Source organism: Brienomyrus brachyistius, chromosome 8 (genome assembly GCF_023856365.1).
Source record: "Brienomyrus brachyistius isolate T26 chromosome 8, BBRACH_0.4, whole genome shotgun sequence".
Taxonomy (NCBI): domain Eukaryota; kingdom Metazoa; phylum Chordata; class Actinopteri; order Osteoglossiformes; family Mormyridae; genus Brienomyrus; species Brienomyrus brachyistius.
This window is the reverse complement of record NC_064540.1, coordinates 28435305-28569706: the sequence shown is the minus strand read 5'-3', so window position 1 is coordinate 28569706 and position 134402 is coordinate 28435305. Positions and strand designations below refer to the sequence as shown.

The 134402-nt window shown below is 41.5% G+C and overlaps 2 protein-coding genes across 7 annotated transcripts; both read right to left on the bottom strand.

The window, feature by feature from the left end:
• Positions 1–13461: 13461 nt before the first annotated feature.
• Positions 13462–18591, bottom strand: LOC125747353 (protein phosphatase 1 regulatory subunit 15B). Its single transcript, XM_049022536.1, has 2 exons — positions 15832–18591; positions 13462–14833 (listed from the first exon to the last, which is right to left on the bottom strand). The coding sequence occupies exons 1-2, from the start codon at positions 17680–17682 to the stop codon at positions 14642–14644; spliced, it is 2043 nt and encodes a 680-aa protein (XP_048878493.1). The 5' UTR covers positions 17683–18591; the 3' UTR covers positions 13462–14641.
• A 7462-nt stretch (positions 18592–26053) lies between these two features.
• On the bottom strand, positions 26054–100686 carry pik3c2b (phosphatidylinositol-4-phosphate 3-kinase, catalytic subunit type 2 beta). Of its 6 annotated transcripts, XM_049022445.1 has the most exons (34): positions 100385–100686; positions 82753–83015; positions 82169–82668; positions 81759–81859; positions 81195–81355; positions 77890–78010; positions 76461–76572; positions 75779–75858; positions 75613–75676; positions 74827–74973; positions 73640–73673; positions 67826–68021; positions 64476–64598; positions 57171–57338; positions 54673–54784; positions 52564–52706; positions 42885–43073; positions 42539–42632; positions 42358–42452; positions 42067–42247; positions 39839–39946; positions 39388–39480; positions 39160–39289; positions 38896–39032; positions 38474–38643; positions 37585–37741; positions 36721–36830; positions 36032–36233; positions 35395–35519; positions 34657–34774; positions 32153–32240; positions 29214–29320; positions 28745–28873; positions 26054–28527 (listed from the first exon to the last, which is right to left on the bottom strand). In XM_049022445.1, the coding sequence occupies exons 2-34, from the start codon at positions 82925–82927 to the stop codon at positions 28336–28338; spliced, it is 4662 nt and encodes a 1553-aa protein (XP_048878402.1). In that variant the 5' UTR covers positions 82928–83015; positions 100385–100686; the 3' UTR covers positions 26054–28335. The 6 variants fall into 6 exon arrangements, with proteins under 6 accessions (XP_048878402.1, XP_048878397.1, XP_048878401.1 ...); XM_049022440.1 differs by having other exon boundaries at positions 82169–83015; XM_049022444.1 differs by having other exon boundaries at positions 39160–39250; positions 82169–83015.
• Positions 100687–134402: the final 33716 nt, after the last annotated feature.

The following is a 134402-nucleotide window of genomic DNA, read 5'->3' as shown; positions in this document are numbered from 1 at the left end:
TATGGGCAATTCAGCGACACCAATTAGCCTCAGCATGTTTTTGGACTGTGGGGGGAAACCGGAGTACCCGGAGGAAACCCCACGACAACATGGGGAGAACATGCAAACTCCACACACATGTGACCCAGGCGGAGACTCGAACCCGGGTCCCAGAGGTGTGAGGCAGCAGTGCTAACCACTGCACCACCATGCCGCCCCCAGTTCCCAATATTACACACATTAAAGAAAGACATTACATTTAGCATGTGCTTTTGTCCAAAGTGGCATACAAGTGAGGATAAGACAACGGGGTCACACAGTGTCAGCAATTCAGCCTAAGGGCCTTACTCAATGGTCTGACCACTCTTGCAGTCATGCTATTTGAACCAGCAGAAGTCCAATCAAAGGCACTAACCCATAGGCTGTTGACAACACTGCTGGTTTTCAGCAGCTGTGACAGATTGTCACTCAAGTAAGCGAAAAGGGGAGGGGCTCATGATGAAAGGTGACCTCACTAACATAGTCCCCCAGAAGGGATGAGTAGAGGACCCAGGCTGGGGCCGGTACATATGAACGTTGTAACTACCATCTGACGTTGGAGAGAGTGACAATAGTAGGATATCATTGATAATTGCATTTTCAGTTTCAGTTAAATTACTATTCTTGGGGTTATCTATAATAAGATTATGTGAAGCCCTGTAATCTTTCCTAACATTAAGGGTGCAAGGAGGATCAAGGTGAGGTGGGTCAGGGGAACATGATTTTTATCTTTCATTCTCTTCCACACATCCATTTAATTCTTCAGCTCATTCAAACACTTCTTAAAAGAGCAAAAGGTTTTTTTTCTCTTAAATTATGCGGAACCTATTATGGCACCAAAGTTCTAGTAAACGATCTTTTTCAGACTAAGGGCTTTTAACTCTAGGTGCAAAATGTAACAGGTCTTCAGGACACAATAAAAGGCAATATACAAAATTTAATGGACACATTAAGGTTACATTTTAAGAATGCTTAAGGCATTCCATTACAGTACTTGTTTCAAACTGCTATTTAAATTTGTTTCTCCACCCATTCTAATTATCATATTTATAGCTCTTCTTTGAGAGCTCATTATGCAATTATTCCATGCTTTTGGGTACTAGCATTTTGGTGGTACACAATTAGGCAAAAGAAAAACATGCTGGTAAATTAAAACAATAAAACTAGTAGAAAGGTCAACTTTTCCACTGCATAAAAATCATAATTTTTATTATGTAACCAAAACTTGCCAAGAGAGGCCCATTAGCCAAAGACAACTCTCTGGTAAGTAATGGTGTACCTAACACAAAATTCACAGTTTGGTACAAACTTCGGTTTTGAGTTTACGGTTCTTTGCAATTTTAGTACAGCAACAGAAATGCAACAGAATTTTATTTGAAATTATGTATTATTAAAACTGAAAACACAAAGACAATTGGGAACAGTTTTAAACCAAAGGCAACATGACATTTGACGTGTATGAATACCAAAATGTCACGCCCGGCTCGTCCGCTCCTCCTGTGTGCCACGCCCCCTGCTTACCCACGTGTGTTTCCCGAATTGTACCCAGCTGTTTCCGTTTGCTGTCATTCAGTCTGGTGTATTTAAGTCCTGGTCTCCCCAGTTTGCCTTGTCTGTCATTGATGTTGTCGGTGCCCATGTCCTGTCCTGCCCTTATTAAATCCCCTTCTACCCCGTACTCTGTTTGCCTTGCCTGCTCCTTGCCCGCACGATCGCCGCTCTGCTCGCGATCGCTGCCTTGTCTCCCGTGACACAAAACATAAGAGACGTTTATTTGCACACTGTACAAATAAATACTGTATGTAAAATAAATAAAAACATCACAAATATAACATCATATTTAATCATGATGAACTAAATCCTGTCTAAATCGCCATGTTCTCTACTATCAAGTATGGTCACAAATCTGCTGCAATAAATCATAGACCGATTAACCCCTATAGCCACAATACAGTGTTACCTTAGAACAAGAACTTAATTTGTTCTAGAAGGCTGGTCGAGTTATGATTGGGTCGAGGTTCAAGTTGAATTTCCCCATAAGAAAAAATGTAACTGAGTTTAATCTATTCCAGACCCCCAAATGATTACTTATTTAAACTTATCGACCTACCTAACTAATGATAAAAAGCATTGACAATCAATATAAAACTAATACACACATGAAAAAGCACACTTACAAAAGTGATAAACATGAAATAAAAGACAATCCCATGCTTGGAAGCGAGAGTAGACACACGTGCAAGTTATAATTTGCTTTTTAAGTTCAATAGTTATTCTCATTACTTTCCTCTTTGGTTTGCTGCTATAACTGCTCACTTTCTTAGGGGCCATGATTACTGTATCACTAAATGTACTGTAGATAAAGTACAAAAAATTCTCACTGAAACAGGAACACAGTTTTCGCACATCAAATTCGGTCGAGAGGTACCGTGACACTGAGAGCGATTCATAGGTGTAATAGTCCCAGTAGGTCAGTGGGGGGGGGGGTTAGGTTAGGCTGTGTGTGCATCTACATATCCACAAGGAGTTTAATGATTTTATGATATCAGTTTAGGGGCAGACGCCAAACTCTGTACGTTTGTCAGGGTTTAGGTAGCTTAGATAGCCTAATCATTGAAACTTAGTTCAGGGATGGCAAGGGATTAAGACGTTTTTTTGATCAGTTCTTTTCTTTAGCACCACCCGTTTCCAGTAGGACATGTACTTGGCTCTCGCATTTAGCTGCTTTAACCAGCTCTTGCACTTAGCTGCTTTAGTCCAACATGTTCACACTGTCCTGTTAATAATAAAATGTGAAAACGGCATTGTTTGGGTATGTTTGTTCACCCTTGTAACACCAGGCCAGGTAAACCCGTTAATCAGTTCGCCTCAGACCTAGACCTGGGGTTCTAACACAGCCCATCAGTCATGCGTCTTATTGTGTACAAGTTTTAGCAGGTCTGTTTTGTTTGGTTGTGTTCTGAGTTTTTGTCATGTCCTGATCGTGCTGCTTCTCCTGTGTATCACGCCCCCACGTTAACCACGTGTGGAATCCCTATGTTACCAGCTGTTCCTAGTATTGTCTAATTGAGTTCCTGTATTTAAGTTCTTCCCTGTTAGTCTTTCCCCTGTCCTGTCATTGACGTCGCTACCTGTTTTGCCTCATGTTCCGTATTGTTTTCACAATAAATCCCTTGTTTCCCGATTCTGCGGCTACTTGTCCTGTTTCCCTGGTCTGTGCACGCATCTGGGTGTGACAGAATGACAGGACTCTCAAAGAAGACGCCTCCCCTAACTGAGGAAGAATACCTTAGCTTGATTGATGAGGTGATCTACTGACTCACACAGCCCGAGGTAAAAAAGGACCTCACGGCTTGAGCCCTCGCTACTAGGTCGAAGGAGATGTTAGATCTCCCCGCCCGATAACTCACACCTTGCAGAGGGGGGGGTGCGAGCTAACTTGTGGCAGCTCAGGGAAGGAGTGGCACAGACTATGTTCAGGTGAGTGCACCTGGACAATGGGTTGCTTCTCCCCCGCCATCCGGGCAGCCTGAACTCCCTGTCGCCCCTGCTACGTTGGCTTGAAGAAAGAAGCGGAAAGAGCGCAAAAAGGAGGGCGTGTCGGAAGCCCTTCAGGGATCTGCAACTTCACCGCTGATGTCCGAGGCTCATCTCCCACCTGCTTTCCTGCACCTGAGACCGTGGCCAGGGAGTTCTTCGCCCTTCAGAGTCTATACTGGTGGGTGATGGGGGATCCAGTGGTACAGGGCTCCATAGGAGGCTTCAAGGGGAGTTCACCGCCTTAACCCTCGGCAGGAGATGTCGCTTCACCCGAGGCGCAACCCCCAGCCTTTCCAGCACCCAAGGTGCAACCCCCGGCCACAAATGTACCTGAGAAGCAACCCCCGTCGCCAGTCCCTGTGTTTCCTGTCCCAGTAGTTTCTGCACCAGCCCCCGTGGTTCCTGTTCCGGTGGTTCCTGCTCCGCCCTCCGTGGTTCCTGTCCCGGCGGTTTCTGCACCAGTTGCCGTGGTTCCTGTCCCGACGGTTCCTGCTCCGTCCTCTGTGGTTCCTGTCCCGGCAGTTCCTGCTCCGCCCTGCATGGTTCTTGCCCTGGCGCTTCCTGCTCCGCCCTCCACGGTTCCTGCTCCGCCACCTTCAGTTCCTGTCCCCAAGGAGGTCCCTGCTTCACTGTTTCCTGCTCCCTTGCCCTTTGGCTCCTGTCTCCCTGGTTCCTGCTCCCGTACCCCTGGTCCCCTGTTTGTGATGGGTTCCCAGACTGTCGGACCTGCATTACTCCTCCCTTGGTGGAGATGGAGGAGGAGCTCGAATGGGAGCCCTCGGGGATCACCTTGACTTCCCCTGTGACTCCCTCTGGAATGACGGCTCCCCTGCCACTCCGAGGCAGATCCCAGTAAGACCTCATCTCTCGGTGTCCCGCAGACGGAGAGGACACCTGCGCAGCCCCGTGGTTCATCTTCGGTCCCCTGACTTTGGCTCAGCGGTCGCCTGTGGTTCCTCCGGTTCCTGCTCAGCGGCCGCCTGTGATCCCCCTGACTCCCGCTGGGCAGTCGCCTGCGTTCCCGCCTGTGGTAACTCGTCGGCCAGCTGCAGTCCTGCCTCTGATGCCTCGTCGGTCGCCTGCAGTTCCCCCAGCTCCAATTCGTCAGTCGCCTGCGCCGGCTGTGGCTACGCCTTCGCCTGCCATGGCTCCTGTTCCCTCCTCCTGTGTCCCTTGTGCCGCCTTCCTTGTCTCCTCCTGCAGTCCCTCCACCTTCCTCCTCACCCCCTTCATCGTCCCTTCTGGCTCCGGCCTCACGGTTGCCAGCTGCCCCTGCGGCTCCCACCTTCTGCCCGCCGGGGTTCCCTCCAGCTGCTTGTTTCCCCCGCCCTTTGCCTCCCACTGTGGGTGGTTTTGTGCCCCCTGTATTTGTTCCCCGTCCCTCTATTTTGCCTTTTTTCACCCCTGGTCCCTTCATTTCTCTGGTTGGTGTTCCACCTGTTTCGCTTCCTTTAGTGCGCCCGGTGTGCGCACCATTGGGGAAGGGTTCTGTCACGTTCCCATCGTGCCGCTCCTCCTGTGTGTCACGACCCCTCGATAACCACGTGTGGAATCCCTGTGTTACCAGCTGTTCCTTGTCTTGTCTAATTGAGTGGCTGCATTTAAGTGCATCCCTGTTAGTCTTTCCCCAATCCTGTCATTGACGTCGCTACCTGTTTTGCTTCATGTTCTGTATTGTTTTCACAATAAATCCCTCGTTTCCCGATTCTGTGGTCCTTGCACCCATCTGGGTGTGATAGTTTTAAGTTGAGTTGAAGCTTGATTTCTCTACCGACCTGTTCAAGGTCCGTATGGATAGAGTTGAATACGTCTCGACCCATACAAATTTTAGCAAGTAAAATTAGACAAATCCGTTCAATGTCTGAGCTGGTCGAGTTAAGAGGTGTTCCAGTTCCCAGATTACAGTGTAAAATTGTTTTTTAGCTCAGACAGAATTCCTTGGCAAAAATGCCATACACGCCATGGGAAGACTAACTTGGAAAGGCTGTTTGACAGGTGTCATCTCAAATGAGTTAGTTTGTCAAATGTGTTTACAGAAACATATTAGCGTTCTTCATAACAGAGGGATTGTTGGGGGCAATAGCCTCTGGTAGGGTCTCCTAAGGCAAAAAGGTCCTAGGTGAGTGGCCAGACAAAGAAAAATCCAAAAAGCCCCTGATGAAAAGTAAACAACGCAAGGTCTCCTTTCTCTTGCCCGGACTAGGGTCACCGGGGCCCTACTCTGGAGCCAAGCCTGGGGGAGGAGCCCGCCAGTGAGTGCCTGGTGGCTGGGCCTTGGCCTCTGGGCCCCAGCCGGGCCCAGCCTGAACGAGTTACGCAGGACTGTCCTCAGATGGGCCAACCACCCGCAAGGAGAATATCAGTATTTCGGTGCTATGTGTATCGGGTGGCAGCCAAGGGAGGCCCTGGCGGACTGATCCCTGGCTGACAAAACCGGCTTTTCAGGTTAATTGATCACATGGGAAGTGGTAGCCCTTGGGACTAGTATCCAACTAATACTCCCAGGTAATGGGAGCAAAGGAAAAGAGAAGACATAGCCTTTGAGGGGTAGCTAGAATGCATCAATACAAATAACCTGATATAGACCCCCACCTCATAAAGAATCTATAAGCCATAATAATAAATGTCTCTTCTTTATAAGAGAAATCTGCTGCATATAAAATGTGTGTGAAAAAGCAAGGGAAATGAAATCAAAGGCTTGACAGAGCTGACAGTGATAGAAAACAGAGATTGTTTATACTAGTGGAGGTACACTCATTTTACATAGCAACTGTTCACTGTTCAATGAAAAACCATTTCCTTTTTCTAGTCATGTTTTTTTTTTATTAATTCATGAAAAACATTTCGCTGCAAGTAGGGCATTGGTAAGACACAACTATATTTTTCTAGTTAGTGGTTGCAAGATAATAAGAAAGAGTCAAAAACTTAAGCTATTTTGTGAATGCTGTTTAACTTAAGTAAAATTTTAGCTAAGACTGTGATTTTACTGTGAAGCTCTGATCACTGTCTGACCCAAAAGTCATTACCACACATAGGAGAATACTGCAGAAGGTCTAAAGGAGACAAGTATCCCATCAGTGCTAACAGAGAGAATGATGATGGTAGAGTTTAGGGGTTAGTATTCACCGACAAAGCTCTTTTCCTGGCAGGGGTTGCAACAGGCCAGCTGCTCTGCAACCAGGACCAAGAAGACTGCAATCTGGCATAGCTGACTTGGGGTGGAGGGAGCTAAATTTTCTTTTAGTGAGAGCCCAAAATATGTATTGAACAAATATGGCATAAGGAGTCTCTAGGTGAACAATGCAGGCCAGCAAAACATACTCCCTCTCCATCACTGCCTTTCTCGGCTGATATACCACCTTCCTTTCTCTCTGTAACCCTTTGTCCTATCTTCCTCATTCATATCCAGGGCTAGTCCAGTCATTTGCTTAATGGGTTACCAAGGAAACCCAGCAGGCATCTGGAACATCGAGGAAGCTTTCCAGAAAGGTAAAGACTTAACCCTTTAAGCCTTGTTTCTTCACATCACCGTACATGCAATAGCTCACATGAAGCTAAAAGGCTTTTAATTGTATTAGAGGGTCCTTTGCGTGAAATTAATCCTCACATGGAAAATAGAAGTTAAGCTGAAAGGAGAGGTAAAAAATTTGCTCAGTTTGGGATATTACTTGTCCGCTTGCTATTTGCTAACTGCAACCACAAACAAAAACCTTTAATGGCTTGATATAAAAATACCAAAACTCTCCTGAAATACAGTTACCAGTTAGGCATACAAGTCAGTTGGAACTCCACAATTAAAAAGCATGTACTTACAAATTTACATTCAAACTCTTACTATGACTTAAACCAGCATTTTCGGTCATTGGATCTTCTTGGATTACGAGTCCTTAAATACCATACTGCCTGACCACCTCTCCCAGACCGAGTCCAGTCAGAGGTAATGTTTAACAGCATTTAGTGATCAGCAAACGTTGATGGTTTTGTCCAATCTACCTCTATTATGACCGCATTTTATTTGTTTTTTGAAAGTCAAGCCATATCTGATTTCCAAATCCAGCCAGAACTCTGTAGTACAAGTCAGCCTTGCCATGTATGTAGCGCAAATCCTCACACATGTAACACAATAACTCCCAAAGAGATTCCAGTGATGGCTGTGCACCTCAATGTTATTTACTGTAAGCACATGGCCTGTGGAAGAAGCCCAGTATGGCTGTAAGAAACAGAGACAGTCAAGCAATTTGCCAACACTCAGCAGGGAACCATCAACCCCTGTAATGTTATTAACATGGAAACATGGAAATACAAATTAATGGACCATATCAACAAAAAGAGACCACAAATGTAAGTATATAAATGTATTACTTAGAAATATTTCTAATAAAGAATATATATTCTTAATATATATGCTATTATATATGCTATTTTATATATATATATATATATATATATATATATATATATATATATATATATATATATATATAAATCTTTTCAACAATAAGCATAATTCCAGCTCCCTCAGTACATTTCAAACTCATTTTTCCGCTTAGTATGACACAGTGTAGTTGGTCTCTATGTTACTAGGCATATAAACATTTGTGTCCCTACAAGCAATAAGCTGTGTGGAGTCTACAGCAGTAAAGGATTGTGTGTTTAAGGTAACATGGGGCTCCCAAGACAAGCAAATATTCAATCATTAGATGACTGCAGCCCATTATAAGACCCCCCACCCTCACGTCTCACCCAACGACCGGCCTTTTTGGTACTCTCCCACCTTCATACACAACAGAAGGCATGCATATAGCTGCAGCAGGAACAAAAATGACACAAACAGACATCCACCCAAAACAGATGCATTCAAGTCGTTATTCCCATTCATGCATCATAATACAAACACAAAGGTTCAACCCCACCATTCCCCCCTCCCTGCTTTCCAGCTGCCTGCAGCCGCATAGACAACCTCAGATTATGATGCACATAATCAGCAGTGATTTGATGCCACTATCCCTGCTTCTCCTGCAAATGCTACAAACTCACCACTTACCTACCACAAGCCACTGACTCCACAGGAAGCGCTTGGCCGTCACAGGGGGATGACCAGCAGTATGCAGATTTCTTTCTTGCCAGTGATACAAGCTACTGCTCGAAAAAGTGGGAGGGAGGCAGGCGTAATGCTGGGTGTCTTCTCCAGCCCTCAGAGGGACACAGGCACTGATGAAACAAAAGCCTGAACAACAGCAGCAGCACTATAGTGAGTGAGCAGGTCTAGGCAGAGATGCTATACAATAACAAGCATCCCTTCCTGGTGAGAGGGATGGATAAAGGAAGGAGTGAGACAGGGGGAGGGGGTGTGGAGCAGGCAACGCTACAGAGCATGCCCAGTGAAAATCCCCATGTATAAAAAAAAATCACATAACAACATCTGATCTCTCCAAACAGACACTCATTAGGGGGAGGGAGGCAGAAAAACCATGATGCTCGACGCTGCAGAAAAGGGAAGAGGTGACGTCAAAGCCACTATCCCTTTCATAAAAAAGACCTGCAATCCTTGACTGCCCTCCCCCAGGCATCCCAGACAGCCAATAAGATTCACAGTAATGTTTATCACAGCATAGTGGAATGGATTAACCCCTTTCCAACCAAAGAGGCTGCATCAGAAAGCCTTGTACAACAAAGGCTCTTGTGACATAAGCCATCTTAAATGACCATGATGAAATGGACAAAAACATTTCTCGAGTAATTCATCAGAGAAAGGTTTGCTGCAGTGATACAAAATAAGCCATATAACAACTGCCCATGTGATCTATATGCCGAAAACATTAAGATTAAATAAATGGCAACGAGAAGAGCATACCTTCATCAATGGGAATGGACCTCCCCCCCAAAATGAATTCAGTAGCAGGTGATTCCAGTGAAGAGTACGAAGAGTACCCAATACCCAATTCTCTGAATGTGCTTAGAGCACAGTCCCTTTACAGATAAACGGATGTCAAAGTGGGCAAAACTCAGGCAGGTTACAGTACTGAGTTTTTTTTCCCCAGTCCGTTTGCAGTTCTGCACTTAAATATGGACAATACCCTGTCTTCATCTGAGAGGCTGTTTATTTAAACTGCCAGCTGATATATTGCTTGTAAAACCTAAGAGCCAACCAGAAAAAGACACTTATGTATTATGCTTACTCTCCATTCTCTCAAACTTTTCAAAAATACAAAGAAGCATCATATGCTAAATTAAATACACTATATTGTATTACACTAACTAGATAATATTACTCTAAGTGGTATGGATTACAAAATATTAAAATCGACACCAATTAAATGTTAAAAGAAAAACTTTATCTGACATTCTTTCATACAACTTGGAATAGTTTCTATTTTTTCCTTAATATTTCATTGTATTATTACTGACTCAGATATACATTGGCCATTCTTTGACCCAATGTGAAAGATGATTGCAGCTTTGAGGCATCTTGACTGAAATCCTCCATCTGTTATCAGACAAAACATGACATTGGTATGTTTGCAAAAATTAAAAAATGAATGCCCTTCTGGTATACCTTTTGAGGACAGTTAATGATTCAGAATATGAGTTACCATTAGTATTGCTGTTATAGTAAAATTCTAATCGTAATTATAAGAAACTTTCCATTATATAATAGTAACAGAGCTGCAACAACAACAAAAGTAACTAAGACTTGTGTAAGATATATATATATATTAGGGATGCACCGAATATTCGGCCACCGAAAATTTTCGGCCGAAAATGGCCCAAAAGTGCATTTTCAGTTTTCGGCTGAAAGATTTTTATCACCGAAAAACTCGGCCGAAACAGTAGCTGTGATGACGCAAACAGACACCGGGGCCTGTACATGCTTGTCTGAAGCAGCATGTCTGCAGTGTGGACGTATTTCAATATCTGAGAAAGACCCACGGATAGCGATTTGCAAAACATGTAATGCCGAAATTTCAAGAGGGGGTGCGTCTGCAAAGACTTTCTCCACGTCGGGTTTAATTTATCACCTGAAATCCAAACATCCCGTTAATCCCATTGTTGTTAATGTTCTACAGTTAACATATGGGCTATGGCAGTCTTAGTTTTGATACACTATTATGCTGTAGGCCTACAGAGAAAATATTGTATCTTTAAGCAGTTGGACTTGTTCTGAATGCACTTTCTTGTAATAGTCCTACAGAGCAAATTTAAAATGCACTAGACTTAAATGCACTTTGTTTTTATGAGAGAACACATTTAATTTTACAACCTTTCAGCAGGCCAGAAGGCCTGTACATTGTTATTTAATGTACACATGAGTGCGGTTAAGTTAAACATTTAAGTTTGAATTTTATTTAATTTTATACTGTGCATTGTTGCAATGTGCTAAATAAATATTTTCATAATTTGTAACTGTCACGGTAAACAGGGCAGAAAGACCAGGATCCCAATATGCAAGCCGCTAAGCGCGTTATTCTGAAAAACCAAACAGATGCACCAGAAGGGACAGGCAAGAGGCAGGGTCAAAAAACAGGCAAGGGGTTTGTTAGCCGGGGGGTCAATCCTACGAGGAGGGAGGAGACAGGAACACACAGGGTATCGGGAACAAGACGAGCCGGGACAGGCAGGGTAGTCGGGTCAGGTACGGGAACGGGTCTGGAACGGGAGAGAGAGAGGGGTAAGGAAAGAACACGAGGCAAACAGGCAGGGCTCAGAAACCGGGTAAGACGATGGACAAAAGAGTGCTCAGTAAGGCTTCTAGACATCAGCGCAATACTTCGCGTCGGACTGGTGATTACTAGCAGGTTTTATCCCTAGCTCTGTTACTTGCAATGAGCTGCAGCTGGGGGTGTCCGCCCTTGTGGGCATGACAGTAACTGATTTATTCTTTGAAATTTTAATATTAATTTATGCAATCGCAATGCCTTGATTTTAGTAAGGTTAGTACACAGTCATAGCCATAAATGCAATGGTACTAATTATTGGCATAATTTCTTTCGGTGTTTCGGTTTCGGCAAAGAATTTTCATTTCGGTGCATCCCTAATATATATATACATATATACATATAATATCAGCATGGGATTTTAGAAAGACAAAGTCTGTACTCATGTTTTCCTTATGTCCAAAAACACAATTCAACTTCAAATAAAATAATAAAATGTAATCTTGATGTTCAATTTGGTATTGTAATGTAATAGTCTTGGTATTACTACTGGAAAAAAATGCATCCTAATTCACAAAAGAAAAGGCTGTCCTGTTGGTTGGACAAAGATGAAATCATGCTAAATGCTCATAGCACCCCTTAGTGGTACGCCAAAGCATATCCATGCATCTTCCATATCTGTTTAGTACAAGCCGGGTTACAGGGAGCCTGGAGCCTATCCCAAGAAACACAAGACAGGGTACACCCTTTAAGGTTACCAGTACTCAGCAGCACAGAATAATCAAATATTGGTATCGTGTTAATTCGTCCCCTGTTGTTTTTCTTTCAGTTTGTACTACATCTAAACTCAAAAAGATAACTGCTTATCATACTAAACCCTGGGTGTAAAAGGCAAGGGTATTATCTAATGAGCCACAATATCGCTCTAGACTAGTTTTTGGTTCACTAAAATATTTCCAAATTAACGAAAAGGCACATTTCATGAAACATCATGCAGCCCATTCCGAGCCACATCCGTGCGTCAAAATAAGGCGTTTACATCTCGCGAGAACATAACGTCATTCGCTTTTTTTTAGGAAATGCAACGCACACATATTCGAGGTGCAATATTTGTGTCTCATTAGCAAGTGCAATATTACACAACAGTCATCCAAATTAAATGAAACTAAAATTACTACAACCCGCAAGAACGACGTGATATTAATGAAAATGAAAACATCAGCACAGTGGCAAGGCACAATGGCATACGTATTTACGTGTCCGGAGTAAATATACCGTAGTGCGACAATGGCTGCGTTTTATGTAACTATATGGCGACCATTACAACCCGAATACTCACGATCATTTTGCATCGACGGTTTTGTCCTGTTTTTGTGTTATAAATGTTTCTAAATCGAAGGATAATCAAGTGAAGGATTAGGAAAGCAAATACGCCCAGCTCACCAGAAAACGTTGCTTTAAAGGAGTCGCTATACTTGTTTCGCATATTCTTTTTTTGATTTGAATTACATCGGAGATTTCCTTTCATATCCATTTCATCTGGTTCTGCCAGGAAGTGTTTATTGACATGGCGTACACATCATTCAGAGCTAATACAAGAACTACCGAGTAAATAGTTATTCATGACTGGACAAATGTAGCTTCGGAGCTCAGTATTATTTTATATATTTTAACAATGCAACACCCAATACTACAGACTGTCTCTTGTCTATTTTCACTCCATTCATAAACCAAAACATTTTTATTACGAGGGGTCCGTCCTACCCTTTCATTATCACGATTCCTGTTTCAAATTACATTTAATACAAAAAGCAGAATAATCTTAATGATAGTAAAATACCGTCTTGGGATTTAATATTATTCTAATTCAAGATTCACAAATAAAACATCAATGACTTGGTAAAACTGGTTTTACGTTCTACAATAAACATGTTTGGTGATTCAACTTCTTAGTTATTGGTCCCACAAGACAAAAAGAAATTGAGACAGTACGAGGTAAACGTACTGTACATCTATATATAATTTATATACATCAATTTTAACTGCATATGTTTGAAACATTGAGGAAAACAATAAATATACAGAGGTCCCCTGGGTGGTTCTTTTGGGTCATTATAATTATTCATAATTCAAAATTTCTTTTAAATACATCAACATTAAAAATGTAATACATTTCAAAAGCTCTTGTATATGCTACGTTCCAAGTTTAATTGTGAAACAGAGAAAAAAACTGACTCAAAAAGAAAACTTCATCAATACAGGTTCTTCATTGATTTATTAGTATATATCATTTTATTTATACAGTAAATGAAGCAATAACAACTTCCACAAAATCTCGAAGGAAGCAGAAGCACTAGAAAAATAAAACAATTTAATAATGCAATTAAACACATATCACTCATTTTGGTAATATCCAATCAACTAATTTCCAACCGTTAAAAAAAAAAAAAAAAAAAACATTTTGCTGCCCGTTACCTGCCTAAATTTATTCGCTCTCATCACGTCTGTCATTTTCAGAGTACAGAGAACCAAACCCTTTTAATTGTCCACATCACTGTGAAAGCACCAAACTATCAAAATAATGAAAGTAAAGACTTTCTACAATAAATTAAAGACTAAATTCAGAACTGGTTTATTTGCTCCCGTAACACGAAAGAACTCTCTAAAGTCAAATACTGAGGGACTCAAGATGTAAAATTGTAACTGTCACGGTAAACAGTTCAATTGTGTTTTACCTTTGGCCTTAAATTTACAAAAAGTAATACTTTCCATTAATCAATGTCACTGAGAAACCTCAGCCCAATACCCTTGTACTCTGTACAAGTGAAGTTTAGATTGATGTAGGTGTAAAACTGGTTTAAGTAGTTAAATCTCTAGGAATTGTAAGAGTTGCAAAGTTAGGGTTTAGCCCAGTACTATGTCGTTATTTATCAGTAATGTTTCTATTAAATACCAATTTCCAACTCCACTTAGGTTTTACCACAACCTACCCATATCCACAATCCCAGTGCAAGCCAACCTGAGCAAAACAATCCCCTTTGTCAATTCTCACAAGTTTCTCTAACAAATGACAAAGGAAAGGTGATTTATCTGCCACACATACATACATGGTATTCTCAATCGAAATAAGAGGTTATCAGACTGTTGAGTGAAATATATAGAAAACATAGTGACAATTGTATGATGAAGGGCATTGTTAATTGCACAGTGAAGGCTGGTAACAAGGGAGGAGTGTCACCTATGGGAAAGTGCCGCAAAAAATTATACTAAAAGTCAGGGTCAGGCTGTACTTGAATTACGATTTAGCCCTTAGCCTTTTAGTTGTTAACATATTTTTGTGTCTCCTGCTGCCACGACAGTCCAGAGTCCAGCAATTACTAGATACTGTGACAGATCAACAACACAACAAAGGTAACAATAGCAGCAACTCAGCAGCTCTGGTGCAACCTTTGGAAGATTAACTGGCGGAAGTCAGGGGCCAGGCAGTATCCAATGACATCCTCTGTTTCCTGCACACGGCGAAGGAAACGGCAGCGATCACGCGCAAACTCTTCCCAAGGACTCCGTCGGTCTTCATCACAACTGGCATAGAATTCTTCTACATCTTCCACAAACCGCACCTGGTGGGCAAAAATCGGCCTTGTCACATCGAATCACAATACTCAATAGACATTTACTGATCTGCGGTGCAAAGAAATTCTCTCAGAAATTTAAAGAAAAAAATCATGTAGTCACATGTAGCTTCAACTAAAAGCAACCAGAATGACACAGGGCTGTAAATGCAGGGAAGCATTACAGTTTGTCCTGCTAATCAAATTGAAGAGGTAGCTGATAATCCTTACAAGATGTGCAAGCACAATAATTTGGAGTGCAGATATTTTCCTGGAGACCCAGGGATAGAAGCACCATTGCATCATCTGAATTAAAATCATGGGAGGGGGCTTGTTTCATCACATCTGCTACGACTGTAGCATTACACAAAATCATGGGGATAAAAATTATTCATGACATTATATCACTCTTCTAAATGTTTATGAAAAAATTATTCTATTAAAAAAGGGAAAAAATAATTTGCAATGCATATCAAAAAATGTATCCCCCCAAAACAGATATGAGGAGTCTACAACTCACATCCGTAGTCAGTAACTTACTTTAGCGGTATTTGAACTGATGGGGACTCATTTAATCTTTCAGTATTAAATCTACAACTAGACTTTTTCCTACTCATAAAGATAATGCTCAATAACTATCACAGTTCCTATAACCTAAAAAAGGTTAATTACAAATCCATATCTCTCAAAACTGTCTTGGTTTTTTGTTATTCAATTCACATCCACATATTACGGCAGGTAATTGTACATTAAATGTATGAAAAGAACTAAATGCAATTGATTAAATGTCAGATCAATTAACAAAAACAGTTAAACAATGTATCACTGTATATTCAGCTGAAAATCTTTTGAATGTTATAACTGAAAAGATGTCATTTTAAATAAAATTTTGGGACAACAGTAGCAGTTTAATGTTACAGTTCATACATGTTGTAATAAATAATACTTATTTATTAATAATAAAATTATTGTGACGTTGTGGGTGATAATGAACATCAGGCTGTTACCTTTTTCAGCTTGGCAGAGCATGTATTGTGGCTAGCAACATCTTCTGAAAAACCACTGTCCAGCCGTTCCTCCGCTTCCTTCTTGTGGCTGCATGGTGAAGTGAAAGATGTACCACTAAAGCTCCGGGCTGCAGGTAGAGTGCGCAGAGGAGCCTGGAAATTGAGGAGACTGTATGGGTCTGACACACAGCTGAAAGAGTTCCATAAGTGAAGGCTATCTGCTTTGTCCACATTTCCAGACTCGTCTCCAGAATTATCCTCTTCTATGAGAGGCTTAAGGGATGAGGAAAAGGAACTAAAGGAACTGGGGGAAATGGAACGCTCTGCTTCCACTGCCATTACAGAAACATTCGCTTGTGTGACAGGATCCGCGGCAGTCTTGAGAGGTGCAGTGAAGTTCCAAAGATTATAACGGTCCCTGCTTTGGCAAAAAGAGTTCCAAAGCTTTTCCACCCCAGCATTTGCATCCTCTGCATCTTCCTCATCATCAGAATCACAATCCTCAGAATCTGAAAAATCAGAAGCTCCCTCACTGTCAAATCCATCATCATCATCCCAATCGCAATCACCCTCCGACTCACTATCGCTATCCTCACTGCATGGGCTGCCCATGATGTAAGCAATTGTCTTGTTTTGGCACTTGGGTTTGGAGAAATAAGACTGGGCCGGCACCTCCACTTCCTCCTGAACAGGCAGCTCACCTTCTTCAGACTTAGCAACAGAATCATGATGTCTTTCCCATTCAGTGAGCTCTGCTTTAGCTTCCTTTGGTTCCTCCTCAATAGAGCAGCCTTGTACCTCAGTTCTCCTACCAGATTCTATACATCCCTTATTGAGGCAAAGGGGTCTCATTACATGCAATCTGGTATTTGAGTGCTCCTCCTCCAAACTTGTGTATCCATTGTCCTGATCAGGAGTCAGCACAGCTACATCACTTTGACAGGCAGCAACAGTTCTTGTGTTGATCAAACTGGTATAGACAGGTTGATAATCTAACAGTGAAATTTCTGTGCTCAGGAGGCATCCTGGCATGGACATACAGGATGCACCATTACCTGCCAGTTTCGCATGACAGAACAGTCCAGTATGTTCACTGTGCACTGATCCTTTACATTGTACAAACAGTTTTGTTGGCCTGGCAACAGAAACCACTGTGCTGGATTTTACCTGCTGGCTGTCACTGGTATTTTCTCCGTAAAACCATGTGGCCGATACCTTCTCTTTCCAATCTGAAAGTTCAGATCCCCAAATTTCACCCTGCCAATTGTTTTTTGTTGCTGACAAATCTGCGGGCCAGCCATCGCTACTTAGCATTTGTTCTGCGGTTCTTGTTTCATTCTGAGATGAAACTGCGCTAATCAAAAACTGAGAAAGAAAATGTTTCGCTGCGGCTAAATACCCACCGCCGGTTGTGTCCCTTATGACATTCAAATCCACATCAGCAGGGTTAATTCCCAATTCATGAAAAGACTCCGCACTAATCCACCTGACAGATTCCTTAGAGGAAAAATCAAAGCCGCTGGCTTCATGCTGGTAATGAAGGTAGGCGATGTGTGGATGATGTTCAGCTGCAGGAATAAATTTGCCAAGTCGCTCTAAGAAAGAGCTGTCTCCGTCCACAGATCGAGAAATGTCCTCATTAATCGATCCAAATCCGCCGTTTAACAAGGTAGGGGTCTGAAGCCGTCCCGGAAGATACTTTTTAGCGAAAGACAGGGCGGGCCTAAAAACCACCGATAAAAAGCCAAACCACGAACTTTCCTGATTTTTTTGTACCAGCGACGCGACTCCAAACTCGTCGGGCACAGTCGACGTGGCGCTGTGCTTCGAACTGAGTCTATCTGAATTCATGTTTTTTCTCTTGGATCGAGAAATAATACAAATAAACCAACAAAAATAATAGTAGCTAAATCCGGACTGGTGAATTAATTATAAAAGTAACTATATATAGAAGGATGCATGAGCATTTGATAAAACAGTCATTGATTTAAATAAAAATACATACGTAGACTAGATAACAGTAGCTGATTTGCGACGGGAAAATAGCGAATTAGTTAAATTATGTATTTAAAATGTCAGGGGCGACGTTCATTCTTCATAACATAAGTAGTTGAAAGCGCTCAGATTAGTTACGTAGGTAATTGTCCTTGCACTTTCTACGGAAAAAAAAGCTATATCACTCGAAAACGTAGCTGATTATATTTCATTATTGAAGCCTTGGGAACGGAGATTTTCGCTCAGCAGCGCGCCTGAACGGCGATCCGGTCGGCTTGCCTGTGAGCCCACTGCACGCCGTCTTCCATGACGCCTTCGACTCTGGTGGTGTCCATGTCGGTGTCACTCCGAATACAATGATCGGACAAATTCCGGCCAGCGCTTGTAACAGTGGTAACAGTAGAAGACAGAGCTGAACGGCAAGACGTACACGAAAAACCCACGTAGACATATAGAGCCATCTTATTTGTTCAATGAAGCTCAGTCTAGCAAGCGAAAGCAGAAGTTACGGTGACTAGTTTATGTCACTCACCGGCGAGTAATATCCGAAAATCTGGCGAAAAATACGAAGCGTTGCTAATAACCCATAAATAACTAGCTACTTTAATAATTTACCGCTTTTTCGTGTAGCTGAACAATAAAACAGCACTATTCTTAGGAGGTTAATGGAGTAATGGTTATTAGCATTTTAGCGGTAATAGACTTCCAATAATGCAGCAGATCGCACTTCCTCCTCTGCGCAGTTCAGCCCAAATCGCCGTAAGGGTATTTCATCAGAAATGTAAGGGAACGTCGCAAAAGAGCGCAAACATTAACCGAGGATATTAGGGATCCTCGCATAATTAATAAAGCACCGTAAAAACTTTCATTAAAAAATGTTTTGCATGAACCAAAAGTGTTTAGTAAGTTTCGTCTTCGACATTTGCTCCATCAGTATGTGCGAATGTTTGTCAAGTGTATAACGGGAAAAATTTGGTACAAATTATAGAGAAAAATTAACTTAAATATTAAGCTGTGGCTAGAAATATATAAATATAAATTTAGTATGACTGGGACATGATTTAGGTTGCAATTAACCTGTATTTAAATTGTTTTTAAAAGGATGAGTCGGTCATGGGAGGTGGTCAGTTAAATTTCATCTAGTATGTATCTTTCATAGGATGCTTAACAATGGAAGGTACTCCTTCCTTTCCTGTCAGTGATGTATGACTGAAAGGAAACAAACAAGAAAACATATACATCAAAATACAACAAATAAACACCACTGATAACAAGAATTTGATAACTGAGTTTGGAATGATCTAAGAATTATTTCCCTTACATTGATTGTAAGGATGCAGGTTTGAAAGTTGAAAGAAACCACTTATAGTGATCACGTCTGTCTGGGTGAAACTGACCACTACAAGCGGATTTACATTTTACATTTACATTTACAGTATTTGGCAGACGCCCTTAGCCAGAGCGACTTACATAAGTGCTTTGAGACTCTGCGATGAATTTCCGATGCTAGCTCAATAAGGACCCAGGCTATGAATACCATTTGTCTGAAAACTCCGTTGAGAACAACGACAACGACAAGCGGATGATCATTATGACTTATTTTTTTTTCTTCTTTATGTCTGTCAGATTTCCATCTACTTGACATTTGTATATTTATCACAAGAATATAAGGTAATAAAATGGACAACATCACTATTTAGCTACTTAATTTTATTGATTTCAAAATACAGTACAGCTGTTTCAAACCCTTTTCAAATTACAGTATTGTACAAATTACTGAACTGTGTATCTTAAATTTTATACATTTTCTTTACATTTTAAGCACAGATGACTGTTGGAAAAGCACGGATAGCTTGACCGCAGTTGAGATCACTGGTTGCGACAAATAACACATTTTGCGTTTGTCGTGTTCTAAAGGTTGAGAAACAGGACAGATACACTTTCTTTTCAGAGTAGAGAACTGTTACATCAAAGATGGATGTCTTATCCCATTTGCCTCAATTTTAAGGTAATGATCAATGCTGGATCAAGCTACGTGAAAGCATGGAATTATTACAGAACTTGCTTATATCCTACAGTGATTTAAAATAAACTGGGATAGCCTTTTCACCACAATACTGTGGAAACCGCTTATAGCGATCACAGTTATAGTAATAGACCGCTTCTATGGATCAAAAAGCTCGGGACAAAATAATTCCTGTACAAATACTATTGAAATAATTTGTGGTAAAATTCTGGGGAAATAATATATATTGGTAACACTTTACTTAAAGCAGTCATTATATTGCATTATACATACCTTCATAATGCATTATAAAATCTTCAGAAAATATTATAAACACGGCTATAACTATTCGTAAAAAAGGCATAACACATTAGTCAGACCTCGGATTGCGAGTAACTTGTTTTGCAAGACGAGCAAATTTTTAAAATAAATTTTAACTTGATAAATGAGCGAAGTCTTGCAATACGAGTATGTACAGTCGACCCTCGTTTATCACGGTTAATCGGTTCCAGACTCTACCGCGATAAGTGAATTTCCGCGAAGTAGGATTCTTTATTTATAAATAGAATATTTTTGTAGTTAGAGCATAGAAAACCTGTTTACGACCTTCTAAATATGGTTTTTAACATTATTAGAGCCATGACATTTATACATGAAATAACACCCTTTAGTCACCATTAATGTTATGATTGCTGGACACAGAAGCAGGAACGGGGAGACGAGGAATCATGATCGAAAGGTTTATTTGGAATCACTCCAAATGGAGGACACAGGAACATATTGTGATGCCTGACCCGTCCACTCATGTGTGCCACGCCCCTGATTACCCACATGTGCTTCCCCGATTTGTTTCCAGCCCTGTCTGATTACGTTGCCCTGCTTTAATGTATTTAAGTCCTGGTCTCCCCTGTTTCCGTGTCTGTCATTGATGTTACCAGTCCTAGTGAACGTTCGTACTCCGTGTCTTCCAATAAACCCTAGTTCTGCCCCGATTTCTGCCTGCCTGCCTATTCCTGATCGCTCTCGCTGCCTGAGCGATCTCCCATTCGGCACGTCCGGCAATTCAGAGTGACAGAATGACAGACCTAAAGACGAAGAAGCAGAGGAGAAGGAGCGCGAGGGAGCCGACGATCTCCCTCGGAGCCTGTGCACTTTCCCGCATGTGGCAATCTCCGGAGGTAAAGCAGCCCGTCCTGATTCCAGCCCTGAGGCCGAGCCCACAGGACGCTTACTCCGTGTGGAGATACTGGCCCTCGAGTGAGGACGAGGAGGAAGAGCCCTTCCTCTACCCTTACCCGGAGCGGGAGCTTGTTCTTTCGCCGTCCGTTTTCACGGACGTCGCGCCGCCTCCCGCCACCGCCAGGCGCCGGAGGAGGAGGAGGAGACCAGCGATCGCCGGTGCAGAGGAGCTCCCTCCGTTACTGCCGGCGGTCCCCGCTCCCGTGCAGCCGCCACTGCCTGCGGCTCCCACGCCTGCGCAGCTCCCTCTTCCCGCTGCAGCTCCCAGGCAGGCGCCCCCACTGCAGCAGCCTGCAGTTCCCGGGCAGGCGCCCCCCACTGCAGCAGCCTGCAGTTCCCGGGCAGGCGCCCCCCACTGCAGCAGCCTGCAGTTCCCGGGCAGGCGCCCCCCACTGCAGCAGCCTGCAGTTCCCGGGCAGGTGCCCCCACTGCAGCAGCCTTCTCTGCCGCCTGCTGCTGATAAGCAGGCACTTCTTCGGCCCGCGGACCCGGCTCCCGAGCAGGCGCAACGACCAACGCCTGCGCAGCCGCCTCCGCTGGTCCCTATGGCCCTTGAGACCTGGCCGCCACGTGCGCTGCCGTCTGTGCAGCTAGCGCAGTTGCTGCCGCCTGCAGCTGCTCCCGAGGCGCCCCCTCCGCCTGCAACTCCAGTCCCTTCTGCCCTAGTCCCCGAGGTGGTCCCAGAAGATCCCGTCTTAGCTCCTCCCTCTCTGGAGGTGGAGGAGCTTGAATGGGACCCCTCGGGGACCTTCCTTGTGACTTCTTTGCCCTCGCCCCGGCGAACTCGACCCCGACCTGGGGTCAGACTGTGTCCCGTAAGGGGAGGGGACACAGGCGAAGGACTGGGGTCCCTCCCGCCCTGCCCCCTGGCTCATCCTCCCTCGCTTGCGCTGGGGCAGGGCGGGAGGGACCCCAGTCCTTCGCCTGTGTCCCCTCCCCTTACGGGACACAGTCTGACCCCAGGTCGGGGTCGAGTTCCCCCTCCGATGCCTCGTCCCCCTGCCTCTGTCCCTCCTCCGGTGTCTCGTCGGGCTCCTGCGGGCCCCCCGACGGCGGCTCCTCGGTCGCCTACGGGGCCTCTACCTCCAGCCCGTCCCTGGACGTCGCCGCCTGCGGCGGCTCCCCCCTCCTCTGGGCCTTTGCCGAGGTCCCCTCCGGCTTCCTCATCCCCTTCCCCGGTGGCCCCTCCTGCTCCCTCCTCGGCCCCTGCCTCGATCCCTCACCCGGTCTCCTCGGCCCCTCCGGGGTCCCCTCCGGCTCCGGCCTCCCAGCTGGCTGCGGCCCCTCCGGCCGCCTCCCATTGCCCGCTGGGGCTCCCTCGGGCTCCCCTTTGTTCCCCCGCCTTCTCTCCCTTCTCTCCTGCCTCTTTCCCTCCTTTCTCTGCTCCCCCTTTCTCGGTTCCTGGTCCTTTTGTTCTGCCCCGCTCCGCTCCTGGTTTCCCGTCGTTCCCTCCCGTCACTCCCGCTCCTTTTGTTCCTCCTGTTCCCTCTGTGTCCCCTTTCCTGGTTTGCCTCTCTGCTTTCCCTGTTCTGTTTCAGCTCCTGTCTTACATCCTGTCCCTTGCCTTGTTCTGTGTCTCGGTCCTGTTCCCGGTCCCTCGTTGATGGTTTTGGTTCTTGTTTTCTAGGTTTTGGTTCCTGTCTCCCATTTGTCGCCTCCTCCCTGGCGCACCCGGTGTAGCGCGCCTTTTGAGGGGGGGGGGGTTCTGTGATGCCTGACCAGTCCGCTCCTCATGTGTGCCACGCCCCTGATTACCCACGTGTGCTTCCCCAATTTCTTTCCAGCCCCGTCTGATTACGTTGCCCTGCTTTAATGTATTTAAGTCCTGGTCTCCCCTGTTTCCGTGTCTGTCATTGATGTTACCAGTCCTAGTGAACGTTTGTACTCCGTGTCTTCCAATAAACCCTAGTTCTGCCCCGATTTCTGCCTGCCTGCCTATTCCTGACCGCTCTCGCTGCCTGAGCGATCTCCCGTTCTGCACGTCCGGCAATTCAGCGTGACACATATAACATCAAAACGTCAATTACAGACCTGGGGTTACAGACTCTGACGTGGACTTAAATACACCGGACGAATCAAACTGACAGAATCTTTTTTTAGGCTTTGTCTGCCTAACGTCACGTAATCACAATTGAGCCGATGGTTCTTCTCTCTCTCTCTCTCGCTGCAGGATTGTGGGAAATCGTTTCCGAAGCTTGGTCTCAGTCGGCGTGCCTCACTCATATAATCAAAATTTAGTAGAAAAGCACCACTCGAATAAAAGTGTAGTAGTGCGAGCGATAAATCTGTTTAACGACAATATGTCCACATTTCCACGAAATCAGAAAGGAGGCAAAAGCGGCTGTCATTGGATAGGTTCCTTGTTAAAGTCGCACAGAAAGAAAAAGATTCCAGTGAGCCGACAGACAGCGGTGATTCCGTTGGTTATAGTGAAAGTCATCTTACAAAATAAGCCTCCTCTTCTCCTCCCTCTCGTCTCCCTCACACCTTCCACGATTCTTTTCAAAGGTAAAGTGCAGGTTAATTTGTTTTATGTATTTTTACTTTACATTTTGTATCAATTTTTATATTAATATTTTTGAGTTGTGGAACGATTCATCTGAGTTTCCATTATTTCTAATCGGAAAATTCGCTTTGATATAGGAGTGCTTTGAATTACGAGCACGTTTCCGGAACGAATTATGCGCGCAATCCGAGGTTTTACTGTGTATAGTCATGTTTATTATGCATCATGAATGCTCTGTGAAGTCCCCGTCTAAAATGCACCATAAATACCTTCATAATGCAGCACAAAGCATCCTTAATTGTTATACTGATCATTATTATGAATTATGAAGGTATTCATAGTGGGTTATAGATAAGACTTTAACAGAGCATTCACAAGGCGTGAGAAACACGGCTATAATGTGTGATTTCTTTTTATAAATATTTATAGCCGTGTCTAATACTTAATGAATGTTGCAATGAATTAAAAGAATATTATGTATTGTATGTTATTATGCTTTATGAATATGGGCTTCATAGAAAGTACTACCAAAATTTCATTTCATTTATATTCCTATAAATAAATTGATAAACACTCAAAAATGGACTGAATTTCGGCTAGAAATAAAAACAAAACATAGCTTCATTTATTAGGTAGACAATTACTTGATATTTTCGAAATATTTATTCACAACAGTTTGTATGTGTATGCTTGATGTTGCGCTCTGTCAAAACAGTTGAAATAGGACGCGCCCATTTTATAATTGGAACACGTCCCACATGTAAACACAATGATATGCTAAAGTGTTGGAAAGTTTCATTCTCAAATTTCACTTATATAGGCAGGAAAATGATAGCCATAAACATTCGGCATTAGACTGTAAAACCGTATCTTATGTCTGTTTTTTCAGTTGATCATAAACTAAATGCTTTTTTATTGCAATTTTTTTCTTTAAAAATATTATATATTTATATAAATATATATATGACCATGCATTGCTGTCTATCACATAACTTCAACAAGTTACAAAACAGATGCAAAATCAAAAGATATTAATTTCTGCCTGGCACTATGTATTCCTTCATAATGTTAATTCATAGAAAGATCCCCAGTCAAAACCCTGCATTCCCATATCAGAGATACTCTAATCTTAACATTCATAAGATTATACACAGTGCGATATATATCACAAATCAAATCACAAATAAGAGTATCATTAAGGGTACACTAAACATAATTTAAATAAAAAATAACATCCATATGATAAAATGATTTTGTCTGATGCATAACTAGAGTCTTCGTTAGGGCATTGTCCTTGTGCTCTGAATGCGTAGCCAATTTGTCTCAGTAACGTTTGGATTCATGATGAAACATAGATATTCATTCATTAATTCACTGAGTCACTTATTCAAATATTTCTTGGGAAGGTCCCCGTATTTCCTATGCCCCTGGAATTTGTAACTCAGTGCAATATTCAGTGAAATTTGTATATCTTTAATATTTTTTACTCTTTTTATGACTCACATTGAGTTGCATTTCCAATTTTGTTGTCCAAGTGACAATGACAAAGATTATCTTTATCTTTAACATACACACCTCTGTAATGTGACAAAATCACATTATATCATAACTTTGGTTCATGAAGTTAATAAGACTTGACACTGCAGGTTCTTTTACATACAAGTCTAATCTATTTTCCCCAAAAAAACACCCTGGATAGGCCTTAGTAGTCAATGATGAAGTACACTGGACATTCTCTTATATTATGACAGTAACACAACTTTTCTTTCAGCATTTGTGCCATTGCCCGTCCCAGTATCAATGACCTACATACATATTGGTATATGCCACTGTTCAATAGAAAAAAATTAAAAACGGTGAAAATCATAGTTATGGGTCAAGTTTTAATTTGTTAATTCAGGTTTCAGTTTGTTAATTTTGCATTTTATTTTTTAGGTTCTCCTCAGTTCTGATTAATGCAATATTTTGAAGGATTCCAGCAGTGTTATTTTCATAATAAATACACTACATTCTCTAATGCCACAGTCAAGCAGGTGCTGCACCGAGGGAATAATCAGATCTTGCGCCATCAATGTCAACCAATCAGGTGTTCCAGCACTTTGCATTAAGAAGCTCTCTCTTAAGAATCCTTTTAAGGGATTGTTCTGGAAACACACATGGAAAAGTTAGTTTAGTAAGGTATACCTTTCAAGTCTTCATAAGATGCTAAGAATCACTATATCAGGAAACCCAGTCATGGTGTATGGTGATTGTGTGTATGTGTGCCTTGTGATTGGATTGCACCTCATCTAGGCCACTCAGCTGCTTTGTACCTTGTGCTGCATAACTTAAGCTCCAGTACCTGCTAACAGGATAAGCAGTTAGAAGATGGATGGATGGAATGTATCCCCCAACACTGTATTATTATGTTCATTGTACTAAAAGTTACAACAAAAAAACAATTTCACACAGAAATAGTTTCAAACAGAAAATCTGTGTATTTTTAGTTCAAGTTTATTTAGTGCAAATAATTTTACAAAAATGATCAAATTAAAAATGCACACTATACACATACATTTATGAAGTCTTAAAAAAACTAATGAGTTCTCATAATAAACTGCAATTATGACATCGGTATTTATGAGACGTCGAGTTCTGTCCATTTTGAACTTACATTCTGTCCCATTCTCATTGTGCTGTTGAATGCAATCCTCCAAACTGATCGTGGCCATGCACTGGCTCAAAGATATGGTCCTTACACAGCACACAAATGCAGACACTCCTGCCAGTTGTGAAGAAAATGGAGAATTTGAATTCCATTTACCTTCACTTACTATCCACAAGACAATCCACAAAACATTTCTCTTAGAAAAAAAGCAAAGATGTAATAATAGCACTAAATTTGAAGGCATTACAAGTTTTTATTTCCTTCTTAAATTCTGAATGCTTACTGGGTAGGTGGGTTAAACTTGTTAAATTTATGCTGGGTTCACCAAAAAACACATTTAGAAATAAACTTTCTTTGTGCACTCTGCAAACATTTCCCTTTAAAAATATTAATTTTGCTGTAAAACTTACAAAGAGACAATCACTGAATACTTAACACATGATTTCTAATGGCTATTAAGTTTCACACAGAAGAAAATAAACAAATGGTCTAAGAATTAAAAGATAAATATCCTACTATATTAAACAAAAGGAGGTGCTCCAAAACACCATAGCAAAATATTCTATGGACATAACACCTTTTTAAAAGGTGTCATTAATTATATGGGATATGGATCCAAAGACAAAACAGCTGTCAATACAGTAAGTCTCAAAAACCTAAGAAACACTGTGTAAACTGTACTTGATCAAAATTCTTTCCTTTCACCCTTTTACCTTCAGTTTAAGACTGACTGTATAATCAGCTCCCCTTTCAGAAATTAGGCAATGAGCATAAAAAGTAGTACAAATACACTTCAGATCTTCGTTAATGATTATGCTTGATTAGCAAGAACATGATGGACCCCAGGAACTACAGAGTGACATGAAAATTTGTTGGAAACAGAACCCAAGACTCATTCTCCAAATGTATTTGGAAGGAAAAGCCATACTGGGCTGGACTAATTTGCATTTCAGGCTTAATTAGAACACCACAGCATAGCAACCTGTGAAAATCCAACAATGTAAGTAAGACGGCATTACCAATAATGAGGATTTTTAAGCTGGAGATAAGAGTTTAAATCTGATATTAGATTCATAACGCTTGATTAAGGAATCCTGAGGAATCCTACAATAATTAAACAGTCATAACATTCCACAGCATGCAACTGAACAAGCAATTTAACATTTTGGAAATACTTCTCTGGATATAGGGATGTCTGTTTTTCTGGTAATCTAGATATATGAATAATTCTAGTGAACTGAAGTGGTTAAGGGTACCAATTGACAGCATAGTTATATCTGTAGCTCTGATCGCCAGTGGCTTATTTCCTGCATGATACACTCAAACAAATAACTACAGGGGAGAAGCAGCCTACACCAAGTAAAGTACAGTATTTACAGCCTCAAGACAAGATAGCACCAAGTCAGACTGCTGGGTATCAAACTACCCTTCCACAGTACAAAAGTATTCACCTAATTCACAAACTGGACCACATAATCAGTCAATGTATGACTGTGGCACATATGTATGTCATTTCATCTATATAATAAGGGCTCAAAATTGAGCTTTTAGAATTAAAAAACATTCAAGAAGAAATAAGATTTTCTTTGTCTCTTTAAAACCTTGTAAGATATGCCACATTAAATCAACTAACAGTAGTTTGCAGATGCCTGACATTCTTTTTATGGTTAGGGGACACTATGAAGGAGCCATTGCTTGGGTTATACTGAGATGCATTACTTAATTTACACACCACAGCCTTCTCGAATGCTTGAATTTCATGGCTCAGATCCATTTTCATTTCATGAACCCCTGCCAAACACCAAATAATTTCTCCTTCTTTCGATCCAGGACTCAAAACAGCTTGGTTGGTTGTAAGCCACACATTTAATCCTACTTGTATACTATCCAGTGAAAACCATATTGATCTCAGTGTTTTCAATGAACACAATTCTTCAATGCACCCCCACTGGGGGGAATAACATGACTCAGAGCAGGTAGACCTTATCATTACATTCAAAGCATGTACATAACATATGCATATGTACTTCTGTCAAAATGACTTCACATCCTTGTCCTTTTTCTATACATGTGCACACACAGGATACTGCTCATCATCCTATATCCTTTTCCTCAGCGAGTGCCATCCAAGCCCCCAGTTCCAAGCTGGTGCCAGTCCACCCAGCGCTCCCCAGGCAAAAGGGCTGTCAGTGATATGAAGGCTTCCCCCAGCAGAAGGTTCTCCCAGAAGGCTCCCTCACTCAGCACTCTCAGATGAATCACCCTCTGCTGTAGGTCTCCCCATGGAATGCCATCATACACCAGCTGGAGGTGGGATGGGATACAAGGCAGCAAGGGTCAGTACTTATCGCAGCCTGCATGTACAAAATCACATTTCTGGTCCTTAAGGTTAGCAATTAACTTGAACTATGAACACTGTTCTAACAAATAGCATGATAATAACTTACACAAGCCTTCTTTTTGTCATAGTGGAAGACTTCCATAACAGATTCCACTTTATTCTAGAAAAATAAAATCTCACCATCTCATTGTAGGTAGGATTGCATGTGCGTTTGGCAGCTTTGGTTTTTCTCTTGCTGGTTTTCTGGGGGTCTGGTAGGAGGTACAGCTTTACATAAGGGTCAGGATCTGTTCCATCCTGCAAGGGCTGCTGTGTGACCGTAGGGGAAATATAAAGTGTGGTAATCCATACGCAGCGGATTGTAGGGACAACAGAATCAGACTTAACTTTATTTATGTACAGCCCAAGTACAACTTGTTTTGGTATAAGTGGTACCAATAAAGAACATAAGAGAAAACACTCATAGACAAGACCACAATGCAAACACTACTTGACTGTGAATTGTTACAGCACCCTTTTTTGCTGTAGGTAGGGCCCCAACAATGACTTTGACCCAGGGCCCCTACCCTCCTATAATCACACCAGCATGTAAGGCATCCAAACCTATCCTCTTTCAATAAAAGACTTAAAGTAGCATGTAAAAACTTACCAGCCCTCGGATGTGCATGACCATGATGAAAAGCTTGTTGCTCTTGTAGGAGATAGAAAGCTTCACCTCTCCCACGATTTTGCCAGCAATGGGAGCCCATGACACCTCTGCGAGGAGGAATGGCAAGAGCAGCAAAATCAATGACTCACTTGCTTTAAAATATACAGGAATCTAAATAGTTCTGGTTTTCTTGTTTGAAAATGACCTGATCACATGTTATAATGGACATTTCAGTTCAGTTTTCTTTAGTTTGTAAACTTTCTTTTTTCCACTTCACAAAAATTGTTTCACTGCTAGTTTTCGTTAATGTTAATGACCTTGCACAGAACCTCCAGGTCCTTGTTGAAGGGTACACATTCTGTGTGATGACTGGTAAATGGTATGCAATTGTGTATAGAGAGGCAGTAAGTTTTTGCAGTCTCCTACTGGCTGAGGGTATCAGGCTTCAGTAATATCACATAAGATGGCACTAAACAAGTCCTTCAGTGGAACTACTGTACTTTAGCAGACAATAAGCACTGGGTTTTGCCTCCATCTCTCTATATTTCCAAACAATAATTGACCCCTTGAATTTGAGTTGTGCTATTTTGCAGTGTTTCCATGAAACCTAATATTTCAGGAAGCTGACACAAGTACTGTCACTATCGATTACAGTACAGCATCATTTAATGACTGGGATACATTCGGAGAAATGTGTCGTTAGGTGATTTTGTTGCCTGACGTAATAGTGTGTAAGTACACTCTACTTCATAGATTGTACTTATACAAACCTAGATGGTATAACCTACTATACACCTAGGCTACAGTCTTTTTTAATTAGTAGAAAGAGTATACTCTACAATAATGATAAAAGTACTGTTTAGTAAATACATAAACCTGTAACATATCATTATCAAGAATTGTGTACTGTACATAATTTTATGTGCTACAGGCGACTTTTATATGACTGGCAGTGCAGAAGGTTTGTTTACACCAGCATGACCACAAACATGTTAGTAATGTGTTGCACTTTGAAGGATTTTTTCAGCTCTATTACAGTATAGGTCTTATGGGACCACCTTAGAATATGCAGTCCATTGGTAACCAAAACTTTGTTATGCAGTGCATAAGTTAATATTAAAAATCAAGGAATCTACCAATTACTTTGACTATTAACTAAGTACAGTGGTGCCTGTGGTTCACGGATGCTGTGGTCTACGAACATTTTGGTTCGTGACCAAAAATTTTGTGAAAAAAAATGTATTGGTTCATGTACAAAATTTGGTCGACAAACAGATTCCTCGACCAGGTTCCTTTTTTTATACTAGTGTAGCACCGGCAGGGCGCATGTCCCAGCATGGCCCATGTGCATTTGTAAATAGAAGGACCACGACAGGCAACCAACGAGCACCGAACCCAAATACACAGATGGGAAACACAAGGTTGTCAGACAGCGAACTGCAAGATGCACACACTGTGACAGATTTACACACTCTAAATACACGTGAGGAAACACACGTGCGACAATAGGGAAATGCAACCATTAACATTAACAACAACAACAATACAAGGGTAAAAGACTGTTAATAACGAATTTGATTTCTCCAGCAAGTTTCCATGTCTCTCTCTGCTCCAGCGATGCCTCGGTCTGCCTGTCGCCACACTATATTATTGTTTTTCTTTAAAGTTTTTACTATATAAACCAGAAAATTAATTGGCAAAAAATATTATTTGGTAGGCTTGTGAACAAATGAATTGAATTTCAATGCTTTCTTATTGGAAAAATTGCCTTGGTTCGCGTACAAATTGGTTCACAACCACATTCCTGGAACAGATTGTGTTCGTGAACTGCAGGCTATAGTTGTTTATATATATTAGAGCAGGGAAAATAAGTATTGAACGAGTCAACATATTTCTCAGTAAATATATTCATAATGGGGTTATAGAGATGAAATTTACGTCAGATGTTATAACAACCCAAGAGAATCTACACATACAAAAAAATCAAAACAAATTAGTCCCGGGAATATGTATTGAACACATGAAGAAAAGGAGATGCAAAAAGGCATGGAAAGGCCAAGAAACCTGCTGAAATCTAAATATTTAGAAAGCAATCCTGCCTCCTATCAGTGCAAATGAATATTAGCTGGTTTAGTCCTAATTGATAGCCTATAAAAGGTTTCTCATTACCAAGAAGCATCTCATGATGGGTAAAAGCAAAGAATTCACTCAATATCCCCATTAGAAATATATTTACTGAGAAAAATATTGATGCTTATTTCCCCTGCTGTATATTATATTATATTATAATACGATACAAAACACTTGGCACAAAGGAATAACCAACTCCTAAATATTGCAAAAACATGAAATATTACAGTGTGAATTTTTTCCAATATCGTTAAGCCCTACTCAAAATGCGATTACAAAAAATATGTGGCTAAGCAATGGGGTAAACCTTTGTTTTAGCGGTGATTATTTTGAGATACAGGAATTGCAGGAAATAAATTAAGCAAAATAAATTAAGTCTAAATGATGACAAAGACTGACTTAGCTACTTTGAGAAGCTAACTCGCATGTATCAGTGAAACCTAGATGTCTTCTTTTAAGATGTATTGTGCAGTTGTTCCGCTGTGATATGTAGTTTTCGCTCTGCAAAACTGACAGATAACTGCATTTTCACTTTTAATGTGAAGTGCTTCCACACAACTGAAGCTTTCGCTCTTTATTTGGACTCTCATCTGCTATGATCCATCTTCCTTCAGACATATTTCACAGTAAACGAGAAGGCAAACTTTAGTCAATGTTTTTTTGAAGTTAAGAAATCGAGTATAAATCGAGTAATCATGACGGCTTTAGACAAGCAATGAAAATGTTTCAGTTACTTATGTCTGCAATACAACTAGGAAGAAAATCTGCATGAAGACAAATTACCAAGATGTGCATGTAAGCACTTCTACCTGAAGGTTTGTTCTGTAGTGTGTTGCAAACAGTCCCTGGTCTTTCATCTCTTGGAAGTGGGTGGAAGAAGGTGTAGATCAAATCACACTGAAACATTAACCATTAAGAAAAGTAGTCAGTCACAGATCTGTATACATACCTGTTCTTGAAGAATTCCTGAAAGTTAGTGTAACATGTTAACAATCTTTAATTTGTGTACCACATGCATTTATCTAAAACTGCCCATTATATGCCACTGTATATTATTTCATAAGGGAATGGATAATTACAGAAAAAATTCTGTGTGCCATGGTGGCTTGATGAGTAGCACTGCACCTTCACACCTGCAGTGCTGGTGCTTTCATTTCTGGCTCAGACTCCGTGTGCCTGTGTGTGCAGTTTGCATGTTCTCTCTGAGTTTACATGGGATTCCTCATACAGTACAAAAGTAAGAATTTCAGCTTGAATTTGGGTTTCTGAACTACCCATAGTATGTGACTGGGTGTTTGCCCGTGAATATAGTGGGATTCCAGCCAGGGAACACCTCTACATTATGTCTTCTGCTGCTTTGGACAAGCTCTAGGCCTCCTTGACCCAGTTCATGAGAGACATGAGAATGAGAAGATTGATGGATACATTAAGTATCTTTGAGTTTACAGTCTCTGCCTGTTTTTGTTGAACTTTCAATTATTATATAATTAGCATGCTATAAAAATATACTTTGGTCATCTATCCTGGAAACAACGAATTTCATTCCTGGACGCCAAATGTCGTCGAATCGGAGCCTTTCATACATGTATGTTTATAACGCTCTCAAATTCAGTCTGAGCTATAGCTGATTAAGAGAACGATATGTACTATACTGTGTCTTTTTAGGGAACAAAATACGTTCAGAGAATGTACTGTATCTTTAGCCAATCAAGCAATTTCATGACATGTAACCCTCTTTGCATTCACTGCATTGTTGGTGATGACTGCAGCACAAATTGCTGCCATGTTCAAAGATTAGGTCAGTTAAAAAAAAACTACATTGAAAATAGGTGGTGAAATAGAATAGGTCAATAACCAGCTATAAAAAAATGAAACGTTTTACATCGTACAGCAAAGAATAGGAACAGTATGACATGTTGTAAAAAAAACATATATATTGATCGAAATTGTATTAGTAAAAGTTTAACTAGCGTGGCTTATGTATTCATGTACAGGAGACTTGTTACAATACATTTTAAAGCTATTTTTTATGTCAAAACTGAAGGTGTAAGGTATGGAATCATAACTAATAGAATAAGGTATTATAGTAAAGAGTAAATAAATTATCAGTGTATTTAAAATATGGGAAATTACACTGTCATGTAGGTCTATAATTTTTTTTATCAAACTTGCCTAAACAAATCTTTATAATCATGTCATTATGTACACTATTTTTGGTCAATGACCAGGTGTCCAGGAATTTTACAGGACTGAGGTGGCAAGCCTAGGTATGACTGGTATTTGCTACCAGATCCTGTGCCACACCATCATGACTGCTAGTAACAATCAGTATATAGTTGTGATGTAGTTGTCAGTCTCAGTTGTCATTTGATTTGGCTACATTAATTACAAAAGTGATTTCTCACATGCAAGCAAACTTTGCTATACAGCAAGCTGTAAACTGCTCAGTCCAATGGATATTGTGAGAATGGGAATGAGTCTGAACACCATTTAGGTTTCATGTGGTTAGGTCTCCCCAGAAGCGTTTGCAAATTATACAGGTATTATGTTCACCGCTGTTTTTATGCTGTTTATATGAGTTAATTGATTGGTTTGTCTAATCATTACAAATCTGCTTTATATGTACCAGGTTCTACTGGTAGGAAAAAAAACAGCAGCCATGCTTAGACATACCACAAATCACAGGATCACAGGATCTTCCCGTATTAAATAATTACATTTTGTGTCCCTTTTTGAACAGACACAATATCACGTATGGGAAAAGACTGCAGTATTTTTGCACCACGCTTAAACAATACAGGACCGAAATTACAGTGTGTGTTGGTTACGTTGTTCTACATATCACATAAACAGCCAGTACAACCAATGAAAACTTGCTTTGACTTATTTGTACTACGGTATTGAGTATGTTATTGCTTAATTAAAACCATGGTTTCAAAAATGGGCTTTATTTTTTTCTGGTCACAGTCTCTAACCCCTGAAAGCCTCTGTTTTGACTCGATCTCAGCCCTCTCAAAGTCTCTGTCTCATCTTAACTTGATCTCAACCCTCAAAGTCTTGGTCCTAACTCAATCTGTTCTTCATGGTCTCAGTTTGGAATTTTACTCCATATAGGTGGCCTCGTCCCCATAAATTTTATACAACTAAGTAACTTGATTAATTAACTCATATTTCTAACTTTTGAAGATGAGATATATTGCATACATGGATAAACTGGAAATAAACAGCCTTATGTATCATTTCAATAAATTAAAAATAATATTGTTTTAAGCAGCACAAACATTGTCAAAGTTAAAAAAAAAAAAACATTTACCTGGGCCACCTCTCGGGCAGCATGGATAAGGTGCCAGACATAGCCATTCAGCTCATCTTTCCTTCTGTCAGCCATGGCTTCGCCACGTGACCGGCCAATCACAAAACGGCTGGGAAAACTATTTGGGGAGGAGAGGGAGTGTTAGATCGCCATGAGACTACATCAAAGTGCAACTAGAAAAAAACTGGAGGGCCAGTCTATGCCAAATCAACCAGGGGCTCCATGGGCATCATTCCTGATTTTGATGAAAACTTGGTATTTTGATCCATATAGAGAACACTGAAAATTCCCCAAGTTTTATTGAAAAATTCTGATGCAGAAGTTATGGCCCTTTCAAATTTGGGTGCCACGTCCTTTTTTTGCACTCGTGAATTGCGCATATAATTTGTAAGGGTTTTCAGGAGATCATATTTTCATTTCTAAGCATGCTAGAGAGCTGCATTACCATGGTAAGAGAATGAAGGCGAACAATAAAGCGAACCCAAGCTATTTCTTAAAATAAACAAAGCAAAAACTGTTGCTTTGATCAAATAAGTAGTAATTTCCTATAATCATGCAAACATATTGTGGAGCTCAAATAAAATGACAGAGGTAGCACAACAAGAACACAAAAATATGTTTGTCTATTTTCATTTCAGCCTATTAACTCTGAACATAAACAGACTGTAAGCAAACAGGAATATCTGTGAAAAATTTTGTTGACTATAGGATGACTATCGAAAACAGGTGATAGGTTACCTAGGTAGTTTAGAGGATGGGAAGATAAGGCGTAGTTTACTATGGAGCTCATGGAACTCCTCAAAGCTCCTCTGAACAAGTGTCGCACCATGCTGGCCATCACGTTCCACCTTCACAACATAAGCCTATGAATGGAGTAGAGTAATTTCTTCATATAACAGAGTATGAGAATGCGTAGGTCATCGTTTCCCTGTGAAACTATTAGTCAACTGAAATGGAATATGTCATTACATTAGCAATAATAAATGTATTGGATTTAAAATAAAACAAGCGTGATACTAAAATAAGTTTCAGTACATTATGAACGCAACTTAATATCAGAACCATACATTACTTCCATCACTACAATGACAACAATGTTCTCATTCAAGCAAAATAACAGTTTAAAGTTTTAGGGGCCACTACCATATAATACAACAAAAATGCAACAATACATACAATCCATATGTATATGCATTAGATTTGTTGCAACAATAAAAGTTGTCCGATTTTAACCAGACTCTCACTACAATGTAATTGCAGTGTACGAATTATCATAAATTAAAAAAACTGGACATACCTACAAAAGAGTAAAACTATCCTTAAGAATAAAGTGGTTTTTGAGCCTGTAGTGTGACTGGCATGAAGCTTTACTTACATAACCCTTGTTGGGGCTGTAGGTTCTGATGTGCCGGCACACAAAAAGGTTGCAGATGAGCCCATCACTCTTCAGGGTGTGCACACGCGGGGCAAAAGACAGCACAGGCTGCTCTTCGGAAGAAGCAAACTTCATCTGCGCCAGGTTGTGGATGAAGAAGTTCAGCTTGGTGGCTACACTGCCTAGACTCGATTCAATTAGCCTGTGAGAAAATCCAGGGGTGGGAATTCTTTAAAAGTTTAGGACTGCAATTATTGCACCTTTTCTGAAACTCCAGATGGGGCACAGGTATACTGAATAAGGTTATAAAGCTGACAAAATCCATCCATCCATCCATACATTTTCCAAACCGCTAATCCTACTGGGTCGCGGGGGGTCCGGAGCCTATCCCGAAAGCAATGGGCACGAGGCAGGGAACAACCCAGGATGGGGGGCCAGCCCATCGCAGGGCATACTCACACACCATATATATATATATATTTTATTGAGTGATTGCTTTCATAACTTCCATAGGTATAATAATGAAAAGGAATCCCCCTACTGTACAGCCTAATGCTTTTGTTTTTAATACACCACATATATTATTATTATTTACAAGGAAAACATAGAATCACAGCTACAGGTAATGGTGACCAAAGTGATACAACAGAGGACAAGAATCCAGCAATGTTTAAGAGCTCTTTGTCTACCTGGTGAAGTACATGGTGGCATCAGACTCGGACTCGTGAGGTCGCAGGGCATCATAGACATACTTCAGATCCTGCAGATCAGACAGCTCTGGAATGCCGCAGGACAGCATCTGCACATTAAGACTCTTGCTATAAGTCATAATGTCATGAATGTAAATATAGAATGCCTGCATGGTTTTACTTTGATCTACTTGACACTTGTGCACAGGAACTGTAATAATATACACCAAATGTGATTAATATTTTGCTGGCCAAGTACATAAGTAAGGCCACTGGGCAAAATGTCTGTCATATCAATAAGAGAAAAAGCATTGAGACAGAGACTAATCAGTCACTCGGTCAAGAATTTCTTATGTTGAGTCATAAACAAATATCCAAAATGTCAACAGACTAAAACGCCCATTGTTGACATAGACCTATAATTAAACACACAGCCATGCAATCTCCAGCAAAATGGGTGGTTACAGAAGAATAGTTACTAATATTGAACTTGTTACCAACATTGAATGCCATCTTTCCATCAAGTTAGTCTAGCAAATTTCTGCACTGGTCAGTGTGAAGTGACTAGAGTCTATGTAGAGACTGTAAATGTCAGCTGTGAAGTGTAAATGTGTTCAGCTGTGAAGTGGTAGCCAAGCAACATCAATACTCAAACTGAATGACAGCAAACTTCAACATCTAATGGAAAGCCTTCCCAGAAGGGTAGAGGCTATTCTACTTACAAAGGACGGACAAACTTCATATTAATAACCTTGGTTTCAGAAGATGTTGACAATCTTGTGTCTGCATATTTTTGGCCATATGTAATGCAGGAATAATTTAGCCAAGTGACTTTGTGACTTGGGAAAGAGGGAAAGATCATACCAGTCCAAGCAGGTTCAAGAACAGGTGCGTGTGTTTGCGGATGAGGTTGTAGGCCTCACAGCAAAGGTCCACAAAGTCATGAAAGCGACTAGATGGTTTGTCACCCCCATTGATGACATAAGCCATGTCAGATGTGAAAACAAATGGAGCCCGATCCCTGCAATAACCAAAGTCCATTTCTGAGCTTAAAATCTTAAAAATGAACATAAACATTGTTCTGTAGAGTAAATCAAAAAAACATTTCTACCTGTTAGAGAATAAAAAAAGTTACCAAGAGGTAGCAGCTATCTTCTCCCAAATTTTAAGACACTGCAGATATTATTATTACTACATACAGTGCTGTGCAGAAGTCTTAGTCAAAAGATTATATTTATATCATCTTCGTGTTAATGTAAAACTATTACATCTGTCATAGTGTGTTAGCTTAGCAATTTCAAAGGCTTTCAAAGTCACCCCATTACTTGCAGTAACCATCCAATATACCTATTTTTTTGGCTTGACCACTAGCATATCATATTTGGATAATCAATACCTTATCAAATTATCATCAATTAATATAACTAATTATATGACAATATAATTAAGTTAATTAAATGAACTATTGGCGAAAGGTTTGAAGGTTTGGGGAGGCTTGACGTGGTGTTCTTCTGGCTATACAACAATATATCAGCAACATTTTGAAGAACAGAAGAAATTGTTTTTTAATTTGTTATTGTCCATTTACATGTATTCTAAGGTTAGACTCTTTTTTTCCTGAGTACATATACTGTACATCTAGATAAATCTATCTTTAAACATATTTGCCAAAGATATTTGCACCATATTGCTCTTGTTTAAAAGTGGTGATCCATCAGCCACCATCACTCAGCATTCACTCGAATTTTCTCACCGTTTAATATTGCCAAACATCTGTGCATGGCCAAGGAACTTGCCAAAGTCTATGTGGAACATATGGCCACTGGACTTGAGCATAATGTTGTCATTGTGTCGATCACAGATACCCAGGACATAGGTGGCCACGCAGCATCCCGCACAGGAGTAGATGAAGTTCTCCACAGCCTGAGAAATTCAGGGAAGGGAAAAGTAGTACCACCTACATGCACCAACAACCTCCATTCCAGGTGAGATGTCATCAGACACTGATTTACATGGCAAAAGACACAGTGTCTGAAATGTGTCTAAGCCAAATAGAATATTGTAACTTAAGACTATAATACTTGTCCAAAGCCAATTAAGCAGCCCTTTGGAGTTTCTAGTGAAGAAGACAATGCAGATATGTAGCCCAGGAAGAAGATACCCACTGGTTATTACCTTTTCATACTCATCCTCAGAGGGATTATGCTTCAGCAGCCAGTCTGCTAGTGGCCGATCCTTGAAGGACCCGGTGACACCATGCTCAACCTGAATCTTACGCAGGGTTTCTGCGTTGGGAATCATCTCCACCATTCCTTGAGGCAGCAAAGAGAGTACAGATTATTTGTCACACAGTTCCAGGATAACACAAGCAAACGTCCCATTAGTCCCTAGCCTAACATTTCTCCAGAAGTCTGGAGAAAGTCCCTCAGAAAGACTGACCTCGTCCACGTCCTGTAGAGAAGCAGCGAAAGTTGACCATCCTCATGTCCAGGCCCTCCTGAATCCAGATCTTATTCATGATACGGATGATCTGAAGGGTGAGCATGTCCTGTCTCAGGTCATCCCCAGACTAAAATCACAAATTTCCAAGATCAGAAGGAAATTAAAAAAACTAATATCTTTTCACAAAGCAGTCATAAAAAGACCTTCAGAAAACTGTAAAAATACCTTGAATATGATATTGATGTTGTCTCCAAGAGGGTCCAGGTTCTGGAAGGAGAGTTTGAGGGGGACGGCATTTGAGTTGAAGTAGGAACAGCCCTGTAAGAGTAAAGAGGGGAGTGGCTGAAGAAGCAAAGTTGTCTGAATGGGCCACATTTCTTAAAAAGACTATAATATTCGGTGACATTAATATTACAAAAAATTAATATCTACTTTTTGCTGATCTTAATTATGTAAATAAGCATTGTACTGTTGCCATCCAAATAACTTTTGTGGCTGTTATTCATGATAACACACAATCAGGTGCAGATGCTACACAGTCTGAAATAAACATCAATAAGATTCTTGTAAAAAAGATCATTTTAATGGCACTTTTCTTTGGCTTACTTGAGGATGTATGTGTTGTGTAATGTGACACATACGTAAACCCTGATATATGGACACTGCAAAGGTTTACCTGGATGTTGATGCCCTTCACCATTAGGCCAGGGTTCAGTGGGAGTCGACAGCTGCCACTGACACAGAAGAAGTGGTGGACTTCTTCCAGTTGTTCTCGCAAAGTAGCCTGTAACACACACCCAACAAGGGCCAGCAGGAAAAGAGCATTACCACAAGTATGATATTCACTAATGGCACACAACATGATACATGATATTAGGGCTGGGCGATATGGCCAAAAATGTTATCATGATAAACATTTTCTTAACGGTCAATATTGCTGATCATCACGACAAATCTATTTCTTTACAGTTTAAATAATGACTTTTGCTCCTGAGTGAAGGTTGAAGAAACCATATGGTTAATTGTGGTTTTAAACTATTCTTTAATGTTGGAACTTGGCAAACATTTGCCAAACAGCATTTAAGATTTCACAAATTTGAGGCAGAACAGGTTATTTTAGTCAGCACTGACAAAATGCCTTCGCTTGCATTCTTCATAGTGATTCTGAATTTTCTGTGGATTATTACTGCATAGTGAACTGAATTTTATTGTGGACTTTCATTTTGGATTTTACTAGATTACTCTTGTTGGACAGATTGCTTTGGACTGACCTGCTCTCACGGTGAGTTGCTCTGTTGTTTTGACTGTGTTGTGTTTTGTCTGCTTGCCTGCCCTGTTACAATCTCATATGTTCAATAAATCCCCCATTTGTGTTTTTTACGAATGTGCCTGCACTTGTGATCTACTGCCAGTCCTGGCAAGCTGTTACAAAGAAAGTGATATAATTTTGTTGTGATGCAAATTGTTTTGCAGATGACATGTTAGGTCTTAAATCATATGACACTGTCATAATTTGTCATAATGATATTAATAATCGTTATGATTTTGGTGCCCAGCCCTACATGACACTGATCACATAACTCTGGGAAGGCAAGGTGCCCAGTACATGGGAACATAGCATGCTGAACACAACAGTAGTCTTTTTTTCATTGAACTGCTTTATCTATTCATCCATTTTCCAAATGCTTATCCTTCTGGGTTGCGGGGGGTCCAGAGCCTATCCCGGAAGCTATGGGAACAACCCAAGATGGGAGGCCAGACCGTCACAGGGTGCACACACACACCATTCACTCACACATGCACTCCAATGGGCAATTTAGCAACTCCAATTAGCCTCAGCATGTTTTTGGACTGTGGGGGGAACCGGAGTACCCGGAGGAAACCCCATGACAACATGGGGAGAACATGCAAACTCCGCACACATGTAACCCAGGCAGAGACTCGAACCCGGGTCTCAGAGGTGTGAGGAAACAGTGCTAACCACTGCACCACTATGCATGTGATACCCCAGAACTTAGTGCTGTAAAACTACAAAACCTTACAGCTGATGTTCATATGTTAGACAGCCGCATATCCCCACTTTACGGATGTTCAATTTAAGCTATTCGCTTTTACAAAAGACCTATATTATATTATATTATATTATATTCCTGCTTTCACTAACTGAAAGAAAGCTGCTTTTATAAGAAAAAAAAGGAGAAAAGTGAAAATGGCAATTAGCGCTTGTTAGTCAGCGAGCCAATTATATATATACAATCATGTCGTGCATAATGACGTTTCGGTCAACAAAGGACCGCATGATAGGCAGTGCTCACATAAGATAAAAAATTCCTATTGCTTAATTTCTTACCAACGTCAAAGCCATCATAATGTCACAGCACCATGCATTACGTGTTTGTGGTGATGCTGGTGTACTTAAACCTATTGCACTGCCAATCGTATAAAAGTATAGCACATACAATTATAAACAGTACATAATACACAATAATGATAATTGTGTTACTACTTAATGTGCAGAATGTATCCCTGTCATTAAGCGACACATGACTGTATTGACTCGGGTGAGTAAAACTGCACCCTACATACATGTACATTAATTCTGCTTTATGCAAACTGTATTTATGCTATCATTCCTGTTGCATGTTAGTGATTTGGTTTGGTAAGTTATTTTTTGGGTCTCGGAACACCATTTCAGCTTAGGAATGGTTTTCTATTTCTTTTCTATGGTCTTTCTATTTCTACTTTCAGATAGCAAGGGAAAGCTGTATAAGGACACAGAATAGATGAAGATACTTTTAAATGTCTTGTACAAACATTTTTCATCAAAACAGCCAATATGTGCTCAGGACTGAGGATACTCCTTTCCAGGATGACAGTAAAGACAACTTCACAGAGGAGCCTGACCTGTCTGGTGGAGGGGGAGGTGTCCCTCACGTTCTGGGCCACTTTAGCCAGGATGCTGACCAGCCAGCCCTGGCGATCCAGCTCTTCCCGTAGTCCTCGGCCTGTGCAGCACAATAGTGCTGCCAAAAGGTACTGGTAGCGCATGCTAAATTGTGAATCCTGCAGAGCATCTTTTAACAGCCTAAGAAGGGGGGAAATGTCATACATAAACAGAAAAAAATCTGAGTACCATGTAAAAATTAAAACTAACTTCAAAATATCTAAGTTATTTCATTTACACATGAAACGCACCAGAAGAGGTAGTGTGCAATGCGAATGTCCCCTATTGCTCTCCGTAGCAAGAAGCGCACCAAAGGACTGTCCAGGTAGCATTCATATTTCAGGGCCTGAGAGGTAAAACAAAATGCAAAAAATCAGGCTATGCAACCAGAGCATGTAGTAGAAGAAGACCCAAAGCGAGACCCATTTAGACCTGCACCAGCTGAGGAAGGAAATCCAGCAACTCAGAATCCGAGATTGAGTCCATCCATTGGACAGCTGTGTGCCTCAACTCTTGATCTGGGAATCTGGCATATGCAGCATAGGAAGGGCACTTGTAAATGTAAGCACACATTGGCATGGCTGTAGCTTCTTATCAATGACAACAGATCTTTGCACATTGCCAAAAACACTACTATGCTGATAAAGGTTTCACCTGGGAGTTCTATGGTGTGTACTTTCCTAAAAGCACATACTATCATATGGAGAAATTCATCAAAACTGTCACCCTTTGTGCGTACACTGTTTACAGAGGAGCAAGATCATAAAGGGGCTCTTACATGGCATGCAGCAGGCCCAGTGAGTCCAAGTGGTTCATACAAGCCCACTGATGGAGCAGGGCATAGATATCTGGCAGACTGGCCCATTCCCAGTTAGGAGCACTGGCCAACACCAGAGGCAGCCCGCTGCTCTCTGCATGGCAGAAGTAACGCTTTTCCCACAGCAGCTTTCGGTCCTCATTGGTCAGCCTGTGCAAGGACAAACAGAGGCAGGTTAAGTAGCAATGTAACATGGAAATCATAGGGAGAATGGTACAGATAATAATGCTTGGAAGAGAAAGGTGCTAAAACCTCACAATGCGTGATTGAAATTATGAGACTTTTGATACCATGAAATTGTATTTTAGTTAAAACAAAAAATGTTCTCTTCAGAATTTCAACACAGACCATACTGCAATGCAGTTTAAAGCACCTCCATCTTCTTTCTAACTTTATCAAAGTTATAAACAGGCATCAGGGTCTTTTGTAGCTCAATGTACTGTCCAGTATCCAGGTCCTGTTCTGTTCAGCATAGTGTCCATGTCTCACAGCCAACAGGAAGACACCAATATTCAACCTATATACTAAAGGTATTCCAACTGTGGGGCCCACGCAGTAACCCAAAAAAAACAACTACTATTTTGTGTGTGTGTGTTGTGTATGCTGAGATTTGAATCCCCTACTGTGATTGGTTGTGTGTACAAACTGTTGAGTTACAGGATGGCATAATACCAAATTGTGCTTTAACATTATATTTTTCAATACAGGGCGATCACACAATATAAGGGGCAGATGACAAAAAGAGAACAAAAATCAACAAGAACAGTATTTAGAAATCAAAGTGTTTTTAACTTTTGGCTTTCACTTAGAGTATACCAATTCTTTTCCCCACAAAACAACTAATATATTAGTTGTTTTTTTAATATACAAGCAACAAGTAACTATGTTTTAACTGATGGCTGAACTCACATTTTGAATGGTTAAATTAAATATTTGTTGCTCTCCTTTTCAGAAAAATAAACTGTGTATACACACAAACAAACAAACAAACACACACACACACACACGGTTAACACATTTAAGTACACAATGTCAAGAAAAGATAATAACAGTACAGGAAATTTGCAGTTTTGTGTAGTGGCTGAACAATTTTTATATGAAGAATGACACTTTATTGATCCCTGTGAGGAAATTCCCTTTCCACCTACCCCACCTTGTTCTCCATGACACACATGTAGGAGGGGACAAGCTTAGCAGCAAAGGGCAGTCAGCTGCAGCAGTGCCCATGGAGCTGGGGGTTAAGGGTTTTGTTCAAGGGTCCATGAACATGTGACTATTCTGCTTAAACCAACGACCTTCCAATCACAGGCACAGAGACTTAACTTAGTTTGCATATACACTTTTTTCAGTATTTGAATTGTTACCTTTAAATTGCATGACTTGGGTAAAACGTTTTGGGTAGTCTTCCACAAGCATCTTACAATAAGTTGGTGGAATATAGGCCCATTCCTGACAGGTTTGTAGGCCTCCTTGCTCACACAATGCTTCTGCAAGTCTGTCTACTGATTTGCTGTTGGATTAAGGGCAGGGTTTTGTGATAACCACTCCAATACCTTGACTTTGTTGTGCTTAAACCATTTTGCAACAACTTTTGACGTTTATCTATTTGACAAACCCACTTGCAACTGAGTTTTAACTTCCTGGCTGATGTCTTGAGAGGTATATCATACTTAGCTTTATGCGTAATGTACAGCTTAGAGTGCATTAACCCTTACATATGCCATATGTATTTGAACATTTTACAATTACTCCCTCATTTTATCTTGTACAGGACAGTTCTATTTCAAACTGCCAAACATCGCACCAGTAATACAACATAGCACACAAATAATGTATGAGACAGATTACATTCATATAATACATAAACAAATAAATACAGAAAAACATGTTGAAAGTTTTCATTTTGAAGTTAGTTACTTCAGCATAGCATCTAATGTTTACAGAAGCACTCTTTGCAGAACTTTTGGACTTGCCCCTGTTGGACCTTCTTCCCTACATGCCAGCTCACACATTAAGATCATCAGGCTCCAACCTTCTCATTATACCTAAATCCAGATTATACTCTATGGGTGGTAGGGCGTGACAGTTCTATGTGACAGCAGCTACACTCTGGAATACCTCATAGTCTGTGAGAGGTAGTCTGTTAACATTTCAAGCATCAATTGAAAACTCATTTATTTCAGTAATATTTTAATGATTCTTCCAGTTCATAACATTGTTGTTGTTGTTGTTGGGTTGCTGTATGTGCATTTCTTTATTGTATTTCTGTTTGCATTGTTAAGCATCCTTCAGTGTGAGAAAGGCGCTATATAAATAAACCATTATTATTATTATTGTCGTTGATGTTGCTATTGTTATTATTTTACATATTAGTTCAGTGATCACCCACTATATCGCGGTTCAGCTATAACGCAGATTTTTCCCGGACGCATCACAGTTCTCTGTGATGTGTGTATATACTGTATATACATATAAATTACATATTATTATTATTATGTTACTCATATCCTTAGCCTGACATCCACATATCGTATGTGTGTTTACAAAGTGTGTTTTAATAAGTTTACATGTGTTTAAAGCATTTGGGAGGGGTATTTTAAGGTATTTATTTTTATGGTCTTTCTATATCATGGATTTTCACCTATTGCTGATGGGTCTGGAACATAACTTCCATGATAGGCGGGGGATCACTGTATTCTAAATCATGTGACTCTAAAATGCAAATGGCTAGATGTACTGGTAAGATAATGATCAGTAACTGGAGCAACTGCCACAGGGGGGCAGCATGGCCATACGGCTCAAAGCCTACAATAATTGTTATCCCAGGAACCATACTCAAAACCTTCAAAAACTAAAATAATGCAGAGTGCAAGCAGCAGCACCTGTTACTATAACGGCATAAAAACAATCAATCTGCTGTAAATATTATTACTTTATTATGAGTAGTGTCAGACCTGACTAATAACTCAACTGGGTGGAGGCTATTTTTGCTCAAGCTCTGAGAAAATAGTTAAGGTACAGATTGCTTCATTGCACTTCCTGTATCGCTCATGTTTTGCTCCTGCATTCAACCTCAAAAGCACATCCAAAAATGTAGTGAATTTCCTTCTAAAGAACATTAAATAACTTAACAAAGAGCAACACGTTACAGTGAGATTCAGGTCAACTTGATCAATACTATAATTCTCATATGTTAAACTTCTATTCAATTTCTAAATGAAGACTTGCATCTGAAATCTCCCCAAAGTAATCAGATGCAGTTTCTTAGAAATCTTAAAGATTGAATTAAACTCAGATTTATAGGTCACGCAATAATTAACAAGTGCAGTTTAAAGTGTTTAACAAAACTCTTTACGGTGAGATACAATACAGAACAGACACCAGCTACAAGAAAAAAGTCAAAACAATAAATCAGCAGAACATATACAGCTCCCTCCACAATTATTGGCAACTCCCTTATAAAAATTTGTAAAAAGGTTTAGAAAAAAATCTACCTTTCAGTGAAGTAGCTTCATCTCATGCTGAAAAAAATTTTAAAATCCAACCTTTCTTTGAAATAAATTTATTCAAAGAAACAAATTCTTCATCAAGAAATAATTATTTTTAACAAAAATTCATGTTCCACAATTATTGGGAATTATAGTGAACAAAATGTAACTGAAGCATGTTTCCCCTGTAAATTGCTCATCTTTGAGTTGATTGGAGTGAAAAGGAACCTTCAAGCTGTCATCCATGACTTCCTGATTAACTGGAGTACAAACATGAGGTGACATAGATCACAAATTCCCTTAGTCATTCTTCAACATGGCAAAGAAAAGATAAAATATGAAACTAATGAGGGAGAAGTGTGTTGACCTTCATAAGTCAGGGAATGGGTATGAAAAATATCTACTGGCCTGAAAATGCCCATTTCTACTGTTAGGGAAATAAAAACGTGGACAACAACTGGAACTGTTACACACCTGCCTGGAAGAGGACCCAAGTTTATTTTTCCTCCACATACAGTAAGGAAGATTGTAAGAGAGGCAAAAAATCCCTAAGGATCACTGGTGGTGAATAACAAGACAAAGTAAAATCTTGGGGTTACCACGTCTCCGAAAAAACCATCAGACACCACATTCATTCTAACGTATTATTCGTATGGTATGCCAGAAAAAAGCTTTTTTGTCAGTTAACCACAAACGTAAACACCTGGAGTTTGTGAAAGACTATTACAACTTTGACTGGAACCAAAATTCAATGGTCTGATGAAACAAAAATGGAGCTTTTTGGTAATAAATATTCAAGGTGGGTTTGGTGTAAAAAGAAGGATGGCTGTAGTAAAAAGAACCATATCCCTACTAAAATATGGTTAAGGTTCTGTGATGTTGTGAGGCTGTTTTTCCTCCAAAAACCCTGGAAACCTTGTTATGGTACATCGCAATATGGGCTCCATGAAATTCCAGGATATCTGAAACCAAAATTTAGTTGATTTCTCAGTTCCTGGTACAGACTGGAGTTGCCACCATATTAGTTGTGCACTGTGAATCCTCTGAATAATATCCAGGATGCCCTGCAAGATGAAACATTCTCTTAGTTGGTGGTACCCTACTGGATCTAAGCTGAATCTTCAGAATAGCAAAAAGAATCTGTGGTCAGAATTCACAAACTGGGTACTTCTGTAGACTCTGCAGTTCTGCAGAACTCTCCAGCGTCTGCCCACAAGGATGTGATCGATCTCCTTTGCCATACCACCAGTACTGGAGTACCAAGTCCAACGATGTGGCTCAGGGCGTTGGAAGCAGGATCCAGCGACCTTTAGCCCCTGAACTTTGAAATTTGTCATGGAACATGGAGCCATTTTCACCCTGATCTCCAGACCCACGGGGACTGATACAATCTTCATAGCCAGCTATGTCGATACCAGTGGTTGCACTGAAGTCGCCATGACCATAGAAGTCTCATCTCGTAGGCACCCTTCAACCACAGAGTGAAGTTGCGGGTAAAATGTCTCCCTCAATGAGTGAGAGCATACACTGAGAACAGACAAGACACCCAAGGAGTGCCTGAGTCTCATAATTCGCTCATTGAAAAGAGTGACATCAGACACCATCAGAAGGAGCTGATACGCTACAGCAACAGCTACTCCCTAAGTATGGCAGCCATCAGACAAACCAGACCAAAAGTAAGTAAACCCACCTATAGAGATCTGGCCACTGCCCGGTCTGCGTACCTCAGAGAGTGCTGCCACCAAAACGTGGAGTTTATGAAGCTCCCCCAGCAGCAGAGGAAGATGGTCATCTTATTGGAGAAACAAGACGTTCCACGAGCCTACCCAGATGGGTCATCTCAAACTGGGACCAAAGTGCTGCCATGCAGCAGGCGACGTCTCAGCACCACACCACCCCTGATCCCCAACAGGCCTGACTCTCCGATGGTTTTGACTCGCCCAGGGATGGGGCTCCTGAAGGCTTTCCCCCATCTCCTTCATGGTGCATGCAGAGCTACTCCCACGGAGAGAAGAATACCGTGCTTGTTTAAACTGAGCAGTTGCGAGTTGTTTTACGGTGGCTGAAGTCCCAATCCCACCACCAACCCCCTGGAGGACTGCTTGCAGGGCCGGATGCAGTTTAAAGTTATACCCAGGACACAAATTTCAAAGCTATAGAGAAACTTAAAATGTAGTCAAGTAAATTAGGAAAGATTTACAATACACTGCTCATAACTTCTACTCAGTTTAAAATGAAAAGGGGACTGTCAGAACGATAGCATGTCATTCATGGGACAATGCTGTCATTTGTTTGGCCCGTACTCTCCCATATTCACCAACCTGTAAAATTTCTCTGTGAAAGTACCACATGCTGAATGTTTTTACCTGAATGCTCTGAGTCCTTGTTGTGACATGTAGGTCTCAAGTTACACTCATTTATTGCACATTCCACTTATATGCAAATTATTTGCACAATCATTCCTAACCAATCAGGTATTTATCTGTATTTCTTTGTATGTCTTAATATTCATGTCAACAAATGTCATTTACTTATATTCCTTATGTGTCTAAATATTTATAGTTCATGTATTCCTCATTTGCACTATGACTAACATTTTCCATGGCATAACACTAAGAACCATAATACAGCCTTGCAGGGGCTACAGAGAGTTTTTTCCCATGGCCATGATGCATTAAATGCACAGAAATTATCTGGACATTCCCACAAAATTTTTAATTGAGCTAACAAAATAAAATGTGCATGATTTAAATTTTTTTGTACTCTGACATATTTGCCATTTCCAGCCTTCAAATTATGTTTAATTTAATTCAATTCAATTCAATTTAATTTAACATTTTAATTATTGTGTTCTTTCCTAAAGAATAATACCACAAAGTCAGAAGCTGAAGTGAAGTGCACAAATACTATAGGTTCCGGCCCCCCAACTGACCCCTTTGAGCCTATATCTTTATAAAAATTCATAATATACCTCCCATTCCAAATGTATTCTCCTGTACTTTTTCAAATGGACAAAAACTACACTTGGTTGTACGTATTTAGTTTTTTCTTTTATTTTTATGAAGTTCCCTTTTGTTTTAATCACTATATTAGAAAGCTTACTGGATTACTGGATTACTATTCGTTACACAAACACACACATATAATACAAAATACGTGGACTGGACAAGTTTGAAGTGAAAAATGTGCCTGCAAAGTCTGGAAAATAATTTTTGAGTTTACTTACTGACAAGATCAAGTGTCTGAGCTGCCCTTCTCTTTGCTGTCAATATGCAGCAATGCTTCAATTTTGCTGTGATTTGTTTCAAATGTACTTTTAGTTTGTCACCCCTATATAATGTGCCTTCAAAGTTTGCAAATGATCCGTGAAATACTTTTAGAGCTACTGTTGTTAACTCAAGAAACATACTACCATAAACTTATGGAAATAATGAACTATATCCTCGATTTTACATCCATTCACAACATGCTACTGTCTACAAACACTCTGCCCCCTAGTCCTACACGCATGAGCAATCCCAATAACCACCGCGATATACAAAATAACTGAATACACAACTGAGCACTTAAAGCTAACCTGAACAGTCTAAACATTGACATTTTCTTTTGTAAAACATAAACATGACAATACTGTGTTCACAAAACACAGCTGCTGTTTCCTTTATTTTTGGGGCAATAAATCTGAAAATGACAGAGGCCTGTATCTTCATCCATATTATGTTTGTATGTTTCTTATCACAATCACAGTGTCAAATGTCATCTGCCTTCACCCTTTCCTTTGCTGTGACAATATGTCATGCCTTCTACGTGATCACTCTCAAAATTTTACCATTTCCAGATGGGCACCCATACAATGGCTTTAAAAAAAATCTTTCAAGTAGTTTTTGATAATCTTAATAGATAAAGTGTCCAAACCGCCCCTTTTTTGCTATCACTATCTGGCGCTGCTTCAATTTTGGGGCAATCTGTGTCAAAATTTAACCAGTTCCACTTTGTCAGCTGTACAATGCCTCTGCAAAGTTTAAAAAAGGTCCATAAAATTGTCTATGGCGGCGGACCAATCCCAAAATCGTATGTATTCCCAGAAGTCCAGGGAATACAATGAAGAATATGCAGCCTCATTTATATGTTGCATGGAAAAGCTGAACCATGCCTCTTTCCAAACTCCTCCCTCTTCACTCTACTGCACCGGTCTAAGCTAGTGCTTCCAACATTATACAGTTTTAGCTTCAGAAAGCTGGCAGTTTGCACAGAGCTTGCCCATTTCCAAAAGATTCCACTACTGCTGAAGGCCAATCTTCTGCTATATTCAGAAAACAATTTCCAGAACAAAAGGCTCACTCAATGGGTGAATGTTCCAGAGACTGGGTATGCACTGGGTTTCCACTTTGACACCCCCATCCTCTGACACCCCCACTGCCATTTGCATTCAGGCCTCCTTCGCATGCATTTCAATGTGACTCGCTTAGTACTCAAATGCTGATCCAGGGAGACACTAAAACAATGTTGGCTATGGTGCCAATGGAGGACACTCACTGAACACCCCACCACCATAATAACCACCACCAAAATGTTCAGGCAACATGACACTTAATACGTTTACATGCACACTAAGAAAATCGAATTATTGTATTAGTCTCACTAAAACCAGACTTTTAAAGTACATGTAAACTTGTTAGTCTGACTGAAGTCGAACTAAATCGAATTTCTCATTGAATGTCAGACTAAGACACCCAGACAATGCAATTGGGTGTCAATTTACTCCTACATGTATACATTCAACATGATTCAAGCTGGCCTTGGTGCTCTACGTATGTGCCACAGTTCCTCTCTCGGTTTTGACCTGGAAGTAACAGAATATGCCGGTATACGGAAGTTGTTCAATTCACCGCTCAACTAAAAGGTGCTTTTCCACCGCACCAGGTACCATACTAAGTACCATACCAATACTGCAAGAAGGTACCAAAAGTACAGTACCTCAAGGTGTTGGTTTTCCACTGGTGTAAAAACTGGTATCGGTGCTGAATGACATCACAACGGTATTTTGTACTTCATTTGTATGTGCAATATTAATACCAACATCGCATGTTACCTTCAGTTTGGTACGGATATTATAGCACAGGGAGTTTAAGTCTCACTAAAACATTTTGAAATTTTGCAAGATCTAGTATTTGTTTAAAATCAGTTTAAAATTGACCTCTGCTGCTTTCACATGAGTGCTGCATGCGTTCTCCGAGACAATCAATCATTTTCATCCTTGCTGTATAACTCACTCATAGAAGGGTTGGGGAGAAATTTATATTGAACTTATTTTCTATTTTTCTAAATACCCCAGTATTTATTTAAAAAAAATCACATTTGAAAATGTTCTAATACTGTGTTGTCATAGTGTATTATACAAAATACATTCTCTTGTTATGCAATACTGATCTTGTATCAGTGCTTCTGACCAGATCAAACTTAAAGCTTGTGTCACTTAATTTGTCCACGCATCCATTATTATTACTTTTATATATTTTTTTAACGTCTGTGACATAATAGCTCCTGTCACCTTAAAAAAGCCCAATGCTTACATGCTTAAAGGAGCCATATCGCCACCTATCATAGCAGATGTCATAGTCATAGCAGGACATACTTCAGTCAATAAATCAAGTCCCCTCCCGTGCATGTATATATAAGCATAGCTCGACTTAGCCGTGCATATAAATGTATAGAGTGACTTCTTTCCAACTTCATCTACTTTCAGACCCATACATAAGGCGCAAATTACCACAATTCACTTGAACATAGCACTACTCTTCTCATTTACCCCCCTTGCATACTGTACTGTGTTAGCAGTGAAGGAAGACCAGTGTGATTCCAAGTTTATATCGCACAGTGAAAATCCCAGAACTGGCACAAGCGCGCCGGGCATAAATGGCTGGACTACAGATTATAGAACCAATCCAGCCTGGTCCACTACCTTTCAAGCAGCTTGCCAAGTATTACCTTTAAATGTATTTCGCAAATCTCTAACAAGACAAATCTCAGGTGAAATATAAAAAAAAAATTACTTCACTCAAACATCATTAAACTGCCATCATTTTCATTGGTGTAAAATTAAAGATTTTTGTAAAAGCATAGTTGTGGTATGCACAAATATGGCAACTAACCAGAGGAAGGATTTCTTGTGCAAAACATCCTGCAGCTGTCTCTGGCTGTTCAGCTCCAAGCGAGAGAACTCGTACTGAGGGCTGAACTCAGCAGGTGGGGGGGTGCTGAAATGTACCTCAAAGGAAAATAGAGGGAAATCCACCTATGGACAGAAGGCATGGAGACAGGTATTACAGGCTGGGGTACAATTAAATAATTAACTGCTTTAACACGCAAGACATCTACAGTAGATACTGACTAAGCATGAAACAAATAAGTATCCAGCAACAAGTAGATATATTCAATATAAAAAATTAGAGAATTCCAAAATGAAAAGCCAATCAATCACGGTAATTTCTGTAAGGTTATAGGCCCATCAAACATTCCCACATGGGTTCCTGATAAAAGTATGTATGAAATGTACAGTGGGTTGGGACAGAGAGAAAAAGAAACAATGAGGGAGGGGAAAGGAACAAAGAAACTTTGCACTGCATGTTGATTAATGTTATAAGTATTTCTTTGTTAATTAGAAATGTAATTTAAAATGATTAAAGGCAAACTATATGTTAGTAAATCTTCTGAAAATTGTAATAAATAATGAAAACATACAGTAAAGAAAACACTAATGATTTCCCAAACCATAATTGTATTGCTACAACAAACAGAATAACCTGCCAATCCTGCTGAACAAAGAATTTGAAACCCTACTGGTTACACAGTATCACAGCAACATGTCACAGCATAAGCGAATACATAAACCAGGATTTTATAATGTGTCTTTCTCTTATTCATTCTGCCATGCCTATTAAACACAGCTGCTATATGCCATGCCGTGGAACATTTTTCAGTTAACACACTGCAATTATTTGACAATAAAAAAAAACACTGTTCTGAACCACAATGATGAATATCAAAGCAGAGTCCCCTAAAAGAGGGAAAAGATGTTAAACATGCATAGAAAGTCGATAAGCCAATAAAAGCGGAGAATGTAAAAAAATAGGTCAGATAAGGGAAAGATAATAGAAATGGAGCGACAGCAGTGCAGGGATGATAATCAGTGCCAGATGTAGCATTGGCCCCAGATGTTGTTCTTTCAGGAAGGAGGGGGTGTGACTTCAAAATTCTTGAGCAGAGAGACGAATGGGGGATGGGCTACAGATGTACACAACTAACAGATTAAAGAGCTCCTAATCAAGAGAGGGTTGCAATTCATTCATTTAAAAGGTATGTCCTAGTGAGTAAAGTTCTGCAACTAAAGGCAGATACTTCCTATAGTTAACAGATGTAGTACAGAACAGGGACAATCATTAAAAGACAGGAATTCTGCATGATGCAACCACTAAACAGAATTTCTGTTGTGAAGCTAAACTGAATTGTACTGCCTCTAAAAGTGGAATATGAATCCTTTTGTAAGAAAGTGTTTTCTCCTAAGCAGCTGGGTGGGAGCACTGTCACTTAAGAAGTGCAGGCTTGTTGGGTGAACTGCAAGAGGTCAAAGGAATAGGCGATGGAGAAACTGAGCGATGGCTGGCAGGATGACAATGTTTTTGTTCTGTCCAGTGAAAATGCAGGGTACAAAATGCTTTTATTTCTTTATTTTTTGTTTTCCACTGTCAGCCAATACAGGACACCTGACCTACTTTCAGTTTGCTTCAGCTGCCACTATGACAGTTTCTTCAGTGCCAAGAACTACTCAGCGTTAGAAGGGCTCAGTTAGCACCTGTCCAGGAAATGCGCATGCTGGGGCTGTTCCTCTGCACACTTCAGCTGCTGCTCAAGCCAACACAGCAGTAACCACACAGATAAATGAGATGCTTCCACGGAAACGTGTCTTCTCCAGACAAATTAATCTTTACAATGTATTTATTTTGCTTCTGGGTCACAGGGTGCAGGATAACTTTTTTTATATAGTATGACTTAAAACTGAGATCTCATGAACCTTCACTGTTCTATAAGTTACATGTATTATATGTCAGTACAAACAACAGCCAATACAAGGACCAGAGAGCTAAGATATATGAAAGAAGTAGTCAAAGAACAAGTGGCAGAGTATGTTTTGTAACAGGAGAGACAGCAGAATTATAAGGATACAATTAATTAAATGGGAGTGGGGTGCACCACATAACTACCTGCAAGATGACACTGTCGGGCTGGCTAAAATTGGGGGTGCTGGAGCGAGCATTGCCACTTCCTGGGGTTGAAGGCCAAAAGCCAAGCAGCTTCCTTCCACATGTGAGGATACTGCAGAGGCATAAAACATGCATCTTTTTGAAAATCAGTGCAAACAGCAGCCAAAATGTCAACTAACACTCCTGAACAATAACAAAAAGAACATTGGCAGAAGAGGAAAAAGATGGACAGGAATGAAGGTCCATTTGAGCTGTACCTTGCACAAGGAGACAAACATCAACTGCAAAACAAGATACGTTAAGATGACAGTGTGCTGAATTTGCTTCAGTTGCCTTTTGTCGCCCTCTCTCTATTCATGGTCATTTGCTGGAAGTAACTGCTATTTAACATGGAAGCAGACCCATCTATTCAATAAGAAACCACAATCGTAGCCTAGGGGTTCATTATGCCAGTAAGGCCCGGTTTTCACTGGGACACCGGCTGGCCCAGCAAACCTCTGTGGTGTTGGACAGAGTAGTAGTTCTGTCTAACCCAGAACAGCTGTTCAGCTGCTTACTTAGCAAATGTGAATCTTTTAACACTCCTCCTTTATTGTACTGCGCCACAGGCCATGCCTTAAATTTCACATGAGGGAAAAAATATAAGTTAACAACCAATTTGAAAAGGAGAGCTTCCACATGTTAAACACGAGACCAGGACATGAGTCATGCTATTAAAGTCAGACAGAGACAGAGCTGCCTTCCTGTCTGTTACACTGTTCACCAGATTATCAAGTAAAGTTTAATATACTTGGTAGGTCTATCAGAATTACCTGAAATCAGTGAAATTTTGTAACACTGGCAATAAAGTCAGAAAGAGAGCTGAGTTTTCACCAGTTTAGTAAACTGCAGCATCTTTGTAGCAAATGGTCATAGTGTATAATTGAGTCTGCAACTGTGATTGTGTATGTGCCCTGCAATGGGCTGGCATCGCATCCTGACAGAGACATTGTACAGGAGATATGGTTAGAAGATGGGGATAGAGAAAATGTTAAGGGTTCTAATTCCATAATAAACTACACCTACACTTGACAACAGATATACAAACAGAATTGGGCAACACATCAAAATTAGGGCTATGAATAGAGTAAAAAAAATAAATCACAGTTTTCTCAGCTGTTGATTTTACCTTTGGGGTACTTTGTTTTCTAATATTATTTATTTATGCAATTATCTAAAGTATTTAATTAAAAACAGGACAAATTATAATTGTAATATGCAAGTCAAGTGTCAATTGCTCTACACAAAAATCAGTTTAGGTGCATTTCATTGTAACACTTTTTTAATTCTGTGTTTGTAATAATGACCCATATTATATATGTTTAATGGTTTAACTTAAACTTGTCATGTACAGATCATTCATTTCCAAAGATTACTATTTGCAGGCAAGTACAAGTAGAATTTCAATGTCATATTTCATATTATATATATATATATATATATATATATATATATATGCTTAATGTTTTTTTCCAATCTCACGCCTTATAATGACATATACTACATTGCAATAAAATTGCATATACTCAACAGGCGGCTCGAACAACTATTTAATACCGACCTTGTGCCTGATCTAAAATCTATCTGGCAAATTGCTCTAAAAACAGAAACCTGACAACCACTGGAAGTATACTTAACGTGAAGATAAAAAGATAAAAATTGTAAGATATTAAGTCTTCAATAAAATAACACAAAAACTGCAAATTAGCATATTTTTATCCTATAATGAATGAATGAATGAGTGAATGAATGGCTAAAAACCAAATAAAATAGGCAACATCAACTTTCCCATGAGACACCAGCTGAATATTCTGATTTTAGCTTCGATTTCTGGGATTTTGTGTAATGTCACAACCTAAAATCTCTTGTTGTTTACACCCATGATGGAATATTATAGATTTCTATTAAAATCCTTGCTCATACTTGTCACGCCCAGCTCGTACGATCCTCGTGTGTGCCACACCCCCTAATCATCCACATGTGCTTCCCCAATCATGCCCAGCTGTTTCCTGTTATTTTCAGCTTGTCTTGTGTATTTAGTCCGTGTCTGAGTCCGTATTCCCCAGACTTGTCATTAATGTTAGTGTGTCGCCGTCCGCCTTGTCTCTCCCGTATCCTGTCTTCCCCAAATAAACCCATTTTTCCCTCATCCTCGCTTTCCTGCCTCGTCTGTACCCGCTGCCTACCTGCCCATCAACCCCGGCGCCCCGACAATGCTCTTCTCCAAATTGGGTATCAAAATACTGCATGCATTAACACAATCAAAGAAATAATAACTTTAAAGTCATAATGCATTAACATTAATGCATTTAAATTTCCCATCCCTAATTAAAAGCAATATCAAATGGTTAGCTATTCTGCAAAGCATCACTAAATATTCACAAATTTTGTGATAAACACCATGCACAAAATATGGGCCACATTATATTAAATTTGTAAAAACAATTTTATTTACTCACTGTCTAAAGTTGAAGAGGGGCATGGTGACCCAGCCCAGTGCCTCCATGCTCCGCCTCTGCTTGTTCTTGTCCTCGGTGCCCCCTGGTGGTGGCAGCAGGGTGGCATACAGAGTTACTGTTAACTGTGTCTCCCGTGGTAGTCGATTGATCTGGACCGGAAAACAGATCCTATGTGCAAAATGAAACCCAGGGAACAAGGACAGTTACAGTAAAGATGCAGGTTCAGAAATCCACACAGCGTAACAGCTTAGCCCAGAGAGGCCACATTGTTTTTTTCTTCCCATTTATTGACAGGTAGAGGACGTAGCTATAATCCAGACAATTACACACATACAGAATGGTTATGATTCAAGGAAGATTCATATTAAATTTAGCTATATCAGCTTCAATGATCAAACTGTTATTGTAGTCTTATCAGTTCCAGGTGGTCATGTTTTATTCATTTAATACAGTGATGGATCTATAAAATGGGCCATAACCACCAGAAAATAAACTTTTATGTTGACTTTTACGAGGTCTCAGATTGTACTGCTGCATGACAAGTAGTTAAGGCTACAAAGATAACAGCACAAAACTAATGAAAGAATCTTACCCTACAACCTTGCTCCTTACACCTAATCCATACTTCCCCCCCCCCCAGTCAGTGTAATGTGTAATGCACGTATACATTTACACCTTTCATGCTAGAAGCATTCTTATTATTCTTATCATACCCACACTCACGTCATCTTGTGCAACACAATTTAGTTTAACAAAAAAAAATATTAAAACCTTCCCAATTAAGAGACTTCAAAATGTACCATATCCAAAGGCTTTAAAATGTCTGTCTAAACTGGCATACATTTCATGACATCCTTGTCTTGACACCACCTCTCTGATAGCAGATAGCCAATATACACAAGACATGATCTTCTTGTATGAGTGGATAAGCTGCACTAGGGCTGAACAATTTATCAATTTCAAATTAAAATTGCGATTTGAAACAACATGATTAGCAAAGGTTGCAATTTAGGATATGCATTATATGGCATGTCTGACCCAGGGTTTAAAACTATTCTAAGAATAGTTTTACAAATTCTTTTATGCTGTTTCTATCAATATGGTGCTCATGCCAGACTTTTTCCCAATCCAGAACTAGTTCTGTGTGTTTCCACCACAAAAAAAATGGCCCTGGGCCAGAAAAAACAGCTCAAGCACGGCACCATAGACAAGCTGTGCTCAGAATTTGGCAGCTAATGTGGGATGGGTTATCACATCCAAACCTTCCACATACCCAGAAAATTCAATCCATAACCGATATAGTTGAGTTTAATATCACCAGTACCGGCAGTGAAACAACTTGCCAGCATATTAGCGGAATAATGTTCATTTTTTCATTCTGTGAAAAAAGAAAGATCCATCTGCTGGCCATATTTAATTAAAAAGTATAAATACACTGCTCAAAAGAATTAAAGGAACACTCTGAAAACACATCAGATATCAATGGGGAAAAAATCCTGCTGGATATCTATACTGATATGGACTGAGTAATGTGTTGAATGAAAGGATGCCACACTATTTGATGGAAATGAAAATTATTAACCTACAGAGGGATGAATTCAAAGACAACCAGAAAATCAAAGTTAAAAATGATGCGGCAGGCTGGTCCATTTTGCCGAAATCTCATTGGAACAACTCAAAATCGAACTCAGTAGTTTGTATGGCCCCCACGTGCTTGTAAACATGCCTGACAATATTGTGGCATGCACCTAATGAGCCGTCGGATGGTGTCTTGTGAGATCTCCTCCCAGATCTGGATCAGGGCATCAATTAGCTCCTGGACAGGCTGAGGTGCAACCTGGCGGCCTCGGATGGAGGTATGCCTGCATGAGGAAGGGCATTGTCATGCACAGGAGGAACCCAGGACCCACTGCACCAGCGTAGAGTCAGACAATGGGTCCAAGGATTTCATCCCAATACCTAATGGCAGTCTAGCCTGTAAAGATCTGTGGATCTCTCCATGGATATGTCTCCCCAAACCATCACTGACCCACCACCAAACTGGTCACGCTGAACAATGTTACAGGCAGCCTAACATTCTCCACGGCTTCTCCAGACCCTTTCACGTCTGTCACACGTGCTCAGGGTGTACCTGCTCTCATTTGTGAAAAGAACAGGGCACCAGGAGCGGACCTGCAAATTTTGGTATTCTATATCAAATGACAATCGAGCTCCACGATGGCAGGCAGTGAGCACAGGACCCACTAGAGGACGTCGGGCCCTCAGGCCACCCTCATAAAGTCTGTTTCTGATTGTTTGATCAGAGACATTCACCCCAGTGGCCCTAGAGGTAATTTTGTAGGGCTCAAGTTCCTCCTTGCACAAAAGAGCAGATACCGGTCCTGCTGATGGGTTGAGGACCTTCTACAGTGCTGTCCAGCTCTCCTAGAGTAACTGCCTGTCTCCTGGAATTTTCTCCAAGTTCTTGACACTGTGCTGGGAGACACAGCAAACCTTCTGCCAATGGCACGTATTGATGCGCTATCCTGGAGGAGTTGGACTACCTGTGCATCCTCTGTAGGGTCCAGGTTTCGTCTCATACTACCAGTAGTGACACTGGTTGTAGCCAAATGCAAAACTAGTGAAAAAGAAGTCAGACAAGTTGAGGAGTGAAAAATGTCAGCGGCCTTCACTTGTAAAACCATTCCTGTTTCAGGGGTCATCTCATTATTGCCCCTCTACCTGTTGCTAATTTAATAACACCAATGCAGCTGAAACCGATTAACAACCCCCTCTGCTACTGAACTGACCAGATCAATATCCAAGAAGTTTAATTGACTTGATAATGAAATACATTTTTCGCTTTGCAGGCAAGTACTAGCAGGAACATTTACTTTACTTTCACTAGCAGCCATGTGACATTTCTATTCCATTATTTTTTGAAACCGGTGGACAAGCAGACAGTTTCTCAAAAGACACCAAGCAAGAATCAACCCGGTACCAGTACCAACTCCGTGTTGGTGGACATGAAGCACCAGCGTGACAGTCATTCTCACCAATCAGAAGTGTTGTGCTCCTTGCATGCCAGTCATACCAATTAGAAGGGGCCCAAGGCAACTACAGATACACCCACAAACAGCAAACACATAAATCCTGAGGAAAAGGTTACATTTACGGTGTGAAAAAATACTGATACTGCAGCTGAGGTAGAAGTGAATTGCCTGCTTATTTCATGGTTAGAGTTCCGCCACAACCTCCTTTAACCACCAGTAACATGTATCTCTGTAAATCACACTTGTCATTTTTGTTAATGGGCCATGACATTGGCATACTGCTGACCCATCAAGAAATCAAAGGGTCAGTCAGTAATCTTCATGGTCTTGCTGTCACCCCTAAAACTATGTAAAACCTATAATAGATAGTGAAATTTATGTCCCATATTTTCATTAATCATTGATTGAAAGTACAGTAAAACCTTGGATTGTGAGTATAATTCGTTCTGGAAATGTGCTTGTAATCCAAAGCACTCGTATATCAAAGCAAATTTTCCCATTAGAAATAATGGATGATTCGTTCCACAACCCAAAATATTCATATAAAAATATTCAGATAAAGCATATACGTAATACTCATATTGCAAGATCTCGCTCGTTTATCAAGTTAAAATTTATAAAAAAAAATTGCTAATCTTGCAAAACACTCACAAACCAAGTTACTCGCGATCCGAGGTTTGACTGTATTAGATTGGATAGATTAATCTTGTGAATGAGTTCAATGAGTAAATGAGTTCAATGATAGTTTGCACGGGTATTCACTGTTGAGGACATTAGTAACTTACCAGTTCTTATTACTGATCCAGCATCGTCTATAACTAATATATATATAACTGAAGCTGATGTTTTGCAAAGCCTAGCTAAGATTAAAATAAATAAATCACAGGGCCCTGATGCCATCTTACCTATAGTGTTAAAAGAGATGACGGATATTATTTGCCGACCGTTAACGTTACTGTTTCAAAAATCCTTATCTGAAGGTGTGGTACCTTCTGATTGGAAGCATGCCAACATAACGCCCATTTTCAAAAAAGGGGATAGAAGTAATTTGTCAAACTATAGGCCAATCAGTCTAACTTGTATAACTGGTAAAGTTATGGAGGCTATAATCAAAGAGAAAATGGTAGATTACCTGGACTCCAATAACATTTTGTTAACAGATAGGAAACAGCGAGTAGTTATAAGAGGGCCTGCGTCCATAGTGGGGTACCGCAGGGTTCGATTTTAGGACCACTATTGTTTCTAATTTACATAAATGATATAGATACCAATATATACAGTAAACTGGTGAAATTTGCAGATGACACCAAGGTGGGTGGTGTAGCAGATACTGAATTAGCGGCTCAGCAGCTACAGCGGGATCTTGATTTAATTAGTGACTGGGCCGATGCCTGGCAGATGAAATTTAACGTAGACAAATGTAAGGTACTCCATGTAGGGAGCAGAAATATAAAGTACAGGTATTTCATGGGTCCCACTGAAATAAAGGTAGCTGATCATGAAAAAGACCTTGGTGTGTATGTTGATGCTTCCATGTCCCATTCTCGCCAGTGTGGGGAAGCAATAAAAAAGGCCAATAGGATGTTGGGGTATATCTCCAGGTGTGTGGAGTATAAGTCAAGGGAGGTAATACTAAGATTATACAATTCCTTGGTGAGACCTCACCTAGAATATTGTGTGCAGGTTTGGTCACCATATCTTAAAAAGGACATTGTGGCCTTAGAAAAGGTGCAGTGTAGGGCCACAAAAATGATTCCTGGTCTTAGAGGAATGTCATACGAGGAAAGGTTACTTGAGCTAAATCTGTTCAGTCTCAAGCAAAGGAGACTGAGGGGGGACATGATCCAGGTATATAAGATTCTAACAGGTTTGGATGCTGTTCAACCAAACAGTTACTTCAGCATTAGTTCAAATACACGAACTCGTGGCCATATGTGGAAATTAGCGGGAGAACATTTAAAACTGGATTTAAGGAAGCACTTCTTTACACAGCGCGTAGTCAGAGTATGGAATAGTCTTCCTGATAACATAGTGCAAGCTGAATCCTTGGGTTCCTTTAAATCAGAGCTAGATAAGATTTTAACAATTCTGAGCTATTAGTTAAGTTCTCCCCAAGCGAGCTTGATGGGCCGAATGGCCTCCTCTTGTTTGTATAGTTCTTATGTTCTTATGAAATTAATCTTAATTCCACACCAGTAATAAAATAAAAGCCTTGCATTAAGAAATACCAAAAGAACAGTTCACTTTAACCGCTATTAGAGTGGGGTATGGGCGGTCTTATTATTTCTAAGATATATAAAAAAAAATCAATTCAAGTCTGCAAACACATGCACATGCATTTACATATACGTTATAGTTTTATGACCTTGTAAATAGTCTGTATGGTTTGCAAAGTACCCCAACGCTTCTGATGTAGGTACTATTAGGTTTATAATGGAATAAGGTACATTTGTCATAAGATTTCTTGGGTGTGAGAGACTGAAAGCGTGAGTGTCATGCCAGATGTGTAAGAGCTAGCAACCCTGAAGACATACATTTTTAGTTTCACCCGAGTTGAATTATATAAAAAATAACATTACTTTATACAGTTGTTAAAAAGTGGAAACTTCAACGAACATGAACTCGCCAATAAACTGTTTATTTATACAATGTTTTATAAAATGCATACTGTGTTTGAAAACTTTTCAGCTGTACGATTTCAGGACAGAGCAGCCACTGTGTTAGGAATCTTATGCCTTTTTGGTTGAGAGTGTTAGATTTCGCTGCTGATATTAACACCAATGGCACATTATTGCAAACAAAAGGGCTGCATATGGCAAAGTACATCTTGTTTGGAGGTTAAAGGAGTTTGACATTCATTGGCGTGGGAAACGGCGGTTCTGCTGTTGTTGGTGGTCCAAGCAGTGTTAGCTGCAAGATCACTATTGTTTGTAATTGATTTATTTTTTATCATTATGACTTAATAATCACAGCTTTTGTGGTAATAGTATTGTTGGTTGTTCTCTGCTAATTAAAAAAGAAATAAATGCATATTGGAAGCAATTCTATCCTTAAGTTCTCATCCTTGCATTAGAATATAGATCAGTTAATATTTTTATGGTATCTCATGTAGCAATGCTGTGTCATATGTTTTAAATCTATTAAACACTGAATATTGAACTGCAGCTTGACATATAAAAAAATAATCGCAAATGAAATCGTAATCGCAATATCTGTCAGAAAAAAAAAATCACAATTAGATATTTCCCTTAAATCGTTTAGCCTTAAGTACCACACAAAGAAAGATCATATGCTACAATTCCAAAAATTTATTCTCAAGGAAAATAAAGATTACCTCTGAGACATGCCATGAAAATGCCAACGGTGACATCACTCTTAAAAGGTCAAAATATTCCCAATTTGATCTGAAGACTGAAGAACTCAGAAATCAGAAAGAAAGTGCAAAGTGGTGCCTGTTAATGGTTATATACCTCTATCATCTTAGCTTCGCAATTCAGGATACTCTACTAAATACTGAAACATCCATCCATCCATTTTCCAAACCGCTTATCCTACTGGGTCGCGGGGGGTCCGGAGCCTATCCCGGAAGCAATGGGCACGAGGCTGGGAACAACCCAGGATGGGGGGTCAGCCCATCGCAGGGCACACTCATACACCATTCACTCTCACATGCATTCCTACGGGCAATTTAGCAAGTCCAATTAGCCTCAGCATGTTTTTGGACTGTGGGGGGAAACCGGAGTACCCGGAGGAAACCCCACGACGACATGGGGAGAACATGCAAATTCCACACCCAGGCGGATATTCGAACCCGGGTCCCAGAGGTGTGAGGCAACAGTGCTAACCACTGCACCACCATGCCGCCCCCAAGTACTGAAACAGTAGTCTTCAAAAAATACCAACAATAGATTACATCTACATAGATTACAAGAGGCAGAGAACTATGATGGAATGTAAAGAAGTTTTACAAACAGGATGTTGTTTAGGTCTCCTTTCAGAAAGCATATTCTTACCATCAGGCTCCCGACCGTCAAGAAAAACAAAAATAACTGCTATAAGTTTCTTTTTATTTGTCATTAGCAGGAAGTCAGAATATGACACATGCAGTTTAATAATGTTTCAGACAGAAAAATATAGGCCAAGAACCAGTTTTACTTGAGATGTAGAGTAAATGGACTCAAGTGTGCAGAAGAAACCTCTGCTTTGTAATTAAATAAGTAAGCAAGTAAGCAAGTAAGCAAGTAAGTAAGTAAGTAAATAAATAAAATCTTACCTTTGGTCCCACACCACTAGGTGGAAGAGGTACTTGCTGACCGGCTGTTTACTGGTGTGTTGGGGGGCACAGAGCTCTGCCCCACCATGGGTGAGTGAGCAGGAGAGGAAAAACCCTTCATAACTGCAAGACAAGTGAAGGCAACTTAACAGTCTAGACAGCACATACATCTATGCTTCACTGAAAAATTTACATTTACATAAAGGGGGAACTGCTTCTGCATCAAGCGAGACCATCCAATTACTTGAGTAAACGTTCATCTGCATCCAAGTTTACGCTTAATAACAAATAATAAAATGACACATAATAAATAAATCTAATATGAACTGCAAGGTTAACTGTTTGACTGAACTGTAAATAATTTTTGCATAGTTTTCATAAAACTTCAGGAATGCCTCGTCCCACTCACTGCAAACTAAGGGAAGAAAAATTAGAACAGATCAGCATGAATTAATGGCAAAAAAGGATCAGTCAGAAGTGAAAAGCAAATATTATCTCCAATGGTTAAACCATTATTTCTGGCTGCATTATAATGCTTATTTACACTCAGCATTCAATCTGTATTTTTATCCCCTGGTATTCAGGTCAGCTCACTTTTTAGCAGCACGCTAGCTTGTGCCAGATTCTCTGGGAGACCAGCCTCTCCAAAAGATTCTTCTGTATTATATATAATAGCATCCCAGGACAGAAACATTTTCAAAAAAAAAACAAGGCAAACTCCTACCCTTCCCTCTCTCATATACCAAAATGCTACTTTAAAAAGCATACCCAAAGTAGAGGCTCTACTCAAACATCTGCATAAAGTAACAGTCTTATTTTATAACTTAGCGTGTCTACAAAGAGAGCTGTGATAGAATCAGGGTGGATGGAGGAATGTTGAGATCAATGAATTTGTGTGCTTTCCCCCCTCTCATAGACAGATGGTATATGATGTCATGGCTGCCCTTCCAACACAACAGGACAGGTGTCTAGCGACCAGCCAGCCACTACCCCAGTCTACAAGGTCAAAGGGCAAATTAGGTTCTCAAGCTGCCTCCTTTGTCAGGGACCAATCCTCCATCAGCATCCATTTCAGGATAAGACAATGACTAGGGTCCCCACCCTGGGGAGAGAGAACAGAGATCTGGGGGGATGGGACCATTGACATCATCCTTCAGGGGGAAGGGGAGGTGTGAGGAGGGACAGTACTGATTTGCTGTGGAGAGTTCGGAATTGGCAATGCCATGTGTAGTATCATGTGCATCTGCCAGCAGGGGCAGATATGCCTGTGCCAGCAATTTTAGTTTTTGGTTCATTCTACATGTGAAGGAACCACAGACTTCTCACTTTAGGATGAAAATTATATGCCATAAATGCAGATGGATTATATGGAGAAATGCTAGAGACAGCTGGCTAGGGTTTCTGCAAAAGTGTCGTGCTGCTACACGTCTTATCTGAAGGCTGCTACTGCATTATGAGCCTAGTTTTTCATAATGAAGATTATTCATTAGTAATTTATTCACAAAAAATCCAAAAGAACTGTAATATTAAATGCATTTGTTGTCTAAAAATGCTTGACATATGCACTGGCAAAGGCAAACAAATACACAGTTTAAAGATTTCATGTATTATATGTTTTGTACAAGGATACATGACTAATCTACTTGAGTTCTTTGAAGAAGCTACAAGAGAAATTAATCACAAAAAGGTCTACAATGTGATCTACTTAGATTTCCAGAAGGCCTTTGATGTTGTCCCCCACAAACGGCTCTTGCTTAAGATCAAAGCTGCAGGGATTTAAGGAACTGTAGCAGCTTGGATCGAAAACTGGTTAATAGACAGGAAGCAGCGAGTAGTTATTAGAGGCACAATGTCACAGTGGGCCTGCGTTCATAGTGGGGTACCGCAGGGTTCAATTTTAGGACCACTACTGTTCCTAATTTACATTAATGATACTGACAACAAAAACATACAGTAAACTGGTTAAATTTGCAGATGACACCAAGGTGCGTGGTATAGCACATACTGAACTAGCAGCACAGAGGCTACAACGGGATCTTGATTTAATTAGCGACTGGGCTGATACCTGGAAAATGAAATTTAACGTAGATAAATGTAAGGTAATCCATGCAGGGAGCAGAAATATAAAGTACAGATATTTTATGGGTTCCACCGAAATAAAGGTAGCTGATTACGAGAAAGATCTTGGTGTGTATGTTGATGCTTCCATGTCCCACTCTCGCCAGTGTGGGGAAGCAATAAAAAAGGCCAATAGAATGTTGGGTTACATCTCTAGGTGTGTGGAGTTTAAGACAAGGGAAGTGATGCTATGATTATATAATTTCTTGGTAACACCCAACCTAGAATATTGTGTGCATGTTTGGTCACCATACCTTAAAAAGGATATTGCTGCCTTAAAAAGGGTGCAACGTAGGGCTACAAGAATGATTCCTGATCTTAGAGGAATGCCTTACGAGGAGAGGTTAGCTGCACTGAATCTGATTAGCCTCGAACAAAGGGGACTAAGGGGGGACATGATCCAGGTATATAAGATTCTAACAGGTCTGCATGCTGTTCAGCCAAATGGCTACATAAATATTAATTTAAATACTAGACCTTATGGCCATATGTGGAAACTAGAAGAACATTTTAAAATGGATTAGAGAAAGTACTTCTTTACACAGCATGTAGTTAGAGTATGGAATAGTCTCAATGTTAGTGTAGTGCAAGATAAAACCCTGGGTTCCTTTAAATCAGAGCTAGATAAAATTTGAACAACTCTGAGCTAGTTAAGTTAGTCAGTTAAGTTCTCCCCAAACGAGCTTGATGGGCCGAAACGTCTTCTCTCACTTGTAAATTTCTTACGTTCTTATGACTAAGGCATCACATTTTGGACAGACCACTGTAACAGAAAAGATAAACATCAGAACAGATAGGACATATCCAAGGGGACTGATACTATTTAACAAAACCTAACATCAAAGGAAACAGCACAAACCACAGAAGAACAGAAATGAAAGCAAAACTAATTTTAAACAAGCTGCAGAGTTTGGTTTGACAACATTTTTTTGTCCTCTCTGATAAGAACAGCCCGTCTCTGTGCATGATCAAAAAGAGCAGTGCCAGGGGGTATGGAACTAGCTTAAGCTTCTATTCTGGTAAAAGATACAAGAACTACCCTCACATGGACCTCCCCAGACACTGGAACAAATAGGTTTTTGGTCTTAGAGAAACTTTATTAATAATAACATGCAGGTCAAGTACTTCTAAAATCCTGCTTTTTTAATAGGTAGCTACGTACCTACAGAGGGTGGCTGAATGGCCTACAAGTTGCATGGCTTGCACATGAACTCCACACAGCAGCATGTTACCTGGCAGCCCAGGTGATGGGGATTCGATGAGCAGCATAGACACTGAAGGACAGCACACTGGTGACAAAGCCGGCTTCCTGCAAAGGGGCACTGGGTCGGTAGCTTTGAGGGGTGGTGTGGAAATTGGCGTTAAAGGTGCTACAGTAGAGCTCCACCAACTCCAAGATAGAGGAGGTCAGCTTCTCCACCACTTTCTCTGCAGAACAAAAGCCACAGTAACTTTAACAGATGTTGCTCATAATGGCATAAAGTCTCAAGCAAGTTTTAATGCCAAGTACTATGCAACTAGGTAAAATGGCATTATTAAAAATAGCCTGTTCTCTGACAAGTGTTATTTGATTGTCATTAGGGAAAATATTAATGCTACCATTATCATTGCCTCATCATAACCTAGGAAATTACATGCAAAACCATGCTAAAAGACTGAGATGGTTATTTATATGCATCCAGACCAGGGCTGGGGGACAATTTGGGGAAAATATCTAATCACAATTTTTCTGACAGATAGTATGATTTGATTTGGAATATAATTTTTAATTGTCAAGCTTCAGTTCAATATTCAGAGTGTAATAGATTTCAAACATGAGACGCAGCATTGCCAAATAATTAACCGAAATATTAACTGATGGATATTCCAGTGCAAAGATGAGGAACTTAAACATGAATTGCTTTCAACATGTAATTATTACTTATTTAAAAAAAAAAACAAACCCTTGTTTACATACCTCAGGTCTTTAATTTTGACGTTTTAAAGCATCATAACCACCCTGCCTTTTTTAATTATTACCATCCTGTCATGTTAACAAAGAACTACATCAGGAGACCTGTGAATAATTTTACACTTCAGTAACCAAAGACCTAGACCCAACACAATCTGCATACCAATCAAAGAGATCCACCAATGATGCAATCACCTTTCTACTACACACTATTGGCTCACCTGGACAATAGGAGGGGGAACTATGTGAGGATGCTGTTCATCGATGACAGTTAAATATTCAATACCAGGTTCATCACCAAGCTCAGTAACCTTGGATTGAATGTGTCCTTGTATATGTAAGTACACAACATTTTGAGAAACAGATCCCAGGCACTAAGAGTGGGCCTTCTTCAAAGCCACAAGAGAATCGGACTATAAAAGGTGGAGGACTGGGAAAAAAGTGGCTGACAAACATACAAGTGCCCTTTTAATTGTTTATTATCACAACCTTTGCTTGTCTATGGCCTACATGAATCATTTAGCCTGTCATATTCAGAGAAACTACCATCGCAGCAAGGACCTGGAACAAATACAAAAACATTCTTCAAACCTAAATATGAATAAATACATACACGTGAATTAATTTTCTTTCCTTTTTAAAGCAAAAAGGAAGAAAGCTGAACTGGGGAAGGCCAACTGTGCCAGACTTCATTCCAGCTGAAGAGCTGGTTCTCTCGCAAAATGCCGGCCACCTGATTTAAGAGCACAGGAGGAGCTCATCCTCAGAGTCACTGGCAGGATGTCACATAGTCAATTCATTATAGGTAAAGGAAGGTCATCGAACATATCTTTTGATAAAACTGACTTGTTTCTCAGTTGGTGTGAATGCAAGTAAATAAATTATTATGCAAGTAACAACACGAGCTCCATGTTAAAATGTTAAAGTAATGCATGCAGTCATGTTACTCCTTTAGTCACGGGAGAGCGGTTAGTGATATTAACGTTCAATCATATTGTTAGCTGACATTATGTTTCTACTTTATTAAAATCAATAAATATGAATGCATGATGGAAATCCAAACAATTTAAGACATAACACTACATGCAGTACGCAGGGCACAACAAAGAGGTGTAGGCACATTTTAAGTTGAAAGAAAATACAGCTCGATTTAGAATGATAAATTATCTTTTTGGGATGTGCCTGCTAAATTATGACATTTATGGCAATCTATGATGATCTGTGTGACCGTATACCAGGATGTAGGCTATATATAATCCATGACATAAGTTAAGCAACGTCTATTTCTAAGCGATGCAATCTAATTTAAAATACCACTCGGAATAACACTCAGGATATCCCTGTTTGTCATCGGGTCTACAATTTGAACTAGTGGCAAAACAAAAAAACGTACTGTTTGTTGATACCGCCTGCCGTCATGCTTCCCAATCTTTGGTCATAAGTGCATTATCAAAGGCCTATTTTGTGTGGGGGCAGTTGCACAGAATGTCCTTATACTTTTGCGAGTGCCCAAGCAATGGGATGACGACACACTTACGAAGAAAACGACTTTGGGTGACTTTGGCTCTTAACATAGAGAGCTAGTAAAATGATTATGTATATTATATACTTCTCTTATTTTCCTGAACTCTGTTCTGCTCTCTGTGGGAGGAGCTTATGAGGCTCAGGCTGGGGCACTGTTTGGGAGTCTTGCCTGTTGTCTCATTGTATGCTCCAACTGTAGTGAGTGATGTCTCAATGAGGGAGACTGACGGGTGCCCAGTGACACTAATGAGTTTGGTCATGGGTGACTTCAATGCGACCACTGTAACTGACAGGGCTGGTTATGAGGATTGGGTCAGTGGGCATGGATCTGGCAACTGTGTTGTAAGTGGCTGCATGGTCCTTTGCAAAAGGTCAGGGGCTGCGGGTCACTGGATCCTGGTCCCAGCACCCTGAGCCGCATCGTTGGACTTGGTACTCCAATACTGGTGGTGCAGCAAAAGATATAGATCACACCCTTGAGGGCAGACACTGGAGGCTCCTACAGAACTGCAGAAGTGTCCAGTTTGTGAATTCTGACCATAGACTTGATTCAGCTTAGGTTCAGCATGCTACCACCTATTAGGAGAATGAGGCTGGACCTGGCCAAACTCCAAGATCAGACTGTTTATAATGAGTTTGCACACAGTTTTTATGAGAAACTTGCAAACTTGGGCGCTATTGCTGATTCTAGTAGATGTAGGAGACCTTCCATGACAAGACCCTGACGATTTCTAAGGGCTGTGTTGGTGTTGCCGACGATACCAGAAAGAGCTGTTTCATCTCGCAGGGCATCCTGGATATCAAGATGAGGTCACTAGACAGATATGTATGGCACTCCCGATATCTTTGTAAGAGGACTTATTTTGCTGTATGGTTACGAGACATGGACTATCCAGTAACCTGAGATGAAGACTGGACCTCTACTACCATATCTCTTCAGAGAAACCTTGGGTATCACTGGTTTGACTTTGTGTCGAACGAGTGGTTGCTCAGAAAGTCCATAATGGGGCACATTACCTGCATTGTGAAGGAGTGTTAATTACGGCACCATAGCCATGTGGTGCGATTCCCTGAGGGTGATCTGGCTCACAGGATCCTCATTGCCAAGGACCTGAGCAGCTGGACCAGGCCAATGGGGCTCCCACATAACTCCTGGTTGCAGCAGACGGATGGCAATTTCTGAAGTGTGGGAATGGACTACGTGTAGGCCTGATTATGTGCCCCTAGTATTAAAATGTTGGTATTTGTAGTGTAATACTATGCAATAAAGTTCTACTTTAAAAAAAAAAGAAAAGAAAAAAAAACTGTCCTCATCATGATCACACTGACTGCAAATCGGTTGCTCTTGTAAGAATGGTGCAGCTCTGGTCGGACGGGTTTCCTAGCAGAAAACACTGTTTAAATCTGTGGTACAGTGAATAAACCTGCTCTAAGCCACCTGCTGCTGTGACAATCACTCCAACAATAGTGTTGAAGAACAGAGTAATTGAGGACCTTGTCACTTGTCAATAATTAAAATCGGATAACAGGTTGATCCACATACAAAGAACACCCACCGATCAGTAGTAACAACAAGCAGGCCTACCAAGAGCAAGTAAAGAATCTGTCATTTTGGTACAAGGACAACAGCCACCTCCTCAGTGTAAACAAAGAGTTGATTGTGGACATCCGGAGGAGACTAACAGAGAGACTTATACCACATCAGTATCAATGGTGCGGTAAAACTTGATAGGGCACAAAAAACATAGTATTATATGTTACATATGTATTAACCAACTACAATGAATACGTGTACGTATAATGAAACGTGACGTTTTACTTCAAGCAGTTACTACATTTGTTATTATACCCTTTAATTCTGTAAACCTTTGTGAACTACTGAAGGAACAAGTCATTACTGAATCATGATGCATCTTTCATCTCAAGCAGTTACTATATTTGTAACTTCTGTAAATCATTGTGAATTACTAAAAGAACTACTGAAGGGCCTACTAAGGAACTAATGAAGGAACAAGTGATGAATAACACAAGTGAAATACTGATCTCATGTTTGTTCATTAATGAACTGTGACGCATCTTTTATTTCAAGTAGCAACTACACTCAGTGACAAAAAAAAGTTAAGTACCCAGACGGAGTGGTGGAAATAAAATGAATCTGCACATGGTGAAAGGTCATGAGACAGTATCGCAACGGTTATATCAGATCAAACGGACAACAGATGGCAGTATGGGCAGTAGGGTGTGGCACCCCCCCGGCCTGGATACATGTGGCGATGCAATGTCATACAGCTATTGTTTCCTCTCCTGTGGCAAGTTGGCCCATAGCCGTTATTACTGGCTCTCGAGATCCTGCAGAGGGACACTGGGTCTGAGCTGACAATCGAGCTGATCCCACACATGTTCGATTGGGGAAATATCAGGGGACCTGGCTGGCTGGCCAAGGGAAGATCTCAACATGACACAGGCAGTCCATAGACACATGTGCCGTATGTGGACGGGCATTGTCTTGTTGAATGACTGTACCAGGATGCTGTCTCCAGAGAGGCAAAACATGCGGACGCCTGATATCACTGACGTAGCGCTGTGCTGTGTAGAGAGTCAAATACTTGGATGGCAGGCGCATATGTCATGGGGATTATGTATTGCTTGGTGCACAATACGACTATCCTCCCTTGGTGTGGTCTGACTTGGGCGACAGGAAACCTTCACGATGTGTGTGGGTGCCTTCACGTGTCCATTGTTTCCAACATTGGGCAACTATGACATCTGCATGTCCCACATGCCGGGCAATTGCACAATATAGCCACCTAGCCACATGCAAACCCACAATGCGACTCCTGTCAAACTCCGCCAATTGCTGGTAATGCTATCTAATGTGTCTACAAGGCATCTTCTGTGTCTGGAGACTAGACGTGTCAGTTGCTTGCAAATCGAATCATTTACATACCCATCGCTGGTCTGCACATGTACCAAATTTCATCCAAACTGGACCATTACTTCTGAATGCGTAACTTTTTTTGTCACGGAATGTATATTTGTACTTCAGTAGTAACTGAGTAAATACTAAGTATTTGTGCCCCATCACGTAAAGTGTTACCAGTGGTGCTTTAGTGGAGAGGGTGGGCAGCTTCAGGTATCTTGGTGTTCACATAACTTAGGACCTGACTTGGTCCCTGCACATTGACTCATTAGAAAGGAGGGTTCATCAATGCCTATACTACCTCATATAAGCAATTAAGATGCCTAATGTTTTAAATCTGTTGTGTCTTGTCTATGTCTTGTTTCAAAAATTTATGTCCACAACCTGGGGTTAAGCAACTGTGCATTTCATTACACAAATATACCGAGTGCAGTGTGCATGTGACAAGTAAAACTCTGAAACTTTGGACATTTCCATAGTCAGTTAATAGAAACCACTCTGAATCTCATATTCCATAAAGGGTCATACTTTCACATTCATCCTGATTTCTACTTTACAATTCTGAGTAGGTTCTCAAAAACCTTCTCACACAAAGCTTAAATAGGACCTTCAGTCACACGTCTACTAGAGTAGTAAGGACGGGCACTGCACCTCTGTTCTCCTGTGATGCCAGCACCGATATGTCCTGTAGAAAAACAGGGGAGACATATGATCATTTGAGGCATATTTAACATGAACTAGCAGAACTGTAAAAGAAAAATAGATATACTTGTTGATTAATAACATCTCTGGTTTCTGAACCTAAATCTGCAGTAAAATTGCAGTGAAAGCCTGCAGTCACAAATTGAGATGACATTAATAGATGCAAGGAGGGGTGGGCGATAAGGCCAAAATATCACAAAATCTTTGGTTAGAATCTATATCGTGTACTGTGATTCTGACTTGGTTAGTTTGTAATTATGTACTAATGTTAATTAACCTTACAAAAAACATATATAATAATAATAAACTTAATTACTAAGACACACTGTATATTTGACAGCATACCCAAAAATTCTATGTACCACGACATGAGTGTAATATTTTTATATTTTTAGCAGTCTGATGATATAGTTTTTTTTATCAAGTTAGATAACTAGTTAGGAAATATTAAGGTTTTAGTTCAAGATATACTGACTAATTTGAGCTCCACTGAGAAATAATTGATGAAACCAACAACAAAAAACATCATATCAGTGGAAAGACTCATGGCATTAAAAATGGAGGCGTTAGTAGCTCACGCATGTGTCGCACTTTGCTCTGGAGGACGACAAACTGTGAATCAACTGTACATGAGCAGGTCAAAAAGGAGAAAAAAAGTCAGGCAGCTAGCTTTTTCTGTGTTCGCAGTTATTGCTGGAACTGCTGCATCAAGAGATGTGTGAGTACGACCCTGCCGGTGCAGGCTGATGATGTCAGCGCATGCGTATATGCAAAAAGCCACATGAATTCCGATCTGAGCGTTCACATTCAGGTCGCATGGCCGCGAATCGGATACGCATCTGATTTAGTACCACATATGAAAGTGACACAAATCTGATTTGAAAAGATCAGATTTGTGTGTCCACACAGCCCTGAAAAGATCAGATCTGTGTCACATTAAGGCAGAAAATCCAATGTAAGTCACTTCAGCATGGCAGTGTGAACGTAACCTAAATGTAAGACTGTTGTTTTAGTTGTTAAGCTTTATACTTTTTTTCTTGCGTGAAATTTGATGAAAGAGGATCTCATGAACAAATTCGGAATCCCAGTCCATATATTTAATGGAAACTGCAAGCCTGTTCTATAATGTTCTGTACCTTCAGGACACGAGGCTGCAGCCGACAGGGGCAGGCAGGCAGCTGACTGAGGGCTGCAGTGATGTCTGGAGTTTCTATGGAAGCCAATGAACTGCACAAGGCCTTGACAGACTGCACCAACCGTTCCACACGTAGTGGTAGCTCCGTCTGCAGCATGAGCAGGCAGAACACTCATAAAGATTCTCATTCAATCCCTAAATTATACAATTCATCATAGTAGATAGCCTCTCTTAAAACAAACTAAGACGATAATAAATCATGAAGAGTAATAGTGATTAAGGGCTGTCACCTTTTATTTATGGAACATAAATGATGTGTCCAAGCAACTAGAAGAGGCAGAACCAATACATCTGATTGATTGATCCTGCCTTCTCTAGTTGCTTGGACCCATCTCCTCTACAATCTGATAGGTTCTCTCACTGAACCAATCATTTTTCATTCTGCCCCCAGAACATTTTGTGCAAATAGAGCTTCCACAAGTGCTCGGAAAGCGCATATGGATCTTATGCAATAGCAATGGCGGTTATACTAGGTAACCCAGAAAAAGGAACGATCATTGAAATAGCTAAACTTGCTAATTTTATTTCATATGACAGAATAAAAATGTTTTGGCATAACTTAACTTATTGTTTTAACTCAGCTGACTATTGTGGACTCTGCAACATGACAACTCCATCTGCATAACATCCAATGTTGATATTAATGTCACAAACTGTGCAGCACTAATACATATCGATAAATACAATCACATATTAGTGCTAGGGTATAGATAACAAGTTGGAGTACCTCTGAAAGGACAAAGGATTCTGCTTCATTGTGGAATGTGTCCAGGAGCAGTGTCAGAGCTTCTCTAAACAAAGCAAACACAATTTTTAACCACTTTGGCATAGAAAACTGAAACAGTCCTAGAATGTAATTACTTTATGTGCAATCCAGACAACCCCGCCCCTACCTTGTGACAGTCTGTTTGATTGGTCGCTCCTGCAGGAGTATGCTGTGATTCATTGTGGAAGGAGTCTCATCATCTTCTTCCTGTTGGCCATCAGAAAATCAGAGAACAAAACAAACACACTACAGGCAGCCTACACTACATCTTTTATGATAAAAACCCTTCTCAAATTAGCCCAAAACACAATGTTTCTGGCCCTAGATTCAAGCAATCCCACCAATTCTCTATATTTATAATATAGGTATATTCAAGATGTGACACATAACACAGCAGTAATGCAAACAGCAAAGGTTTGCTCTAGTCAAACTGCCAACTGACTAACAAACTTGAAGCCATAGCAACAGTAACTGTTCCATTATAAATAAAGGTCACTGAGAGCACCACTGTGTGTCCCCTACCTTTTTACTCATCTCATGATACTCAGCAAAACACAGACGGGTAGGTTCCTGTCCTCCTCTAACTGCCAAGAACACTATCTTAACAGAATTCGTAGGAAGCAGATGGTTTAGTGCTTAAGGAATACTACTTATTGCTAAATGGGTACACATCTATATTCTTAGAGGTGACTTACAGTTGTATCTTTGAGCAGTACATTTAACGACCAATTTAAGCTATTTATACAATCTAAAAAACTGGTTCTAAAAATCATAAAAATTAAAGGCAAAATATAAAAATCTAACATTACCGTCCGCACAAGCTCCTGGCTTATAGTGCTTCTCTTGGTAAGAAACAGGCGAATCTCCCAGTCAAATTTGAGACACTGCTGAATGTATTCTAGGCTGGCCAAAGTCTGATTGCTGTAAGAGTGAAAAAGATCAGACACAGAGAAGTACATATGCTCTCTGCGATAAAGTTTTGAGTGGCACAAAAGGTTCAGCTGATCTCATTAAATTTTTACAGGACTCCCTGTAATAAGCATTCTGGGGAAAGCTGCAAAGAAATAAAACATTTAAATGTTTGGGCATATGGCCAAAAAATGACAGCATACAAACTGCTACTGTTATTCACTACCTGCCAAACAACGGTCTGATTAAACATATAAAGTCCCTCTTTCCTTTCTACAGGCTCTGGGTTATCAGGAAAACAGACACTTCCTCCTGGCCAGCTACAATACTGCCAACTGAAGAAGGCACCAGTTACCCTAATGAAATTAAAGTTTCTTTATGGGCGTTACTATCACAAAATCATTGGAAAGGTGAAGTACTGCAGTGTTAAAAAACAAATACATTACTCCACTACTCTGTGTGTGAACAAAGTTAACGGTTTTGAGATTGGGGAAAAGACGATGCGGTTAGTTTATCCTACACACAAATATGTCTGGCTTGTTTAAGGTCCCACAAACAGGCCAGTAATTGAAGCTTCTTGGTTTTCGAGCAGACATTCAAAGCTAGACTTTTTATGCCACAAAACCATGGGGGGGGGGGGGATGCTGTTATATGCAGTTCCTAGTACTGGCCAGTATATGTTGTATGCTGTTATATGCAGTTCCTAGTACCAGCCAGTATATGTTGTATGCTGTTATATGCAGTTCCTAGTACCGGCCAGTATATGTTGTATGCTGTTATATACAGTTCCTAGTACCGGCCAGCATATGTTGTATGCTGTTATATGCAGTTCCTAGTACCGGCCAGTATATGTTGTATGCTGTTATATGCAGTTCCTAGTACTGGCCACTGCCAGTACTGGGGCAGAGAAGTGGATTTATGGACTGCCTGTGGAAAAAGCTCTTTGCGATTAAGGGGGTGGGTAAGCCAGACAGAGAGGAGATCCTGTCTACGTTGATCCACAAGCTTACAGGAAAAGTCTTTGGAAAGCATTAATCTGTGTATCTGAAGGTTAACGTTCACCTCCTCCACATACTCTAAAAAATGTAACTGTTCTTCTCAGAGTCGAGAAAAGCATATTATACAATGATACATTTATGCTACACTACACTCAAGCACTCTCCTAATTAAGGATAAAAGACTGCTACGGCCCTTTCAGTGAAGCTACTTCACTGTGTTTATACAACCCAAGCTGAAGTGTCAGTCACATTTTAATGGCTCTACAAGTTGTCAGATCAACTCTCATAGCTCAGCTTCTTCCATTGGCTATGGGAGGGCTTCTTCACTCACTTCATCAGGAATTCCTCACGACCACACACTTTCAGCAAGTAGTCCTCCACATCAATGAGAACCAAGTCATCATGGGCGTAGCACAGAGTCTGGTAGATCAGCAGGTCAACAGTAGACGAGCCTGGTGTAGCAATTGAAAAATGAGTAACATGTAAATATATTGATAGACTGCTGATTTTACCTTGAAGGATATTGAATGAACTTCATATAAAAACAATTTACATAAGTTGAACATCACAATATTAATAGTAAGTTCATTAATAGTACTAAAACTTTTCCTCTTGATTTGCCGTTGTAATTTTGTGCATTTATGTGACTGAAAAGATTTTTTCATAAAATGCATAAACCAAAAATGAGTAGCCTGAATCAGGGAGAAGAAGAGTATGAAGTGGGCTTCCCTGATCTGGACAAATTAGCTAAAGCACTTCCCTGTCAGCACATCTCAATCACACTAATCGCATGACAGCAAAGTCAGGTTTAGTGCAGACCTTATGAAAACAGCCAAAGAAAAAAAACTATACAAAGGACTAGCCAGCTAAGTAGAAAATTACAGTGCAGATAGAAAAAGATTATTAATGTACATTTAAATCGATGGTGTATTTATTATAACAAAATATAATTATATTATTTATTTAGTTTGGTAGCAGCATGTTTGCTTAACCTGTAGGATTATAATTACCATTTCCTTGACAAATCAATACGTGAACCTAATTGCAGACCTAGGCCCAATTACATTACATGAGATCTAGACACACCTTTTTAAAAACCCGTAATCATTGTCTATTTTATTGCAGCAATCGAGATAAATATAGGCTACATCAATCTATGTACCAATGCAAAAAGTTAGTCTGGAGTCCTGATATCACATGAAGGCAAATACACCACAATGTAAAAACCCCTTTTCAGCTTGTTAGATCATCACTCAACCAAACCAAAATGCTGTGCCTTTTAATTGTCATCACAAAGCAGATGGTTAGCAGGGCTCGGCTTCAGAGTTATTCCATTTAGAGAAGCCAGAGATAAAAGCACCATTTTTGTTGAGTTTCCCTCAAGGTTTGTCAAAAGACGCTCACTGGATACAGCAGGGATTCTTTCCAGGGACAAACAAAGGAAATACTGCTTGCTGTACTCTACTGGACGGTGTTAAATTTCTGGTGGAGGTTAAGAACCACTGTTTGTCCTCAACTTTATCTGCTTCAGTAAATGTCCAGCTCTCTGACAGGCAGAAATCATACAGCCAGTCATTTGAAGCAAAGGTGCCACGTAATATGTAACATCGCCCACACGTGGTCGCCTACATGTCGAACGTGAAGAAACCAGTGAGTAGCTCACGTAACACTATAAATCAGATCAATTTCTTTATATACAGCTCTAGGCAGCATAATTATGACTCCCAAATTTTAAATTCATCATATACAATACCTCACAATACAATATCTGCAATGAAACAGGTTAGGTCTAAATGTACTCAAATCTGACATAAACAGTACAGGATAACATGATAATTAAAAATAAAAAGATTTTTATTACAGTTTTCAATGTGCACTTAATTTTATTTACCCAATAATTAATGGGTTTAACACTTAAAAGGGCCACTTTTACTTCCTGTTCCTTTTTTCCCCCACAAAGATAAAGGAGAGCGCTTTGAAGACTATCAGAAATGATATTACCACTAAGCATAAGCATTCTAAAGGGTAAAAGGCCATCTCCAAAGACTTTGGCCTCCCTGTTTCTACAGTTTTTAATAGTATTATTAAGTTGTTTGCTGCTCATGGAACAGTCAAGAACCTCCCGGGGCATAGTAGTAAAAGGAAAATCGATCAGAAACCATGTAAAACATTCATGGGAGCTCAAGTGCTACCTGGAGTGATGGTTTCAACTAGGTGTAGGCGATGCAACCTAAAATTATTATTACGGTATTTTTCATTTTTGGACGGTGACAGTAATATATCATAGTATTACCTTTTCCTAAGTTTTGGGAGGATTAGCATGCTTGTCTCTTTATATAAATTAAAAGAAATATTTTACAATATATTAAGTAAACTTTAACTGCTAATTCACACTAATTAGTTCGGTGGTTTTATTTAGAAAAGACATGACAAGTCTGAAAACATGTCACGCCAGATGCGTGAGTTGGCAATCCTCAGTTTAATTGTATTAGTTGATTTGCATTAAAAAAAAAATTTATACAGTTGTTAAATAACGAAAACTTTGACAAACATGTAGGATTTCAGAACAGAGCAGCCACTCGGTTAGAAACCTTACGGCTTTTTTAATTTGCTATTGCAACACCCCGTCAGAGTGTGAAAAGAAAAATCACACAGGTCAGATAATCCAGTTACATAGACTATACAAGGATAAGTACTCAGATTTCAACTGAAGCTTTGAAGAAAATAAAATGCTTTATTTTTTATAAATAGGGTGTTGTATAATTAGGCTGTACATTTCTCATGGAGTTACCAGTATAGTGCACAATCACATCGGTAATGACACCGGTGTACTGCCCACCCCTAGTTTCCACCCGTACCATACAAAACACCCTAAACCAAGATGGATTTCATGGGCAAAGGCCAAGGACGATCTTTGCCAAAACCTACTGTAATCGCAATCCTTCTGGGAAAATGTTTAATGGGCAGATATTCTTTGTTAATGCAGACCAGCAATTTGTTTAAAAGTGGCAAAACGACACACTAACTACAATCAAATATAGTGGAGGATTTGTAATGTTGTGGGGCTGCCCAATGTCCAAAAACTAGGGTTGAGTCAAAGATTACATCAGAACATTGATTCAAAGCACACATACAAATGGACAACTCCTGTTCTCTATCAGACTAAAATCTTTGGAAAGATCTAAAAAGCAATCCTGAAAACATTGACAAGCTTGTGACAAATTACAATTTAAGATTGGGAGAAGCCACTAGCAGACAGGTGCAGGATGCTTATAGTTACAATAAAAGTTTGGAGGATTTTATTGTTACAAAGGGGTGTGCAACCAAATATTCCAGATCATATTTGGCGGTTTTTTTTTTATTTCCATGAAATCTCAACATTTAAGTTGAAATGGTAACTTTTGTTAAATAACTTTGTAAATATTACAAAAAATATCTGATGATTGAAACTCGGTACATTTCAGGTTATTTCTGAAGATATTACATAATGTTGAACAGAACTGAATATTTAGCATCTACACTTTATTTTGGTTGATGAGCACTGCGCTATCATGGCACGCTGCAGAGTGGATGCTAAAGGAGAATTCATTTTATGACAACTTTTATTTTTGCTACCACGATATTTTCCACACTTACCATCACAGGTGAAAATCAGGGGCTCTCTGAAGTGGTTGCTGATGACGGTGACTTTGACACTGACACCCAGGCCTTGCTGTAGCTCATCCTGACCCACACAAGGGCTCCACACGAAGCCGGTGTTCTTAGAGCGGTCATTCGAAGGGTAGTCTAACCGCAACCTGCCAACAATTAACATCTCTCCAGAGCCAAATCTTTCATATTTTTTTAACATCTATGTATCTTCCAACAATGTATCCTGATCAGGTCATTAGGGATTTGGAGCCTCTCCCAAGCAAAAAGGGCAGAATGATTTCCACTATATTAAAATCTAAAGGTAGTGGGGCTCTGGACAGGAAACTGATCTTTTCTCTTTTTTCCTTTAAAGTTCAAAATATATTTTAAATCAACTCAATTTTTGCCAAAAAGTAATTATCAGTAAACCAGTAAACTGGAAGCTCCACTCTAGTAAAATAGGTAGGGACAGATTGTGCCAATTCTAGCAGCAAACCAGCATCAAATATTTTTTTTACCATTTTTCAAAAACTTTACAAAAATATTTTACTGACAATTGGCAAGACTCACACATCTAGCATGTGGCAGAAGGTGGCCACCTCCTCATCCCTTTCTTCATACACTTGAAAGAGTTCATAGCCAAAGCCATTGAGTCTTGAGCCAATGGTCACCTGTCACAGACAAGAAGGCCCAATCACACTCTGCAGCCCTTGGATATCCCACCCAAAAGCATCAAATATAGCCAGAATGTAGCATCTATGATGATATGTGAAAAGTTCCATTTAGAATTCTACAAATTAAGTCTGGCGGCTTCCAGGACATATCACCCTTTTTTCTTCAAGTGAAATGCTTAAACCTTAGTTTCTATAAAAGACTACTCATGCTTTCACCCATAGAAAAGGGACATTCAAGGTGATAAGACACTTAAAAATGGGGTATACTGAGCTAAGATCATTCAGACAGCATCAGAGGATTTTTACCGGGTCAGCTGACACTCTGCGCTGGCTCTTGTTGCTTTTCCGGAGAGGTAAGTAGGTGCGAGGAGGCACCTTTGGGGGGAGGGTTTTACTACGAGCCACAGGCTTTCCTGCAGTGTCCCCATTGCCCCAACGGCCCGGTGCTGGTGGAGAGGCCACATTCAGGCGTGTGAGGGCTTCATTCAGGTCCTCATAATTCAGAGGCTCCCCACCGGAGACTTTGGGCAGTTCCACCTCCGAGGAGAAGAGGTTCACATCCCTGGGCACTGAACCACTCCACACCTGGGAGTTACTGGAGGAAAGAGGGTTGCGAGGTGGCACTGCAGGTGGGGGGTCATCAGACGGGGTAAAGTTCTTAGGGGGCAGCATATGTGAACTCTCATACTCAGATTTGGCAGGACTGTCTAAGATGTAGAGAGGCTCCTTGGAGTAGTTTCGAGGCTGTAGGGTGGTTGACGAAGGATTGGATACACCAGGCTGGAGGTGAAGCATGGGGTCAGAGCCTGAAAGACCGCATATCAGGTTACCCCCACGTGGGCTGAGACTATCATGCAGCGCTGTTCTCTCAACATCACAGGGCTCCTTGCCTGGCTCAGGTCCACCCCTAGTAGATGGCACCTTGCTCTCCTGCTTGAGCCTGGAAAGGGCATCATACTCCATTTGTAAGGCCTCAGCCATCACCAGCTCCCGTTGGCTTAGCCCCAGGGACTCCAGGCAACCCCAACGCTGATCACCATCACTCTGCATCTGTGCTGCTGACATGTCCAAGCAGAAGATAATAGCACTTTAGCAGAGAGAAGGAAGGGTGGGCTGTCTATAAACACCACAAAAGGCACATGAGGACCGAAATCTGTGGAGAGGAAGAGGGAGAAGTCAAGAGGTTTTGTAAAAGAGCTGGGTATTTAAAAAATATACCAACCAGATATACCCAAAGGATGTATAAGAATGCACCTTCAAGCTGGAATGTAAACATTTATTCTATGCCAGACAGAAGTCTATGAACATAAGCCCAGAGGACACAGAACAAGTATTTTATTTCACTGTAAGTTATTTGTATCAGTTTTACTAAAGTTTTCTACAGTACCCGAAGTCTTAAGACAGCACTACACTACTGCCTGATGACAATCTGCTGTATTGCATTGCAACTTTCAAACAGTTTAAAAAACAATGGCATACTGGGTTTAGGTTCCAGAGGAAGTCTTAACTAGCCTTGAATGAGCTGCAAATTGAATAACACAATATTAATACAATCTAGTGTAATAAAGATTTTGTTAAAAGACAAACAAACAGATGAACATTAATCCTAATATGATTAATCGATGATAAAGAAACCTTACATTTTTTGCTAAGTGTAACATACCAACAGTCTGTGTTTAGAGTTGGGCATAATATTTTGTTGAGTAATTATTTCTTCATATCAGCTAATATTGATGATTATCACAATATAATTCAAATTGTGATTTCTTTACTTCAAGGCTCCATTTTTGCATAAATCCCCTTAGGATTCCCCTAATCCCTTAGGATTCACAGATTCAGAACATGAAAACTGAATGGATTACAAACAGCAATTCAACTGTAATAAACAAATCATATAAAAACACTTTCTGACATAGGGGACAGCACTAGAAACGATAGACAGTTTGTTGTTCTTGCTGGGTTTTTTTATCTGACTGCCTCACTGCTCATTCCAGGGAACAGGATTGATATGGTTGGCAGAGTTAACACCGAACTCATCCTGAAAAATAAAACACTATGCTCACTTGAACTGATATGCGATACAACTTGTTTCATATTTCTCTGTAAGTGAATGCATTCTGAATATGAATACAGGATGGCAATGCTTTGAGTGGTGAAATAAGTTCATATGTATTTTCAGTTTTAGTTGGCAGAAGTTTATAGCATACAGCACCGATGTGGTGCTTATCAAACTTCAAAATGCCAAAGTACCATCACAGATATATCTTTTTTGTTGTTCCTGCACAATATCTCCTGTCTAAAAAGATGTGGTGCCTGCCAAGCTGCTGCTTTCTTTACAGACAGCGAAGTTTCCATCGAGGGAGTGTTCCATGAGTCAGGTATACTTCAAAACATTAGCATACAGCATACTCTTTTAACTGAAAAAAATCGACACTGCTTTGCATTTGTTGAACATAGGGCGTCCGTTTTTAAAAAACTACTATACAACTGGCTGGAACTGAACTTTTTTCTGTGATGTGATAAACGAGGGTTGGGGTTAATCTAGGGTTAGATAGGTCTGAGCGATGTATCGATTTTTTTAAGATACATATATCGATGTATTTTCATACAAGATTATATCGATATAGTTTATGCTGCTTTAAAATAATACCCATAGAGCCAACAGTTCACCTATTTCTCCTCTATCTGTCTCTTGCACAGCTTCACCCTGTCCTGCCCCACCACTCTTCCTCTCTGACGCAACCCGTCCCTCCGCCTAACTCATAAGTCCTGCATGCAGCAACAAAATGGAGACAGACACAGACAGGAGGCAAGCTAGCAAAGAGGAGCCATTTGGTAAAATAATATATGCCAGTAATGTTTTTTTTGGGCCACCATTTTTTCATGTACAGCTGTCTGATAAAAATGCCTGTGTGACATTGGGGACATTTGGCTCTGACTTGGAACTGTTTATTTGTTATTACCTTACGAAAAAAAATCATTGAGATATATATATCACCATTAAGCTAAAAAATATCGAGATGTGATTTTTGGTCCATATCAACAAGCCCTAGGTTTTGGTTTAGGCATAGCATTAGCAGCATCAGTAATTGTCAAAGGAAGGAACTCACAAGGACAGTAAGATAAACATTTTTGCGTGCATGTGCACTTCCTACAGTGGGGACAGAATGGCTTATAGACTGTGTGTGGACATCACAGTACAAATTAAACGACTTATGATTGTGAGTCTCAGTGTGTGTTTTTGTGGTAGATGTCAGCGTATGTATGTACACTTTCCAATACTTATTTCCTATGTATTTGTCAATTACTCTTACTGTAGACTGTCCAGTCCCTAACCTCTCTCTTTCCTTCCTTTGGTACTCATCCGTCTGGCAGTTCTGAGTGCGTGTGAACTTTCAGAATTTTGTCAGCCTAGCCTTCGCTAAAGCTTCGTTTTCCTCTTGCTAACTGTCTGCAATTAAAGTCATAAAACAAAATATCAGCAGTTAATAAATAACAGTAAAATTAATAATTGATAAGTGTTTTGTATTTCAGTATATGGTGTGGATGACTAAATTCTCATTACTGAAACAGAAGTTCTCTCTACCGCAACTGGCCTTAAATTGTAGCAGTAAGTGAGAATGGTGTTGCGGAGAATGAGGAACCTTAGCATGTTTTGCTAACAATAGAGAAGTCAGGATGACTAGTCAAATTTTGTGCATAATTAGACATTAATGAAGTATATTTCCAGAGAAGGCTTTTTTTATGTTTTTATAAATGTGGAAAACTACCTGTATCAGTAATGATAATCTGACAAGATAGTGTCTAACTTTTAATTGAAGAAATACAGAGACAACTGCTGACCTGGAAGCCAACTTGAAGATACTGGCAGATGAGTTGCTTTTTTTCAAAATAAAACATTGTTTAAAAAATTGTGTGTGTGTGTGTAAATCTTTTTAAAATGCTGCGGAGGATGAGAACATCCATCATGGACAGTTTGTTTTCCCTCTATATTTTTATTACAGTAAAATCCACTTATAACTAACTTCAAGGGACCTGGCAAAACAGTCCATTATATCCAAATTTCGTTATATCCAGAGTTGCTGTATGTCCAGAACACAACTACAGGACATCATTTATTAATGCCACACCCCCACAGACACACTTGTGGAATAGATTATTATATTGTACATCCAACTTTACCTGACTAGATACGTGACTATTAATAATCCCGACTACATATCTGCGCTGGATATCACTAGCATGTCACGCACCTCGTTAGCAGAGCCTGCATGTCCATTATAGCCGAACAAAACTACAGCTCAAAATGGTTGTGGGGAGCAAATTGTTTGTCCATTATAGACGATATTCCGTTGTAAGCAAGTCCACTAAAACGGAATTTTACTGTATTACTATAAATGAATGTAGTTTTAATGTTTTTTTCTGTCATTTTAAAACCTCTGGTAGAACAGAGATTGATAGATGGTAGATTTTTTTTCTTGGAATATTATTTTACCCTGTTTAAATTACAACCCAACAACCTTCAGATAGAGCTAGATGCATTGAAGTAATGAGAATTTTTGCAGAAAATGCAATAAAATACAAAAATAATTCACAAAATTCATTCCTATATTGAAGTTATACTGTTTGTGCAAGGCATAGAGTACAAGTTATAGAGCACTACTCTATACCCTATGCTACACCTGGTGAACTACACACCTCTATACCTTAGCATACTTTATGCTACACCTGGTGAGCATAAAGAGCCACAGTCACAGAGTACTCAACTGGTTGGTTGAAACAAAATCATGGTCTGGACTTGTACTCTCTGGACTTGAAATCTCCACCTCTGAGTGAATCTTTTTCCAGTTTTTGGGTAAAACCCCTTAACTGTCAAAACTGCCCTTTCTTGCTACCGCTAACCATTGCTGTATCAGAGGGAACTGTCACAAAATATCCATTCATCACGCATACAATGCCTGCAGTTTTAACAAGCTAAGTGTTAGCGTCTGCAGTGATAATGGACCATCAGTCCAAGGGCATATCGGCAGTAATGAAGCACATAAAGGCATAAAAATTAAACCAAACTTCAGCAACAAAGTGATACGCTCGTACTCTGCAATTACAACCCCAAATCAGAAAAAGTTGGAACAGGGTGGAAAATGTGAATAAAAAAATAAAGCAGTAATTCACAAATGTCCCTTAACTTTTATTTCATTGCAGACAGTATGAACACAAGATAATTCATGTTTTTTTGGTCAACATCATTTAATTTGCAAATAAACATCCATTCTTGCCATTCAGGCTTGCAACTCATTCCTAAAAAAGTTGGGACAGTACAGCATTTACCACTTTGTACAGTTCCCCTGTCTTTTTACAACACTTAAAAGACGTTTAGGCATTGAAGAAATAAAGTGACTAAGTGTTGCAGGTGTTAGTTTGTCCCATTCTTCCTGCAAACAACGTTTTAGGTGCGCAACAGTACGGGGTCTTCGTTGACGCATTTTTCTTTTCAAAATGCGCCAAACATTCTCTATAGGAGACAAATCAGGGCTGCAGGCAGGCCAGTCAAGCATCCGCACCCTCTTCTTACGCAGCCATGCTTTTGTTATGCGTGCAGTATGTGGTTTGGCATTGTCTTGCTGAAATAAGCATGGGTGTCCCTGGAAAAGACGTCGTCTTGAAGGCAGCATTTGTTCCTCCAAAACTGAGATATACTTCTTAGCATTGATGGTGCCATCGCAGAAGTGCAAGTTACCTTTGCCGAAGGCACTGACACAACCCCATACCATGACAGACCCTGGCTTTTGGACTTGTATCTGGTAACAGTCTGGATGGTCCTTTTCCTCTTTGGTCTGCAGCACACGGCGTCCATTTCTTCCAAAAAAAGATGTGAAAAACCGATTCGTCTGACCACAATACACGTTTCCACTGCACAATGGACCATCCCAGATGCCTCCGAGCCCAGAGAAGTCGACGGCGCTTCTGTACACTATTTATGTAGGGCTTCCTTTTGGCACAGTACAGTTTTAGCTGGCATTTCCTAATGTAACTACGTACTGTAGCGCTTGAGAGCGACTTCCTGAAGTAGTCCTGAGCACACGCAGTTATATCATTTATTGATGAATGACGGTTTTTAATGCAGTGCCGTCTGAGGGCTCGGAGATCACGGCCATTCAATTTAGGCTTGCGCCCTTGGCCTTTGCGCACGGTGATTTCTCCAGATTCCTTGATTCTTTTCACTATGTTATGCACTGTAGAGGGAGGAATGCCCAAATCTCTTCCTATCTTTCTTTGAGAAATGTTTTTCTTCATCATTTCAAGGATTTTTGCCTGCACGTGGTGGAAAACTGGCGATCCTCTGCCCATCTTTGCTCCTAAAGGAGTAAGCCTTTCCTTGATGCTGCTATTGTACCGAATCATGATTGCAATCACCTGCTAACATCACCAGTTTCAAATCACATCATTATTTAGTTATTATGCCTCATTACTACCCCTGAATTGCCCCCGTCCCAACTTCTTTTGGAATGTGTTGCAAGCCTGAATGGCAAGAATGGATGTTTATTTACAAATCAAATGATGTTGACCAAAAAATACATGAATTATCTTGTGTTCATACTGTCTGCAATGAAATAAAAGTTAAGGGACATTTGTGAATTACTGCTTTATTTTTTTATTCACATTTTCCACCCTGTCCCAACTTTTTCTGATTTGGGGTTGTAAGTAAACCTGTTTAGCTGAAACTGCTCAACTACATTAGTTTTATTAACTAGTTTTATTAAAAGTGACAATTCAAATCGAAATCACTGATGCATTTAAAAATTGATAAAGAACCCAGGTAACAGTATAATGAAGATTTAATAAAAGAAAACCACTCTATGGAAAAAAATGTTGGCCTGTTTCCATGCAATGATTCATTATCCATGACTGACGGGGGAAGAAAGTCACTTAAAAAAGATCCAAAACCTTAGCTTCAGTACAAGTGTTCCCTTAAAACATTTGTGTCTTAATTCTCTAATCAACACAACCTTCTAAATAGGTAGTAACTAAGCTCCTTAAGCTTAGTTAGACTAAGCTTCTTATATAAATAACATAAAACAGCAAGCAACAATGTACTCTGGAAATTCCCAAGCAAGTGCAATGACAGCAGAGACTACAAAAGGCCTGAATGATTTGTGGACAATATCTAATCTTAATTTTTTGTGACAAATATTTCAATTGCAATTTTATTTGTGATATATTTTTTAGAAGTCAAGCTTCAGTTCAATATTCAGTGTGTAATAGATTTAAAATGTACCATGCAGCATTGCCATATGATACACCATAAAAGTATTAAAAATATCTATCCCTGCCTTCAAGTCATGTTGGAAAAATCATAAATATGAGATTAGAGCACATGAATGCCTCTACCAAATCATATTTACCAGTGGGAAACTCAGGATTTTCTTTAAGCCCCAGATTCCCGAGTTAGGGGGTGTGTTATTACAACAATCATGGAGGAGGTAATGGATAGCACCATTGTGAAAGGCAAATGTGAAAGCAGTAATTTTTATGCAGCATTTCACTGCAAAACTTCGAACTGTTTTGAATGTTGAGGAGATTGTTATTAAATGGTGTACTGTGAAAAACATGGATATGTTTTTGTCTTAATATTTGATATGTAGCTAGTCAACTACCTGTTTAAGCTATGGATTAGGAAAAATTCAATCAATGATATGAATGAGTTTTGGTGTTGGAGGAATGAAAAATTGAGAAAAACAAAAAGTAGCTTACTTAAATCCTCCATTTTGCTGCAACTTAACCGCAGTATCATGTTGTAATTACAATTTCCCAACTCCCTAATCAGATCTTCCAAGATAGACATAATGGCAGTATATTCTAATGCAAGAAGGAGAACTTAAAGATACCGACTGCTTCCAATATGTATCTATTACTTTTTTAAATTAGCAGAGAACAATTAAATACAAAACAATTATTACAGCTGTGGCTGTTGTCACATAAAGTAATAATGATACAAATAAAACAATTCCAGTACGAAAAACACAATAGGGATCCTTAGAGCTGGGTGATAAAACGTAGAGCTGGGCGATATGGCCTAAAAATAAAATCTCAGATTTTTTCCACAATAAATCCGATTTTCGATTTTAATCGATTTCCCCAAAACAAGTTTTAACTTTATTTTGTTTTTGTTTTTTTACTTTAGGGGTAAAGTGCAATCTGAAAAGCTAAAAAAGATGCTTGTAAGTGAAATGTCACACTATGCCTTTGTAAACACTTTTAGAAACTTGTAAAAACTTTTAGAAAGCTTTCTTTATAGCTTATTTTCAAACTGACAATGCAATACACCCTCAAACTTATACATAAAAGTAATAAGTAATAAAAAAAAAAATTATCATGTCAGCTTGATATTAAGTAAATACTTAATGCCATTGGGCTTGACATACTGCAAAACAAAGCTTTTGAAAAACTGCCAGCGTTAAGAAAAATGAGGTGGTCTCCATTTTCCTGGAAATGTAAACAAGTAATAGGCATTCATAAAATCATGAAACTGTAGTGCATACATTTTTTAAACATTTTTAGCCAGGAAGACGAGCCTGTCTACCACCTCTGGCCTGAGGCATGCCTGGTGGCATGTAAAAATGCGCCCTCCTACACTGAAAATCCTCTCTGAGGGGGCACTTGTAGCTTGGACCGAGAGGTATTTCTTTGCCAGATTACTTAGTCTGGGGAAGTTGGGGTCATGCCGCTTCCACCAGTCAAGTGGATCAGTGTCTGGATCTACCTCTGGGGTGAAGAGGTAGGTGACCAGCTCAGTCTCTATTTTCTCGGACTGAGGCAGAGAGACAACCGGTGCACTCTTCTTGAAGAAGCTAAAGTCATTTTCTTATTGGGTGGAGGCTGTGGTTCTTCTTGCTGCACCTGAACAGCTGGACCAGGCTGCTGTTGTACACTCATGTTAGCAAACCTGAGCTCAGTGACAGCTCTTTCTTTCCACTTGTTCCACCTTGTTTGGGTCAATGTAACTTGTACGGAACCTTGGGTCCATCAGTGAGGACATGTTCAACAGTTCATCCTGCACAGGGTCGCTGTATTTATGATCAAGGTAGCCCAATATGTTCCTTTTTATTGTTTTGTTGTGTTCCGTGTCTTCCTCTGCAAGTAGAAGCAAACTGATTTTAAATAAATGGAGCACTTGTTTAATGTATGATATGCTTATGTAATCCTCCCCACAGAAAGCGTCGGTAAAGTCTTGGAGTGATTTGACAGTTTTCTGGACTCCAAAACGTCAAGATCTTGCCAGGTGGGCATAAGGTGCCAGGTTTTCTTGTCAGAACCCAAGATATGGACAACAGCCTTCTCCTGTTCAAGAAATCTCTCAATCATTTTCTGGCGTGAGCCCCATCTTGTTGGAGACTCTTATTAGTTGATGAGTGGGTAGACCAAGCTCCGCCTGTACTTCAGTCAACTTTTTTTCCAGCTGTAAGAAAAGGCAGCAACAGCTTTTTTGCAAACACCAATGGCAAGGTAGCTCCATGGGTGCTTCACATCATTCTCTGTAAATTAAGGAAAACACAAACAAGACAGTTTTTAGTGGAATGCCACTGACCTTTACGTCATATTGGTGAATGCTAACACAGATGAAAACATGATATTTCAGTATTTTCTGCACAAAAAGGTGACACACACACACACACACCTCCAGGTCTAAGACCTCAGGCATGGTGCCTGAAATCAGACATGGAATAGTAGGCCACATTTGGTAGTAGATAGCCAAAACAACGCAGAAATATTTTGATAATTTTAGGTCAAGAATTATTTCTTGCCTTAGGCTAAATTCCACAGGTGCACACACACACAAACTTACTACACACAAACTACAAGCTATAGCCTACCATTGAGATTAATCATACACATAGCCTACATTTTGTGTAAATATCCAATATATCATTTGATAAGATGAATTAATTACATCTTGCATTAATTGCACTTTTCATATCTTTGAAAGAAAAAATAGATATCATTTGAATGCCATTAGACCCTTACCTATAGCATTGTGCAGTCTGTGTCCAAAGCACTGGAGACTAGGCCACTCGTCTCTCAAAGCTTTGATCATATTGGTGCTGCTGTCTGTAGTCATGCAGCTGAGTTGGTCTTCGGCAAGGTTCCAAGAACTGAGAGCATCTTTCAAACCTTGCGTGATTATTCCACCTTTGTGATCCTCAGGAAAATACACTGTTTGGAGGCAGACGCTTCACTGGGCCCAAACACCGTTAACAAAATGTATCGTTAAACTCATGTAGGGCTGCATCGTCCGGCTGGACCCCATGTCAGTTGTGGCAGAATAATACACCTCCTCTAGCTCTCTAGCGATTCCTTGACGTGTTTCATTATACAGCTGTAGCAAGGCAACTTCAGAAAAATATTTGCGGCTTAGAAGCACGCACTTCGGGTGTAAAACTTTTAGCATGTTAATGAATCCCGGCTTTTCCACAGTATAGATGGGCACCATGTCTTTTGAAATATACATTGCGATAGCATTTGTTATCGCCTTCCACCGTCCCCCATTCTTATCATATGGCACACAGTTCGAAAACGTGTCAGGGATGGTTGCTTGTTTAACTTTTGACGTTGTGTGGGTGCTGCACCTATTTTCATTTCACTGGGAGCTGCATTTCTCTGACTCCGCTGCATGCCTCTGCTTTAGGTGCTGGAATAAATTTGTCGTGCTGCTTTCTTTGGTTGCAACAGTTTTTAAACAGACTGTAACGAGGACTTGGTCTGCTTCCAATGGCACAAAACCAAACCAATTCCATATTACAGATGTGACAACATCTTTCTTGAGCACAAGCTCCAGCTTTTCACCTGTCGTTGCCATATTGTTTTTTGAATCTGCTACAGTGTTTGGGTGCGCCATACTAATTTACCCGTGAAGAACAGTGCGTCGCATTGGTTCCACTCTTGGCGCTCATGTGTAAAATAAGTAATAAACTCGATTTTCATAAAAACACATCCACCTGAACTGCAAATTCGAATTAATCGATAAAATCGATGTATCGCCCACTTCTAATAAAATGGTACTGATAATTTTCCTCGATAACGATATATCAAATGCTCGGCAGGCAGACAACAGACAAAACTGTCAAAACAAGAGAGACCAGGGGGGCTACTCTAAAGCAACCCATTCAATAAGAATAATCCTTATTGAATGGGTTCCACAGTAAAATCCACAGTAAAATTCAGTCCATGAGAAATCCCAACGGTAATAATCCACAGAGAATTAAGAAAAGATAGGAAGAATGCCAGCTACCTGCATTATTTTTTAATCGATGACTAAAATAATCAGCTCATCTTCTATCACAGACCTGTGTAATGCGATATGGTGTTTGGTACACGTGGCGTGTTTGGTTTCCTTTTTGGCATGCTTTTAAGCCCTTTTTTAGGGATCTAGCGGGGTCAGAAAATATAGCAAATTGTTCTGGGAGCATCATTTTGGCTATCATTACTGTTTGTTACATTCTGAAGATAAAGAAATGTTTATAACTATGATTAACCACCTAGTTTCTTCAATTTAAACTCAGGAGTAAAACTCAGCATTTAACCTGGAGAGAAATAATGACTTGACACTTATCGCGATAATTATCAACACAAGCCAATATGATTTTTTTTCTCAATAGGTGATAACATTTTTTGCCATATCACCCAGCTCTAGGGACCCTATAGCTAATTCTGTTTGGACCCTTAATAAGAGGACCTTTCAGTAAACAATCTCTGACCATGAAATAAGTAGGTACTGTAATTCACTTAGCTCATTCAATTCAATATCTCAGCAGTAGAATTAACATTTTTTTTACCATAAATGTAACATTTTCCTTAGGTTTCACATATTTTTCGTTTGTGGGTATATAAGCGGTCACTTCTGTTTGGTGAACATAACTGGCATGGGAGGAGCATGGAACTTCTGATTGGTGAGAATGACTGTCAACCAAGGAGGACAGTATGACTCTGTAAAATAATTCCAACAACAGTTTTAAAAGCAGTTTCAGATGCAGTATAGAATGCATATCCTAAATCGCAGTCTGTGTAATTTGTAGGGCTGTAGCTATTGATTATTTTAGTAATCAAGTTTTCTATCGATTATTCCATCAATTAATCTAATAATCGGATAAGAAATACTTGTGTCTCATTAGAGAGCAATAGTAACTATTCTTAAAATGAATAACTCATGGGTTTCCGTTTCAGAAACATTTTTAATGTTTGAACTCCATACAACAATAGACAAAAGAACTAAACCCTTTTAGTGCATTTATGTACATATTAGTTTTGCTTTCTAAAAGAAAACACTCTTAAATACAAAATTAAATAAAATGATGTCAAATAAAGTTATATGAAAAAAGGTATACATATATCAAACTAAGGCATAAATTAAAATGGCCTTTACTCTCTGTGTTCTTGTACATTTATAGGAGGCATAAAAAAAAGTTCTGACAGGATTGTATCTCCTGCATGAGGTAGGAATGGTGTGTGTATGTTCATGTGTGTGTAAGTGAATATGAGTGAGAGTGTGTGTGTGTAAGCCTTTAAAGGAGCATGTGGCGGTTGGATAATTCAGTGTCTCAGAGTTTCACTGGCCCAAAGCTGTTGGGGGAGGGCTGGGTGGGTAATTTTTGTTATATTTATAATATATTACTCATATTATTATAATTATGTAATATTATTCATATTAATATAAATATGAAACATATTACTAAAGCCTTGAAATAGATCTAGTTGAGTACACCCCATGCTCCCCTTTAGACTCACCCCTGCATGCTGCATGTATCACTGCGACAAAGTGAGACGGCTGCTGTCAGCCTGCTGCAAGTTTCCAAATTTAAATATTTTGTCAAACTAAGCTAACAGTTTATCTGCAGACAAACAGCTTCTATTTTAACTTGTATAGCTTTACTGTAGCTTTGCTGCTGTGGAAGACAAATGGCGGTGGATGGGAGCAGCTGAAAACATCACTTTTCTTCACCTTTCAGCTTGTTGAACAGCTAGTTTGGTTAAGGACTCTCGCCAGCTCTTTACCAGTAAAGGTTTAGTAGCGATTACAAGCGCTGCTGTTGTTTTCCTTCACTCCACCTGAGTTCACCATCTCCGTAACGGAACCGTCTCTTTACTGTTAGTGTATAGACAGGATCCAGCTCCATGTTAATTAAAGTACGACAGCATCATTTTCACTGCTCTTATGTTATCAACGTTTTTATTGAGGAAAAATAGGGGCTGCTTGGGCTGAATCTTGCTATACTTTTTTTATTCACACATATGCTCATAAATACGTTTCTATCACAGGTCTATTTTAGCCGCAAATGTGAGAGAAGCGCTCGCGCTTACTTTGTATACTGGTTCCGCTCTGTGAACTGGATGCATAGACTGGGTGCTTTCTGTTGAGATGTTGAATCATTGACGTTGTGCTATTGTGGTAAGCTAATTCAGTTTTACAATGGACACACTGTACAGTATTTTCGCTTTTCTTTTGTTTGAAATGGTCCCAAACTTTAGATATTTTTCGTCTTTCTCTGACTTTCCTCGTTATTTTCCCTGTCTTCCTCCATTGCTTCATCAAATCAAACCTGCTACACGCAATGCAGCGTAAGAACACTGTGCGACAGTAATAATCCTGAGTGAAACACGATGATCACTAAGCAGTACATAGTCATGCGGATTACATGAAGCATCGAAGCAAAGAATTTGCATCCAGGATTTTTTGTAATCGAGTTACTCGAATTGTTGCAGCCCTAGTAATTTGCTAATCAAGTTGTTTCAAATCAAAATTTCAATTTGAAAACGTTAAATTGTTCAGCCCTACAACAGACCCTACAGTGTTTTGTTCCAACAAGAGATTTATGGGAGCAAGTGATAGCTGCTTCATAGTGGAGTTTCACAGGAAAGCATACAGTCCCCTTTCCCTGTAAAAAGCTTACAAATTGCACGTTTTATCAGAAAACACTACTTTGAATATCAGTAAGGCGTATGTAACAAAATAAGTTACAACAAAAGCAACCCAAGAATAAGAAAACCATCAGCAACCCCAGCAACAATGTATGCTGTCTTCCAACTGCAGTTTGAAGATAAAAAATGCAGTACAGTATGCTGTGACTACTTTTTGAGTAGTTTCACAATTATGTGTAATATTTACATGGGTAGGATTAGTACATTAACGGCAAGGATCAGAATATTAAAAATAAACAAACAGACAATATCTGCCTCATGCCCATTGCTTCCAGGATAGGTTCCGGACCCCCGGCGACCCAGTAGGATAAGCGGTTTGGAAAATGGATGGATGGATGGACAAACAGACAATATGTTTATATAAACATCAGATGGGCTGAAAGTTCCACCTTGACATCAGACTCCTCCCTTCCCAAGAGTCTTCTAAGATCACCCCATGTTAAGCCCCGAGGCTGGGACTTGGGTGGGCAGATGGGAGATGCAGTAGGAGGGGCAGAGAGGACAGGGTAGGCTAGGCCAGCATTGCCCCTCAGGGATCCCAGGACAGTGTGCTGGAACACAGACCCCAAGAATCAATCCCCCACTAAGCTCTAATTCCATTCATTTATGGTGGCTCCCAGATTGTTTGAATAAAAGCTGAGGGGGAGCTGGGTGCATCACTTGAGGCTGGGAAACTCAGACATGGTCTCACGGCCTGCTCCTCACAGGGATGAAACAAAGACCGCTGTCAATCCACCCCACCCCCCACAGCCGACACACACATGAGCTTTCATCACTGTGCCTATGAACAGGAGGGAGTAACAAGCACGCGCATGCGCGCACACACACACACAAAATATGAATCACTGCTATACAACATCCACATGCTTTGAGGCCAGCTGATCTCCCCATAATTAGCTGACAGACACACATTCTGTCACTGGAACAACACTACCCCCACCACCATGCATCCTAAACCTCTGTGTCCCCAAGCCTGAAGGTTCCCATTCAAAAATGCAGCTTTTAACAGCATGAGGGCATTGTCATCGTGCAGACTGACATCAGAACAGTCAGTACAACTGTGTATCCTCCTATTTGCAGTACTCTCAGCTTTGCTGAAACAAGTTCGCAGAAAAAAATACATTTATATACACCTCTAATTCAGTTCCAGAACACCCTTCTCAAACACAACGGTGCCATCAAACATAATTTCTTAGGTCCGCCATAATTGAGACCTTGGGGGCAGAAGGTTAGACGAGATACAGCAGATACTGTTAAAGCACCACCAAGAAGATATATACAGCAAAAACAATAGACTCACCCTGCTCATCAACAATGGGACGAGAACTTAGCATCACATAAAATCCAGGCTTGGGGGAAGGGAGAGGCCAAGCATGCGCCTGTCAGAACTACACTGGGCATTATTATAAATGCTAGAATCTAATAGGTCTGGGAGCTGTAAAGATTCTGGTGGCCACACACAAAACAATAGAGCAAAGCATGCAGGAAACACCCTTGCTAAAATATGATATAATCCAGATGGAGAAAGGGGAAGGAAAAAAACTATTAGGAAGCCTGCCAATGCAGATAATTAGCATATCCTAAAGAGTGATGATCAAACCATTTCCAGAGTGTCCCACCATTATCCCTTCAACACTTTTGCTCTGTGGTCTGAATTTTTATATGTGAAATATGCACCTAAAAGACTACTCCAGAAGTCAAGTATTTAGACACAAAAATTATTTTGTTTCTACTTGACAGTTCAAGGTAATAATTAGTTGCAATATAAATATAACTTAGTTGTACTTCCTACCACAGTTAATTTTTTATATATTTCAGGGCTACCACTAATGACTTTTTTCTATAGATTAATCTACCACCTATTTTAATCGCCTGGTTGATTAATCTTAATGATTTATTTTCCTCCAGAAAATCAATTTGACCCTTTAAATTTTATTTTTACAACAAAAAACCGCATTTGCAGAGCTTTAAATAATGTAAGCAGGCTTTTTGGCACTATACATTATTTTTCACCCACAATTCAATAAGAAGATTAGTAATATGCCTAAAAATACTAATGAGATGCATATTGTGATGCTTAAAAAGTTAGTAATCGGTATAAATTTGGCATATCCTCATGCTTAATAAATTTGGTTAGAGGAGCACACCACATGCAACACAAGTAATAAGCACTGAAGTCATGAAGAAGGAAGTGACAGATCAGCAGCCATAGCATCCTTTAACAGGAAATACTGTGGTTAAACAAGGTAAAAAGATGTTGGGGGTGTGGCGGTACTTTTTGCAGATTTAAGTCCAACGTGTTATTTTTTGTAAATATGGGTTTTATTTTTATTTCAGTTCACAAATTATCTTTTATTTAGTGTCCGTTTTTGTTTCAGGTTTAGTTTATGACAACGACACTCGTCCCAACAAGTCCAACATGCACAAACGCACTCACTGGCACCGTCAATCAATGCAGAAGACGACCAGATTTTAGCTTTAACATTTTCACAAACACTTATTCAATGGAGATTCTAACGTAGCAGGCAGACACCTTTCTGGCTTTACTGTTGAGCGTATTTTAGCAGCTACAAGGACAAAAGATAGAAAAATCTCTCCGTACTAAAGATAATTTAATAAACATGAATAGAAAACATGGTGGTTTTGCCTTTTTTCGCTGTCCATCATCCAGAATAGCACCTGTGTGTTTTCTCTTCAGATGTTCATGCACAGCAGTAGTGCCACTAAGGTATTTTGTCGCACTTTGCACACCTTTGTGTTTTGTGATAAGTTGAACGACTCCCATGATTGGGAAGATATTAAAGGAAAACATTTGTTATAATGAACTAAACCAATTCAGAAATCATAAAGGTAAGTTTATTAAAATAGTTTGCATAGATTAAAATATTGATGTTCACCCATTTTCAGTGTCGACATCATTGACTGCATCAACTAATTGTGGCAGCCCAAATAAATTTTATGATGCCAGTCCCCAGTATCTGAATGTTAACAGTAAATAAATCCATCTCAAAACATTCCTTTTAACAGAAAGATATAAAACATTCAAGGGGTTTTAAGGGCCATAATGTATAGAGTATGTGTATGTTAGTGCCACTAACAGACAGATGCAAAATTCTTCCCAATAAATTTATTAAATTATTAAAAAGCTGAAGATGACATATTAAAAGACTCTGTTCTACAAGGGTCAGTGATATGTCTTAGTTGCATATATTTTGCTGTGCAAAATATGCCATATATAAGATATTGCAAAAGGATTAATGGCCAAACTGTTATATGTAGCATACAGTATACTTGCTGAAATGATGGACTAAGTCTAATGAGCTGAAGGCTGTCCCAACATTTTACTATAAAACAGAATTAATTGTTTTATGATTTTTCTTCTGGCAAATCAAAAAGCAATATTTTACAATTAGTTTTAAGCACAAACCTTTATAAGATACATACTGCAGTACAAAAAAACATATATATATTTTATAAAGTAATAGCTGAAATCAGTGACATGAAGCTTAGGATTATAAAAATATCTCAAGCTTAATATGCAGTTTTCTGTCTCATCAAATTAATTCAAAATACCTTAGATACTCTGAAATGACACTGACCTTCCACCATGTTAAACTTATGACTTGTATTTCTCATTGCACAGATGTTCAATATTACACTGTAAATCTAACATGCATAAATCATGCATTGTTTCCTTACTGGGAACTTTGTCAACACTACATTAGCATTAATTAGTTTTATAGATACAAAAACGGATAACTATGTAAAAAAGTAAGACCAATAAGGAGCATTTTCTGCTCGTGACAATGGCGGCTAAAATTAGCTTTAAACCCATAGCTTCAAAGGGTCTGCTCCTGACTGAAATCTCAGGTAATTTAAACAACTGAAAAACACCGAAAAAGTAGTAATAATGCCCTTCCAGCTTTCGGTTTGAAGGCAGCTGAGAGGTGAACGTTTCCACCGAGTCATTAAAACATACAGTGTATTATGAAATGAGCCTATAAACTATTATGCCCTTGGTCTCCAACGCCACCTGCTCGGTACGCACGCTTCAATCTCTATAATTCTCACAGTAATTTTGTATAGTCAAAACAAAGATGTAAATCAGATAATCGTCTGTCTTGAGTGACATTTAATCAAATTTTAACACTGTCGTCAGGTTTTTTAACACTGTTGACATAGAAAACAGTCACAAGACATGCTGTAATCGCAGTGTGACCCTAAATATGATCCTTTAAATACCTGCAACGAATTTATTAATTCTGTCTAATTGGGATACGGGTTCCCCTCTGTCGTTTTTCGTTGACGTAATTTAGCTAGCTATGGATCGACAGCGAGGCGCTGAATGCGGCGACACCGCGCGACTCATCTCACGCCCGGCCGTGATCTAGCTAGTGAATGGTTTCGGGAGCGAACTACACCAAACACAACAGCCACAGCCTTCCTTTAAACGGCACTGTACTGCAGCACTGCAGTTGAAAAACAGGATACACAGCATTTTATTTCTATCTGACTTTAATAACTGGAGCATTAGAAAGAAGCCACTTTTACCTGATCTATGAATGATGTAGCAGAGATCTCATAATGTTCTTTTTCTTCTGTTTATGACTCTCGATGACGTAGATTCCTTGCAGTAAAATTGCGGTGATTTCCGGATTGGGCTTCGTCGATACTTCAAATAACGTGTACCATTGTAAAACAATTTTTGGTCCAGTTTCGTACACAAAAACTACAACAATACAGTTTCCTCTCTCTTAGCTGAGACCGACAATTTCGCTGCCGAACTGCGCAGATTCACAATTCAAGTGCTCCAGTAACCCTTCGCCTTTCACTGAAAAGATTTGATCGGAGTGGGGAATATACCCTCTACCGGAGAGCTCTAGCAATAACAGCCCACTACCTTGTGTTGAGCGAAAACGGATTGTTCCATTGCAAGTTAGTTTTATTTTCCCCGAAAACTGTTGTATTGACGTAAAACTTTACTTAATGCAGTGATTCTCAAAGTGTGTAGCACTGCATGGGGGTGCGAAGCATACCAAATCATAGGCTGAACCAAAGTTTAATTTACGTGTATAAAGGGGAAGCAAACAGTGCCTTTGTGTTTTTTTTTATTTCATACAGCGTGAAATAAAACGTGGACACTTTTGGTCGGGAGTAAAAGAAAAGCCGGTAATGGTTTTAATAAAACAAAAGTTGGCCCATTTTGTTTCTAATGCCTGTTATATATTTATATGTGTGTGTGTCTTTGCGTTGTTCTAACAAGAAATTGCCGTGCATTTTAACCTTTATGTGTTTACTTTCCCCTTCTTTCGCGGTATAAAGGTTAAAATGCACTATAATTTTTGTCATACCAACGCAATCGCACATTATATAAATACGGATTTGCGCTGCTACGACAAGAAATTATCGCGCTCATAGCTTCATATGGCGAATGCGTACTTGCGTACCAGTTATGTACATAAGTTATATATATTCATGTGAAAAAAATTGCACCCCATCAAATATTTAGTTCTTTATTAAGAAATGTCAACATATCAATATTAAATCTTCTTTCAGATAATATCCGTAGATAAAGGTGATGTAATTATATCACCTATGCAAAAACAAAAAAACAAATTAAGTTATTTAAAAGAAGAAATTACCTATGATGCCAATTGTCACTGAGGAAAAAGTTAGGACACCCTCACATCCATTACTATTTAAAATGCCTAGAATTAAATTCTGGTGCACCACATCAGGAGAAAATGATTAGAACACCATTACAGAGTTTTTTGGTGAAGCCTATCTTATTTAAATCACAGAAATTTAGTTTAATTTGCTCTTGATTGTTGAAGTGAGTGGTTTCACCAGGGTGAGATCCAAAGAGTTCTCTGAGGCCTTCAGGAAGAAGATTGTAGATGTATATGGGTCTGGGAAGGGATATAAAAAGATCTCACAAGAGCAGATTGCAAGATGCTGAAAGAAATCTCCAAAAATCCTAAAATGTCATCAAGGGACATACAGGAAGCTCTTGTCACAGCTAATGTCAAGGTACATGCATCCATGCATCTACCATCAGAAGGACAAAGCACAAATTTGATTTACATGGGAGGTGTGCAAGGAGGAAGCCCTTGCTGTCAAAAAAATATATCAGGGCAAGACTACACCTAGAACACCTAGACAAAGACCTGGAGCCTCATGTATGCATACACTTGCCTACACACAAAAATGTTGCATACATCCGTTTCCGTGCTCACGTCGAGATGTATAAAAACTAAACTTGGCTTACCACTACACACATACTCGTGGCAGCTCCGGATATGGCGTACGCACTGATTGGTTTTGTAAATGGACAGCACCCAGTGGCAAGTCATTGCTACTGTGGTTTCCCTTTCTAAACAAGGACGGGACAACACCAGGGGAAAAACCAGCAGGAAGAACAAAGGGACCAGCAGGGAACAAAGGCACAGAAGGGTGGGGAGCAAACACGGGGGGGCGCAAAGGAACCAAAAGGCACAGAGGGATATGGAGCAAAGGGCGGGAGGTAGCAGAGAGCTGGAGGGTACCCTGGTTGGTCAGGGGCGGAAGCTGCAGGAGCAGCAAGTGACCGTGAGGTCGGAGCCAAAGGGACCCTCGGCAAGCAGGAGGGAACATCAAAGGAGGCGAGGAGTAAGATGGAGGGACCAATGGAGGAGTTGAGGAGGAATGGCCAAGGCGTAGATGACCGATGAGTTGAGACAGGGGAGTCACAGTCAACCGATGAGGTGTCGGTGGTGGGACCGCGGCTGGCCGATGAGGCGCCACAAGCAGAACCAAAGGCGACCCCCGAGCTGAAGCCAGAGGGACCGCAGGTGACTGCCGAGCGAAAGCAGGAGGACCCACAGGCAACTGGGGACCGAAGGCAAGCCAGGGAGCAGAGCCAGTGGGACCCAACCCAGGCGCAAGTGTCCTATCCCCTTCCGGGAGACTGACATGCAGGGCCTTGTTCGGGATCTCCCCTGCAGAGGAGGAGAAGTAACACGGGGAGTCAGTGGGGATATCAGGGATATCCCCGAGGGGTCCCATTAGAACTCCTCCTCCTTCTTCACTAAGGGAGGAGGAGGGACGGTCCAGCAGTCAGGGACCTTCTTAGGGACAGGAGCCATGGGAACAGGGTCAGGAGCTGGGATGGACGGAGCCTGGGCCGGGACCTCAGGTGTGGGCGGAGCCTGAGCCAGAGTGTGAGGCACAGGCGGAGCAGGAGGTGGCACCAGGACCTCGGGCGGAGCAGGAGACTGAGACGTAGCAGGCAGAGCAGGAGCCTCGAGCGGAGCCAGGACGAGCGGAGTAGGCAGAGTAGGAGCCTCAGGTGTAGCTCAGGTGAAGGACGGGCTGAGTCGGGACGGGTGGAGCAGGGGCTTCAGGAGCCACGGGTGGAGCCGGTGCATCAAGGATCACTGGGGGTGCTGCAGGAGGCACAGTAACCACTGGGGGCGAAGCTTCATCTTAGAAGTCAGTCATCATCATGGGCCAAGAAATCACTATGATCCCTGAATACGCGCTCTCTTCTAATTCTTCCATAAGCTATGTCTTCCAGTAATGCAAGAGCTGCCTTGGTAGTAATACTTCGGTCATTTTCTGCACCGTTTTATTGTTACAAATTGCTAAAAAAATCAGGTGCCATACATTTGTAAACAATATACAATTAATGTCGTTGTATTGGATAAAGTCAGCATCATGATTACAGTACATGTGAGTTTAAAAAGGTAAACCAGAGTACCAATGACTTGCCACTGGGTGCTGTCCATTTACAAAACCAATCAGTGCGTACGCCATATCCGGAGCTGCCACGAGTATGTGTGTAGTGGTAAGCCAAGTTTAGTTTTTATACATCTCGACGTGCGCGTGCAAATGGACGTACACAACATTTTCGTGTGTACGTGCTGTTTATACATGAAGCCCCAGGTAATGTAAACGATTGGTAGCGAAGCTCCCCTAATGGCCGATGAGAGAGAGTCTCGCGATATTTCAGGCAAGTCTGAGGTTTCAGTAGACAGATCGCACGGAGGCACTCAATGAACAGAGCACTCAATGAACGGAGGCTGAAGTTGTGTAAAATACATGTATTTGTTCCTAACTAATGCTACAACTAACATAAGACAGACATTACACTTCACACAAACAACAAAACCGAAATGACGTAATTGAAGCAGACAGAATGTAATTATGGAAATGCAATGACCAGATTTAAATGAGTAACCTTAAAAAGGGAAATACTGTTCTGAAAAGCAAGCACGGATAGTGGAAACAAGACCCTAAGGTCATATTGCAGGTTGAGAGAACAGGTTGTTAGAATGAAAGGAACTTGCTATACTTTGTTGCAGAGTGTGTGGAGGGGGGGGGGGAGTCTTGGCAATTGGTTGCAGAGGCTGATGTGCTGACGGGATGATGGCACTCAGGAAGGCGTGGAGGGGAAGATTGTTGGAGTCGAGCCCCTTGGATTCTCTCTCCTTGTGAAGCTTTGTCTTGGTTGCAGTTCTCTGTCGGGTAGCGGGCCTTTACTGGCAGGCTTCAGGAGGGCTTCTTCGGGCTGATGTTCTTTCTGCTTTCCTGTTGGGCGGATGTTCTGAGGTGCCAGGTTTTATGGTATTGTCTAAAGACCATGAATAGAGATGACCAGGAATTTGACACCTGAACCAATGGCTGACCATCCATATGGCAGGATTTTGGAGGGGTGTCTGTGGCAGTCCTTTTGGGATTTATGATCAAACTGATTCCCCTTTACTCATGATTTTCATTAAGCTGGTGCAACTTTTGATACATACACTTTCAGGGTAACCACTGACCAGTTTTGGAATGAGGAGTGATTGTCCATCAGTTTGACACCAAACATGTCATACCAGCCTGGCGGTCATAACTCATACCATCTGTATTACTTAATTAATAATTACTTATATTATGTATGTTACTGACTCACAGTATGTATGGGGAGGGAGTTGAGTGCCAAGTCGAGGGACCCCTATCCTTGAGGTCCACTCTGCTGTCCGTAGGTCACTAAATCTTTCAGCCATAAAAGTTGAAATGCTGGCCTCCCTTGTTATCTGTGTGTGTGTGTGTGTGGGGTCAGTAACCCCCCTTTTGTGCCTAGGCCAGCGAGTACCTATCAGGCTAGGCCATGTCTCAGGCAACCTGGAATCTCAGCCCTGTTATATGTACATGAGCGATCCTACAAAGGTATATACGGGGGGGGGGGGGGGGGGGGGGTCCAGAAAATTCTTATGTTGTTATCTTTTATGTCATATAGATGATAGTTAAACAGTTGTTTTCTTTATTTTTAGAGAAATTGTTGGAGTCCTAAATCAGATTGTTAGTTCTGTTGGATTTCTAGCCTGAGTTTCGTAGATATTGGTCCCAATTAGACCATACTTTAATAAAAAAAAAATTCGTTTGTAGACTGATGGAGAAAGTAACTTATTCCATTAAATATATTTCATTGGCAATATCTATCCATTTTGTTATTGTGGGGGATCTGGAAGTAGCCAGTGTATTGTGATATTTTTATTTCCAGCAGATGTCAGTATATTTAATAAGTATCTATAAAAGTGTAATGGTAGGAAACTCACATTTCCCAAAATGAAAGTAGAGAATTGGAACGAAAAGATGTCTTCCATAATTTTATCTATCTTCAACCAAAAATCTCTTATAGGTGAGCAATCCTAGAATATGTGCCAATAATTGGCATCCTGGTTCCTGCATAATCTCCAACATTTATTGTCTCTGTCACGCCCGGCTCGTCCGCTCCTCCTGTGTGCCACGCCCCCTGCTTACCCACGTGTGTTTCCCGAATTGTACCCAGCTGTTTCCGTTTGCTGTCATTCAGTCTTGTGTATTTAAGTCCTGGTCTCCCCAGTTTGCTTTGTCTGTCATTGATGTTTGTAAGCGTGAGCTGTTTCCCGGTCCCTGTTTCCCTAGTAAACTCCCGTTTTACCCCGTATTCGCCTGTCTGCCTGCTCATTGCTCGCTTTACCCGCACGATCGCAGCGTATCTCCGGCGTGATCGTGACAGAATGACAGACCACAAAAAGAAGCGGAGAGGGAGGAGGAGGCTCCCAGAAGAGCCGATCTATCTCGGCGCCTGCTCGCTCTCCAGGATTTGGCTCCCGACGGAGGGCGAGAGGGAGGTACCTGCCCTACCTCCAGCCCGGGGGCCGACCACACGCGTCCCCGATCCCGCGTGGAAGTACTGGCTCTCTAGTGAGGACGAGGACGAGGAGCCCTTCCACTACCCGGAGCCAGAAGCCTTTCTTCCACCGTCCGTTTTCACGGACATCGCGCCGCCTCCCGCAACCGCCAGGCGCCAGCGAGGGAGACGGAGGAGAACGGCGATCGCCAGTACGGAGGACCTCCCTCCGTTGCTGCCGGCGGACCCCGCTCCCGTGCGGCCGCCGCTGCCTGCGCAGCCGCCTTCGTTGCTGCCGCTGCCTGCGCAGCCGCCTTCGTTGCCGCCGCTGCCTGCGCAGCCGCCTTCGTTGCCGCCATTGCCGGCAGACCCCGCTCCCGTGCAGCCGCCGCCGCCTGCGCAGCCGCCTGCTGCAGCTCCCGGGCCGGCGCCCCCTCTGCAGCCGCCTGCTGCAGCTCCCGGGCCGGCGCCCCCTCTGCAGCCGCCTGCTGCAGCTCCCGGGCCGGCGCCCCCACAGCCTGACCGTGTTCCTGTCCCTGGCCCCGCTCCTGTCCCTGGCCCCGCTCCTGTCCCTGGCCCTCGCCCCGGCAGCGTCGACCCCGACCTAGGGTCGGCCTGTCTGTGTCCCGCAGGGGAAGGGGACACAGACGCAGGGCTGGGGTCCCGCCCGCCCTGCCCCCTGGCTCGCCCTGCCTCGCCTGCGCTGGGGCTCGGTTGGCGCCCGCGGGTCCTGGCCCTCCGGGTCGGCTGTCGCCTGCGGGTCCCTCTCCGGTGCCTCGTCGCCCTGCCTCGCTCCCCCCTCCGGTGCCTGGTCGGTCGCCGGCAGGCTCCCCGACGGCGGCTCCTTGGTTGCCTGCGGGGCCCCTACCTTCGGCCCGTCGGAGGACGTCGCCGCCTGCGGCGGCTCCCCCCCTCGCCTTGCCTTCGCCCTGGCCCCTTCCAGCTCCCTGGTGCTCCCTCCTGCTCCCTCCCTGGCCCCTCCGCGGGTCCCTCGCCCTGTCTCCTCGGCCCCTCCGAGGTCCCCTCCGGCTCCGGCCTCCCGGCCGCCTGCGGCCCCTCCGGCTGCCTCCCGTCGCCCGCTGGGGCTCCCTCGGGCTCCCCTTCGTTCCCCCTCCTTCTCTCCCTTCTCTCCTGCCCTGGTCCCTCCTTTGTTTGCTCCTCCTCCCGTCTTTCCTCCTTTCTCCGTTCCTCGTTCCTTTGTTCCTCCCGTCTCTGCTCCTCGTGTTCCTCCTTCTCCCTCTGGGTTCCCTCCGTTCACTCCCGGTCCTTTTGTCCCGCCTGTTCCCTCTGTGTCCCCTTTTCTGGTCTGTTTGTCCGCTTTTCCTGTCCTGTGTAGTGTCCTGTCTTGGCTTCTGCCTTTGTGTCAGTTTTGCCTGTCTGTCTTGTTCCCTGTCCCTCGTTGATGGTTTTGGTTCTTGTTTTTCAGGTTTTGGTTCCCTGGTCTCGTCCCATCCTTCGCCTCCTCCCGGGCGCGCCCGGTGCAGCGCGCCTTTGGGGGGGGGTTCTGTCACGCCCGGCTCGTCCGCTCCTCCTGTGTGCCACGCCCCCTGCTTACCCACGTGTGTTTCCCGAATTGTACCCAGCTGTTTCCGTTTGCTGTCATTCAGTCTTGTGTATTTAAGTCCTGGTCTCCCCAGTTTGCTTTGTCTGTCATTGATGTTTGTAAGCGTGAGCTGTTTCCCGGTCCCTGTTTCCCTAGTAAACTCCCGTTTTACCCCGTATTCGCCTGTCTGCCTGCTCATTGCTCGCTTTACCCGCACGATCGCAGCGTATCTCCGGCGTGATCGTGACAGTCTCCTCCTATAGTGTGTTTTTTGTGTAGGGGTAATAAAAAATCTAAACATTTCCAGTCCAATTCTTTCCAAATGTATGAATTGGTACATTTCCATTGGGATTTACAGCAATTGTCCCATTCATTCTCTGAAATTTCTAAATTATCTTCTTTCTCCCATTTATTTTTAACATATATAGTAGTGTCATTTTTCTATTATGAAACTTTTACATAATCTAGATATAATACCTTTACTGGACTCTGAAGAGAACACTCTTAAATATAGGGTTGTCCATATCTAATGAGTGAGAACTTGATTGAAATAGTGAGGTATTTGTAAATAGTCTTTGTTTTCCAGATTATATATTTCCTTGATAGTTTGAAAATCATCCAACTTTCCCTTGTTTGTTATTTAGTAGAATGTTGTTATTCCTTTGGTTATCTGTTTTTCAAATCTACTATTCATTTGGTTAGGTTTAAAATCAGCATCATATGCATACCATCTAAGTATTTTTAGTTTATCATGTATCTTATATTCCTCCTTAACCAAGTTCCAAATTTTAAGCTGGAATTTCAACCATGGGTTTTGAATATTCTCCATAATAACCTTTAGTTCATTATCTAATGAACCTAATATTGCCGGTATTTGGGGGGTTTGGGGTTATTGACAGTTCTATCTCATTCCATCTAGCATAATAGTTTTGCTTGCATAGGTTTATTAATGACCTAATTTGAGCTGCATAAAAGTAATCCCTCACATGTGGTATTGCCATACCCCCTTTCTCTTTTGGTAGTTGTAAAGTCTTAAATCTTATTCTGGGTTTTTTCCCTTGCCAAATGAACCAAGAAATAATTTTATCCCATTCCGAAAATTATTTTATAGAAATTTCTACAGGAAGAGATTGGAATAGGAATCTTGGAAGAATGTTCATTTTTGCTGTTTCAGTCCTGCAAATAAAACTCATAAAAGGGTTAATGTTCCATCTCTGTATGTCCATTTTAATTTTGCCCACTAAAGTATCGTAATTAGTCTCTGTCAGTTTTGTCATATCTCTAGGTAGTTATCATGCCTCCCGGACGTGGTTAGTCGGAAAGCTGCTAATTAGGCTCCACACGGGAGCACTATAAATGCGGAGAGTAAGCGAACGCACTTCGCAAAGTATTTTCTGATGTATCGTAGCAATACCGAGTGGTTTCTTGTCTCGTGCCATTCCCTTATTCCTTGCCTTGTCCGTCTGCCTTTTGTGTACTCCTCACCCTGTCTGCCTTCCTTCCCCAGACCCAAACCCGTTCCTGAGTCTCCCATCCTGCCTGCCCCTGGACTTCGCATCTCCCCTTCCTTGTGTCTCCGTGTCCCGTGCCTGTGTGTAAGACAGACTACCCCGGCTTTCGACCCCAGCTCTCGTCCACGACTACGCTCCTCGTCTTGCCCCTTTAAACTCCGTTGCTTGCCCGATCTAATAAAGATCGTTCTGTCCCACAATTCTGGGTCCATGCTTCCCTTCGGGGGGGGTCGCCTGATAGTAGTATAATTCCTAAATATTTTAATGTAGTTGGATTCCATTACAGATGAACATTTTCTTGTAATTGTTTTGATACATTATAATTTAATGTCAATATTTGTGTTTTTTGAATATTTATTCTGTATCCTGCATATGTATAATATATTTCTAGTATCCTAAATAATTCTGGAAATGAAGTTGCTGGTTCTGTTAGGTAGACTAAAATATCATCTGTGTATAATGCTATCTTGTGTTGTTCTTGATGTATACAAATACCTTTAATATTAGCTATCTGTCTATTATAGTGCAAAAAGCAATAGGGACATTCCAATGCCTTGTCTTGTCCCACATTCTAATTTAATAATGTCAGATAAATGTCCATTTATTTTTACAATAACATTTCAATTACTTGGATAAAATCTTTGTGAAATCCAAATCTCTCGAGAACCTTATGTAAAAACCTCCAGCTCACAGAAGCAAAAGCAAAAGTCTGATGAACACACGAAACTGAATGACAGATCTGGGGAAACAGAATAGAATGCAGACTGAAATACAGGACATGACATCAGAATGAACACATGGCAGCTGATACATTCACATGAGGGTAACGAGGTGGGCGTGGTACGAGAGGGCTGGAAGGAGAGACGCGACAAACCGCACACCAGGCGCGCCTTAAGGGGAGTGATGGAAGGGACCAGACCAGAAACAAGACGAACCTGGAAAACAAGACAAGACCATTACCGGGGCACAGGGAACAGGACCGAAACACAAAACAGGCACCAGGGCAGAAACCATGAAAAAACCTGACAGACCACATGGAACACAGACAGGCAGACCAGGAAAGGAGACACCAGGGGAACACCAACAGGAGGGACAAAGGGACCGGGAGTGAACAGAGGAGACACTGAGGGACGAGGAGGAAACACAGGAGACACAGGGAGGAGGTGGAAACACAGGAGACAGAGAGGGACAAGGAGCAGAGACAGGAGGTACAAAACAGGGAGACCGAAACCAGGAAGGTGGACAAGGGGGAGCCAGAGGGAGCCACAGCGGGCAACAGATGGCAGCTGGATGGGCCGCAGGCAACCGGAAAGCTGGAGCCAGAGGGACCCCTGGCCATTGCGAGGCAGGAGCAGGAGAACCCAAAGGGGGCAAAGAGGCAGACCGAGGGACAGGCGGAGGAGGAAGCTGGAGAGGACCCAGGCAGAGGCGAGGAGGGAGGCGAAGCTGCCGCAGGCGACGGCGAAGCCAAAGCAGGAGAAACAGTGACTGCTCAGAGAGATGGCAACCGAGGCAGAACGGGCGGGCAACCCAATCTGTGTCCACCGAGAGGAGGACGTCCAACTAAGCGACAATGTACTCAACGGGAAGAGGGGGGGAGGATGAGCACCCCAGTCTGATGGACACTGACAGACACTTTGGCAAAAGACCCAGGCAATGGACAAATGACTATGAGCAAGCAGTGTACATGTGGTAAAGTCTGCAAGAACATCTATGGCTTGAAAATCCACCAAGCAAAGATGAAGTATTCATTAGGCACAGGAGCATCACAACGCACAAGTGTTCAACCTGGTGAGATACAGGAGGAGCCTGGCCCGGAGTCAACCCACAGTTCCCGAAACCTCCATGTGCTAACAACTACTCCCCCAAGCATCAAGTCGGACCGGAGGTGGATTAAATGGCCTGCAGCTACCATGACTTAACTGTGGAAGCAATTTGACGATGATGTCGACGAAATTCTGGAACCAATGGCGAAGGGAGAGGCTGACCATAAACTCATAAAGTCATGACCACGATCATTGTCAGCATTGCAGCTGAACGGTTTGGTGAGAAGGAGAAGAAAGGGAACATTAGAGGGAAGGAGAGGTGGTGCCTTGTCCAAGAGGAAGCGAGAACAGCTGTAGAGGAGACAAGATCCTCCAAGGCAGTGGAAATGAGGCAGCAGGGGGCTTGGACAAGATGGGAAAATGCAGTTGAGAGGAAAGTGACCTGGACTGAAATTTGGAAAGCCAAACCTCATCGCATTAAATTCCTCATCCAGGTGGTGTACTGTATGATGTGCTTCTAAGCCCATCGAACCTGCACGCATGGGGCATAGCAGAATCACAAGCTTGCTCATTATGTTCCAAGAGAGGCACCCTAGAGCACATCCTCAGCTGCTGCACTACAGCACTTGGAGAAGGGCGATACTGGTGGAGTCATGACCAAGTCCTTAAGACCATCGGTGAAACCATTAGCACAGGACTTGTGTTGGCAAAGCAGTTTCGTCCCTCCAAAAAAAAAACCATCGCCTTTGTAAGGGTTGGGGGACAGCCAGCTCCAGCCAAAAGAGCACCAGCAGGCATCCTGACCTCTGCTATAGACTAGCAGCTGTTGGTGGACCTTGAACTGCAGCTGAAGTTCCCCAGCCATATCACTGTCACCACCCTTTGTCCAGACATTGTCCTTATGTCTGATGCTACCAAGCAAGTCGTACTGCTAGAGCTGACAGTCCCATGGGCAGACCGCTTGGAAGAAGCCTTTGAGAGGAAGCTCTCCAATTATGCAGGACTGGTCAGCGATTGTCAGCAGGCTACATAGAGGGTGAGGCTGCAGAGGTTTCATGGCCCGTTTCTTGGCCAGTGCCTTAAGCAGTCTAGGCATTGTTGGAGAGCATAAATTGAGAGCCATTCTCAGTACCACCAAAGCGGCAGAGAGGACCTCTAGATGGCTGTGGTTCAAGCGAGGAGAACCATGGAGTTGTGGTAACTAGATAGTCATCTGGACACAAGCTGGGGTTTGATTAGGCCCAGCTGAGTCACCTGGATGAGGGTGTATGATGTTTAAAGACCCGAAACATCCAGTGATTAGATCAGCAGATATATTTACACACGGACACCCCTCCAAATCATTGAATTCAGGTGTTCCAATCGCTTCCATAGCCACAGGTGTATAAAATCATGCACCTAGGCATGCACACTGCTTCTACAAATATTTCCGAAAGAATGGGTCACTCTCAGGAGTTCACTGAATTCAGATTTTTTTTTGAACAACCGAGGTTGACCAAAGTGCTGTACAGATTAACATCAATAAAAGACAAAAACAATAAAAAAACATCAAATAAGAAACATAAAACAAAGAACAACTGACTCAGAGCATTTTATGTCAACTCATCCTAAATTAAGTGCCATTGAGAAAAGACATGTCTTAAGTAGGCATGTAACTATGAATCGCGAATCAGTTAAAAATCAATGTAAATGTATGATGATTTAAAACGGCTGATATGGAAAATGAATCACCACCAAAAAACTGGTGTAATGTTACATTTGATTTCACAACGTCAGTTCGACGTCAGATGTCACTGCGTATTCACATCGACATCGTAGGTCAGTTTTTGGTTTTCATTGAATGTGAGATGGCGAGCGAATTTTATTTATTTTTTTGCTGAGCTGGCCGAAGAGGAGGGACAGATTGGGAGAGGGAAGAAAAAGAAAAATAAGAAGTAAGTCAGAAACATAAGTCAAGAGCAATATGAGTAAAGTATGTAGCGCTCCCTACCCTCCCCGGTCTACCTAAATCTGAGGTTGCTGCGGCAGAGCACTGGGTTCATAATCTGTATATATTAAACTGACCCAAATATACCATATGTTAATACCACTTTGTCTCTTTGTCCCGTTCACTTGTATATTAAACGCACCCACGCTTTCCCTCCCGTAAAACCTTCCCCCACAATACAGTCAACAATCACAATTTAAATATAACACCATTTAATATAAATCAGTCCCGTACCCCACAAACTCCTTAAACATTAGATAACCCTAAACCACAGAACAAATGGAAAATAAATCGAGAATAACATTACATCGATTTCACATGGAATTAAACGAAATGGGTACCCATTAACTGAACGATGCAGGCCTGATTCTTGAGTTGAAAAAGTAGCTCTATCCTCTCCACGAGGCGAACAGGTGTCCAAAAGTCCCCTCCAGTGCACGTTCCACGCCGGTTCTAACAAGGCAGTATGGTGGCGAGCCACACCGCTCTAAATCCACCGCTGCCCCTCTCTCGGTCTTCCGGACGGACGTCCGTCTCCTTGGTTATTCCACTGTGAAATCTTCACCGCTCGCTGGGCTTGCGACTCTTCCGCTTCTATAATGGCGTCAGCTCCCCGCGTTGGCAAGCTAACCTTAGCGTATTCTTTCGAATGGCGTTTTAGAGACAGTAAAACCCATTGGGGACATAAGCTCGTTCACTGTCCGCTCCATGCACACATACTCCACTGGTTTCTAAAGCTTTTCCCCCAAACACAGGGACTATGTATTTATAAAAACTATCTTTCGTCCCGAACACAGACAAACTCCACCATTTCCTTCTAGCCCTTCCCGCTCTCCCCTTTTTTCCCGCCCCCAGCTTAACAGTGAATGGGCTAACAGACAGACAAACTGAACAACCAATCATAAATTAACACCGGTTAAACCACCATAACATTTCTCATCATTCTAGAATAAAGCAACTTAATTACACAAATATAAAGACATTCACAATACTTATTATTTTACCCGGGTTACACCCTCCCCCATCTAAAGCTTTTCATGTCCCCATGAAAATCCTTAAACTATTATTATCCTTTCTAGATATGCATGCCCTGACACAGTTTACACATTGGGCCAGAGGGTGACACCAAAAAGTTTTACAGCCTTTCCTCGCTGATTCTGTTGACAGACATATTTGAACTACCATTCCCCTATGGACAATAGTTAATGGAACATTAGTCTGTATTCCTGGTCTCTCATAACTTAACCTAATCACTGGTTTCACCCCTCTCTTGGGCCGATTCCTACTATACTCTGCCTTTTCTGTACAAAGAGTACTAGGGTCATAAGGACCAGGGTGCTTATTTAAATTGGTGTCCACCACCGAATCCTGTGACAGCTGGCCTCCTGTATGTTCCCCTCCTGTCTCCCCAATTCTCTCTTCCTGGGAATGCACATCACCGTCCTCTTGAATGGTTACATCCCTATCTGCCTCTGGTGGTGCAGATGATGGACTAAACACTTGGGATTCGGGCTTCTGACTAGTCTCTGCCAACACAGGTGTTTCATGTTGTTGATTAGCTATACGTCGTGCGAACTCTTCCACAACATCATGCCGATAAAATGAAGATTGCTCTTTTTCACCCTCAGAAAAGTCATCACCACCACCTTCTTCAGATAAGTTCTCTTCTGGTAAGTAATGTTTTCCCTCTGCAGGATGCTTTCTACGTTGCTTTTGTCTTGTTTGTGATCGAGTTACTGGGTTATGAACTACAGCTTCCTGTTGATTGGAAGTGTTCAATCTCACAAACTCACTGACTGGTAGGATATAGTCTCTATGCAAAGTTTGTACTCCTCCCCCTCCCTGTTCTGGTTTCAAGATATATACCGGTAGGTTTGGAAGTTTCTTCACCACGATGAAAGGCAAGGAACACCATCGATCAGCCAACTTGTGCTTTCCTCTGAGTCCAAGATTTCGGATCAACACACGATCTCCTTCCATTACACACTGAATCTTCACCCTTTTGTCATATGCTCTTTTATTTTTCTGGTGCATCTTCATGGAAGTCTCCGAAGCAAGCTGGTAGGCTTTCCGCAAATCATCTTTCATCTTCTCTACATACCTCTGATAGGTAACCCTCTCTGTCCCATCAGGAGAGATGTTGAAACAAATGTCTATCGGTAGGCGAGCTTCTCTTCCAAAAAGAAGGAAATAGGGGGAATATCCTGTGGCCTCATTCTTTGTGCAGTTGTAGGCATGCACAAGATAGCTAATGTGTTGACTCCACCTTTGTTTCTGAGAAGGATCAAGAGTGCCTAGCATTGAGAGGAGGGTTCTATTAAACCTCTCAGGCTGTGCATCTCCTTGAGGATGGTACGACAATGTCCTTGACTTACGGATACCTAACATGCTCAAAAGTTCTTTAAGGAGACGACTTTCGAAGTCACGTCCCTGGTCAGAATGTATCCGAGCAGGTAACCCGTAATTGACAAAAAATTTCTCATACAGCACTTTAGCCACAGTTCCTGCCCTTTGGTCCTTAGTAGGAAAAGCTTGTCCATAACGTGAAAAATGATCTGTAACTACCAGAACATTTTAAATCCCTTTTTGGTCTGGATCTATGGACAAAAAGTCGATGCATACTAAATCTAATGGTTTTGTGATTAAGTGATATGATTAAGTGGTGCAGCTCGTTGAGGAAGTGTTTTCCTGGCTATGCATCTTCCACAATTTTTTATGTAACTGCCAATTTCGGATGCCATTTTGGGCCAGTAGAACCGGTCCCTGATTAATTCGGTTGTGCGCTCAACCCCTAAATGTCCACACTCATCATGTAGAGATCTCAGAACTATCAGTCTGTACTTCTCCAGTAACACTAATTGCTGCAGTGCCTTTCCATGCTGAGTAATCTTCATCCTGTGAAGGAGATTATTCTTTATCATCAACTTATCATACTGTCGCAATAGCAGTGTGACAGCTGGGTCCTGATGTTTGACAACAGTGGGTACCTTACCAGCTTCCACCTCACGTTTTACAAATCCAATAGCAGGGTCTCGATCTTGTGCCTGTTTCAGATCACGGTTACTCAACCGCTCTAAGGTGGTTTCTTCCAGCATCACAGGCCAAACATAAGCTTCTGGAATAGAAGAGGGAGGTACTCCTAGTTGGTCTATAAGCCTCACAGGTGTTGAGGTGGTCTGGCCCACAGAAGCTAGCTGACATATAGCTTTAATTCCCGACTGAGGGATCACTTCCCAATCAGAATTTTCAGGCATACGCGTCAATACATCAGCATCAATATTATGCTGTCCAGGCCTGTACTGTACAGTAAAGTCATATGTGGTCAAGGCTGACAACCACCGATGGCCAGTCGCATTTAGTTTGGCACTGGACAAAACATAAGTTAGGGGGTTGTTGTCAGTTTTCATAGTGAACTTAGCTCCATATAAATAGTCATGGAACTTGTCCACTACCGCCCACTTCAATGCCAGAAATTCTAACTGGTGAATAGTGTACCGTTGTTCTGCATTGCTCAATTTTCGACTTGCAAAAGCTACAGGCCGAAGACCTTCTGGGTACTCTTGATTTAGGACTGCCCCTAAACCACAAAGACTGGCGTCCACATGCAGCACATACGGTTTGGACGGATCAGCAAATGCTAAAACAGGAGCATTAGTGAGATAGCCAAGGATTTTGTTAAAGGCTTCTGTACATGCCAGATTCCATCGATGCCCAAAGGGCTCAGACTCTTTAAAATAAGTTTGGGACAAGCCTTTAACAGCTTTACATCCCCGCCTAACCGGTGGGTAGCCCTTGGTAAGGTCAGTGAGTGGTTTCACTATGGAGGAATAGTTCTGAATGAACCTACGATAGTACCCACAAAATCCCAAAAAAGATCTTAATGACTTCAGGTCAGTGGGCTTTTTCCAGTGTTTTACCGCCTCTACTTTCTCAGGATCAGTGGAAATTCCTTGAGCCGAAACAACATGCCCTACATATTTAACTTCAGGGAGACAAAACTGGCACTTGTCAATTGACACCTTCAATCCAGCCTCCTCCAGTCTATCAAGCACCTTAAAGAGTCGTTCCTCATGCTCTTCTAGACTACGTCCAAACACAATTATGTCATCCAAGTAAACTATTACTTGGAGGAGATGCATGTCCCCAACTGCCTTCTCCATCAACCTCTGGAAGGTGGCTGGAGCTCCAGTAATCCCTTGTGGCATCCTCTCAAACTGGTAAAAACCCAAGGGACAAAGGAACGCTGTTTTCTCTTTATCTTCCTCTGCCATTGGGATCTGGTAATAGCCACTACGCAGATCAAGGACAGAGAACCATTGGCTCCCCGTGAGACAATCAAGGGCATCTTCAATCCTCGGAGTGGTGTACTGGTCAGGTATTGTTCGGTTATTTAGAGTGCGATAGTCCACACACATACGTATTTTACCATTCTTTTTCCTTGCAATAACAATTGGGGATGCATATGGGCTTCTTGACTCTTTGATGATGCCAGCTGCTAGTAAATCCTTTAAATGACGCCGCACATCATCAATGTCTGCAGGAGCAATCCTACGAGACCGTTCTCGAAATGGCTTACTGTCCTGTAGTCGGATGTGGTGCTCGACTCCTGTGGCAACTCCAACATCCCACTCATCCAATGAAAAAACACCTCCACGTTCAGACAGTTTTCTGCGGAGTCTTGTTTTCCAGATTTCTGGAATCGGAGATTCCCCGAAATCAAATAGTTCAGGATCAATCAATTTTTTAACTTGGTTGGTTTTAGAAATTTCAGTCACAGTGTCAGTGGCAAACAATTGTGCAATCACCGTTCCAGCCGGGATGGAAATATCGCTGAAGGTCTCATTATGGATGGGTACTCTAAATTTTTGCAAGTCAATGTCAGAAAAGTGCAAAACTGCAGGGGGAATGAGCAGTCCCGCTGGCACTGTCTCATCAAGTGAAGCCTCCATCAAAAAGATGTCTCGAGGCAAAGGCTTCTGACATTCAACCCTACATACCATATATCGCTCACCTCTAGGCGGAACAGTAAAAGGACCAGGACCAACCCATTTCACCACACCTTCAGGTTGGTCAAGGCTTTTGTCTTTCTGGAGTGGAACAGGTGTATTACCATCCCTCCATTTGGGTAAGATTTTGAAAGCATGGGCTGACTTAGACTTACTAGCCAGTCCACCCAAAGCAGCTAAACGTTGGAAAAGGTTGGCATTTGTTCCGATGATCACTGGAACATGCTGGGGACCTTGTGGTTCAGGGCAAATCAAGGCAAGAACAGAGACTGACTCCTCAGCCCCCATTAGGGATGCAGGAAAAGTGACATCCACCACAATGTATCCTCTATAGGGGTAACTGGATGAACTAAGCCCCCAAATGGATAAGCCAGTGATGGGAAAAATAGGCACATGAGATAAGTATTTAGTATACCAGCTCTCAAAGACAATGGTCACCTGTGACCCACTATCTAGCAATGCCTGGCAAGAGTGGTCATTAACCTTCACTTCTACAGTGGAAGTAGGACCAACCAACCCAGTAGGAAGACTGTTACACCTATCTTCGCTCACCTGGCTCTTCTTTGAGAAACAAACTTTACTGCTGACATCGGGTCGTGGGGAGGTCTTCCCTCGCTTGGCTTTCCGAAGAGACCGAAGCAGTTTTTGGATAACTTGGGAAGGGTTTTCAGCAGCCTGACATTTTGCAGAGAGGTGGCCATCTTTTCCACACTGGTAGCAAAAGAAGTCATCTCTACTCATAACAGATTGTGACTTTACTGACACATTTTCTTGTGCATTCTCTGTGCTTTTCCCAACCTTCATAACAGTGATCTGTTGTTGCAACTGCTCTACTTGTTGCTTCAAGAATTGCATCTCGGACTCTCCACCATTATCAGAACATTTGGTAAGCGTTTTCTTCTTATCTTCCGATAATTTAGTGGGCAGTGTGGGCTCTTTGGAGACCTCCCCAAGTCTAGCTTTTAATTCGCAGATCTCAGCCTTAAGCTCCTGAACCACAGATGGGCTGGCGCTCCCCTCTGACTGAAATTTCACCTGTTTCACTGAGGCACCAATTTTGTGTCTAGCTGCTTCAATTTCTTCAGCTTCCCGTATCTCATTGAGAAGAGTAAAGAAAGTAGGGGGGTCCTCTTTCCTCTCTCTAAGTCTCAACTGTAATAGCATTATATCAGATTGAACAGCACCTCTACTTAGCTGTTCTACTCTGGCTCTATTCATATGAGAATGAGCCAAACCACCCCTTTTTACCACTTGTGAAAGGGTCATCTCCATACGACGAAGGAAATCTGACAATAGTTCACCAGACTGCTGGCGGAGCATCCTGAAAGCAAAATAAAGGTCCTCCCCAGACTCAGAAGAACCAAAAGCACTTTCTATAGCATCAACATACTCCTTAGAGGAAGCATCCGGATTAGAGAGTCTCACTGCTTTAATCATTTCAAAGGCTGCGCCCCTTAGGCTCTCCATAATGCGTCTGCGCTTTTCTTTTTCAGAACATTCACACTCTGATATCATGAGCTGAGCCTGCTCCAACCAATGCTCCACAGTTTCTTCACCGACTGGCGTGGGTGAAATCCCTGAAAACACTCTCAGCCTTCTATAAGAACTACTGTCAGTAGATTGCTTGGCTGATTTCTCTAATACCTCCCCCAGCTTAACAGTGAATGGGCTAACAGACAGACAAACTGAACAACCAATCATAAATTAACACCGGTTAAACCACCATAACATTTCTCACCATTCTAGAATAAAGCAACTTAATTACACAAATATAAAGACATTCACAATACTTATTATTTTACCCGGGTTACAAGTAGAAAACACAATCTCCATTTGCTGCATCTGTAAAGGAGAGGGAAGAAAAAAAAAGGCAAAAGAAGTGCAGAAATGGGTAAATTCAGGAGCACAACAAAAATAAAGAATGAAGAAAGTAACACAGCTAAACAAACATACAAAATTTTTGTGTGTGCTTGGAGGGGTGCGTGCAAGTGTATGTACATGCATGCTCAATTGTGTAGGCAAAATGTGGGCTTGTGTGCATGTGTTGTGTGCGTGTGTTTTCAACATGAAACGTACTAAATAGCAAGGGTGTTATAACACTTAATGCTAGGACTTATAAAGGGTAGAACAGAAATTTTTACTTTTCCGCATATTGCTTGTTCTAAGTCCAGTCATGGACTGTCTACTGGGCTTGATTTAATCCAATTTGATACGTACTGCAATCTGTTGACTATGAAGTAATGATAGAAATTTTGTAGTTGTAGACCACCATTACCTTTACTTTTTTGTAGGGTTTTTAAGCTTATTCGCGATGGTTTGTTCTTCCATAAAAATGATGAGATGCTTGAGTCTAGTGATTTAAACCAAGCAATAGAGGGTTTATTAGGGATCAGTGAAAACAAGTAATTGGTTTTTGGGCAGGACCATCATTTTAATGGTGGCAATTCTACCCATTAGTTCATCGCATTAGATCATCTACCTTTTTTAATACTGGAATGTGATTCATCTGTACCAAGTCTGAGAGTGTCATGCCCGGCCCGTCTGCTCCTCGTGTGTGCCACGCCCCCTGATTACCCACGTGTACCCAGCTGTGTCTAGTTACTTTGATTTAGTCATGTGTATTTAAGTCCTGGTCTCCCCGGTTTCCCTTGTCCATCATTGATGTTTGCAAGCGTGAGCTGTTTCCCGGTCCCCAGCTTCGTCATTAAACTCCCGTTTTGCCCTGTATTCTGCCTTCCTGCTTCCTGCTTGCCTGCTTTCCCGCACGATCGCCGCTCTCGCTTCTGCTGATCGTGACAGAGAGCCTGGTGGAAAAATTTATCCATAAATATCTAAGGTTACCTGACTACAACAGAGTAGCAGTTGTGTTTTGGAAATTATGATATAGATGAGAACTTATCTATAAGTGATATTGTCTTAAGAAGAGAGGCTGGTGAGTTCCTAAGAAAGAGTAATACGTCACCTGCATAAAGGCTTATCTTATGATCTATTTTTTCTGTTTGGATTCCTTTAATATCTACATTTTGTCTAACGGCCACTGCTAGTGGCTCAATGAAGATAACAAAAAGCGAGGGAGAGAGTGGGCAGCCCTGCCTGGTGTCCTATGAGAAATTAGTTCATTTGTCCTAACATGTGCATTTGGTGAGTTGTATCGTGTTTTGATCCATCTTATGAAGGATGTGTCACGACCACAAAGGGCAGCAGTGCGATCGTGCGGGTAGGCGGGTCAGGAACAGGCAAGGCAGGTGAAAACAGGGTAAACTGGGGGTTTATTCAAGACTAGGGAGCAGGAAACATTGGACCACAACTAACCACACCATAACCACAATGACAGACAAGGGAGACAAGCAAAACCAGGACTTAAATAAGACAAGACTGATCAAAGTAATCGGACAAAGCTGGAGACGATCAGGGAAGCACACGTGGGTAAGCAGGGGGCGTGGCACACACCAGGAGCAGACGAGCCGGGCATGACAGGATGAACCAAATCCAAATTTATTTAGAACTGCAAATACAAATTTACAATTTACTTAGTCAAATGCTTTCTCTGCATCTAGAGATATAACCGTAGCTTCTAATTTGTTAATTGAGCAGTAGTCTATAACATTCAATAGTCTAAGTGTATTATTGGCTGAGTGTCTACCCTTAATAAAACCTGTTTGGTCAAGATGTATAAGAAATGGAGTGACTTTCTGTAATCTTTTGGCAAGGACTTTTAAAATTATTTTCAGATCTATGTTTATAAGTGAAATTGGGCGGTAGCTGGATGTCAGCGTTGGGTCTTTACCAGGTTTCAGAAGCAGGCTAATATTGGCACAGTTCATGTTTGGAGATAGCGAGTGATCATTCTGAATTTGAGTAACCATTCTGATAAAAACGGGTGCTAGCGTTGGCCAAAATACTTTGCAGAATTCTGCTGGGAAACCATCGGGACCTGGGACTTTATTATTTGGAAGATGCGGTACAGCTTCATTGAATTCAGATATTGATAGAAGAGAGTGCCCTGCGATGGGCTGGCCCCCCATCCTGGGTTGTTCCCTGCCTCGTGCCCATTGCTTCCGGGATAGGCTCCGGACCCCCTTCGACCCAGTAGGATAAGCGGTTTGGAAAATGGATGGATGGATGGATAGAGGAGAGTCTAAAACTCTAATCTGTTCAGCATTTAGCTTTGGCAGATTTATATTAAGAAATTTGTTGATGTCAGCATCAGATACATTATTCTGTGATGAGTATAAAGCTTCATAAAATTCTGTAAAAGATTTATTAATTTGTTGGGGATTATGAGTTACATTCCCCATCGAGTCTTTAATAGAACAAATTCTTTATTTAGTTTTAACTGGTTAGCCAGGAATTTTCCAGATTTATTGCCATGTTCAAAGTTCTCCAATTGTAATCTTTCTACCAGAAGTTGTCTTCTTATCATTTAGTTTATTAAATTCCAATTTTAGTTTTCTCAAGTTGCTAATTATATGCTCTTGTGGTGAGGAAGCATAAGCTGTTTCTAATGATTCAATTTTCTGTTCTAATTCTGCTACATATGTTTTTTATTTATTTTTTATGTGAGCAATAAGATATTATTTTTCCTGTTATTACTGCCTTTCCTGCTTCCCAGATAACACATGGTAAGACTTCTGGTATATCATTGTCATCCAAATACGTTACTCATACATTTTTGAAATAATTAATAAAAGCTTGTTCTTTAAATAAAGATGTATTGAATCTCCAGTTTCTGATTGGTGGTGTGACTCAAGCGGTGGTCAAGCTATGTGTTGTTAACCAAAAACATCGGTGAGTGATCACTGATAAGGATAGAGTGTATCTGAGTTTCTGTAATGTTCCTCATCATGGAGCTGCTATTTAAAAAATAATCTAAGTGGAGATAAGTGGACTATGAGGAGAGGTTAGCTGAATGGCCTCCTCTAGTTTGTAAATTTCTTATGTTCTTATAAAGAAAGCATGAAAAAAGGAGGGGTCATCAACGTTCGGTCCATATACACTAGCAATGCAGAAATCCATATTTTGAATAGATAAATTAAGGATTATAGATCTACCTTCTGTATCTATTATAGAGTTACTAATAGTGAAGTTTATCCTTTTGTTAATCAATATGGTTACGCTTCTTTGTTTTGAGCTGTAGCAGGCTGAGTACATGTGAGAGAACTGTGGGAAGGTATGTATGTATTCAGATGTTTTTGCCATATGAGTCTCTTGTAAAAAGACAATATTTGCTTTCAAATCATTTAACCAATTAGCAATTTTTAGCCTCTTTTACTTGGAACCAATTCCACATACATTCCATGTGACGAATCTCAGCGTAGACATATTTATATTAACTGTTAAGATGTTTGATGTTTGCTAAAGGTGTGTGTGTGTGTCCGCATGCATGCATAATGTATGACCTGTATGTTTGTATCCAGTGTTGTGCAAGTTCACACTTTTCATGATCTAGTTCAAAGTTCAGTTCACACATGCTCAAAGTGAACTGTTCACATTCATAGCTCACAATTTTAATTTTTGAACTAGTTCAAAGTTCAGTTCATTTTATTTTTAGGTGCGATATATAGTCTAAATGAAAATTTATTTTGTTTTAACATACATCTATAACCTACCTACATTCTTGCATATATGGACATGTATAGACAAAGGACACAAAATATGATTCTTATTTATGGTTTATTTATCTCTTGCCCCAATACTAGACAAGGGAAGGAAAAGAAAAGTACTGTAAACACATATCGGCATCATATCCATCTCAAATGAAAACTAGACAGAACAGAATATTTATTATTCAGCAAAATATCTCTTTAGTTTTATTTAAAAAAAAAAAAAAGCTCTCACGCTACTTGAAGGTGTGTGGCACCATCTCACTTAACTATTAAAAATAAAAACTTTCACATACAGAAGCCATTGTTGTAGTAAGTAATGAACACTCCACAGACCATGCCTACGGCTTCAGTCCAAACTGTTTTTTGTTCACGTTTAACAGCAGTTGCTTTTCAAAGTTGGCATCTCCCACTCGGTTTCTCCTGGGCCTAAATATCTGGCCACCGGTACTGAAGAGTCTCTCCACTGGAGCACTTGATGGGATTGCTGTGTTATATTTGATGAAGAGCTTCTTCAGTTTGGGCAGCAGCATGTATTCAGTAAACTCGTCAGTGGTTGGGGCGTCCAGATAGATGTCCACCTCAGACTTATTGACAGCTGATGGGCTTTGCTTGAACTTAAAAAAGGATGAAGCACTCTTTTTCCCCTCAAGGTCATCAGGGGGTTGCTCAGACTCAGGCACATTCACAGATCGCAGCTCTTCCCTCAACATCAATCTGTACTGCACTCGCTTACTCTGATTCTCCACCCAGTCCAGCTTGAACACTGGGAGTAGTATGGCTGCCAGTATGTGATCTTTGTTTTCAAGACAGCCTTCCAGTCTTCTAGAGAGTGACTGCATCAAGGTTTGGATGAGGGGGCGGCATGCCGTCAGACCTTGTGTAGCTGTAGGCTTTGAACTCTCATCCAACAGACCATCCAAATTTTTGAATTGCACAATGGTAGGAGCCAGGTAGCTGAGGAATGTGTTTTTTTCCCCCTGAAGGATGTTCAGAGCACATACCAAGGGACCCATCACACTCACAAACTTGTTGATGAAGTCTATTTCCTCTGGAGTGAATTGACGAAGCCCAAACTCATCACAGATGGTGTGCAGAAGGAGTCTGTCATACTCAGGAGTGGCATCCAATGGCACTGTTAGATTGCTGGTCTGGGGAGTCAAGGTGGCTATGTGAGCCAGGCGCTGCATTGAGAGGAACATAGAATTCCAACGTGTGTCGTTCGGAGTGACAAAGCCAATCTTTAGCTTTTCCTCAACAAAATCTGAGGCTTTTCACCCTATTCCACAGAGCAGATGCCTTGGAAAATACAAGCCTCGCTAATTTGTTGTACAGCCTATCCGTTACATTCTTTGCATCTGTGGCAACAAGATTTAAAGTATGGGCCATGCACCTTCTATGAGGTGGGAGGCAGGGATCCTCTAACTCTGACAGAGGTGCAAGCTCAAGACCATCGTCCTCATCATCGGAGCTCTCAGCAGGGGTAGATCCTGTGTCACTGCCTTCAGTCACCTCATCAGCTGCTCTAATAACAACACTGTCTCCAAAACAGCTGAATGCTTTGACGAAATTGGAAGCATTATCAGTCACTGTGCACACAATTTTGTTTTGAATTTTAAATTCTTTGTACACATCTGTCAGCACTTTAGCCAGGACATCATATGTGTGTGACACGACGACATGCAAGGGCTGCTGATCTCCTGAGTGACACATCATTTTTATCAAGCCAATGAATTGTGATGCCCATGAATCCTTTGTTGACAGCTGACCAGCAGACTGCTGTTGTGCATACAAAGTCAAGCTCAGCAAGTTCAGCTTTTAAATTACTGATAACCTCAATGAATTCCTTATTCAGTAGTCCCTGCACCTGTCTTCTTGAGGGCACATGTCTGCCTGGTTGCAAACCAGTTACTAGTTTTATGAAGGAGGGTTTTTCAACCTTACTCAGTGGCTGTAAATCTCCAACAATGTAGTCTATTATTAATCTGTCTATCTGTTGCTGGGAGATTATACCCCTGAAGGCAGCAGGTAGTGTGACTTGAGTCGTTTGGGGACTTTGGCTGGGGGTTTTGCCCTTCCCCCTATGACCTTGAAGGGCTTGCATATATGCTTTCACGCTGGACGAATGCTTCAACTGAACGTGTCTTTTCAAATTGGAAAATGAGGTCATTGATGTTCTAACTTGTTTTTTCAGCGCAGGTGGACAAAGCTTGCACAGAAAGGTTAGGTTTTTACCGTCAGAGTCTCTGTGAGACAGTGTGTAAAATGCCCGTAAATTGTCAAAGTTACAGCCAGCATCATCCGTGTTTTCTGTGCCAGCTCCACTGGTGGTTGAGCTTTCCTCCTCTGCACTTGCCATGGTTACTGCTGCAGCAGTTCGCTTCGCGCTCATGCGTTGCCAAGGCTGTGCCCTTTGAGATATGTGTGTGTGTGCATTATGGGAAACGTAGTGTGAAGCTAAAGACAGATTCGACTGTCCTTGGCTTTACACTACGTTACCCAAGATGCACTGCACACAAGCGCTGAGCGAGAGTCAGCCTGTGCATTTTATTTTTCGAGCGGAGGAGCCCTTCGCTAGTGCTTGAGTGACAACGCAACATGCTGTTTAAATGTGTGAGCTGACCTTGTCACTCGACTCATCAGGTGAAAATAAATCCCGATGTTTAATTGCATTCTAACAGTGAACGACGTCTACGCCGTTCATCACACATAAAATTCACGTTCAAGTTCTTGATTTACTAATAAGTTGCGTTCAGTTCAAAGTTCACTGAAATATGAACGTGTTCAATGAACGCGTTCTTTTGAACTCGTTCATGCATAACACTGTTTGTATCTGTCTTATTTGTATGTGTCTGAAATGGACATGTATATATTTGTGTTGTATGCTTGTATTTGTGTTGGTGCTGAGTATGCTCTGTTTCATTATTTATGCTGTGCATTGAACAAATGGCAACACTGGAGAAAATAGAATGGTAGCAGAAATGTGATGCAGAGGAAAAGAAGTGAGAAAACGTGGAAGTGAACTAAAACAGCGCAGGTCCCAAAGCAACATCCCAAAGTGACAACAGCAACACGGGAAAAACAAGGGACAAAAAAAAGATAAAAAAAAAATAATAATAAAAGAAGAGAGACAATGACAAATATTATTCTATCTATCATTGGGGAGTCCTCAGGGCGGTTTCTCTTGGTGGACAAGTTGATTTTACGGGTGGAGGAAGTCGGTGTTTTGTCTGATTTCCCCATAGCAATTCTCTTGAAGCATTCGTCTATAAACAAATTCTAAACTGTTCAGAATTTCATTGTGCTCCAGGGTGCTAATGTTTTTATGGATACACCTGAAATGTATTTTCATTACCTTTAAGGCTTTCTAGACATAAGGTGGTGTGGAAAGAATCCGATTAATGAACTTTTTGTAGTCAGTTGCGTGCTGCCATGTTCAATACTGCCTTCGTTCTCGTCAAGGTCTCGCATTGTTACAGCATGGCGAGCGAATTTTAAATTGAGGACACATGGCCGGGCAACGTGGTGGAGCAGTGGTTAGCACCGCTGCATCACAGCAAGAAGGTCCAGCTGTTGGTCCCGGGTCCTTTCTGTGTGGAGGTCGCACACGGTGTGGCAGCATTTTAGCTTTCCGGTAATCACAAACGAAAACAGGGAGAAAAGCACAGACAAGACTACAACTGCGTGTAAACATTGTAAAAAGCTGATAACATACACAAATAGCACAATGAACATGCTTCAGCATGTCCACCGGCACCACAGTGAGCTCAATATACCACTTCCAGAGTGAAGATTATTAAAAGGGCAAACTTGCTAAAAAGCTGCACATGCAAGCTTTAGTTTATTTACTTGAAGATTTTTTTTATTTACTTATTTTGATTTGGGATTTTTTTAAAACAGTATTCTATTCAATTTCATTTGCACTGTTGAGAAGAGGACACATTTTGCAGTTTAAAAAGATAAATAAAGGAATATTTTTGAATACATTTGTCTGCAGCTGTCACGCAATAAGGCGCCCGGAGCACAAACAAAAGCACAGGCGCAGTCGGCTCAGACACCAGTGACCAACGAGGCATTGGAGATTGGGCTACGGCCGGCCAACAAGACGCTACTGGTGAGGTTGGGGGCACCTGCCGAGCTGGAGTCTGGTAGGGCAAAGGCATGCCAGGGAGTTGACCTTAACGTCGGTGTCCCCTCCCTTTACAGGAGACAGAGAGGCGGGAACCCAGCCGAGATCCACCATGATGTGCTGGCTGGGGTAACCCCTCGGAGGGGTCCAAGGTGATCCCCAAGGTGTCCCACTCAAGCTCCTCTTCCAGCTCCACTAAGGACGGATGAGCGGTGGTCAAGCTATCAGGGACCTCCTCGGGGACAGGGGCTGGGGCTAAGGAAGCCAGGGGACTTGCCGCTAAGGGATCAGAGACCAGGAAGACTGAGACAGAGGGATCAGGGACCAGGGGAGGTGGAGGCGTAGCAAGAGGCTCAGGTGTAGCTGGAGGTGGAGGCATAGCAGGAGCCTTGGGTGGATGTGGAGCAGGAGCCTTGGGTGGAGTCGGGATGAGTGGAGCCTGAGCAACAGGAGGAAGTGGCACCTCAGGAACAGGCGGAGCAATAAGTAGAGGTGGTGCCTCAGGGATGGGTGGAGCAACAGGCGTGGGAACCGCTGGGACTGGGATCAGAGTGTCGCAAGGTGGCATGTCGGCCACCAGGACTGGCATCACAGGGACTGGTGCCTGAGCAGGGACCTCTGGCGCGGGGACCTCCTGTGCCAGAGCAGGGACCTCTGGTGCAGGGACCTTGGGCGTGGGGACCTTGGGTTTTGGAACAGGGACCATGGAGGGCGCTGTCGGAGGCTCTGGGCCAGGAATCTTAGGCAGCAGTGGCACAGGGACCTCAGGCGGCGGCGCAGGAACCTCGGGCGGTGCAGCCAAAGCTGCCCGAGTCTGGAGCCCCGGGGACCATAGCAGAAGCCACGGGGATCTGAGCAGGACACCTCTGCACCGGGACCTCAGGGGGTGCAGCAGGGATGTGAGGCAAAGGGACCTCAGGGGATGCTGCAGGAACCTCAGGCGGTGGCGGCATTGGAGCCTCTGCAGACACAACAGGAACTATGGGGGGCGAAGCAGGTACCGGAACCATGGGGCTCGACACAGGAACCTCTGGGGCCAGGGCTGGAGCTGCTGGATCGGGGACCTGGAGGAACGAAGCAGGAACCATGAGTGGCGAGGTTGCAGGTAGCACTGGAACCACGGGCGGCGAGGCTAAAAGCGGCAGAGGAACCACGGGTGGCGAAGCTGCAGGCGGCACAGGAACCACTGGGGCCGAGGCTGCAGGTAGCACAGAAACCACAGGGGCCGAAGGTGCAGGTAGCACAGGAACCTCGGGGAACACAGTAGGAGGTTGTGTCCCGGGTATAGGCAAGATGTCCCCTGCTGGGGAAGCCTACTCCGGTCTGGAGTTTTTACCCTGGAGGGAAAAAAACCGCTTGGCCAGGATCTCAGGTGAGGGTGGAGCTGAAGAAGGAGGCACAGGAACCACAGGGGGCGCTGAAGGAGGCACAGGAACCACAGGGGGCGCTGCAAGGGATCGTACCTTGTCCGCGGGCGTTGCCCCTTTAAGAAGCTTGGGGATCCGTGGAATGGCAAGGCGTTTTCCCACAAATGGGCAAGCTGCCGGTCCCAACAGTCTGAGTGCAGTGATATGGACGACGACTGTGGACGACGAATTTGCCAATGATCAATTCCAAAATATAATGAATACCGATGATAAAACCATGGCTAACCCTCTTGTGGCATTTCTAGGGGAGGAAGCAGCGAGGGATACGGAAATGGACAACCCGACTACGCCACTCTGGAAATTTCACCCAGAAAATTAGAATACCGGAGTTGGAAACCTACTCCAATATAAAGGGACACAGATTCGTAATCACCATCGGGGAGACGTGAAAACCATAAACACTCCCTTTATTAGGCTGCTGTTTAGTTCGCACTCAAAAATAAGACCCCAAACAGCAAATTACTTAAAAATCACAACACAAATAGTACAAATCAAATCATGTTAAAACACTCCAATCGCACGACAAAAAAAGAAACCCACACCAGGCAGCTGTTATCGGGAGGGGAATGGGAGGCGTACCGTCAGACAACACTCCAAGGGGTCACTGCAGCACATGGCGTAAGTACATCCACCCAAGGGGTGGGCTAAAAAGGCAATGCGACCACGCAGCGCGGTATCGCCCTGACACAGATCCTCACTGCCCAGCACCAAACCTTCCCAACGGCGCCCCACAATTTACATCCAACAAACTAAACACATTAATACTTAAAACCAATTAAAACACAAAACGAAACATAAAACATCCGGGCAAATCAGCAGCAATTGTAGTGGCTTAGTATCCCGCCGGTGGTCTGGCTCATGTCGGTCCGGGAACATTCCAAGTCGCGATCCACTACAAATACAAACACATTATTAGTTATGCCCCTACTACCCAAACATTGTTGGTAAAAGGAGACGAGACATACCTGGCAGATTACACGCGGTATTTAAAGGGAAACCTTAAAAGCAGGAGCAACCACAAGCGGCTAGATATACAAACAACACCATCCACTGGTACCCTACCTGCAGCGTTGGATATAGCCATAACTTCAAGAAAGGAGATACTGGCGCACGGAGAGTCACGTCACCAATTACAGAGCGTTCACGTACGCAACCACAACCGGGTCCTATATATGCACACTGGCCGCAACAATTAATCAATCAGGTTCATGAAATTACCATGCCCCAACATGATCACACCCTCCAGCTCCACCTCATTACAATTTACCCCGGGATTTTGCTTCGTCATCCCGACGATGAATGGCTACAACCAAACCCAGAGTTACTGCCAAGGTCTAAACATAGCCCCTACCGCATGAGACACAGGTCCGGAAGAACTCACAGCCCCTAAGGCAGCGCCCCCTACCGACCTAGGAAGATGATAAAGATTAGTATGTCGGCCTGCAGTGGTCCTGGCAGTTCAATCACTTGAGTGGTCACTACAGAGGGTCTTGAAGGAGTACCCGTATGCCATGATGCGAATTCCTCCCCGCCTACACCAATTGGCGTGGCAGGAGGCAACGCTGCAGCTAAAGACTGGGGGCACTGGGAAAGACCCATACAGGCAGCCCCAGGGGCAGGTGAAGCCGTATTTCCCATCACTGCAGGAATCCAAACCCAGAGTTCCTGCTCAAATGAGTCCTCGGAGGTAGCCACCTCTTCAGCTAGAATAGCATAGCATAGAATAGCCATAGCAAGACGCTCCCTGGCACCCTCAAAAGCTAGCTGAAGTCGGGTTTTATTGCTCCACTATCCAGTCATTCACCGTACCGGGCACTGGTTCTTGAACCCTGCCCAACGAAAAATCCACAGGCAGTTTGGGATCTTGTCCAAACATAAGAAAGTATGGTGTCTCACCGGTAGATTGATGCGGTGTAGTATTATAACTAAATGTCACCTGGGGTAAACATGCTGACCAATCCCTCTTCTGGGAAGCAGGGAGTGTCCGCAAAAGATTGTACAAAGTACGATTGAAACGCTCACACTGGCCATTACCCGCTGGATGATAAGGGGTAGTACGTGACATGGCAATACCATACAAAATGCAGAGTTGATGCATCAAAGCACTCTCAAAATTACGGCCTTGGTCGGAATGAATACGGCCAGGGACTCCAAATTTGTAAAACCACTCGGTCACCAAAACATGCACCACTGTTGCGGCACGTTGGTACCGTGTTGGTATAGCCAAAGTATACTTACCGAAGACATCAGTCATCACCAACACATTCTCCACCCCATTACGTGCTGGCTCCAAAATGGTGAAATCCAGGGCTACGATTTCATTGGGTCGTGAAGCCAATAAGTGTCCCATGTAGCTGTGGGTAACAGGCTGAGAATCTTTACTGACCTGGCAGCGTTCACACTCCTGGCACCAGCGTGTAATATCAGATGCCATTCCTGGCCAATAACACCGCTGTCGCACTAGCTGACTCGTTCTCTCGATACCTTGATGACCATGATCTTGATGAAGCTGTTTGAGCACCACCTGCAGGGTCCTGGGCAAGACCAGCTGGAACACCTCTTCACCCTCATCAGGATGGAGAATCCTCCGATACAGCACCCCATCCTTTTCACCAGGCAGCTGTTATCGGGAGGGGAATGGGAGGCGTACCGTTAGACAACACTCCAAGGGGTCACCGCAGCACATGGCGTAAGTACATCCACCCAAGGGGTGGGCTAAAAAGGCAACGCAACCACGCAGTGCGGTATCGCCCCGACACAGATCCTCACTGCCCAGCACCAAACCTTACCAACGGCGGCCCACAATTTACGTCCAACAAACTAAACACATTATGTAATGTGTTTGCACTGATAATGTAGTGCAAGCTGAATCCTTGGGTTCCTTTAAATCAGAGCTAGATAAGATTTTAACGACTCTGAGCTATTAGTTTAGTTCTCCCCAAGCGAGCTTGATGGGCCGAATGGCCTCCTCTCGTTTGTATAGTTCTTATGTTCTTATTAATACTTAAAACCAATTAAAACACAAAACGAAACATAAAACATCCGGGCAAAACAACAGCAATTGTAGTGGCTTAGTATCCCGCCGGTGGTCTGGCTCATGTCGGTCCAGGAACACTCCAAGTCGCGATCCACTACAAATACAAACACATTATTAGTTATGCCCCTACTACCCAAACATTGTTGGTAAAAGGAGACGAGACATACCTGGCAGATTACACGCGGTATTACAAGGGAAACCTTAAAAGCAGGAGCAAGCGGCTAGATATACCGAGCCCTCGCAACTGTAAAGAAAGATACCGAAGAGCACATTACAACCACCCATACAGCAAGCAAACGACACCATCCACTGGTACCCTACCTGCAGCGTTGCATATAGCCACAACTTCAAGAAAGGAGATACTGGCGCATGGAGAGTCACGTCACCGATTACAGAGTCACGTACGCAACCACAACCGGGTCCTATATACGCACGCTGGCCGAAACAATTAATCAATCAGGTTAATGAAATTACCATGCCCCAACAAGATCACACCCTCCAGCTCCACCTCATTACACTCTCAAGATCTTTAAGGGCGAGATAACGTTTATCCTTAGCTATAAGTCTCAATTAATAAAAACTTTTTTATGACAGCTCACCTGATTATCAAATTTAAAAGCACTGTCAAACGTCACACCTACAGTAGGTTCTTAACAGATGAGCCAAGATCTGCCACATCTATTCATTCAATATTATGCCTCCTTACCTGCAAACATACAGGCATAGTGGCACATTGTTGTGAACACGTCTCTGTCCTGTACCTCGTTTCAGCACTACATTACAATGTATGTCCGCTGCATTTAAACTGTTGACAAAGACGCTCACTAAAGGGTAGATTCTGGTGGCGAAAATTAATACACTGCTGTTGCCTGTGTATAAGAAACTGGAGCACAGATATTTGAAAATAAACCAAAACATAATATGTAAGATGTGCCAAAGAAACGTGAACTATAATTGATGAACGTGTAACAATAAAATAAGATGTAGGGGGTGCTTCTTTTCAGTCACTCTCCTCACAGGTGCATGCAGTCATGGGTTCAGAATCCCAGGCAAGCCCTTTTTCCATGTTAATCAATTTCTTTTTTTTATTATGTTATTTTTAGCACATGTAAAATATTGCATTGGCTGAGCTGACCGAAGAGGAGGGACAGATTAAGGAAAAGAGAGAAAAAAGATTTTACAGATTTAACCTTTACAGTTTTTGCCCGTTGCTTGAAAACGTTTTGCAAAACTTGGCTCATCATGTCAAAACTCTACACACAAGCAAATAAGACACGACACTGGGAAATAAACCATTCACATCTATGTCAAATTGAAACTCTGTTATCAAAACCTAACAATCCTTTGTCAAAATGTCACTCTAATGACAAAATGAAACCCACTTGCATCATATGAATACACTTACAAATCAGCAGCAACACACTAGTCTACTTTATATAAAACACGGCAGGCTTTTGTTTGCACTGTTTTTATTCAGTTCCACAGAAGGCACGTTTTCACAATACCCAAAAAATGAAATACTAAATACTGTACATTACAGTCGTGTACTTTACAGTACAGTAAATTCAGTTAAAGCAACAATAAAACAAATAATACACTATTGTAAACACAGAAAAACACAATTGTGCATAAGTGGACTTATGGATCCTGCCGTCTGTTGGGGTCTGGCCACAGGATCTCATCAACATCACAAGCAATGTCTTCTCTTGCTAAGCATCGGGGAAAGTATCCCCTTGTGTGCCGAATCCATCCATGGATTGACCTTACCTCAATGTCTCCGCAGGCCTGTTCCATTGCCTGCAGAAGAGGCGTGCAGGCATGTGGTTGGCGGTCATATACGCGCCATCTCCAAGCGGAAAAAAACTCTTCTATAGGGTTGAGAAATGGCGAGTAAAGGGGCAAATACACAACTTCAAATTTATCATGGTTGGTGAACCAGTTCTGGACGATAGCAGCCCGATGGAAACTGACATTATCCCAGACAACAACAAACCTGGGCTGCTCTGGTCTGTCCTGTACAACTGCATCATGAAGTGCATCTAGAAATGTGATTATGTGTTGCGCATTATATGGCCCCAGTTTGGAATGATGGTGCAGTAGCCCTCGGAGGCTTATGGCGGCACACAATGTGATATTTCCCCCGCGCTGCCCCGGGACATGCACAATCGCCCTTTGGCCAAGTATATTACGTCCCCGTCGTCTACTTTTGCTAAGGTTGAATCCAGCCTCGTCAACGTAAATAAATTCATGAGGCTGAGCAGCTCCATCCATGTCCAAGATTCTCTGCAACAAAAAATACATATTGTGGATGGCATTACTCAAAACACACAACTACACTACTACACATACAGAACCGCCCCACCCCACCACACAGGTACCTGTGTAGCTTTCCAAATATATCTATGTGGTACTGATCAAATGG

Coding starts and splice junctions, on each gene's coding strand:
- pik3c2b (XM_049022440.1), bottom strand. CDS start 82,927: ATGTCAGCAGCACAGATGCAGAGTGATGGTGATCAGCGTTGGGGTTGC. Junction 74,974..75,612: donor AATCCTTTGTCCTTTCAGAG/GTACTCCAACTT, acceptor CTCATGCTGCAG/ACGGAGCTACCACTACGTGT. Junction 64,599..67,825: donor CCCATCACCTGGGCTGCCAG/GTAACATGCTGC, acceptor CTTGTCTTGCAG/TTATGAAGGGTTTTTCCTCT.
- LOC125747353 (XM_049022536.1), bottom strand. CDS start 17,682: ATGAATTCAGATAGACTCAGTTCGAAGCACAGCGCCACGTCGACTGTG. Junction 14,834..15,831: donor GCTCTGCCAAGCTGAAAAAG/GTAACAGCCTGA, acceptor TTTGCCCACCAG/GTGCGGTTTGTGGAAGATGT.